At 28.3% G+C, this 144,179-nt stretch overlaps 10 protein-coding genes and 2 long non-coding RNA genes across 17 annotated transcripts; 8 read left to right on the top strand and 4 right to left on the bottom strand.

Annotated features, from left to right (window-relative positions):
- Positions 1-14,883: 14,883 nt before the first annotated feature.
- On the bottom strand, positions 14,884-22,214 carry LOC114188533 (uncharacterized). 2 transcript variants are annotated; one of them, XM_028077106.2, is made up of 11 exons: positions 22,147-22,214; positions 21,990-22,012; positions 19,600-19,889; positions 18,843-18,897; positions 18,676-18,739; positions 18,429-18,474; positions 18,233-18,331; positions 17,926-17,994; positions 17,675-17,834; positions 17,454-17,557; positions 14,884-17,075 (listed from the first exon to the last, which is right to left on the bottom strand). In XM_028077106.2, the coding sequence occupies exons 2-11, from the start codon at positions 22,006-22,008 to the stop codon at positions 15,399-15,401; spliced, it is 2,583 nt and encodes an 860-aa protein (XP_027932907.1). In that variant the 5' UTR covers positions 22,009-22,012; positions 22,147-22,214; the 3' UTR covers positions 14,884-15,398. The 2 variants fall into 2 exon arrangements, with proteins under 2 accessions (XP_027932907.1, XP_085530726.1); XM_085674600.1 differs by lacking the exons at positions 21,990-22,012; positions 22,147-22,214 and having other exon boundaries at positions 19,600-19,911.
- Positions 22,215-30,661: 8,447 nt separating this feature from the next.
- LOC114189245 (uncharacterized) lies at positions 30,662-36,556 on the bottom strand. The gene is made up of 10 exons (XM_028077967.2): positions 36,248-36,556; positions 34,112-34,145; positions 33,943-34,006; positions 33,808-33,853; positions 33,605-33,703; positions 32,993-33,061; positions 32,751-32,901; positions 32,383-32,483; positions 31,177-31,996; positions 30,662-31,083 (listed from the first exon to the last, which is right to left on the bottom strand). The coding sequence occupies exons 1-10, from the start codon at positions 36,551-36,553 to the stop codon at positions 30,842-30,844; spliced, it is 1,932 nt and encodes a 643-aa protein (XP_027933768.2). The 5' UTR covers positions 36,554-36,556; the 3' UTR covers positions 30,662-30,841.
- A 15,092-nt stretch (positions 36,557-51,648) lies between these two features.
- On the top strand, positions 51,649-56,146 carry LOC114189233 (uncharacterized). The gene is made up of 4 exons (XR_003605582.2): positions 51,649-51,948; positions 52,294-52,444; positions 52,827-52,891; positions 55,390-56,146. It is a non-coding gene; the product is annotated as an uncharacterized LOC114189233 (long non-coding RNA).
- A 3,528-nt stretch (positions 56,147-59,674) lies between these two features.
- Positions 59,675-68,485, top strand: LOC114188051 (uncharacterized). The gene is made up of 6 exons (XM_028076546.2): positions 59,675-60,221; positions 60,652-60,828; positions 62,759-62,884; positions 63,232-63,432; positions 65,225-65,392; positions 67,881-68,485. The coding sequence occupies exons 1-6, from the start codon at positions 59,946-59,948 to the stop codon at positions 68,271-68,273; spliced, it is 1,341 nt and encodes a 446-aa protein (XP_027932347.2). The 5' UTR covers positions 59,675-59,945; the 3' UTR covers positions 68,274-68,485.
- A 1,950-nt stretch (positions 68,486-70,435) lies between these two features.
- LOC114186993 (uncharacterized) lies at positions 70,436-72,231 on the top strand. Of its 2 annotated transcripts, none has more exons than XM_028075088.2 (2): positions 70,436-70,564; positions 70,716-72,231. In XM_028075088.2, the coding sequence occupies exon 2, from the start codon at positions 71,108-71,110 to the stop codon at positions 72,038-72,040; it is 933 nt and encodes a 310-aa protein (XP_027930889.1). In that variant the 5' UTR covers positions 70,436-70,564; positions 70,716-71,107; the 3' UTR covers positions 72,041-72,231. The 2 variants fall into 2 exon arrangements, with proteins under 2 accessions (XP_027930889.1, XP_027930891.1); XM_028075090.2 differs by having other exon boundaries at positions 70,475-70,962; positions 71,171-72,231.
- Positions 72,232-78,818: 6,587 nt separating this feature from the next.
- Positions 78,819-82,679, top strand: LOC114188667 (KH domain-containing protein SPIN1-like). Of its 2 annotated transcripts, XM_085675223.1 has the most exons (8): positions 78,819-79,296; positions 79,443-79,646; positions 79,762-79,850; positions 80,770-80,915; positions 81,206-81,322; positions 81,625-81,741; positions 81,877-82,020; positions 82,192-82,679. In XM_085675223.1, exons 2-8 carry the CDS (start codon positions 79,555-79,557, stop codon positions 82,336-82,338), a joined length of 852 nt encoding a protein of 283 aa, XP_085531349.1. In that variant the 5' UTR covers positions 78,819-79,296; positions 79,443-79,554; the 3' UTR covers positions 82,339-82,679. The 2 variants fall into 2 exon arrangements, with proteins under 2 accessions (XP_085531349.1, XP_027933053.1); XM_028077252.2 differs by lacking the exon at positions 78,819-79,296 and having other exon boundaries at positions 79,322-79,646; positions 79,766-79,850.
- A 6,117-nt stretch (positions 82,680-88,796) lies between these two features.
- LOC114188039 (metal tolerance protein 4-like) lies at positions 88,797-93,379 on the top strand. The gene is made up of 7 exons (XM_028076525.2): positions 88,797-89,159; positions 89,724-89,893; positions 90,286-90,484; positions 91,225-91,403; positions 91,484-91,634; positions 91,925-92,055; positions 93,017-93,379. Exons 1-7 carry the CDS (start codon positions 88,928-88,930, stop codon positions 93,194-93,196), a joined length of 1,242 nt encoding a protein of 413 aa, XP_027932326.1. The 5' UTR covers positions 88,797-88,927; the 3' UTR covers positions 93,197-93,379.
- A 117-nt stretch (positions 93,380-93,496) lies between these two features.
- On the bottom strand, positions 93,497-95,761 carry LOC114188040 (large ribosomal subunit protein uL16-like). Its single transcript, XM_028076526.2, has 4 exons — positions 95,657-95,761; positions 94,557-95,058; positions 93,938-94,019; positions 93,497-93,792 (listed from the first exon to the last, which is right to left on the bottom strand). The coding sequence occupies exons 1-4, from the start codon at positions 95,664-95,666 to the stop codon at positions 93,724-93,726; spliced, it is 663 nt and encodes a 220-aa protein (XP_027932327.1). The 5' UTR covers positions 95,667-95,761; the 3' UTR covers positions 93,497-93,723.
- Positions 95,762-96,638: 877 nt separating this feature from the next.
- LOC114187802 (putative LRR receptor-like serine/threonine-protein kinase At1g06840) lies at positions 96,639-109,372 on the bottom strand. Of its 2 annotated transcripts, XM_028076175.2 has the most exons (22): positions 109,114-109,363; positions 109,002-109,021; positions 108,625-108,798; positions 107,812-107,962; positions 107,133-107,204; positions 106,882-106,953; positions 106,476-106,619; positions 106,259-106,330; positions 106,068-106,139; positions 105,316-105,390; positions 104,135-104,203; positions 103,933-104,001; positions 103,719-103,790; positions 103,129-103,215; positions 102,920-102,988; positions 102,211-102,698; positions 100,423-100,581; positions 99,606-99,889; positions 99,091-99,142; positions 98,632-98,882; positions 97,871-98,005; positions 96,639-97,339 (listed from the first exon to the last, which is right to left on the bottom strand). In XM_028076175.2, the coding sequence occupies exons 3-22, from the start codon at positions 108,728-108,730 to the stop codon at positions 96,986-96,988; spliced, it is 2,853 nt and encodes a 950-aa protein (XP_027931976.2). In that variant the 5' UTR covers positions 108,731-108,798; positions 109,002-109,021; positions 109,114-109,363; the 3' UTR covers positions 96,639-96,985. The 2 variants fall into 2 exon arrangements, with proteins under 2 accessions (XP_027931976.2, XP_027931977.2); XM_028076176.2 differs by lacking the exon at positions 109,002-109,021 and having other exon boundaries at positions 109,114-109,372.
- Positions 97,318-101,081, top strand: LOC146885852 (uncharacterized). The gene is made up of 2 exons (XR_014995815.1): positions 97,318-97,458; positions 100,512-101,081. It is a non-coding gene; the product is annotated as an uncharacterized LOC146885852 (long non-coding RNA).
- A 21,881-nt stretch (positions 109,373-131,253) lies between the features above and the next one.
- On the top strand, positions 131,254-133,568 carry LOC114186604 (root phototropism protein 2-like). Of its 2 annotated transcripts, none has more exons than XM_028074556.2 (4): positions 131,254-131,468; positions 131,574-131,643; positions 131,739-132,842; positions 132,928-133,568. In XM_028074556.2, exons 1-4 carry the CDS (start codon positions 131,416-131,418, stop codon positions 133,435-133,437), a joined length of 1,737 nt encoding a protein of 578 aa, XP_027930357.2. In that variant the 5' UTR covers positions 131,254-131,415; the 3' UTR covers positions 133,438-133,568. The 2 variants fall into 2 exon arrangements, with proteins under 2 accessions (XP_027930357.2, XP_027930358.2); XM_028074557.2 differs by having other exon boundaries at positions 131,255-131,468; positions 132,931-133,568.
- A 2,442-nt stretch (positions 133,569-136,010) lies between these two features.
- RPT3 (regulatory particle triple-A ATPase 3) lies at positions 136,011-140,749 on the top strand. Its single transcript, XM_028076509.2, has 6 exons — positions 136,011-136,592; positions 138,643-138,873; positions 139,171-139,329; positions 139,523-139,675; positions 139,836-139,919; positions 140,463-140,749. The coding sequence occupies exons 1-6, from the start codon at positions 136,092-136,094 to the stop codon at positions 140,595-140,597; spliced, it is 1,263 nt and encodes a 420-aa protein (XP_027932310.1). The 5' UTR covers positions 136,011-136,091; the 3' UTR covers positions 140,598-140,749.
- The last annotated feature ends 3,430 nt before the right edge of the window (positions 140,750-144,179 follow it).

Below are 144,179 nucleotides of genomic sequence, written 5' to 3'. Positions count from 1 at the left end.
TACCAAATTTAATTGACTAACAAGCTTATTGGAAAACAAATTAACCTAAACTTTTGTTTAATATTCACCAGTGTAAGCAAATCCCCCCAGTTGGTTCTTCACAAGAGTTCTTTTACAATTTCATCAAAGAAAACATAATTTCTTTAATAATTCGAAATAGTTTAAACTAAATTTGGGTCTTGAGATTTAACCTTTGTTTAATTTAGCAGAGAAATAATTTTCATAAATAAAAATAATGCAATTATAAAAAATAGAATGAAAAAAAAATCACATAATTTTAAATTAAATCTTTTTTTTGTCACATAATTATTCATTGAATAAGATAGATTTGTATATATATTAGAAAAAAAAATTATCAATTGTTTTACGCAGTTATCTAATCATGTATTAAAATAGTTACTATGATACTTTTAAAATAACTATTGTAAAGATTAATAAATTTATCACATATAACTATTTATGATTGAATAAAGTGAATACCGAATTTACACGCAGAGAATTCATAGCTAATTTTATAAAACATCGCAATCCTGAAAAACAGCGCAATCCTAAAAATAATAACAAAATATTTGTTTCATAGTTCTTACAAATATTACATATTAATTATTTTATTCGCCCAAAATAAAATCACATTAATTCCTCGATGTAAAATTGCATGAAAACTAATTCTTAAATTTCAGAATAGTAAGTGACTCACACTACATGTGTCTATATATTTAGGGTGGACCCTTATTTATCTTTGGATAAACTTTAACAAAAAAATTCTTTATAATCAAATTATTTCCCTAAATACACTGTAGCTGACATTGAATTCGTGGCTGGATACGTGCACAATTATATGCCATAGTTTAATATTAGGATAAGGCTACATGCATTTGATTTCTTATATTTATAGCTTCATTATTCTATGAAGTACACATCCATTATTGCCTGATATTTTTATTAAATATAATCATCAATTCAGCACATAAATTATCATTTTTTATAACTTTATTTTTTGTATTATGTGTTAAAAAGTGATTGTGTCTGTTGGTGCATGGCCACAGTTTTTGAGGGGATAAAATTCTCATCTTTACAAATTTGTCGCCATTATTATATCTTAAGAAATGATCAAACAATGGAAGTGATTGTGTCTGTTGGTACCTTGTCACTGTTTCTGGAGGAATATATAAAATCCTTTATGAACATAATAAGCATTCAAATCGCAATCTATGTATATCGGATCCTTATGAATATCATAATCAAAGTTCATTCTTATGTTATAGTAGTGAAATATATAAGTTTCTTTTAGAGTTTTCATTAATGTATAGATATTTATATATTTACTCATTTTTTAATCATATATTAATAAGCATATTCTTTAAAATATATATCATTAAAATCTTTAGTACAATAAGACTGAATGGTAAATCATAACTTTGGTTGCTTTCACTATCGTAAACATAACATCCCATCTTTATGATCAACAAGCATCAATCGTATTATCATACATATATTATAATTATGCATATAATATAGTAAATTCATATGTCATCACGCATTATGATATTATGATAGGAGTGTTGTCAAAGAAAACTTTAAATTATTATAAATAAGCTTTACCGGTAATTTTTTTTTATCAGTATTGAATATTTTGTATATAATAAAATTCAGGGTATTTCTATCCATTTACGATATATGTACATCACTAGGATAACATAACTAAAAGGTCCTTCATTATACTACAAGATTTATTTCCTATTTTATAAAATATACTTTTTATAATATGGAATTGACCTTTACATCTGAAAAAAAATAACTTATACTCTTCATTATGTGAATCTTTATTATGGTGATTATTTTCCAATCATATTCTTTCGTGACTCAATTCTAATGTGCATATAAGTTAAAAATAAAATGATACACTTTAAATTAAGAGGTCAACCACCACCATATTCATGTCTTGAAGTCATATGTTATGTTTCTTTTTATAGCTCGCTAACTTTTTACCACCAACACTTAACATATTTAAATCTACTAACCTTTTATATGTTTTCAATATCAATATCAATATCAATTAACATATTTAAATCTATTAAGCTTTAGTATCTTTCAAATAATATCAAGGTGACATAATTTTTTTAATTGTATTAAATTTATGAATATTTTTATCTTCTAAATAAAGTAAAATTACAATGATAATTTATCAAAATTGTAAGGTGTAAAGAGGTAGGATTTCACTAGGGAAATAAAACACCAATGAGACATGAGCCTAATTATATAAGGAATTGACACCAGTCTCAATCAAAAACCTTAAGGTCATGACTTTATGAGTTTTTATCCTTATATAGTGCTCTACTTTCTCATTTCTAACCAATATGAAACTTAGACTCAGGTTTCTAACATAATTTTTTTATAAAATTCAATAATTATTAATTATTTTTATGTCGGAGCATATAATCTTAAGAATATCAAAATAGTTATCAATCATGCCTGCAGTTATTAATTATTTTAAGAATTGTTAAGAGAAACTAATATAAACACGGACTTAATAATTGGTGGGTATTACCACTTCTCACCTACCATTCATGAATGAGGAAGTTTGAAATGCACTGATATACACAAGTTTTGTGCATAAAGTAGTGTAGACACAATCTTATAAATATTTATAAATCAAGTTCTGCTGCGCCGGTACTTGCTTCACCCACTTTCCTTTTCCCTTATTTCAACCTAATTGCCCAACAATTCTACCAATAAAACATATTCTTGTCGAGTAAAAAATCACCCTCATCAATGATTCTTTCAACTATTAATTTACATGAAAAGTCTTAATGATTAATTTATTAGTTAGCACAATCATCTTTCATAAATTATTTTAATTAATTTAGATATCTATTATATAATGGTATATAAAAATTATAATAAAATAAACTTTTAAATCTGGTTTAATATTACAAAATCATAGATACACGTATACTACAAGAAAATTTTGTTTTAAAAATCAATTTTAGTGACTAAAAAATATATACAAAATAAAAAATTATTTATTAAAATAGTTACTATTATGAATAAAAAATTATAATTGATTGCTAAATTGGTCACTAATTAATTAGGTATTAATTTAGAAACCAATTCTTTTGGTAGCAAAAACTTGATAGTTAATGTTTAATGATCAATTTTCTTTGGTGGCTAAAACTTTGATAACTAAGTTTTAGAAACCAATTTAAAGACCAATTATATTTTTTTTATTCATAATAGTGACTATTTTAGTAACCAATGATTTTTTATTTTGTAAATTGATATCTTAATTAGTCACTATAGTGATTAACTTTTAGTCACTAAAATTAGTTATTAATGAAGCATTTTATTGTAGATATGAGATTTTTTTACTCTTTTGTATTATAATATGTGATTTTAGTAAGTGTGAGATCTTTAATACATTCTTTAATGATAAAAAATAGATATATAATTGAGATTAACTATTTGTGGTTGATTTAAGAATAGAGGGTTAAGTATGATTTTAGTAATCAAATTTATATGTGAATTTAGAATTCGCTCCTCTCTTAAATTTTAATACATTTTGATCTAAATTTTAAAAATGAATAGATATAATTCTTTTAACCTAATAACATTAACTTTTTTACTCTTTAATAGTTGTTCCGTATTGATATTTGAGTTTAAATGTATCAAAATAGTGTAAACAATTCAAACGTCACTTTAAAATGCGTTTGACACGTCAACAAAATTTAGTACAATTGGTTTATGAGACATTTATTTTTTAAATTTATCGACCATATTAAAATTCGAGACAACGATAAATTCCGATTTCACATCTAAGTTTAGGTACTAAAAACATATTTAACAAAAAATTAAATGACATAATAGATCTAGTAGTGTCTCACCAGGATAAATTCCAAATTTTATTTTAAACAAGTAAATTGTAAATTTAGCCTAACTTTACAAATAGGATTGCCTCTAATTACATAATATAATTTTGACAAAAATATTTATCTAGTTTAAAATTATTGATTATAGAATTAGTTACTAAATTTTATATATCTATAACATTCCTCCTTTTTACTATATACATTTTCTTTACAATTTTATCCTTTAAATTATAATTTTTAAATTAAAACAATTATCTTATTATTTATACTTTGAGACGATTAATTTAAAATAACCTAATTATCTACAATAAAAAAAGTAGATAATTTTAATAAAAATATTTTATTCAGATAATTTTATAAATGGATCTGCTAACATGTTTAAACAGCTATCAAATTTTTGTTTCTAAGAGTGCAAACGTTATGGATTAATAAAAAATATTAAAAACTTCATCATAAATTGGAAAGGGTAATTATTTGAAAAGAATCAAATTAATCCAACTTTCAAAGACGAAAATGATTTAAAAATATTGATTTTCTTTAAAACGAATAACTGAACTGAAAACCTATATATTATATATTTTATTTGCCATCATTTTAGAAAACCATTGCAGAGTATTTATTGATTTTTTGGATGACTAAAATTCATTTACAAATATAACATACTACTACTTCTGATATATATATTATTTTCAATTACTTATTTATTGTAACATCTGAATTCAAAATCCGGTTTAAGAACAAATTTATCAAGTCAGGTGTTTAATTAAGATATTTATAATCTTTGTTGGAACTTGTTGATATATAAAAAAAAATAAAAGATGGGCTACATAGTTTGAATGGTCAATTAATTACCCTAGAACAGCCACCATATATCTTAAGCACCAACCACGCGGTTGCTTTGTTGGTAATGTGCATTTCAATTCATAATTATTACTATTATTATTATTATTATACTAATAATTATTATTATATCATTACAATTACATGGTGCACTTCAAATCTGTAATGAATAAAAAAGTGTGATTAAGAAGCCAAAACTGCATAAGAATTCTACTTAGAATTCAATTAGTGGAACCTGCTTATGTACATGCACGATTTGACTTCGTTGTTAATTGACAATTAAGCCTCCTTGTTAGATTCTTTTTAATTGTTTATACAACATATTAAGTATGGTATATAAAGAAAATTACACTTTATCATAATTGATAACCTATCATCTTCAACATTACTTTCTCTTTTACATTATTTACAAATAGAACTTTGTTTCATCTCATTAATCTAATGTAAAACTTAGCACAAAAAATCAAACAACCAACGAGAATTACGGAAGTAATGTTTTAAATAAATAGACGTATTTTACAAGTAACTTTGGTAATGATTTAAGATTATAATATGTTATCTTCTTTTAAATTATATTAATCTATTTGTAGACTCATAGTTACCAACTTTACATACCAATCACATGTTTAGTTCTGAACCATTCACCTAAGTGATTACGACATTAGCAAGATGGGTTTCAAATTCTTGTAACCCTAGGACAATTATTTATATCTCGTAACCCTAGCACGTTCTTTTTTTCCTTTTAAAAAATGATAATATACAAATTCCATCAAATAATTGCTTTGTAACCAAGAACATTCAAAGAGGAGCAATATGTTTCTTTTAATTCCCAGAATATATATTATAGAAATGGTGTAATGCTTAATAATTATTTTCAGGGATCTTTCCCTTGATTACTATTTCTTCCTGTACCCCATAATTTTTTCCTGCACCCTTTTAGTATAATCTAAATGACTTAAATACCCTTCATTTAACCTAGTCGTTGCAGCTCCATCATACACATCCACATATCCAAAGGTGCATTGGTCAAAAGGGTGTGGAGAAGAAGTGCTTCGTCCATTGTTGTGTGTCATTGTGATGGTGAGAGATAAGTTTTGCATCTCCATTGCTATATTTGGCGTGCAGTGTTACTGGAATATGAGAGATACGATTTTAATTACATTTAATTTTTTAAAAAATTATTTTAAAGTAAATTTTAAATAAAAAAATAAAAAATAAAGAAAAATAATATATATTAATTACATAAATAAAATAATTACAAAAATACTTATAAAATAAATTAAATTAAAAAAATAAAACTTTAAACTAAATATATATATATATATATATATATATATATATATATATATATATATATATATATTACATATCTTGACTCCCGTTCCGTTAATATATATTTACATATTTCGGAAGTTGACAAAATATATATATATATATATATATATATATATATATATATATATATATATATATATATATATTTGACATTTGAAGTTTAAAATTTTAAATGGATGTTGATTTCTGGAAGTATCTTGCACCTGAAGTCGAAATTTGAAAACAATTTTGGGATGTGATTTATCTGGTTTTGTTCAAATGGTAAAAGAGTATTTTTGGAATTTTATAAATTTTTAGAGTTGCATAAGAGATCATTGGAAGTATAGGAAGAAAGACGCTATGATTTTATGAAATGGGCCAAGGGAGATTTAAAAATAAATAGTAGAAAAAAATATATGCTATTGAGTTTTTTGTGTTTTACTTATATTGTGCTTTCAAAAATATACTGATGTATATTATTATTTTCTGTTTGTAATATATTCAAAATTATTGTTTTCAATATATTAAAATCAATGTATATTGAAAACATAGAAAATAAATAGCATAAAGAAAACAATAAAAAATCTAAACTAGGATTTGATTATCACACTCTCGTAATTTTCGCTCCATCTCCATACTTAATTGTTATTAATTTTTTTTATCATATTTTTCATTGATAGTGGCATATTTTTGTAAATATTTAAATTTAATTATTTTAATCAAATTTTGTTAAATTTATTTGATATATTAAATATGTTTATTAATAACATTTCAACTATTATTGAAACGAAAATAAGTTAAATTGTGTCAATAACTTAACAAAACTTGATTAAAATAATTAAATTCTCATATTTCTAAATATGAAAAACTAAATTAGTCCAAAATTTTTAAGAGAGATTAGTTTCAATTTTCTTCGAGTTAAATGATTAAAAACATATTTAATTCTAAAAATTAAATTTTATAACTTTATAGGTTGAGACTAAATGGTTGAAGTTATGAAAAATAAAAGACAATGAAATTCTTCTATTCTAATAAGATAAATTATTCACGGTGATAAATTTTATGATAGAAAATTAATGTATATTTGATTTCAGATAAAAATAAATAAATTGACTTTAATTAAAATAGAAAGAAAAAAAAACTTATACAAAAAGTATCCAATATATTAATATTATATTTTATAAAAAAAAGTTAAATATATTTTTGGTTTCTTAATTTTTAGTAAAAAATAGAATGAATTTATATTTAAAATTTTGGAGTAATTTGATTTTTATCTTTAAAAATGTATGGATTTAATTATTTTAGAATAAACTTTATAATAGAGAGTCTGAGTAATCCAGTGACACGAGGTAGATGTGTGGGATGAGGGACTGAACACTGCTAAGGAAATAAATAAGAGAGAAAGATGCGGCATTAGGATAAATATAAAATTTAAATATGTTTTTAGTCCCTTAACTTTTAGTGAATTTTGAAATTAACCCATTTCGAAATTTTGGACCAATTTAGTCATTCATATATCGAAATATGTAGATTTAGTCATTTTAATCAAATTTTGCTAGGTTTATTTGATGTTTTGTACGCATTTCAGGATTGTATTTGAGTTGTTTATACTGTTTGACACATTTTTGCTTTAATGTTAAGTCAAATACTAATATGATACGTGCTTCAAATGTCAAATAAACTTAACAAAATTTGATTAAAATGACTAAATCTACTTATTTCGAAGAATGAATGATTAAATTGATCAAAATTTTTAAGATAGACTAATTCATTAAAAGTTAAAGGACCAAAAACATATTTAACCTTAAATATAAAAACGCCGAGGGAAATGTGAGAGGGGTAAGAGTCGGTAACTGAATAAATAAAGAAAGAGGGTAATTATGTTTTTAAATTGATGGTCAAAATCAAATAAAAGGTTATTATTGAGATTAAAAATGTTTTGAGGTGCATGAAAAAAATTGAAGGTGCAGGAAGAAAGCCCGAAATTAAAAGAAAATAAAAAGCTGAAGAAGTGGGCTAGTGGATTTGTAATTTGTGGGCATTGTCGAAGGGTTCCACATACATGCACAGTACATAATATTGAGATACTTCAGTCATTTAGTTACAGATAGTACAAATATTGTTTAACATGTTTATCTACTCATTTTGTATAAAAAACAATAATATAAGTTTTCGTCATTGCAGTTATACATTATTTATTTTAATTCATACGGTTATGCTCTATATTCTGTATTATATTTAATTGCTTTATATATATATATATATATATATATATATATAACTTATACGTTAAGGAAAAAAAACTCTTAGTAATGAGATTATTTATGAATAACATGCGACCAACATAAAAATTAATGTACATTATGACATTAAATAAAAAATTAAATTCACTTTAATTAATTAATGCACATTATGATATTAAATAAGAAATTAAATTAATTAAATTAAATTGACGCTGAAAAAATAGTAACTTATAGAAAAAATTGACAAATATATTAGAAATTACAATTTTGTTTAAATATAAATTAAAATATGGAGAGTGCTAACAAGTGCTCTAAAGGCACTGGTTAACAGAGATGACAAATAAACCTGTCATCATGGTAGTGTTCAAATCCGTCGTCGTTTTGATGGAGAATCCTTGCATTGACTGGTATGGGGAATCTCCGATTTTTTCAATTGGGTATGGGGATGGGTACGGGCATGTAGATATCCCCGCCATAATACTCGTCCCTCCATATCTCTGTCTCCGTTTAAATTTTTAAAGTATTCACAATTAATTAAGTAATCATATATATATATATATATATATATAATTTCTTTTAATTATTTGGTTTGTCATATGAACTTCATTCGCATCTCCAATATATTTTTTATCTTATCATAACCTTTATGTAATTATGTTAAAATTATATATGTCAATTAAAAATTTTGCATGCCTCACATTTGAATATTTCTATTATTTTTATTTATTATATATTTTCCTTTCACACAATAATGTTTAATACTCTCAATTTAAGATAATATAAAAAAATTCTTTACTTATTATTATTAATTTTTGTTTAATTTAAATAATTCTTTTGTTTCGCTAAAATAATTTTTTTTTCAACCATTGGGCACGTATGTTAATATTTGAAAAGTTTACTTAGATTTCTAAGTTATTTTTCATCTTATTATACCCTTAATCATACATTTGATTTCCTTTGTGCGATTTCTTTCAAAATTCTTTTAAATTATTTTTAAGACACACATTTGTTAACTTTTTAATATTTTTATTTATTGTTTATCTTCATCATGTAGAATAATATTTCAATATATTCTATCTAATTATTTTTTATTTTCTAACTCATTATTAATCATATTGTAATTTTTTTACTTTAATTGTATAAATAACTTTTATTTACTACAATATAAAAATTTAATGTAATTGCCATTAATATTTTGTTGTCACTATCCAACGTATATTGGAGTTCAAAAGATCCAAAATCTATGTCAAAATTTTATTATTATGTTTATTATGTTATCTTTGTGTCATTTTGATCAAGTGATGTATTATAACTTTTCTTAGTATATAAAAAAGATATTCATTAGAATTTAAAAAATTGAAGTAAACAAACATTTAAAATATATTTTAATTTGAATATATATTTTCCTTTTATATTTTTTTAAAATATTTTTTAATTTTATCAACTAAGTTTCATTAATGTTTGTAGTTTACAAAATTAATAAATGTTTTGGTTCTCATGAAATTTTATTTGGTATTCTAATCTAAAATGTAAACAATTATAATTTATTTCAAAGTATTTGATATGGAAGAAACAATCATCCTTCTAATATTGAATATTCTACAATATTATGTTTCTTTTACCGTAATTGTTTTTTCTTTTATAAAAATTAATATTGAAGTAGTTAGAAACACATATACGAGTATGAGTACGAGATTATATCCGTTAACCGGTGGGGATGAGAATGAAACAAAAGTTTGATACCCGTTAAGTTTGGGTATGAGAATGTGGATGATTTTTTTTTACAGAGATGAGTATGGAATAGCCAAACTCGTCCCCGCCACGCCCAGTTGCCATCCCTACAAGTGGTTAAGGACTGTTTAATTATGTATTGGTTTTATCATTTCTATATTAAAAGTTGGAATAATTAATTATATTAATTAAAATAATATAAATGTATATAACTGATTTTATAAATACAAAATATCCTTTCAAATATCTAAGTAATAATTTCAAATATCTAAGTAATAAAAATAAGTCTTTTAGAAATTTAATTAAATCTGAAATTGATATTTTAATTTTATTTGTTTTTTTTTTTGTAAATTTTTAAAATTTTTAAAATTTTTCATACTATTTTTTATTAGTTTTTTTTAAATTTAATTTTTTTTTTATGTTTAATTATATTTTAATTTTTAATAACATTAAAATGTAATTATTTAATTATTTTTTAACTTTTATCAATAAACATTAAATAAATTATTATAATAACTGTATAATATTTATAAGTATTATTGTCTTTGATAAAATTACATTAATTATGATTAAATTAAATTTCAATTAATATTATAATTAATTATAAACTTTAATAGATTTCTATAAATATTAATTATCGTTAATCAGTAAAATACTCTTAAATTATAAATGTAACTTACTTTCTACCAGATGAAAGTTAGAGGAAGGTATTTACCTGTGGAGGTTGGTTTGTGACTTACATTGTATTTATTTAATGTAATCAATAAAAGTAGTCCATTTGAAAAAAAAAATCATTCACACACACACACACACATATATATATATATATATATATATATATATATATATATATATATATATATATATATATATATAATTCAGTTTTATTTTTTAAATCTTTTTTTCTAAACTAACTCATAAAATTTAAAATTAAAACAAATTAATATAAATATTCATTCACAGAAAGTGTAATGTACACACATCATAAATGTTGAAGAGGAAGGTATTTACCGGTGAAGGTTAGTTTTTGAATCTGATTCAGAGGATGATGTGGGCTTCACAAAATAGCGGTAAACTTTACAGTTACACTGTGTTCATTGAATGTAGTGACTGAAAAAATAGCTCATTTAATAATATAATTAATACAATAGAGCTCATTTAATAATATAATGAATATCATTTAATAATGCAATGAATTTTTATATTGCCTTTTAATGGCTATATAGAGGAAAGTATATTAATAAGACGTTTTAATAATTTATGAGAAATTTAAATATATTAATGGTAAATTAATTTTATATTAATTATGGGAAATGCGTTTTAAAGACAATATTTAAAGTATAATTCATGATGATCATTGATTGAATTAAGTTGAAATTTAAAATAATTAATTTTATTAATTAAAATAATATAAATTCATAAATGTTATAAACTTTAATTTGATTATGATAAATGAATTATGACCTCTATAATGATTAAAATAATTTTCCTTTATTTAGAGGATAAAAATGTCTATAAGTGTTAGAGTTACGAAAACAGATCATCCAGACCTACCACGGGCTGATCACTTAAAGCTAACCTAACACAATCCAGTTATTAGCAATTTCAAGAAATTTGAACACGGCATACCCCACAACAGATATTGGTAGGCTAAACGTATTTGCTCACTTAATTAAAAAAATATTATAACTTTTTCTTTTCTTTAGTCTAACATTTTATTAATATGTAACTAAAATGCAAAAAAATCCAAATCTATTTTAATTTTTTTTTCTCATTTTAGACAATGAATTAGTCATTCATCTCAAAAACTAAACTATAATTCTAATTAAAAATTATTGTTTTCATTTATCCAACAATAATATTAATGTATTTGATGGATAAATCCAGGATATGAGAGACACAAAAAGTAAAAATGTAGGTCTAGGAAGAAACAACAACCTATTAACTTAAGGAAGTGCATGAAGTAAAAAGGTAGGTAGGATGTATATGAATAGTGTGTTTTGATCTTATGTGCAGATTGGTAAGCCAACCTAATTCATCACAAATTCAATCTAGGTGTGTTAGTTGCTTAGTGGACCAGGTATAATTTTAGCCTCTACAAAACTTTTTAATTTTTTTAACCTAATCTGACTCAATCTGTGGTGGACTGAGTTGACTCATGAATTGTAACCTTTTTTAACACCTTTAATAAGTGTTTTATACAATTGTAATTAATAATTTATTTAATGCACAAAACAAAAATTAAAAAATAATGAAATAATAAAATAATTTTAGATGTTTAACCCTATAAATTGATAGTTTATATATTAGGCTGCTTACTTTGTTTATTTTAGGTTTGTTGCTTTATCTTTAGTTAAAACTTTCTTTATATTTAATTATAATTTAATTTTTAGTAATATTGAAATGCAAGATAAACAATTAAAAATAAAGAGTAATATTATGTTAAAATTATTTTATTGTTTAGTTATTTTTAAAAGTTCTAGGTATCAAATAAATTATCAATCTCAATTATATAATATTTATGAACATTTTTTCTCTAAATAAAAGGAAACTACATTAATAATTATTAAGATCAAAGTTAACTTAATATCACAATTAATTATAAAATTGATGAAATTTAATATTTATTAAATATTTTTAACAAGTGCACATGATCCATAAAATTATTTATTTTGTTGACATACTTTGTTGAGATTAAGACAAATTAAATGTATTGAAATGTAATTAATTAATTTAATAAATATTTTTATTTTCAGATAAGGGTATTCAAGATATTATCTAGAGGATAATTTTTTATTAAAAGGTATTTTAAATAATTGAAAACAAATTAATTTAAATTATCTTTAATCTTATTCTTTAAATTTTTTTAAAAAATTTTATTCTTAAAAATAATGTGAAACTATTGAATATACTAAAATTTAAATGAAAAACTAAATATCAAATCATTATTTATAATTTTAAAATAATAATATTGATTAATTATTAGTTGATTTTAATTTATGCTATTTTTTGTTTGAAAATTTTCAATGTTTATTCAATTGATATTGATGATTTTTTTTTGTAATTAGGATTATTCTACACATTGTTAGTTAATTTCTTTTTGAGTCTTAGAAAAATGTTGGTTGAAATTTTTTACCAATTAATATTAAGGGTTAAATATGTTTTTGGTTCTTCAGTGAAATTTGGAATTAGTTCATTCTCAAAACTTTTAACCAATTTAGTCATTCATCTTTAAAAATGCGTGAATTTAGTCATGTTAACCAATTTTGGTTACGTTTATCGGACGTTTCAAACACATTTAATGATAATATTTGAATTGTTTACACCGTTTGACACATTTTCGCTACAGTGTTAACTCAAATATTATCATAACATGCATTTAAAAGGTTAAATAAACCTATAAGACTTGGTAAGAATGACTAAATCAACGTATTTCTAAAGATGAATGACTAAATTGGTATAAAGTTTCGAAGAGAGACTAATTCTAAATTTTATTGAAACTTGAGAAACAAAAACATATTGAACCCTAATATTAATAGAAAAAACTTGCTAAAAGTTCATATATTAAAGAAAAAAAAAATTCTTTCCAAACTATTGATAAAAAAAATAAGGTTAATATGAATAATAAAAAATAATTATTGAAAACTTAAAAAAAACTATAAAAATATCAATATTTAAAAAAAATTAATGGACATTAATAAAGAAAAATTTAATTAATATTAAATGAAAAATAACATTAATCTACATCATCAATACCAATAATTATAGTTGATGTCAATCTAAAATTAATTATCTTAATAATGTTTTAGTAGTTGTTAAATCGTTAATGTCTCAACTAAAATAAGAATTGAAAGAGAAAATAGAATATAAGAGTAGGAAAGATATTAAATCTCCACTTTCTTTTAACTAAAATTGAAATTATCAAATATTAAATACTTCAATTACTCTCATAAATCTTCTTACCCAAATAAAATTCTATTTTATCTTTTATAAAAATTAATTATTCTTTTAAAATTTCCAATTCAAACATAATATTCATTTTGTTCCAACAAACTTTTTAAAAAACTTTCAACAAATTTAAATTTATTAAAAAGTTAAGTAAACGGCGTATTTGTTTCTTGGGATAGATGACAAGCAAAGAAAATTGAGAAGATTCAAAGAGAAAGTATGTTCAAAAAAAAATAATTTTATTATATATTTTGAAATTAAAATGTAAGATATAATAATTACATATTTATAAGTATATTTAATTATTATAATAAAATAAATAAGTACTATGAAATGCAGTTTTTTATTTATTAATTTTGATAACCTATTTTAATATATTTTTACTATGAAATACAGTTTTTATTTATCAAAATTTGATAATAATTTTATTTATTTATTTATTAAAATTTGATAATAATTTTATATTTTAATTTGATTTGATTTACAATTTTTAGATTTTACTTTTTACACTAAATTATTGAAAAACTTATTTTATAAATTATTATCTAAATATATTAATACACAAGTAAATTTATTTTATCACATTAATTAAATTTACTACAAACTTTTCTTGTATCTTTTTTTTTTCTCTCTATCCAAATAATCTCACTGTGTGATCTCTCTTTCCTTTGCTGTGTACATTTTTTTGGTCAAATCCACTTAAACATACCCTAAAATATCACGTGAGCCTTCTATTGAGTTATTTCAAGCATCCTAAAGCTAGGTGGATTTAGTTATAAATACCGAAGTTGCTCTTAGTTATGAAAACCAGATTTGAGGTGAATAGGAACTATTATGTTCTAGAAATGGCCATAGGAGGTGTAATAAACTCTTGTGGAGGAACAGCTCTTCAGACAAATGAGAAGAGTCTCCTCTACAGCTTCTTTGGTTCTAGGATTTAGCTGTGTTTATTTTTTTTTTCTTGTAGTCTAAATAATTCTGTTGAAATGAAATTATTTTTTTTCTGAGAAAAAATGAATATGTTTCAGAACTTAAATTATATTCTATTTACATTTCAAAAATCAATTGAATACATTTTTTTGTTCACACACGTTCAAGTCATTATTTGCGTGCATAAATTTTCTCTACTGTTATTTTTTAAACTTGATTCTCGCAAATCCTGAAGCAGTGTATTATTGTACTCAGAAAAGTAAATTTCTGCTGCAATTTTCATCAAACATGTTCTGTACTTTGTCATGAGAGAGCAAATTTAGAGCAGCATGCTTTACTAGCTCAACAATACAACAAACAAACAGTTACATTTTCCAATTCAAACATTTAAAATTGTCTACAACTCATCAATAGGCAAATTAACGATCTCAGCTGCAAATTATAGCACCTATTTGACAAAAGTTCAAAAAGAATTTTACTCTTGCATGCATACTTTTAACAGAACGGTATTATAGATGCATTGTTCTTAAAGCTCAAGATCTAAGTTAGGCAGCTGATCCTGGTACCAAGAAAGCTGTGGAGGAGCCTCCTCTGGTTGGCCTGTGGTGGCATTTCCTCCTCCACAAAAGTTTATTCCACCTCCTAAGGCCATATGTGGAGGTGGAGCTGAGTTTTGTTGTTGTGGAGGAGCTGGTACTTGAGCATTCATTTCATTAAGTGCCTGCATCTGCATGTCAGGGAAACCTTGAGTTGATGGTGGAGTGAATGTTGCAGCTTGGTGCATGACTTCTTCATAACTTGCATCCATTGGCCAAATGTCATCGATGAAGTTTTCAGGGTCCATCATGGCTTGGAAGCCCATTGGCTGGTGTAAGGTGCCTAAATCATACAGTGAATTGTATGAGTCGTTGGAAAAATTTGCATCCAGGGAAGGGAAAGCCGTTGACCCTGTTGAGAGGTTATTACATGGAACTGACTCTCCTTGCATTGGTTGATACAAAGAAGAAAGCATTGAGGTATTGAGGCTAGACATGGAATTTGCTGGCCATGGCTGATGAGGTTCTTGCATAAGAGATACCTCTGCAGGGTTGTTACTAGGCCTTCCATACATCGAGTCTCTTGCCTCTGGCTGAGGCTTAAGACGCAGATCTGCAAGATTAATCATGTCATCTGGCCATAGCTGGTGCACATGAGATGTTTGAGTAATGTTCTTGCTCGATGTGCAAGAAGTTGGATTTTCTTGCATTGACCGGTACAGAGGGAGGTTAGATGTTTGAGTAAAGTTTTTGCTTGATGTGCAAGAAGTTGGATTTTCTTGCATTGACTGGTACAGAGGGAGGTTAGATGTTTGAGTAATGTTTTTGCTTGATGTGCAAGAAGTTGGATTTTCTTGCATTGACTGGTACAGAGGGAGGTTATTGGTAGGCAATGTCACGGTGTTTTGTATCCCTGGTTGCTGCATCATCGGTAACCCAGAAGGGGTATTCCCACTGCTCAATGATGTGGATCTCATTGGCCTTAGCTGAGGCCCTGAAATCACAAGTGTTGGATGAACAATGGGAGGCAAATACCTTGAGCTTCCTGCAGAAAACATGTTTGGCATGTTTGTGGAGGTATTCCACTGCATTGTATTATTACTGCTGCTGCTGTTGTTAACTCCTAATCTGTGTCTGTTATAATTCTCTTGAACAGGTTTATGAAGAGAGGACACATTGTCAACTGGGGCAACCATTTTTCCCTTTGCAAGGGTCCTAGCGTCCATAGTTTCATTTGCATTGGAGCTTCCTTCTTCCCCTTTCTGAAAAAAGATGTTGCTCAAAAGAGCAGCAGCACAAGCTTGCCAATTTTCATTTGTAACGATCTTGTTTCTCTGATGAGGTCTATCCCCCATGCCAACTCTGCCAACATTATTGGTGTTGACAGTTCTGTTTTGCTGAGCTGCAGAGCCAGGAATAGTGAGTGGCCTATTATGGAGTAATGGAAAGGGAAGAGGACGGGTCTGAGCATTGAAAGAGACTGGATTTGTTGGTGCTATTGGAGTTGGCTGGTGCATGCTCTGAGTTCCTGACACATTTTCACTGGTGTTGAGTTGCTGTTCCTGAAGTGCTGCAAGTTTCTTAGCAGCCACCTTTTCAGCAACTGGTCCCAAGCCCTTCACAAACCGCAGAAGGCTTTCTTTGTAGTTAGTTGTACTTTCATTCAACTGCAATACCAACATGCACCGGTAAAATTGTAATAGTTTTTATACCAAAAAATTTGAAACTAGGTGATGAAGATATACAGCTACATGGAAGTTATATTATCTCATCAGTTGAAGAGTTACATGGGAGTAGTATTAAGAATTAACACAAGAGTATCATGTTTGTCTTTCAAATTTGTAGTCACCAAATGAAATTTTATATATACCTTGTAGAATCAATAATAAGAAAGTTTTATGTGCTATTCCGATTCCACTTTTTGTACTACTTTATTCCACATCTACTGTGTATTATGCATTTTCCAATTACTAATAATTTGCTGTTAGCATGTTTTAAATCACTAACACATATAGTGCATGTTTCGGGGGAAAAACGGAACTTACTTGAATGTTAGCCTTCTTACTAGCATCTAGGACATCAAAAGACAAGGGCATACTAGGAGGAAAATACAAGTCTCTTTTCTGTGTTTCAGGAGAGTTTGTGCTCCCTGTATCAGAAGGAAAACACAATTAGTTGCTCTTATTCATTCAAACAAATAAAAGAATGAATAAATTAAAAATTTAAAATAGTTACAATTTTGTATCACTACATCAATTTTTCATACCACTTTGTTTAGGAGCAACCCTTTTTGGAGTTCCTTGTTGCCCTTTTTGTGCCTTTCTATTTTGGCGTTTCTTGCTTTGTGAAAATTCTGGATTAAGATGTTGAGAGTCAACATTCAGAGCCTCAAAAGTCCACTTAGAGTATCTACTGATATCTTCTGCCTGAAAGACATTAAGTTGAACAAAGATTATTCAAAATTTTATTAGGAACAAGCTTGAATAACTTGAACCTTTCTGTTTTATTTGGTCTTACCACTTCATGGTATTTTGATCTTTCAGAATGAACACTAGTTGCATTGGAGCATATCAGAAATATATCACGCTGCACATCATTGGAATAGAATGAAATGTAAGTCTGAGGAAGGGAAAATGTTTCACAACAACTAGGTACTAAATAAAGTGGTGAGATATGTTTGAAAAGAGGTTCACAGACATGAAACTAGATACCTTAATCACATTATTCTGGATAATGTGAGTAGTGAAATTATGAACAACAGAGACAAAAATGAATATGCATAATAATTCTAAAACTTAAAGTTATGTGTGTGATGATTTCAAACCTTGAACTGTTCAAGTTCTGTGTATATGCCCTCATGAAGTTTGGCCCTCATGGTAGCAAAATCCATTGGTTGCTTGACAATTTCATAGTAGTTATGAACCTTTCAAAGTAATTATTCAACATAAGTAACAAAACTCAACAATCAAATCAACAAAAGGTAATTCATTAGATCTTCAAATTAAAGGTAAACAACTAACCACGTTAGGATTAACTGGTTCAGAAAATAGTTCATCCACGTCTCTCCTGCACATTTTTACAGTTTTATAATTATTTATACAAATATTTTCTAGTAAGATATTTATAATAGAAAAATCATCGAGAAGATTCAATACTCATCTTTCTTATATATATTCAATTTTTTTATTTATAACTTAAACTCATACTTAGATTTCTGATCTTTTATTTAATTATGAATATTTAAAAATATGATAAGATGATTGTCACCTTTGCAGAAAGTCGATAATTTTCTGAAGAATGTTCTTCAGTGGCACACCACTTAAAGATGAGTCTGCATGTGAAAAAGTACAATAATTATTATAATAAGAACAACATTTGAAAGTTGCAAATGCCAATTCTACTTGTTTTCTTCCTGAGATTAGTTATAAGCATACCATTTGTTCCTGAAGAACTTGCATTTTGTGATTGTTTTGCTATTTCCTGTATTGACTTTGATGTGGCAAAAGAGTAGAAAAAAAGTGAATAAACAGAGAAAATACAGAGCAAGTGGTTATATCAAATATTCATTGGACACACAAATCAGAGACTTCAAGTTTGTCATGACAAAAAGTACAACATTGCAAGAACAACATCAATGCTTCACTAAAGTAATCATAAATTTGGTCTTTAGCAAATTTACTAAAAAAATTGATCACAAATATATTGAATAATATTTATTAGAAAAAAAGTGGATGATGAAATTATTTTTTTAAGAACAATGTGCATGGTCAACGACTTGGAATTTCAATTTCCCTCATAAAGTTTACTTAAAGAGCTAAGGCAAAAAACACTTTGATTTGTACTATTACTATTATATTGAAGAACTCCATATTCTTTTATATTTTCTGTTTATAAGGATTAACAAATTATCATCATGTACCTTGTAAACTCCATTGAACTTCATTAAAGTTGACAAGATACATTTTCCCTTATATATCTAAAATAACTAGTAGAACTGTCATGTGCTTAGATTTTTTTCAAGAAATGTTATATCTCAATTTTGTAAAATTTTTTCATATATAAAAAAGTTATTTAAGTTAGACAAATAGTCTTCTAATATGTATCTTCATTCAATAAATGAAATTTATAATATATATACTTTGTTTTAATAAGACATAATTAAAAAAAGAAAAAAGAAAAGAAGATACACACCGTGATTGAAGAAATTAATTCACAAAATTCTTTGTTCTTGCGTGCCTTCTTTGCTGGACCTTCTTCATTATTGAAGTCACTTAATTCATCTAATATTTCCTTTGTTGCTTTTCCTTTTCCTTTGTTTTTTGCATCGTTGTTGATTGATTTGTTCTTCTTTTCCAAAGCCATAGCTATTTTTCTCTCTTTTTCAAGTTGCTTCTTCTCTTCCAAAGCAACGATTCTACTACTTCTTCTTCTGTCCATGTTTTCAGCATCTTCTTGAAATTTTACATGTTTGTGTTTAGAACCTGTCCATATCAAGACATGCATTTGAGAAGTTAGATTTTTTATTGTACATTCTATTTAGTCATTAGTTTCAATATGAATTTTTTCTTGAAGTTTTAGTCATTTTAATATAAAAAAAAAGTATTTTATCTTCGATTTGATTGATGAGTTAAAGTAGATACATTATAATGCTAATAAGAAAGAAAACAAATATGAAAATGATAGACAAATGGTAAATATAATTTTTTTTTTACTATGTTCATATATCATTATTTATCTTAATACAATTTCTAATTATAGTGAAAAGTTATATATATTTAAAGCAAAAGTTAAATTTCAAGGATAACAACATATGTTAACTATTTTTTACTTATGAATGATGAGGGCCAAAAGTTATTTTATAAACAAAAGTTATGACTAACAGGTACATGCATAAATCAAGCTAGAACTCAACCTCATGATGAACTTATAAGGTAAAGTTTTTTACTTATATACTTTTATTTTGGACGTACCTTTAGTCAATGACTGATCTTTAATATATATTTTCACGATGAGGATGTTCAAATACTCCCTAATTGATCTAATATCTTATTATTTGAAGGAACCACCTCTAGTTTCTTAGGCATTTTTTCATGAAAAGAAAACACAAGATAATAAATTTGGTCTTTAACTAAGATTTTAAATCGTTGTCCCAAATACAAGTTGATTATGATTCACTTCTTTCTTAGAAAAAGATGGTAAAATATAAATAATCATGGTCCTTATAGATCAAATCATCCATGTAATATAAAAAATAATAATTTCATATATTCGATATCTTTCTCTTTCAACGAGATCTCAATTTCAACGACAATTTTATTAGATAGATCTCTATGTGAGATCTTTAACATATCTCGCTAAGTATGAGATATCTCAATTCAAGGATAAAAATATAATGAAACAATAAAATGTAGATGAATACAAATATATAATATTATTAAATTTGATACTCATATTTTATCTTTTTATTCACATTAAAAATATTTGGTTTTACTAATTAGAATTCAATCAATAAATAGAGATGCATTCTTTACTGATGTGCATTCAAAATAAATAAAAATATTTAAAAAATAGTATTATTTATTTTTAGAAAAAGAAAAGAAAATAATGTTAATTAACATTTAGTTACACATGCACATGGGTACACAAAAACATGCACTCCTCCCTATATGCACGCGCGTACATCTACTCGTGTAAAGCGCGTGTGCATCTACTCGTGTAACTTCCTGAGTTACTTAATATCTTTTATTATATCTATGAGGACCCAAAGACTTTATGTATGAAAGTTATGACTAATAAATATATAAATAACTCAATTTCACAAAATTAGTTTATTCAATGTTAGAATTATATTTCACTTATATATATATATATATATATATATATATATATATATATATATATATATATATAATTCTAATTATGCCCATGTACTCCAATTGACCTAAATTCCTTATTGTTTGAAAAAACCCTCCCTTTTCTTTGGTACTTTTTTTTTTTCACAAAAAAGCAAACATGTGATGAATGTGTTTAAGCTCTTTCTTAAGGAGAAACGATAAAAAAAATCTCAATTAGGGATCAATCATCCATCTAATTAGAAAAGGAACTCTTGATATTTTAAAATTTCTCTTTAAATGATATTTACTTCAATGGCGGATCCAACTCGTATCCTTACGGACAAAATATCTCAAACGTGAAAAAAAAAGGAAGATCTGACGATAGATCCGATAAAACCACTAAAATAGAAAATTATATGAAAAGAGATTTTAAGTGTAAATTAACCTTACAAAATCGATTAGTAAGATATAATTTTCAAAAAATAAAAAATAAAGAGATTAAAAGTCAATTAAAAATAATAATCAAAGAATTATATATATCCACGCAAAAGTGTTTTTTTTAGGAAAACTGATGTTTAATAAGAACTTGCATATAATTTAGGGGACAAAATGAGAATAAAAGGAAATCAACAACAAATTTGGAAAACAAGTTGAAAATAAAAATTAATTAAGAAAATAATTATATATGGTTTTCATTCAAACAAAATCTCTAGCTAAGATTTTTAATAGGATGTTTAAGAAACATACCCATGTTGTCGGATAACATCAACCTGGATAAAAATTAATACAAGAAAAAATGATTAGTATATCATAGAAAAAAAAACACAAATTTTCAAGTCATATAGAAGGAAGGTGAAAGGTAAAGAATTAACCAAAGCCACAAAGTAAAGAGAGTAAGAAGAACCTATTCTTTTGAAAGCTTGAAGTGTTCCAAGTTTCACAAATCTCTAGTTTTTCTGAGCATGCAAGAACTTTACCACTTTCAATTGATCACTTCTCAGTCTTGAGATAGACAAGATTTATAAGTGATTAAAGTTGGTACCATTGTCTGTCATTGGTTCACTAATGGTATAACGTAAATTTGACAGCTGGTTAGTGATCAAATTCTTCATTCTAAAATATGTAAAAGTTTATATATTAAAATTAAATTCCTATTAATAAAATAATAAAAATATTATTGGTACTTAAAATAATTTTTAAATTGATCACTACAATGAATTAATCTTTAAATTAGTCACTAACATTAACTACCAATATTTTAATATATAAATTAATCAATGTTAGAGACCGATTCATTGTAGTGACCTATGATGTACAAATACTTTAATTTGGATTATGTATCCGTATTTAATACTTTAGGATATTTTGTTGAGATTGATCAATGAAGTATATAGTCTATAAAGTAGTAGTATTTTTATGATAACAATAATTTATAACTTTATGTTGACAACTTTGATACATATGATTTTAATTTGGATTCACACAATAAAAATCATATATTTATCATGTTTTAAGAATTATTACATATTTTTAATATGCATATATCACGTATCGTATCATATTATTTTCAAGATGAACATATCGACGTATTTAGGTATTTGTACATCATATATAATGACCAATTTAGAAACTATTTTAATAACCAATAACTTTTAATTTATAAATTGATATTTAAATTGATCACTATAATAATTAATTATTGTTTTCATTAAAATTAATCATTATTTAGGGATTTTATTGTACTTGTTATACATGTGTATGTATTAATTCTAGCTAGAACAAAAATTGGACAAGTTTTCACCATTAAAATTAGTAAAATAAAATTTAACAATGTTGATTTTAGCAACCGATATTTTTTAATATAAATTATTTATTAAAAATAATTTTTTCATAGGTGAAAAAAAAAACTCTAATAATCTATGAATTTAATAATCGACGGTAATTGGTGGTCTTTGACTATCAAATCGGTGTTTGAACCAAATTTTAGTCACCATTACAGTTTAACTACATTTAACGATCACTAAATCTGTGACTATATCATATAATTTTTTATACAAGTGAAAACATTCTTTTACTAATTATTTTGTTATAGAAAAATAAGTTTTTTGCCACTGAAAATTTCAGTCAGTAAGTTGAAAATTCAAATTAACATCGAATATAAATAAGTCACCAATAACATGAAAAAAATATATTAATTCAGTTGTTAATGTCGATAACAATATATATATTTTTTTAATTTTGAGATCGAAAATATCAATCTCCAATTGAAAATTTTTTATTGTAAGAAGATTTTGTTATATTAATTTGTATTTTTTTTCTAGTACAATTTATGACATAAGTACTAGAAAGAAGTGAGTTAATTCACTTATTGAAAGTTCATTTCCTATTAAGTATGCATGTATATAACAGAGAAATATATTAACTTTATTTATTAATTAATACCATCTTTACTTTAAAATCTTAAAATAATAAATTTTGTTTTTTATATGATACTCTACTTACACTTGTATTTTCATTACATGATTGAGTTTTTCTTAAAGACAAATTATCAATTATAATATTACTAATCCATACAAGAGATTAACAAAATCTTAAGTAATGAGTTTATAAATATTTTCTTTTTTTATAATGATTGGCTTTCTCATCTTAAATATCAAACTTATACTCATATCTAAATTCTCAACAAATTATCATGTATAATAAAAGAAATAAATAAACTTGCATTTTATTTCCTTTGTAATAGTATTATCAAATAACTACTTAATTAAGTTCTAAGTACTTTATTAATTTGAGTTTATTATTAAAAAATGTTGTCCTATTGATTATTCAAAATATTTGTTATTTCTATCTAAATACTTTGTCATTTTATTTTTGTCGTCAATGAGATGACAGATGGTAATTTTTGTCTTTTTATTTTTAACTTGATGATCAATTTGCATCTTTTTTAACTAATTTAAGTGTTAATCAACTTACTCTTTGATAGAAAAGGTGACAATTAAAATAAAATAGTACAAAACTTAAATGAAAATGAAAAATGTTTTAAACATTCAATAAAAAAATGTTGATAGGAAGACGATTAAAAATACTTAAATTTACAAAATACCTATAACTTAATTAAAATTTACATATATTTTATAAGAATGAGCAACACTAATTTCTAAAAAAAAATGTTAAGAAAAAAATAAATAATATTCCACTTTAAAACTACAAGAGAACATATCAGGATAAAATTTATATTAAAAAGTAAATTGAATAATATTTATAAATAAAAAGTAAATAATATTTGAAAATTATAAAATTTATTGTTTATATTAATTTTAAAATTAATAATAATAATTCATTCATTATCTTATTTATAAAATAGTAAACATTTAACTTTTTAATTAATATTTTACTGTTTTGGAATTAAGTTAGTGTTATAGTCAATAATAAAAACTAAGGAAAGAACATTAACGATATGATATAGTAAATTTTAATTGTCTTCATTCATGTATTATATTATGTATTCAAGTAAGGGTAAGTAAGGATACTCATGCACAATATACACTCGATTATCCTTTATATTATAAGAATGAATAAGAATGGGTTCAATAACAAATAAAGTTAACATTACTATTAGACTAAAATTCTCTAATTTTTTTGATTTAGAAATAACTTTTTCAATTATTTTTATATTACCATTTCCATGATTTAATTATGCGGTGTCGTTAATTTTAATTAAAACTTAAAGATTTAGAATAATTGAAATTTTATTTACATTTTAAATATATAAAAATGATGACTAGAACAATTTTGATTTTTAATTAGATATAAAATAAATAATTATAACAAATAATATATAATTTAAATATTAATGGGTTAAACATGTTTTTAGTTCCTAAACTTGAACGTAAAATTGAAATCTGTCACTCCCAAATTTTGATATATTTTTGTCTCTAAATTTTAAAAATGAGTGGATATAGTTATTTTAATCCAATTGTGTTAAATTTGTTTGCGTGTCAAGATCGTTTCATGTTGGAGTTTGAATTATTTACAGCGTTTAACACGTTTCAGCTCAAATGTCAGTTTAGAACATTGTTTAAGAAGTCCAAAAAATTAATGTCGTTTGATTAAAATGACTATATTCATTCATGGACCAAATTGTATCAAAGTTTGAAAAAGAGACAAATCCTAATTTTATGTCTAAGTTTAGGAACTAAAAACATATTTAACCCAATATTAATCTAATGATTGAAATAATTCTTAGTTTTTCTCCTTTTTTGATAATGAGGATGAGGATGTGCTTAATTGGATTTTAGATGACATTGAGATGTTAAAATATTTTGCTCTTCTAGTATGAAATGTGTTGAGTATGGATACTATAATACCGTAGTATCATAATATGTTTTTAAATTTGTTCTTGTGACTCATTTTTTTTCAAGGAGTGTACTTGTTTATTTTTAATGAAAAAAGAATACTTTTAGAAAATTTATTTTTTAAATGTTTTGAAATTTTAAACATTTTGCCAATTACTTTTACAATTGAAGTTTTTACTCTATTATGTTAATTTACCTTTATGTTTGTTTGTTAGTTATTTTACTGGGATGATAGTGTATTTTACACAAGAGGAGCAAAGGATAATTTAAATGAGTCTATATCTCACATATGGGTTAGACTTAACTCAGAATAATTTCTCCTTAACGAACTCCTCTTAAAAAAAAAAACATCATACACAATAGTAAAAAATGAAAGTTGGGCACGGTTAGTAGATTGTGTGGGTAGTCTTAAAATTTGATTTAATTGTTATAAAGCACCAAAATGCAAGATAGGAATGTCAAGAAAATTTGTACCTTATCCACGGATAAAAGTTGCAATGAATAAGATAGAGAACGAATATTGTAAATGAATACCCACGGATAACGAGTATGAGTATTTTTCATACCCGTATGTTAATGGAGCGAGTACGAATATCATAGTATCCGTAGACAGACTCAATGGTAAAACAAGTAAAGCCACTTGCTTTGCTTTATACCTCTGACAAAAGAAGGCTTAAAAAAATTACTATTAATATTTCCTTATTAATTAATTAATTATAAAATTATTTTTAAGAAAAAAACCTCAAAAAAATATTTTTTATACTAATATACCTCAATTAAATTAATTATAAGATTATGTTTAAGATAAAAAAGACCTCAAAAGAAAATTTTATTACTAATATATCTCTATTACAATAATTATAAGTTTATCTTTGAGAATAAAATTTAATTAAATTATCATTAGTGTATGTTAATTTTGATTGGTATTAAAAAATGATAATTAATGATTTAAAATTTTTATTTAGTACATTATAATTTTGTTTACTAAGGAGATAATAATCAGTTATTTTTATTCTCTTATAATTATATTTCCTTCTTTTATCTTAATATCTCTTTGTGACTTCATAGTATATTTGAACAATTTAAAATATATGAAGATATTTTTTTTTACGTAGTGTTAAAAAATTAAAGTCATTAGATTGTATATTTTTTAAAGAACAATATTTAAACCTTGAAAAATCTTAAAAAAAATATAATTTGTTGTATAATGATGGATTTGATTTATTTTCATAATTAAATATCTTAAGAGAAATTATAGGTTTGGACAATGATATATCGATTGACATTCTTAACTATATAAAAAGATTATATTCTTTTCGGAATATATATATATATATATATATATATATATATATATAACTTATAGAATAATGAGAATTATGTATTCTAGTGTGAACCATGAGTTAGCCTTATTATCTGTCGAAAAACAAATGTTAAATGAAATTAATTATGACAATTTAATAAATAATTTTGCATTAAAAAAACTAAAAAAATAAATTTTAAATAAAAAGTCTCATGTTTTAAGTTTGTTTTAGGCTTTCCAAACTCTTGAGTCGCCCTTCACCCATGATACCCGTACTCATTATACTATAATTTAAATTAAAAAAAAAACATGATTAAAGTATTAACACATTGATTTTGAATGAGTTATTTTTTATCTATTGATTTTAATAAATCTCCATTTCTTTGAAAACTGACATTTAACATTATTTAAATGAGTTATTTGGACTTTGTTTGAAATTTATAAATGATTTTTATTATATTTTATTTGAATTTATGGTTACAATATGTTGTTAAATATTATTTTTTTTGTAAATATTAGTGGATACTCGTGGATATTAAAAAATCATGCGGGTAACGAATACTTGCATGAATATGGAGATGTATATGAAGTCAATATTTATCCAATGAATAGGATACGAGGAAACTACTATCCAAACCATATCTACTGTGTTGACACCCTAATGCAATAAGTGAATTTTCTTTTGATCTGAATTTTAATAAAAAGATGACAATCTTATTTTGGAAGTAATTATTTGAAATAATGTTATTTGCGTTGATCATAGACCTAGAGAAACGAAAATAATGATGTTACAATATTTCAATGATTGATCTGTTCACATTTGGCTGTAACTCCAAATTTGTGTATCAACTGATATAAATTAAAAATATGGATAAAAAAAATCTAAAATGTGGGTTATATATTTTAATCTGTTGATAATCTTATAAAAATAGAGGTTTATTATTCTTATTTTTATTATTAATGGTGATTTAGGGTTTAGACCGATGTTTTTAGTTCTGATTTTGATGTCATATTGGAATTTGTTGTTTTTCAAAATTCTAATATATTTTAGTTTTTAAATTTTAAAAGTTAATGAATATAGTTTTTTCTAATTTAATTATGTTAAGTGTATATGATGTGTCAAATATATTTTTTAGTAAATATTAAAGAAGAAATTTGTGTTAAATTGTTTAAATAACTCAAATCATTCTATAAAACATACTTGACACGAATATAATATAATTGAATTAAAAATACTATAAAATTTAAAAAAAAATCAAAATTTCAGAAAAAAAAAAAATTTAATTTTACTTCAAAAGCACTAAAATATACTTAACATTTTTCTAACAAACCGGGAATAAATCCCAAATACTCATCCTTAATATTTAGAAGAAATTTATGGTGAAATTTTAATATTCATTACAACTATACTTTGTCTGGCATAGCAGCTGGAATATTAATGCAAATTTAAATTATTCATTAATAGTGTATTCAATGAATTTATGCGTAACATGGCTCTTAGTGAAATTATTTATTAATTAACTTTAACGTTTATGTGCAAGAAATCAATGTGATATTTATTGCGTAGATCAGGTTTTGAATTTCATTGAATTGGGCATAATGCTAAAAATTCGTGAAACAAACGGTACCGTTACATTGAAACAATGGGTAGCCGTTTCAACAGGTTTGTTTAAACTTTCCACCACGTAAAGAAGATACGTTTTCTTATATTTTCTCAAACATTTAATAATTCATTTATTGTCATAATTATATTGATTAATAAATTAATTAATAGCTCATGAGTACGTGAAAGTTAATGGGATATTTTTATAGAATAAGTTATATATATATATATATATATATATATATATATATATATATATATATATATATATATATATATATATATATATAATGTTCTGTCACAATTTCAAAAAATTAGAGTAAGTTAACATATTCTAAAGGTTAATATACTTTTATATTTTACTTTTATTTGGTGTTCTTATTTATTTCTTCAATTAAGTCTCATTTTGTGTTTAAAAAATTAATTTAATTAGGGATGTTAAAATGAGTCAACACGGATTAACTCACTACGGGTCGAGCTAAACAAAGATCACTTCAATCCAACTCACTTTTTTGGTGAGCTATAAATATTTTCACCTGACCTAACCCACCATGGGTTGGTGGGTTGACTCACTTTTGATTTTTTTTACAATTTATTTTATATGTTTATTGTATTATAATAAGAGCAAATTAACTCAATTTATGTTGTATGATAGTGAAATCGAAGTGTTCACTTAATTCTCTAAGTATTATTATAAAGATAGTAGTTAAATATTAAAGTATCAACGTATATAATTCACAAACAAATAAATAAAATGTTCAAACTATTTAAATATTACAAAATAACATTATAGCATTTAAAAATATGATATTGTTAACCTATATAATTAGGAGTAGTAAATAATTATTAAAAAAATTAAAAAAAATTGTAAAAAAATGTTGGTGTGTTAAGTGGGTCAATCCACCTTCAACCCGGTTTGAACTCGTGGGTTAAGTGAGGCGGGTGTAGTTCAACCCACCTTTAAAAGGTTTAAATTTTTCTCAACCCAACCCGACTCGAACCCGTGGTGAGTCGGATTGACTCACGAGTTGAAATCCATTTTAACATATATAGTTTTTCATATATTACAATTGAGGTAGTATTATTTTCATAGATGAAGTGAATATTCTTGTAAAAAATTGGTGGAACTTAAACTATACTTAATTAACTTAACTTATGTTTTGAATTTCTAATAAATTTGAGAATTTTCAATTGAGTCACTAATAAATATTTGTGGTCTATTGAGTACTCAATAAATATATTTTTTTGAATTGAATTCTGACAGTTAACTTCTTTGATTAAGCCGGTGATATGACTGGGTGACATGGTTATTATTTTGTCAAGTCACTTTGTTTAATCATTGCCACATATTATTTTTATAATTTTATAATTTTTTTTTATTTTTATGAAATTATAAAATTATAAAAATAAAAAATATGAAATTATAAAATTATAAAATTATTAATTTTGATTTTTGTGTAACTTTATAGTTTCATATGTCATAATTTTATATTTCATAATTTTGTATTTATACATTTAATATTTTTATAATTTACATTTATTTATTTTGAAATTTATAATTTTAATTATTATGTTTAAATTTTTTAATAAATCTTCTGAAAAGTAACGGTTTTTAAAATAGTGATATTTAAACAATTATAGTTTTATTATTTTAATTTAAAATTGTATAATTATAAAATTATGATTTTATTATTTGATTATTTGAATGAAAGTCTAAAATATATCATAATTATATATTTCACAAAATCATATTTTATAATTATACAATTTTAAATTAAAATATTGAAATTATAAAATATAAAATTATAAAGTATGATATGTGACGAGGTGACCTGCAAAATAATATTGCAAAATAATAATCGGGTTAGAGTCACACCACTCTAATGAGTAAAAAGTTAACAGTAATGACTCAATTGAAAATAATAGGTTTATTGAGTACTAATCCACCACAAAAATTTATAAATTTATTAAGACTCGATTTAAAGTTCCAAATTTATTAGAGATATAATTAAACCTAAAATTTATTTCTTAACTTTTGAAATATTACTTTCAAGCATAAACAAAATTTTTGACGTTATATTTTAAACTTAAATTCTTGCAAAAACTAAAACAGTTCCAAGAAACCAAATAAAAGAACTTCCGAAAATTTCATCCAACATGTTCCATATTTAGTCTCAATAACAAGTCAATTTGGGAATGGTAGAATAAAAAAATCAAATCTGCAAAATTTACAATGCTGTTACTTGAACAAACCAGTAGTACAAAAGCACCAAAGATATGTCGCATGTTGTACTGTGACAAAACTAATATTATGAATCGAATCCATTAGTTTCCACACTTAGAGATGAAGATCTAAGTTAACTTGTTTATAATTAGTATCCCCAAGAAGTTCTGAAGAAGCCTCTTGTACAGATGATGTTGATGCTGATGATGAATTTGGTACCTGTGGAGGAACAGATTCCTGCCTTAACTGCATTTGCATGTTAGGTGTTTGGTGCATGACCTGACCGAGATTTGCCTGCATTGTGTAACTGCTGTTGTTGAAGTCTGGTGAATTCAACAAGGCTTGAAATGAGGTGCCTAAACCATACCATGAAGTGTTTGAATGATTAGAATGTTGGCAGCTACTAAAGAAGGAAAAAAAAAATATAGTTATGATTGAGCGGTTCTCACCTGGAATTGAGCCTCCTTGCATTGGTTGAGACCAAGGGGTTACCCTTGAGGGAATCATGCTAAACATGGCGTTTGTTTTCCATGGCTGATTCACCAGAGACAACTCTGCAAGATTGTGTCTAGGCATGTCATACATCGAGACTCTCGGCCTTGGTTGATTCACAAGAGATGACTCAATGATGTTGCTTCTCATGCAAGACATGGTGTCTTCTAACAAAATGCTTGGCATGAGTGGTTGCCCCGAAATGCTATTTCTGTTGCCTGATAACCCTGAGATTATGCTTGTTGGATGGTGAGGAGAAAACACATTGTTGGTGCTGGTGCTGCTTCCATTGGCTAACATGTATGGAACACCAGTTGAGGTATTCCACTCTCTAGTGTTGTTGCTTGTTTTGTTAACTCCAAAGTGGATTCGGTTAGTTTCCTCTTGAATAGGTCCAACAGAAGAAGAAGCATGGTCAACCGGAGAATCCAGTTTGCCCTTTGAGATGCCCCTGAAGTTCCTGGTGTTATTAAGAATGTTGTTTTTTGGAGTTGCAGAACCAGGAATAGTAAGTGACCTATTGAGAAAGGGAAGGGCAAGAGGAAATGTCTGAGCATTGAGAGTGTCTTGTTGTGTTGGTATCTGTGGAGTTGGTTGATGCCTAATTTGAGAACCAGAAGCATTTGCCAGGAGGTTCTGGGATGAAGTGCTACTAAAGCAAAGTTGTTGATGCTGAAGTGGTTCAAGTTTTTTGGCCGCAACCCTTTGAACGATTGGTCCCAAATCCTTCACAAACTGCAGTAGACTTTCTTTGTACATCAATTGGTTTTCATTCACCTAAAATAGCAGCATGCATTATGAATGGTAATAGTTTTTTTAGCCCAAATTCTGAAGTTGGTTTTAAGGCAAGTGGTGAAGAATTGAAATAACAACTACATGGAAGTAATACTAGTTTGAAAAGTTGTATGTGAAAGTTGTATTATATCACATGTCCATTTTGTCTGATTTATAGCCATCATCAAATCAAATTTTAAGTGTTTAGAATGAAATGTTCTAATAAGGAAGTTTATGTGCAAATATGACCTCATATTTTGTTCTACTTTACTCCATATTCAATGTTTTGTGTTATACTTCTCCCAAATATTACTCAGTTACAATCAACTTCTATTATTGTTTATAGATCACTAACTCATGTAATTGTTTGGGAGAAAAACAGAACTTACTTGAAAGTTAGGCATATTACCACCACACAGGACTTCTGAAACCAGCGGCTTATACGTGTCCCTCTTTCCAACTTCTGTAAGATAAGCAAAATTTTGTCTCCCTGTATTAACAAAGCCTTGATCTGTTGGAATATCAACTACTAATTTTCATAATAATAACTGAAACTATCAATTTTGTTATCTTTGCTCACATATTGCTCTTTAACTATGTATGATCATGAAACTTTAGTATTAAGGATTATGAAAATGATGTTTATCACACATTTGTTATCAGAAGAAGGAGAGCAATAAGTTATTTTCTAAGAAAGAGGAATATATAACAGTGGTTAAGATTACATCTACATGAATTGAGGAGCAGGTTTTCATACCAGTAGAATCCCTCTGTGAGGTCTTTTGTTCCCAATTTTTTGGCTTTCTACCTGGGCGTCTCTTCATAAGGGAAGAGTCCAAATCAAGATGTTGAGGAACAACATCTAGAGCCTCAAAAATGAACTTAGCATGCCTACTAATGTCTTCAGCCTGAAAGATATTAGTTGAACAAAGGCAGTTTAAAACTTTACAGTGAATAATAACTTGAATAGCTCAAAAAAGCTTTCTACTTTGGTCATACCACTGCATGATATATTGAGGTTTTGGGATGAACATTCTTTGCATTTGAGCATATTAGAAGGATATCAAGCTGTAAATCATTGAAATAAAATAAATCATTAGTTTGGTATCGAGGGAAATTGTTCTCAACTAAATAAAGAGTAACAAAATAAGTTTAATTACTCTTTTGGTCCCTATTTTTGATCAAAAGTGTCAAATTGGTCCTCCGGCTTTTTTAAGTTTCAATTTGGTCCCAAATTTTGAAAAATTGATGTAAAGTGATTCTTTTCGTTAAATTTCTTGAAACAGATCAAGAATTTTTCATCAAAATTGAAGTTGTTAATAATATAATTTGCTTTATTGATGTAATTAACATAATGATAGTGTCAATTTTGATAAAAAACCATGGATTCGCTTAAAAAAATTTAACAAAAAAGACCAAATTGCATCAATTTTTTAAAAATCGGAACCAAATTGAAACTTAAAAAAACTAAAAGATTAATTTGACACTTTTGGACAAAAACAGGAACTAAAAGAGTAATTAAACATAAAGAATATTTGTTTACACTATTCCTATCTAGAGTTTGTAAAAAACAAAAAATTGAGAAACTATGAAAACAAATGGTTTTCAAACCTTGAAGAGGTTGAGGTCTGTATACATATTCTCATGAAGCTTGGCTCTCATTGTGGCAAAATCCATTGGCTGCTTCACAATTTCATTGTAATTCTTCACCTTCAGAGCAAGTATGTTAAATATATGTGATTACTAAAACTCAATTATCAAACACAAAAAGAACTAACTAATTAAATCTTCAAAATTAGTGAAAAACAACAAACCACATCAGGATTGATTGGTTCAGCAAATAGCTCATCTGGGTCCTTCCTACACATTCAAACAACTTTATAATTATTTACAATGAATAAGTTTCAGTGAAATCTTTGTAATGGAACATAATATAAGCTTTTCTTCACCTTTGTAAAAAATCGATAATAATCTCAAGGGTGTTCTTCAATGGGATACCATTCAATGATGATTCTGCATGTAAAAGTAAAAAGCAAGATGATTGTTATTAGAAGCATAACATTTTACAAGAGCAACTGCAAAAAATACTTATACTTTTTGAGATAGTTAGAAGCATACCATTTGTTCTTGAAGTGGATTGTCTTTCCAATTCCTGTAATGAATTTGAAGTGGCAGAAAAATTGATAAAAGCTTATCAGAAATTTGTAAAGGAAACTCTAACTTAGTATATCACAGATTTAATAAAAAGTTTGCAGATGAAATTGTATTGAACTGATATTTGGTATGAAAGAAGTGAATAATGTCAAAGGTGTTTTTTTGAGAAAAATATATAGATGCATAAAAGGAGACAAATAAATTAACCAAAAGCATGATCATTTGTTGCTTTAGAGAAACAATTGCCCTCACTTAAGTTTTGTTAAATGGTTGAGACAAAAAGAAAAAGAAAAATAGAAACAATATATTTAGAATTAGTTGTGTTTTAGTCTCTAAGAGTGAATTTGACTTTAATATTCAAAACTTTAAAAGGTAAAAATAATTTTTGTCCCAATAATTTGAAAAACATGCAATTTTTAACTTCGTAAATGTAAACTTTAGGAACTAAAAACAGTTTTGAAAATTCACTATAATTTTAAAATTTGATATTTAGTAACTAAACATAGTAAAAAAGAATTAAGGCACACCAATTAGAAAAATGAATAAAACCAAAATTTTAAGTACTACCAAGTCTTAGTACCTTCATCTCTAAATATATGTTTTTGTTAATGAAGTCTTCTATTCATTCATACTTGACAAAATCATCTAGCGCTTTTTTGTGTGTATCACAACTCTTTTGTTCTTTATTATACAAGCATCGATTACAATTTTCTTGATCTTGAGTTATGTACTTTAATTTTCAACTTTCATCTTATTAAGATCTTGTGTTTTTCTTGTGATTAAACATTGTCATTTTCTTTCGTATAACACCTATTTCGCACCAGGTAGCTAACATAGAGGATTCAAAATTTTCTTATTTTTTATGACAAAAAATTTGGGTGTCAATGGCAAAACTAAGAGATTACTAAAGTGTCTATGAAAGTTTAACTCATTTTTTTTTGTCTTAATATCACTAGAGTGGTATTGTTGTAATGATTTTATGATATGAAATTCAGAGGTCAATATAATTTTGACTTTTCTTTGTAATTTTAATTATGTTTTTAATTAAGTTTAATAGTTATTAAATCTCCATGTGGAAAATAATGATGCATGTGGAGGAATTAATAATAATGGTAGCACTAGTAGATATTAAATACTTAGTGAGAACATTTATAAAATTTAGGGAGTAATGATGTACTTGTAATGCAATCATATATATGATTTTTTATAGAATATTGAGTTTTTTGTTTGTGAGAATTTTTTGAAATTTTGAGTTATAAAAACTCAAAATTGATATTATTAGTGTAATTTTTGACAATCAATTTCATTTCATGACTTATCACTCACATTTTCATATTTTTTTAATATAATGTTAATATCATTTTTCAAATTGAATATAAAAATGGTTTTTGTTAATTTTCTATTAATTTTATGAGTGTCAATGGTTACCAAGAAGTATTATTGAGATGTGACATAAATATTAAGTTAGGTGATTTGATGAAATATTTAAACTCCAATTATACACAGAGTCTGATAGACAAAGTTATCATATGGTGAAAAAAAAAATTGATTGAGGTTTCATACATTAAATTAAAGAAAAGAGTCATCAATATTCAACTAGAAATGTAGAAATCAACTTGTTGCTATATTTTTGAAAGCAATTTGTGGTTATTTATTTTATGAGAATTTTTTTATGTGACCTTTATAAACAATTGTTGAAATTATTTGTATTTGATTGCATCATGTGTTAATTTAAACATTTGCTTACTATTTTTGTTTAAGTTTAATTTCGTAATTATGTTATGATTGCATTTTAAGATTAGAATAGATGAACTTGAATGTAGTAGAGATAGAGAAAATTAATGATCATTTTAATTAGTTATGAATGGTTTGTTTTTAAATAAAAAAAATGTTATATTTGTAAGTTATGTACCTCAACTTAGAATATTGTTAACAATGAATTCAAGATGCTAAATGTACAATCATAATTGCTATAAAATCAATTAAATAATCAAATCAACAAAATTATATTTTTTTGTGTATGCAATACTTGTATTTTAGGAATAACATTTCTAATTTATGCTTTACCAAGTTAAAATGCTCAAAATTATAAAGACACACCTTGATTGAAGAGATAAGTTGATAAAATTCTTTGCTCTTGCGTCTCTTCTTGGTTGATCTCTCTTCATCTTCATTAATATTATCACACAAGTCACCATGTTCCTCCATTGTTGCTTTTCCTTTTCCTTTGTTTCTAGTGTCATGGTTGATTGAATTGTCTTTCCTTTGTGATTCCAATTCTAGTTCTCTTTCTCTTTCTTGTCTCTTCTTTTCCTCTAAAGCAATAATTCTACTACTTCTTCTTTTGTCTCTATATTCTATTTCATCTTCTGATCTCATTTGTTTTCCTTTAACCCCTTTATGCATAACACATACATTTAAAAGGTTAAACTTTGCATTCTACATTCTATTTATGTCATTGACTTTGAAGATGTTATTTTTTTTTTCTTTAATTAATTTTGATATAAAAAATTGAAATGTGTGAATTCAATTTATCTTTAATTGTGTTTCTTTAAAAATTGATTTGTTATAATTATTTCACATATTATTTTCCATATTTTCATTTAAACAGGTAAAGCTAATAATAATGTCACATAACATGTATTAATTTCAATCAAGAAATACGATGAATGTACTATTTAACAAGGTAAGAGAATAAAAGTGGGTATGATCAATTTCATTGTGTAATGTAAAAAAAGATTTAAGAAAAGTTATAAGTAACAATAAAGAGTTTATAATATGTAGGTGCCTATATTTTTATTCATTTCAATGAAATTGTTAAATGAAAAAAAAATCATTCAAAATTTTCAAACACTAAAATTATGTTTGAACAATTTTGTTAGCTTATATAAAGTGTTGTGTTGTAGAATAGTGCATGTATATGAGCACATGATATTATATACATGCACACAAGTAGACATATCTCTCAGTCATCTTTCTATATTTCTGACTCCATCCTTCATCTATCTGAAGATCATAAATCATAGGAAAAATTCTTGTGGAAAACTCTGCACATTCAACCGATCAGAATGTATACATTTACTCAAGCTCAATCAATCACATTATACCACACAAACACAATCATACATATACCATTACTAAAATTATTTATAAAATAATTAATTTTTAAAATAACTAAGTTCACTTTTTGCTATTTTTTGAAGTCTATGAACATTTTAAAGTGCATGTGGCCTCCGATCCAATGGACATGACTCAAAATAGTTTAAAGTGAATTTTTATTTGTCTTTGATCATAAAGATGTTCTCAAATCTCCAATTTTGGGTTTTATTATGTAATTAGGGTATCATGTGAGAACTAGAAACTTTAGTAATTTTATATGTATGATTTTGCTTGTGTGGTATAATGTGATTGATTGAGCTTGAGTAAATGTATACATTTGGTTTGATTAAAACTAAAATTTGTGTTTGGTTGGTTTGTGAAATATTGAAATAATGTATGAGTTTGTTGTATGATAGATAAATCTCCTTTTGGGTGTATCAAATTGGTTAATAGATGCTTCCTAAGCATAATTGGAGTTAAATTATACCCATTTGTTGTAAGAAAGGAGTAAATTAGCAGAATGTGATTATGCCATAAAATTATTGGGTTGAACTATTTTATCTTATGTGTGAATGTGTTGCATGAATGTGATTATTTCACTCAACTAAAGTCTAGTGATTTAAAATTAAAAAAGAATTATTTAAAATTTGAGCTAAACTCAAGCTAAATTAGTTTTCAGTAGGTTACAACTCAAGTTTGATTGAGCTCAATTTAACACCTTCTTAGTCCTACAAATTGGTAATATAAGTTATGACATTGGTCAAAATAAATTTGGGAAATAAATAAAGAATGCCCAATTATAAAATGATACATCTATCACTTCAATTACATATTTACCAAAGGATAATGCGTTCATGATTAGTTGTTTCAATGTAAACCAATTTGTGTATTTTGTTAAAACCAATCAATGTAAAGTTTTCTTTTACAACTTAATTAACCCTGTGAATATTTTTTAATTTAAGAATTATTGAATTACAAAACAAAAAATATATAAGACTATAAAATTACACAACATTATTTTCTATACTAATATGAACTTGGGTTGATTAGGGTTCTATGAAATTACTAAAGATAATAAAATTAATAAATCTAAATGGTAGTTTAAATTACTAAAAAAAATCATTTTGATGAGATTTGAAATAAATCAATTGACTTACTAATCACTAAGTGAATTCAAACTTTTAGTCATCACCGTGTTAGCGACATAAAAAGTCACATGAAATGAGAGAAGGTTATGGTATGAAGGAATTGATGTTAATCCAAATTAAGTCATTCAAGAACACATTGAAAAGAAATTAATCACTAACTCAATTCAAGAACATATTGAAAGGAGATCAAGTGAGAAGTTGATTAAACATGAGAGTGAAGGATACATAAAAAAAAAAAAAAAAAATCAAATATGTTTTTTGCTCCTCAAATTTTAGTGAAAAATAAAATTAGTTTCTTTTTGAAATTTTTGACTAATTTAGTCATTCATCTTTATAAATGCGTAGATTTAGTCTTCTAACCAGATTTTATTAAGTTTATATGACATTTCAAGCGCATTTCATGATATATTAAAGTTGTTAACATTGTTTGACATGTTTTCACTTCAATGTTAACTCCCGTATGATTATGAAATGTGTTTGAAACGTGAAATAAACATAACAAAATTTAGTTAAAATGTTCAGATTCACATATTTCTAAAGTTAGAGGACTAAATTAGGTCAAAGTTTCGAAAATTGACTAATTCCAATTTTCACTAAGAGTTAAAGGACCAAAAATATATTTAAAAAAAATAATTAGGAATGTGATTCAAGAGAACTTTAAACAAGTCTAATCATGGACATAGTTCATGTTGGGAGACAAAATGAAACCATGGTAAATGGTCACAAAATAAATAACTCAACCATGAATTATATATGTTATTCATTGATGAAAAATTGGTCAAAGGAACATACCTAAACAGTGAAACGACATCAACCTGTGTAAAAATTTGAACAAGAAAGTTCATGAGTTCTCCCATAAAGAGTTGTATCACTAATCTACAAGACACAAAAAATGGTAAAATGGAAACATTCATAAAAAAAAAGTTAGAAGAAGAAACCTCTTCAAAGCTAGAGATTTTCCAAGTTCTGCAAAGTCTTTGTCTCCACTAAAGACTCTAGGATATTATCACATTTAGCTGCTAACATATGAACATTGGAAAATGCACAAGTTTATTAACAAACTGTAACGTAAATTTCACACATGGTCAATAATTAAATGCTTCATTGAATATTGTGTCAAAAACATTTACATTTAATTTCTAGAAAACTTTCTTAATTTTTTTATGTTAATATCATAAAATTAAATGAATTATGATAAAAAAAATATAAAATATTTAATATAAGACGTTTTGTTTGATTTTGTTAAAAGTCAATCATTCTCACATGTAAGACCAAAAACACATAAGAGAGCCCCACAAACACAAATATTTGCTTAAACTTAAATATTTGAAGCAAATGTATCATTCTATAACAATTAAATTTCAACTTTTAACAACAAAATACGTATGTTTTCAATTCTAGTTAAAAAAAATAGCTTAGAACAAACTAATAATTTACGGATTTACTATTAAGATAGTTTAGTAATGATAATTTTAGTAACTAACATCTTTTTGTTGTAAAATATTCGTCTATAATAATTTAGTAAAATAAGTATTTTTTTTTGTCTTTTTAAATAATTAATTCAATTTTGCTTCTCTCAATATTCACGTTCTCAACTAAATCCTTTTACTATTTAAGATTTTTTTTTTGTATTTTCTTTATTTGTTTTAATAATTTTATTAAATAGTAAGAGATATTCTTGTAACATATAAATTAATAAAATCAATAATAATTATTATAATCAACAATAATTTCTAACGCTATAAATACACAAAATAGTAATATATGATATAATCAATAATAATTCAATCACAAAAATGACAACAAACAATGAATATACACCATATTATTTCTAACGCTATAAAATTAATATTTTGCGAACATAATATCTTTCAGAAAACTTATTAGATAATTTGTATTATTGAATTCAAAATCTTACTTGATATAAAATTGAGTTTAGTATTACTTGAAGTAACAATTTGATAATATATAATAAAGTGAACTAGAATTGGTTGGTATCGATATTCAACTTTCCAATAGTTTCACATGATGGTATGTGATTAAATTTAATGAACTTGATTGCTTTTAATGAAGAGTTAATTTTCTATACCAGTGTTATTTATTATAAAATTTTGATAAACTAATATTAATTATAATATTAAGTATTATATTAATGCTTGTAAGTATTATATTAATGCTAATACTGAATGAATAAATTAATTACTTTCAAATATATTCATGAATAATAGTAATTAGAAGTAATGATTTCATAAATGCAAAGTTAATTTTATAACATTTCATTTTAACTAATAAATAAATATACAAATTAAAATAAATAAAAATTAAGTGATTAATTTACAAAAAGAAGAATTATTTACTACAAAAAAATAATAAAATTTATATTTAATTTTTCATATATTTAAAATAAAAATAATATTCATTCATGAATTAAAGGCAATACCTCACATGTAGAACCAAATTAACTATCTACAGACGGGTTTATATATTTATTTCGAGTTAAATATGTTTTTAGTCTCTTAACTTTCAATTAAAATTGGAATTAATTTCAAATATTATCATAAAGGACAATGATATTTTGACTACTCAATTTTGACAACTTTATCTTACAACATGATGTGTCATCTTCTAAGTGGTTTTGAAATATTAAGAATGAAAAAATGGAGAAATGGATAACCATTTAGAAAATGCTACCTAAGGTTGTAAGATAAAGTTGTTAAAATTTAGTAGTCAAAAAATCATTTTCCTATCAGGATAGGACAATATCATAAAACACGCTTGAAACATTAGATAAACTTAATAAAAATTGGTGAAAATGACTAAATTCACGCACTTCTAAAGGTGGAAGATTAAATTAGTTAAAAAAATTTAAAACCAAATATTATCATGAAACACTAGATAAACTTAATAAAATTTGGTTAAAAGGACTAAATTCATGCATTTCTAAAGATGAAAGACTAAATTGGTCAAAAATTTCAAAGAATGACTAATTCCAAATTTCACTGAAATTTGAGGGATCAAAAACATATTTAACCCTATTTAGTTCATATGGTGGTTATAGTGGTTTTAGATATATATGACTTTGGTCTTACACATATAAGGCATTTGACATTACTTTTAACCCAAAATCTTAAGGTTATTGGGTTATAGACCTTTCATTTTATATCGCGTTTAACTTTGTTTTTTCTATCCAATGTGAAACTTTGACTCACACTTGGACTATTCCTTAACAATCTCCCCTCAAGGACAATAAAGTTTATGAGTCTTTCATCTTATATAATGTTTAACTTTACTTTTTTATCAAATGTAAAACTTTGACTCACACTTGTACTATTTCTGACATCTACTTAGTTAATAATTTTGTCAAAGGTACAAATACTATATCTAATTTGAGAGCTAAGTATTTGTTTTTTCTTAACCTTTAATTTTTGAATATCAAAAGTCAATTTTATTCAAGTTTTTGAAAGTACTAAAACGAAATTTCAAATTTTAGTTACATGTAAGAAATTATTTATCATTTCACATAATTCTAATCAGTTACTTCATTTTCTTTTTTTCAAAAGACAAAGTTTATATGACATGTCCTACATATTTTAAATTTGAGGATCCCATTATACTTATAATATGAATCGAAAAAACGTGACTAAGATATAAGAAAAAAATAACTAAGATAACTCTCAATTTCACTTCACCCATATATGATCACAATCTCTAACATAATCATTGCACCATGATTACTAACATACCTTGTTACCATCTAATAAATCTTGTAACATCAATTCGTATGAAAATTATAAAAAAAAAATCACGTTTGCTTATAATAAAGAAGAAGAACATCATCAACAGAGAACATTCAAAAGAATATAAAGCAAAATTAAGATAGAGAACGCACCTTTTGGATTATGCAGCAGTGAAGAAACACTACCAATAAAGAACAAAGAGTCCAAAAGGAAGAGAGAAAATGTATATATAAAAGATGTTTCAAAAAAGTTTGTGAATTAAAAGAAAATAAAGGATGATTTAGTAAAATCTATCATTTTGCATTCATAAGTGAAACTTTTCCCTATATGAAGTGAAAATAAAACTTTTACCTTTTAATCATATAAGTTCAATTTTTATAAGTTGAGTATTTTTTTTTTAATTCTCAATCAAATAAAAATAACTAGAGATACTAATGAAAACAGGTGTACTATCGGCTTATGTTTACATTTTTTTATTATGGTATTTTATTTTAATAACTTAAAATGTCATATTTATATTAATTCATAAATTTATTTAAATGCATCATTGATATTATTATTTTCTTTATTTGATGCGTGTAATCTATAATTTGAATGAAAAGAGAAATATAAATTACTAATTTTGTAAGGAAGTAAAAGAAAAGAAAATAAGATTAACTTTATTTTTCTAGAATAGTTGAAAAGTGTGTAGTTATCATCTGGCTTAGTTTATATAACTTTTTTTCTTCATGTATGCATTCCATATATAACATAACTCGAAATGTAAAATTATAATTTTACCTTTAATTATTTTAAAATTAATTATTTTATAAATAATTTATTTTTAAACATTATTTTAAAAATTTCTTTTGTCTTAAATTATTATTTAAAAAATGTGACACATTTTATTTTTTTAATTTTACATTTAATAATTATTTTAAAAATTAATTATATATTTATTATTAATCTTAACTTAAATTTTTAAAAAATAAAAAAATCAAATCATTGTCGCGCGCGCCTGTGTGTTCATATATATATATATATATATATATTATGCACACACATTATAAATAGTTTTGATGATTAAATTTTAATTTTGGTCTCTCTTCTATTTTTTAGTCTTTATCTTTTAAAATTTACAATTTTGATTCCATCTTCAATTTTTAAAAAATTACATTTTAATTTAATTAAATGTTATACCTGACTAATATATTTAAAATACCATTGAGAAATAATATAATTAATTAAAATATAAAAAATAATTAAATTATTTAATGTGATTATTAAATATATAATTAAAGCATCTAATTACAATTATTATTTATAATATATATTGTATTGTTAATTAAATATAATTACTAAATTATTGAATAATATACATTTGAGAAAACAGATTATTAATGATCTACGACTTCTTTTTAAAAGTCAATATTATATAAAGGTGCATCCACATTTATAGTAAAATTTACATAATTCTTTTATATAAATGAAGAAACTCAAATCACAGTGCGAAGGGAATACTTTAATTGATTGGATTTAGAGGAAGCCTTGTCCCTAAAGTATTGAAACTGGGCTAATTTGGTCACCACACAAGTTCCTTTTTTTTATCCTTGAATTTATTAAATATTATGTATTATATATGATTTACAATTCTTAATTATGTGATTTTTATTTTTATATACCATGTTTTGTTAAATATATAAATAAATTATAAAAGTTATTTTTTACTGTAAAAAATAATTATTTCAATTTAAGGTGTATTAACATGTTTAACTCACTAACCATTAAACAGATATTTTTAAGACTAAATGATAGATAAGCTAGACATGACTGAATTTTAAGATGGACTAAATCGAATTAATCTCTTTTCAAAGGATTCTTGTCCCTTTGCAAGGGTTAGTGAAACTAACTGTCTTAAAGCAAATTTGTAGTGAGAGTTATATTAAAGTAACTGTATATTTTAAAATGTACAATTAATGAATTCAATGTAATTATTAAATATATGATTAATTATTTTTTTGCAATTATTATATAAGTTATATTCATTTTAATTAATAAACATGAATCAAACAAAAATTATTAAGTGATATTTAATTTATAATTTATTAGTTTAGGTATCAAAAGTTTTAAAACTTAAATATATTAATGTTAGTAAAAGTGAACTTTTATTTTTATTTTTTATTTCTTTAAAATTTGAAATAATTAATTTTATTTTTATAAAAATCTCAATTATAATGTCCTATAAATATATTAATTAGTACTATAAGAAAAATATATAGAGGAATCTACCCTATATAAGCATATAAATAATATATTTATGACTTCATATCGTAAAATCCTTACAAGAATACATATAATAAATTAGGACAAGTCGTCATTATCTATTTTTACCGTTTTTTAGAAATATAAAAAATTATATTTTATTAAGACTATTTTACTTATATAATAGTTATGAAATGGTAGTCAAATATTTTCAAGTTACCCTTCTTCAATAAATTATTATATTATTAAGACTATGATATTTTGACAATTTTTTTTTACAAAATTTACTTTTCAACGTACTAAACATTTTTCTTCTTTTTCTAAGTCACATAAAATCTTTCATTCATCTATTAGAGTGTTGTGACTTGTGTATTATCAAAAGTTTGTTAACAAAACTTTGTTAAAATATAATTCTCCGTATATTATTATGTAGCATCACCTCAGTCACTTTTTTATTTTCATCTCCCTTTTTTTGTTTAGTTGATTCTTTATATCTCATTTCTTTTATAATATAGTCACACCTTTTGATAGCTTACAAACTTAAAAATATTTATATTCGATCATATCTTTAAATAGAAGAAATTTTTATTTATTTTATAAATTATTTTTTCTTATTTTCCTTATGATATTGTCATCAATATTTGTGGGATCGATCGAGAAAAATATTCTCCCAACAACTTCTTTTATCATATAGTGCAATTCTTGTGACGTTGGGATATATTGTTCCAAAATCATAAGTGTGAAATCAAACTTTATGCACCACACGTTTCTCTTTATGCACTTCATTTTCGTGTGTAGTTTTTCTCATTACACCCACATAGTCACTTATGCACTTCCATTTTCTATTTTCAATTTTACTAATTTCTAATTAAATCTCATATTTCAATCACATAATTTTCTAAAATAATAAAAGTATTTTAAATTAAAAAAAAATTTAAAAAAATTGATAAAAATAAGAATAAATGAAAATTTAAAATTATCTTATTTATTTTTTCTTTTAGTGTCTAATCGACCGCTCGCATCGCATGATACTTCTTCTTCAAAATACAAAAATTATAAAAATAATTTTGGTGTCTAATCGACTGCTCACATCCCACGACACTCTTTTTGAAAATAAGAAATCATATAAATGTTTTGATGTCTAATCGACCGCTCGCGTCGCACGGTACTCATTTTTAAAAATAAAATATGAGAAATGTTTTTGGTGTCAACTCAGCCGACACGTCGCATGACATTCATTTTACAAAAATGTCAAAAGACAACTTCCAAAAATTAAAAAATTTGATCCATCTTTTTTTGAAAAGAACTACGTATGATCTCTCATTTTTTAATGAGAATACGTATGACTAAGCGTCCTTTTCACTGAAAAAAATATATTTGTTCAATTTATTTTCTTTTTTTTTGGAAAAATAAATATTATAAAATAAATACATATATTTTGCAAGTTTAATTAAAGGTACCGTCTTTTGACGGGCGTTGTAGAGTGCTAATAACTTCCCTGTATGTAAGCGACTCCCGGGCCCTAAATTTGATTTTCGTAGACTTTATTTTATTTTTATGGTTTTTCGCAATAAACTATGGTGACGACTTTAAATCTTGTTTTTCTAAATGAATTTTTTTTTTAGTTCGTCATCCCGTCACGATTTAGGTTGCAACAAAAATTACATATGTGAAATCACTTATTGATATGTGTTTTAGTTTTAAGAGAAGTAGACTTAATTTTAAGAGAAGTATAGGAGAACATTAGGAGATGTGAAATTACTTATTGATATGTGTTTTAGTTTTAAGAGAAGTAGACTTAATTTTAAGATTAAGAGAAGTATAGGAGAATATGAGAGTATTTTAAATTAGAAGGTTAGAACTTATTTTTGATTAGTTTAAAGAGTTGGAGAATTTAAGGAGGAAATAAGTAGGTTAGAACTTACTTGATTATTACTCGTAAAACTAGCTTTCAGTTTGTTAAAATTAAAAATAAAACTAATTATAATTTAAAAAGACTTGAATTCTCTTTCAAACCTATAACTTTGTCGAATTTTAATTATAGAGTTAGTTTTTCAAATTTTTTTAATGAGAGTTCATTAATATATCACTTACTTGCTGATAAAAGATGTTATATGTTTATAAATAGTATATCATTAATTAATTCTTTTTACAATATATTAATTTGTTAAATTCAACAAAAACTTTATTATTTTAATGAATATCTTAATATTTTTCATTAAATATGGACATAAGCCCTGTGGGAAAGCAACTGTACGCGGAACACGGATTTGTATAGATGTACGAAATAAAAAAAATTATGCTTTACTCTTATTACTTCTCTATGCACCAAGAACAAACTTATATTAATTAAGTTTAAACACCTTATTATTTATTTCTTAAATTTAATTTATATTTTGTAATTTTCATAGTTGAAAATACTTGCTTTAGTCACTGAATATTCAGGTATATCTTTATATTCATCCAAAATATTAAAGTTCGAAGGAAAAAACTAAAAAGAAAATTTATAAATTAAAATATCAATTTTAGATTAATAAAATATAATGAAATAAAATAAATTTAATTAATTTTTGAGTAAATTTTATTTATTTTTAACTAATTTTTATATTTCTCAATTAAATAATTTTTTTTTTCATTATTACGAAGATATAATTGCTATCTTATTCTATTGAGGTCCCAGGACACTTGTTGAGAGGTCCCTGGTCACTTACTTAGAGGTCCTTGATCACTTGTTGAGAAGTCCTTGATCACTTGTTGAGAAGTCTCTGATCACGTGTTAAGAGGTCCATGGTCACTCGTTGAGAGGTCCCTGGTCACTTGTTGAGAGGTCCTTGTTCACTGTTGAGAGGTCCCTGATCACTTGCTTAGAGATCTCTGGTCACTTGCTACAAGGTTCCTGGTGTTTTTGATCACTTGCTGAGAGGTTTATAGTCACCTCTTGAGACGTCCATGGACACTTGCTGAGAGGTCCCTAGGCACTTGTTGAGAGGTCCCTGGTCACTTGTTGAGAGGTCTCTGGTCACTTGCTGAGAGGTCTCTGGTCACTTGCTGAGAGGTCTCTGGTATTTGATTAGAGGTCATTGGTCACTTGCTGAGAGGTTGTTGGTCACTTATTGAGAGGTCCATGGACAATTGTTGAGAGGTCCCTAGACACTTGCTGAGAGGTCCCTGGTCACCTGTATAGAGGTCCCTGGACACTTGTTGAGAGACAGTGATGGATCTTCGGCCAATATTTTGGGGATGCCAAAATTTTGGTTAAATTACTCTTTTGGTCAATTTTTTCATCCAAAAAATTGAAGTTGGTCCTCTATATTTTTAGTCTTAATTTGGTCCCAATTTTTTAAAAATTGATGCAATTTAATCCTTTTTGTTAAATTTCTTGAAGTGGAGCAAAGATTTTTCATCAAAATTGACATTAGGATTATATCAATTACTCCAACAAAAGAAACCGTCCTTATTCACAACTTCAATTTTGATGAAAAAAACTTAATCTGATTCAAGAAATTTAACAAAAGAAGGGCCAAATTGCATTATTTTTTCAAAAATCGGGACCAAATTGAGACTAAAAAAAGTGGAGGACCAACTTGATATTTTGAAAAAAAAAAAACCAAAAGAGTAATCCCAAAATTTTTATATTAACTAGTAAAAACATTGTATTTACTTTTTATGATAATAAAAAATAATAAAATTATAATTATTGTTATTATTATAATTACAAAGTTAAATATAAATAATTTTTATAATTTTACTATAATTAATTTTCATTTATAATGATTAAGTTTAAAAATAATCAAATAAAAAAAGGCTAAATTAAACAAATGATCATTAAAAGATAATATTAATAAAATAATTATTTTTATTTCAAAAATATTTATAAGGTAAAATGGAAAAATAGATGTGAAAAAAAATGTCCTTATATATATAAATATAGATGTATAAAATTAAAAAATAATCATACATAAAATATATTAAAAATATTAAAATTTTAAAAAATATATATAAAATTATATAAACATAAAAAAATTTGGGGGGGCCATGGCCCCCTTGGTCATAGCAAAGGTCCACAATGCTGAGAGGTCCATGGTTACTTGCTGAGAGGTCATTGGTTACTTGTTGAGAGGTCCCTGGTATCAACTAAGAGGTCACTTGTCTCAATTGAGAGGTCTCTTGTCACTTGCTGAAAGGTCACTTGTCACTTGTTGTGGGATCCCTCGTCTCCGTTGAGAGAAAGTTCCTGACCACTTACTGAGAGTTCCGTGATCTCTAGAGGTCCTTGTTCACCATAAATTTAATTACCAAACAATTTTAACTTGTCATTAGAGTCTCACTAACCCAACTTGGACCCAATTAATTTTCAAACTTAGTTTTTCTAATAAGAATTACATTATTTTAATCATTGATTACTTTTGTAATGAATTATTATTATTATTATTGTTATTATAACTTATTTTTGTTTGAGTAACGAGTTGAAATGCCAATGTAAACAATTTGTTTGAATGTAAAAAAAATAATTGCATAAAACAATTGTATGTATGAAATAGATATAGATATATATATTTTTAAATTATAATTTTTCAAGTGCAAAGAAAATTTTCGTTTCATAAATTTAAAATTTTATTTTACAAACATCTTTGTATATGTTTTTTTTCTTATTTCTTTCTAAAAAACAAAATCTTAGTAGTATAACCGTCACAAAGTTGCTTTTAATATGTATACCTATTTTAACATTACATGAGGTGTAATCTTTCATATGTACTTGAGGAACCTCCGCGATAGAAGTCATTCGAGATATTTGAAGAATTTTCAGAAAATTAAATTCGTGGATAATTTATATTCATATATATTAAAAATATAGATAATCTTCTATTATAATATGTGGCGGACCTTAGAAGGTGTTTAGAGATACATGGCCTCCCAAGATTTTTTTATTTTTTTAAAATATTTTTAAATATTTTTAGATTTATTTTATTTTTTTATAATATTTAATATTAATAAATAATAAAATTAAAAATTAAACATAATAAATTCATTTATTACTCTTGCATATCTTTTTTTTTTTTGTTTTTATCCGTTCTCTTTCAAGATAAACAAAAGTAACTATCTCCTTTCTCTTTATAGGAAAATATTAGTTGGATATTTAATTGTTTTTTTTCATCATATGAGTTTTTTGTATATTTATTTTTTTATGAATATAAAAAGAAAAGTTATATACTATATGTTTTTTCATAACCATTTCTTAAATGTTACATGATTATCATTTTTTTAGTAATTACGTCTCTCAAATTTTGATAAATTATTTTTTAAATAGTCTTAATTTTTTAAAATAAGTATATTAATGAAAAATAAAATAATAGATTCATTTGTTTTAAATTGATAGAATGGAAGATACCTTGAAGATGAAAACAATACAAATTTACTTCTTCACCTTTTTCAAACATGATACTAAGAATTCAATTGTTAAATTAGATAATCAATTTTTAAGATTCAAATAATTATAACGGAGAAGTTTTATACTAATTCTTTTGAATTATAGACATAATATTTCATATTAATTATTAGAAACTTATTATAAAAAAGCATTCTAAAATATGAGAATATACAAAAAAGAAATGAAATTAGAAAAAATTATTTAAAATGAATTTCATATCAAATATAATTTCAAAACTATACATTTAAAAAAAATATATATATATATATATATATATATATATATATATATATATATTTTATTATATTGATAATAATAATTAAATATATAAAATTTGAATATATTACTTTCGTTTTTTCAAATTAAATTATATATATATATATATATTATATTATATTAGTAATAATAATTAAATATAAAATTTGAATATATTATTTTGATTTCTTCAAATTTTTTATGAAAATTTGTCACTTATTTTAACATAGAACTCATAATATTATATATATATATATATATATATATATATATATATATATATATATATATTTATTTATAATATTTCATAAACAATTATATATTATTTATTTAATAATCCGATGTTATTGTATATTACGTGCTGATACATTGACACATCAATTTATTAAGCTGTAACAAGTATGAGTAATGTTTTCATTAACAATATTATTGTAATGATTAACACAGATTAGACTAATTATTTTAGACAGTTATTTTCAAGTCAATTCCCGCTAATAATATTTTAACACACATTCTCAACCGAACAATATAGGATAAGAATAAAATAGTCATAAAAATAAATAAATATATATATATATATATATATATATATATATATATAAAAGTAAAAATAGTTAAAAATAAAATTAAATGTGTCCAAAAAAGTTTTGTAAAATTTTGTATTAAGTATCATTACTCATTATTTTATTACTATCCGATTAATAAGGCTTCTCTTTGAAATATCAATTATTCCCACACTTATGAGGACTTTATATCTTTTTCGGATTAATATCCAATAAAATTTTACATCTACTTTATATTTAGTTTTATTTTTTATTTTTTATAAATACAAAATTATACTTTTTTTAATACTATATTATTCATGAAATAGGATTGTCAAGTGTAAAAAAAAAATCAATTTCCTTTTTTTCCGCTATTTGTATCAAATGAAGTATTAAAGCGGGTATACATGTTTTATTTTTATAACTCAAAAATTATTATTTTTTGAAAGGAATACAAACATCGTTCTAGTTATGTTGGATGGTGTTTGAGTGTTGCTTGTGAGGATGACTAATGAACTTGTTAGCATGAATATTATTTGAATCTATTTTATTAATATCTGAAAAAGTAAAGGGAAGAGTAAAGTCACCATTATATATATACTCATGTTTTATGGAACGATGACGAAATTTGTATATTTATTAAATATGAAATAAAGAGATGAAAGTAAATTTTTACTTTAAAAATATGAACATACATCGAGTGATCGAAGACTCGAATAAATCAATTTTAAAAGAATTAATGATAGGATAATCTGTAAAAAAAAAAAGAGAGTTGAGTTATTTTTGACGTTTCCGGGGCATTTTCAAGAATAAAAATATACCATTAACTATTTTTAAAATGGATTTTTATATTAGTCATTCAAACTCCACTGAATTCACTAAATTCTTTTAATTATTGTTATTGAGAGCACTCACTAGTAAGTGTCTTGCGGTTACAATAAAATGGCAATAATTAAAAAAAAAAAAAGTATACAATATTTACGGTCGGTTTAAACTTTACCTATATTATACTTTATAACATTCATTTTATAGGGCTTTTGAATTTCAGGTTTCTTGCACTCACCCTTCTTTCTCTCCCTTTCCTTTTTCTCCATCTCTTCATCAATCTTCATTCGCTCCTCAAAACAGGAACACTGAATCGTGATTCCCGATATAGGTTCGACACAAAACTCCAATCCACCGATTCTTTCCGCCGTCGCCACCACGTGCGTCACCTCCGTCACCACCTGGTATATTCGTTTTCTTTTTGTTTTCTCCATATTCCACATATCCGTTACCGTAATCTTTCGCAAATGAGAGTGTTATTTCTGAAAGAAAATGCAAGAGGCAGTCTTGGAGGGAGTACCTACGGGTGAGTGTTGTTCTTGCTGTTCTTGCTTTAAAAGAAACCTCATTGGTGTGCTTTTACCTCTGTGTATGTTAATGTATTATCTACATTATGTTATTATATTAATTGATTGGTTGGGAAAATTTTCATTGATTTTCTTTTTCTTTATTTGGAAGTTTATAAAATGGGACATTATTATGTAACCTTTCTTTGTTGAGATGCTTATTTCTTTATCAAACATTGTCTGATTATTTATGATAAGTGTTGCTATGGTGTTAATGTGACAATGTTCAGTTAACAACCTCTTGGACATACATTAACTTATTTCCTTTGATGAAAAACGAATCCTTTGGCTGTTGAAATAACCAGGACCAAGGGTGACACTCTTCTCCAAATGAAATTTGCTTACAACCATTTGGCTCCCCTCTTTCTGATGTTGCTACAGTGGATGGATTTTTCTTGTACATGCTTATTACTCAGATATCTTGACATCTTTCACATAGACATAGTTGTATACAAGGTAAACACCTATTCTTGAAGGTTAAACTATATATTTGTTTGGTTGCTATAGTTGTCTCTATTTAAAGTTTTAGTTCTCTTCCGAAAAAATTGTCAATTTAGTTCATAAACATACAATGAAGTTAAATTTTGGTCTCTGGTGCTAATACCACATAGAAGAGTTTCTAGTAGTGTAAACTGTAAAACCGCTATAAAACTTTCTGATGGTGGTAAAGCGCAACTAAAATTTACTAATAATTTGGACAGACACTGAAGCTGCTTTCGATTCCACAAATTTTGTTTTGTTTTGGTACAACATTCTATTATTCTATCATTTCTTTACAAATGACCCATGTTTTTCATTTGTTATTGTTGTTTCTCTTCTGTTTTTTTTTTTACCAAAGGTACACATATGGTAGATCAAATATGACTTCTCATAGAAGGAAGGCAACCATCAGGAAGTTCTAAGGTGCGTGAATCTTAGAAAGCAACTTTTAGTTCTTTCGGTCTGAAAAAAAAAATGCTTACTTTTGCTTTTACTAAAAATTTCTCACTGTTTTCTGGTCAATAAATGAATTGTAGCTGTTATTCTTTTTATAGTGTTTTTTTTTAATTCTTTTCATAAAATAGTAGTACCAAACCAAACTAGTGTATAACAAATAATTTCCCTACGTCATTCTACAAAAACTTGTCCAATGGTTCAGAAATCACTATATATGACACACTATTCTGTCTATATGGGAAATAATTATTAGGAAGAGGATCAACCTCCAGCAGCTGTAGCTTGATTATGTTCATTAATAATTATGGTCATTATGCTCACACATTCATACTCTTTTGTTTGCCTTCCATTATTTTGTTTCACAAGTGAACGGTTTTTTGGGCCAAAGTAGAAAATTTTCGGATTATAATTTAACTTCATATTTATTTATTTTGCGAATATGGGCAAGGTGCTCATTTTAAGTGTAATTGGTAGAATACAATTAGAGTTTTTGCTTATGTTTAAAATTTTTGTATGAGTATATCAAAGTTGCCCCTCATAATATATGCTGAATTTTTAGTGTAAGATTTTTGATAAATTAGTTATGAATTTTTGAACTTAGGATTGTGTTATTGAGAATAATCATTGTGGTGAGAGGAATAAAAAAAAAGGGAAACAAATAATTGTATTCTTCAGGTACGTTAATTTTTAAAACATGTTTATGTTTCTATATAATTGTTTGATGTTAATATTATGTTGCTTCCATCAATTTAACGAGATGATAAATATTTATTACATTGTTAGAAATTTTTTGAATTATTCATTCTAATTTATTGACTTTCTAACTCTTTATTTGGGTTTATTAATATAGCATTTCCAATAACTTGAGATGGTATAGTGCCTCCAATTTTTAAAGTTCTTTAACTTTGTTTGATATTGTGTCTCCAATATTTGAAAACCCTATAAAATTGCATTTATTCCCAATGCATATTTTAAATGTTTATATTTGATTTTGTTTCTCATAATTTCTATTTAAAAATTAATTATATATTTATTATTGATCTTAACTTAAATTTTTGAAAAATTAAAATATCAAAACAAACATTATCGTGCATATGTGTTCGTTAGTATATATATATATATATATATATATATTTATTTATTTATTTATTATGCACACACATTATAAATAGTTTTGATGATTAAATTTTAATTTTGGTCTCTCTTTTATTTTTTAGTCTTTATTTTTTAAAATTTACAATTTTGATTCATTCTTCAATTTTAAGAAAATTACATTTTAATTTAATTAAATGTTATACCTGACTAATATATTTAAAATACCATTGAGAAATAATATAATTAATTAAAATATAAAAAATAATTAAATTATTTAATGTGATTATTAAATATATAATTAAAGCATCTAATTACAATTATTATTTATAATATATATTGTATTTTTAATTAAATATAATTACTAAATTATTGAATAATATACATTTGAGAAAACAGATTATTAATGATCTACGACTTCTTTTTAAAAGTCAATATTATATAAAGGTGCATCCACATTTATAGTAAAATTTACATAATTCTTTTATATAAATGAAGAAACTCAAATCACAGAGGGAAGGAAAGACTTTAATTGATTGGATTTAGAGGAAGCCTTGTCCCTAAAGTAGTGAAACTAGGCTAATTTGGTCACCACAAGTTCCGTTTTTTTTATCCTTGAATTCATCAAATACTATGTATTATATATGATTTACAATTCTTAATCATGTAGTTTTTATTTTTATATACCATGTTTTGTTAAATATATAAATAAATTATAAAATTGATTTTTTATTGTAAATTTTGAGAAAATTTTGATGCCGTGTTATTCATGTAGTGTTATTGCTTTTGAGTTACCTCTTATTATTCAAACTGTTGATGAACTCTTTAGCTATCTTTTGATGCGTTGTTGGCCCAAAGTGGAATGATTCTAGATTATAATCTTACTTCATATTTATTCATTTTGTAAGTATGAGTTACAAGTGCATTCTAAATGTAATTGACAGTTTTTTATTGTTTTTGAAAATTTAGGATAACTATATCTAAGGTATCTCTGTAATCTGGTAATATGATATTTTTGTCCAATGAGGGATAAAACGTTGGTTTTGACCTCTTTACTGAATTTACTGAATTCAATTTATTTTTTCTATCTAGTTTAATTGAGTTGAGATTGTACTTCAACTTTTGATATTTGGTATTGGTTAGAAAGTCAAATGAAATTCGGTTAGGTGGGTATCTAAGTTTTCCCTTTGAAATGTTTCATCAAACTTTTGGTATTGATCACGGGTAACTGTTGTTCCTTTAATTTTGAAAGTCCAATAATTTGAGATGGTATAGTGTCTCTAATTTTTAAAGTCTTTTAACTTTGTTTGATATTGTGCCTCCAATATTTGAAAACCTTATAAAATTGCTTTTATTCCCAATGCATATTTCAGATGTTTATCTCGGCCCAACCGTGGAGGATAGATGGTTGGGATCATCTCGGCCCAAGCAGGGTCCGGTTTCGCCTTGGCTCAGTTGCTGGGGTGCCCCATTTTTCAGGTACAACAAAACATAGAGCGCAAAAGGGACATGGGAAGGCAAAGAAGGCTGGATATATCTCAGCCCTTTTGGTCATGTATATCCCGGCCTAATAGTGTGATGGATGGAAAATGGGACCATTTTGCAGAGGTACAGAGGAGCAGCGCGCAAACTCATTAAGTAAAGAAAGAACTAATCCTTGACAGGGTACAAACGAACAAATCTCAGCAAAAAAGGAAAGAGTTGATGTTTGTCGACGTACATTCAAACAAATCTCAGCCAAAAAGGAAAGAGTTGATGTTGGGCGAAGTATAGACGAACAAATCTTAGCCAAAAAGGAAAGAGTTGATCTTTGACAAAATGCAGGCCAGGCACATAATCTCAGTCAATAAGAAAAGAATCGACGCGTACAACCTTAGTCAGAAAGGTAAGAGTTGATCCTCGAATACAAACGGCCCGCAAATAATAATAACAGGTTCATCAAGAGATTATTATAAATTATGGTTTAGTGAACACGTAAAGGTATGTTTTCTCACTTAACTACATACACCTCATATCAAATCACTATTTGACTTGAGTGTCAAAGTGACTACAGGTAACCCCACCCTTAGAGTTCATACAGCAAGCAGATCTAAGAGAAGTCCAGAGAGGAATAGAAGGAGCTTTGACACAGAGAGGGTTCTTAAAATCGTCTAGTTTCGTACTAAAATAGTACCAATCATATACAATAAAAATAATAATAACAATAATAACAATAATAATATTAATAATATTATTATAATAATAATATTATTATTAATAATAATAACAATAATAATAATATTAATATTAATAATATTAATATTAATATTAATATTAATATTAATAATAATAGTGATAATAATAGCATAATAATAACAATAGTAAGAATAATTAGAGCTGTCAAAACGGATAACCTGACCCAACTCGGCTCGGTCCACGACGTGTTGGCCATATAGTGGGTCAACCCAACCTGGCTCACTTATTAACGAGGCAACAAAATTAGAACCCGACTCAACCCACCACGGGTTGGCTCACTGACTCACTTATTTAAAAAAAAAAGCACAATTTTTTTCTTCAATCTCAAGAAAACTAAATTATAATTTCGATTAAAATCTAAATAAATTTCAATACAATCCAAATAAAATCCCAAATTATGTTAAACTTCAAATACAAACCAAAATCACAAAAATATAAATTACTATCTAACATCAAATCATACTTGTCACTTATCAAACTATAGTATTAGAATCTTGAATGAATAAAATATAAAGTAAAAGTAAAGAAAAAAGATGAAAGATAGAAATTACAACCATGAAAATGATGAACAATCAAATAATGTGAAATTTGAAAAAAGCAGATTCAAGGTGATAACCACAAACAAAAAGATACAATGATAAATTAAAAAGAATAACATTTAAGTTTAAGTTTTATTTTTTTAATATTATATTATATTATGCATATATAATATATTTAATGTATACGTATATAATATATATAATATATACATATAATATATATAATATATACATATAATATATATAATATATACATATAATATATATATATATATATAATATATACATATATAATATATACATATATAATATATATACATATATATATATATATATATATATTAATTTAATATTTAAAATTTATTGGCGGGTTTGTGAGCCATTCCGGCTCATCACGGTTTCAACCCGAATGAGTCGGGTTCTTAGTGGGTTGGGTTCATTTTTAACTTGTACTGAAATTTATAATTTATTTTTCTATCCAACCCGACCTGAACCTGTGATGAGTCGAGTTAGCTCGCGGGTTATAATTCATTTTGATGACTCTAAAAATAATAATAGTAATAATGATAATAGTATAATAATAGTGATAACAATAGTGATAGTAATAATAATAACCGTAATAGTAATAACAATAGTAATAGTAATAATAATAACCATAATAGTAATAACAATAGTAATAGTAATAGTAATAGTGATAATAATAATAATATAATAATAAAATAATAATAATAATGGTGATAATAATAATAATAATAATAATAATAATAATAATAGTGACAGTGATAGTAGTGATAGTAGTAATAATAATGATAATTCTATAGTAATAGTGATAATAATAATAATATATGTTTATAATTATTTATTGTTACATTTATAATTATATATGTTTTTTTTTTAATTTTATCCTCTTATTACTACTTTTAAAATTTAAATAATTTATAAATATTTAAAAAATGCAAATAACATATGTATTTAAGTTAGTAATAATAATTATAATAATTGTAATAATAATAAATAATAATTATAGTAGTAATAATCATAATAATAATAATAATAATAATAATTGTAATAATATATATAATAATCTGAATGACAATTTAGGAAGGTAGTATAACATTTTAAATGTAATTAGAAAGATATATTAGAAGTAGCAAATGACATAGGAAATAATTAGTTAAAATTAGTTTTAAAATAAGTTTATATTGAATCACTTCTTTATAGTGTTAATAACATATTATTAAAATAATATTAGATAATAAATAAATTTATCTATGATAATATTTTTAAAATGTTACGATATTACTGAAAATAGTATTTATATTAACACTTTTAAAAAAATATAACTATAATATAGATACAGTAACATTTTTAATAAATATAACTACAAAAATGTTACTACAAATAATAAATCCTCTAATAACAAAACTTATATCAAAAATTGATTTAAAATTGAAATAATACAAAGGGTGAAATTCTTTTACAAATTTTAATACGGGTTAATTTTTTACCTGACTCATCTAGAATTCAACTCATATGGGTTGAATCCGTGGTGAACTAGGTTGGCTCATCGATCCGCAGATAAAAAGGTCACATAAGTATTTTTTATTAAGTAGAGTTTTACATTTGGGTTATGTTAGTTTTTTTTTTTTTAACTAACACAAATAATTTGTATTTTTTTTTATTTTGGTTTGTATTTGGATTGTATTAAAGTTTATTTAGATTTTAATTAGAATTATAATTTAGTTTTGAGAAAACAAAATAAAAAAATTATATTTTATTTAATTAAGTGAACCCATGAACTAACCCTTTTAACCTACCAATACGTGGTGGACTGGACCAGATTCAAATTTTTTTCTCGCTAAAAAGAGAATCGAATTAGATTAACTCATTAAATCATCAACCTGTAATAAATCGGAGCTTGATCGGAATAAATTAGTCGTTTTGAGAAGTATATGTGCGATTTTTACATTCTTCCGATTGTAATTGTGGTTTTTGTCGTAAAATAATATTTTCTTTTTATCACGTCTAATAAATGTTAGAAACATGAATTCCATTTGCACCTTGAAGGATGAGTTTCATCACTTCCTAAATAAGTTATAACAATTAGATTTTTTTTTTCCATTTTTTCTCTTTTTCTCTTATCCTTATTTCCTTATTTTTATTTTTTAAATATAAATAAATTTTACAAATTTATTGTAGATAATTTTTATTTATTTTTTAGAATTTCTTTTATTATAAATAATTATTTTAATTTACAAATTAAAATTAAAAAATAGTTAAGTTTAAAAAAAGCTCTAATATTTGATCTATATTCTTATTTTTGCTGTACACTTTTTTTAATTTTATTTTTTAAATAATAAATTTTAAACTAAAATAATTATTTTATGAGTTTTATCTTTAAGTCCCATGTTTTTAAACTTAACTATTTTTTAATTTGAACTTTTAGATTAAAATAATTATTTATAATAAAATTTTGTCTAAAATATAAATAAATATCTACGGTAAATTTTTAAAATTTATTTACATTAAAATTTTTCTTACATTTAACATGAACGTAACAAATGTAACCGATCAAAATAAAAATAATAAGATGTTTCATGTTTTTTATTCTCCTGAACTATATGAATTTTATTTTATTTTATTTTTAAATAAAATTTACACAGCATTTAAATAAGTTTATTTATTATACAGATTATCAAATAATATTTAAAAAAGAAAAAGACACCAATGACACATACATATTTTTTATACTATTTTTCTTCCCTTTATTTTATTTATTTATTTATTTTGCATTTAGTTTTTCCCACTAAAACAGCTCTCAAATCATAAAAGAATAAACTATGCAGTGATTATTAGTTGAAGCAGTAGAGACAAGGAAAGAGGTAGACTCAGACACTGACTGATATCCCAATTTTATATTACATTGAAAAATAAATTTATTTTGATAAACTCTGTCAGTGGCGCACATACACAGTCTTCGGACGGTGGTTCGCGATCGGATCCGGATTCGAGGGCGGAAGCTGTTTCCGGTAGCTCCGATACGGTGGCACTGGCGGTGGCGCCAGTTCCGTTTGTTTCTAGTGCGAATCCTTTCGGTGTTTTTTCTTTGCTGTGATTGATTCGTTTGATCCAGAAAATCTTGGTGGATTGATTCCATGGCGTATAGACGGAGACAGCAGCAAGGGTTTTCGAGACCTTCGTTTTCGACCTTCGAAGACGAAAACACTCGAAACCCTAACTCCTTTCCGCCGTCAAACGACTTCGTTGAAAGTTCAGCTTCGTCGTCCTCTTCGTCTTCTCTTGCTGCGAAAGCTATCAGAGCTTCTTCGGCGCGTCGCGACTCTTCGCTGTCCTCTCTCTATGGTCTCTCCTCCACTTCTTCTCCGACAGCTCCTTCTGAACCCATTCCAACTCCTCCTCCTTCTTCCAAGGTCCACTCCTCTCTATAAAATATGAAAATTCCGATGTACGCTAAGTGTGACTGTACTTGTTTGATTTCAATTTGTGCGTTGTGTGTTATTGCTTATGAGGTTTCTGCTGGATAGGGTTTATTGAATATTTGTTTATGAACCGAGAAGAAAATTAGAGAAATCTTCTTAAATGGAGAATAGGCAAAGGGAAATAGAATAGTTTAGTTTGAAAGAGCTTCGTAAAATCTCTGCATCAGTGAATTTGTTAAAGAAATCCTGTTAAAAGTATGGTTTTATTTTATTTTCTTATGAGTGAATGCGTTTAAGGTTGGAAATTCTTTTGTAGATATGCTACTTTCTCCGTCTCTTTTAATATGTAGCCTTTTAATATGTATCATTGTGTTGATTCAAAATTGTAGTCATTTTTCTAAATGTGGTGCTGTATATATAGGATTCAAGACCCTATGAATATACATCTATGAAGAACATGAACGAATCCAAGAATGGATTTTGGGCTGTTCTAGCCAGAAAAGCCAAATCGATTATCGAGGATGATAATGTACCCCAGCAATCTGAAATGGCTGGAGTGGGAAGGTCACAATTGCCTGGTGCAGCATCTAGGGGCAAGGTGAGTTTGGAATTATATCTTAATTCTCTCCAGAGATGCTGCTTTGTATTTTATGTCTGGAAGTCAGTTAAATATGATTTCACTGATTTGAAGCTGAGGTTTTGAAGGGGGTCAAGATTATGGAAGGATCTTGTATTTAATCATTGTAAACAATCATATCATAGTTTAATTTTGTAGTTTGTTCTTCACAAAAGAAAAGGTGAATTTTATTTTGTAGGGATACACACATAATCATGTGTGATAGCCATAACGCTTCTATAGCAGTTTTGCATGTGTGGCCTGTTGTGGTGCTGTTTTGTATAGCTGAATTGCAGCTGCTTTTGCATGAAATTTGGCCATATCTTCCAATTTAGTATTCATGAGTGAAAACCCCTTTTTTGGTTCTGGAATGTATCATTTGATGCTCTTTTAAGGCAACAATCTTGGAAATTTGCCCCCCTTTTCATAGAATCAAATCAGAAAAGGTATCTTCCCCTTCACTTGCATATCTACTGACAAAGACCTACCTTTCTCCTGCTAAACTTCTGGCATCAATCACATAACATTTTTTGGCCATTTACGAGCGAGCTTGCTTGTTACTGTTCTGGCCATTCCTTCGCATATGATTTTTTTAAGTCCTCAATACTTCTGTCAGTAGTATGAAAGAAATGAAGCCACGTACATGAAATAAAGAAATTTAAGTGAAAAGCTAGCCACTCCTTTTGCAAGCAATAGAAGTGTTGTGATTCAAAAAAATGAAGAAGCCTGTAGGAATTATGGAAGTCAAGAAGTGGGAATAAGTGTTGAGAGAAGTTGCAAGCAATGGAAGTCGTGAATGAGCAGCACCAGATGGAAGGAAATAGGGGAAGTAGAAGCTTACTCAATAACTTTCTAGTTCTCCAACTTCTGAAATTAAAAAATCTGTCTTCTAAAATTTTCATGTTGAAGTTGCATATGTGTTTCCCCACTAAAAGTTGTGTTGGAGATGCATCTGGAAGTGTTTAAATCGCAAGAAACCTTTTTTTAGTTCGACACTTTAGTGGATTGTCTGACATGTGTCATATGGATGTTGTGAGTGTTCGATACGTTTCACACCAAGACACAATATTGAAGAGTTGTGTCTGTGCTTCATAGAATGAGGTAGATCATGTACTAACGTAATTTTGACATGAATGATGTCCTTGGATAGTTTGTTTGTATTTTAAGTAATTATGAATTTGTTTGTTATTGTGAGTAAATTTATCACTTGTTAACCTATTTTGAGTTGTGTTTATGTATTGGATCTTAACATATATGATTTCTTGAGTTATTTTTCTTTTCTGTATTATTTTTAATGTATGCACAGGATATAGTTTTTTGCATACGCATAACTCTTACAGGTCAAGTCATGAACTTTTGTTTCCTTCTGATCCTCGAGTTTAAGAACATTAAAATACATCTAACGAACATCACAACATCAAAATGGTGATTATTCCCTGTTTTCACTTTTTCCCTGTGGCATTTTTTGCCGTCAGCTGATGTTATGTGTGATTGACAGCTATGGATTTCTTCCACTAAAATGTAAAAGGCTAACCCGCCAGATAGTAAACGTGCTTTTATCAAAGTATTTATTTTCTTTTTTAGTAGAAAATAAGGTTTATCGATATCAGATTAAATGGAAGAAGGTGAAGTGAAGTACATATAAAAGATGGATTAAGAAACCTGTTAGGTGCATCAGAGACAAAAAAAGATTGCTGCAAAACTGCGGCCAATCTGTGTCCTTGTTTGAAATGGTAACTCTACTGATATAACAAATAACTATTTACAGAACACTGAGGAGGGCAATAAATATCATAACACTTCCAATTTCTGAATTTGAATTGTTGTGATATTCTTTTGGTGGGCTTGTATAGTTGATTGTTCATTATTTTTTGAACTTTAAAATTAGATGCTATTGTCATTCTCTTTGTAGTTCCAAAATCCAAATCACCCAGAGGAGAACAATCTCAGAAGGGACAGTCCAGCATTTATGAAGGGATTAGATGCTATCACATCATCTCTTACTCATATTGGTGGTACCATTGGTAAATCTTTGGAGGTGAGGTTTGATGTGAACATTTTTGCTTACGTATTAAATTTCTCTTGTCTAATTATAAGCATGTTCTTTACTTGGTGTCTTCAATCTTTCAAATGTATTAGACATTTAGATCTATATTAGAATTCTTGGTTATGGTGAGGATGGCATGTGTCCTTTTATTTCTATGTTAGATTTTTTACTATGCATTTGCCTTGTGGGCTTATGTAGATAGGGATGAGAATGTTATTGTAGTAGGTTGTTGGTTATATTATTTCTTGTCAGGCTTCAAATACAAATTTCAAACTTCTTTTCCTTCCAAAAAGTATGTGTTGTGATTTCTTAGCACCTGTGCTAATTCATTTGTGTAGGAAGGTTTAACAATTGTTGAGAACCGGACTTCAGATATCATTCACGAAACTCGTAGGCATATCAGGAAGAAGCCTGGTAGCTTTGAAGGACAAAATCAGGAGAGAAACCATTCTAATACAGTTCATCAACAATCCCAATTGCGAAACCAGATGTCACCTAAGCAAACAGACCAAGAACTTCAACTGAAAGCATCACGCGACGTAAGGTGGCAACTGTGTATCACTTTTTATTGTGGTAGAAATACATGTGTGGTTAACTTGTGCAACATCAATATTGCTCAATATTCTAGGTCCATGTTTTTTCTTTTTACATTTTTCTTTCGTTTTTAGTTCATGCTCTTAAAATATACTGAATTAATATTTGTTTGTGCTGTAAATATCTTGCTTTCTCAGATTCAGTTAATTAAATAATAGATATATGATTAAAGGTGGACAATTTTGAATGTGTCTATTTATTGAAGCTTATATCTTAGGATTCATGGTAATCAATACATGGGATGTGAAGATACAATTTGATAATTTACATAATACAAAAACAGTCACTCATCAAATTCGAATCAAAGTATATGAAATAAACACACATTTTTTTACGCAATGAATTTCTTTTAATTTTTTAAATTCTAAAATTACAAATCGGATGTGTTGTGTGGAGTAGCCATCTCAGTCAAATCACATAGGTACCTGTGCTCATATACATACAGCATAATTATAACCGTATCAAACAAATCCAATTCCCTTATTTATAACACTATCCTTTTGTATATTGTCTTGTGTTTGTTTCAAGGTAGAATATGTATTGGTCCAATATGCATTGATAGATGGTAAGAGATTGTTGTCTGACCTTCGCAGTTAATGGGTGTAAGCGAGCTTAAAGAAAGCAATCATTTTTCTTTATTTGTATTTAGAGTCTGGATCACACATCTGTATTTGAATGTTGGACTGTCAAACCTTAAAATGTTTTTTTTTTTGTTATCAATTAATTACATTTTTATAAGTCAATATATTTTTTTTTATTTTAAATTTATGGAGTTTATAACACTCGAAATTTGAATAGATGTGTAAGAATTTTTAAAAATTTCAATGATTATTGTTCAGTTTGAAGAAAGATTCAGTAGTGCATTAGCTAGTTTTTCTTCAAAATTATTTTTCACCGACAGTTTCATGTTTCTCACAGATGAACTTGTTTTTGTGAAATCTTCAGCTAAAAAGATATAAAAGGAAATGATATTTCTATATTTCTATTGAAGGGGCAGCCTTGATGTTGAAACTTAAAAGGATGATAGAGTTAAAGTTGCATTATCTCTTTAGCACTCTTCAACTAACCATGTTTTTTTAATTAAACCTTAAATCTCCCATAATTGATAATATGGAACCCTACCTGCCCGCCTATCTGGATAATCATCATTTGCTATGTTGAATATTGATAATCAAATTCATAGTGATGCTTATGTCCCTAGTTTCCATTGAATATATCTCTTCTCACCTTCTAAATTTAACCACTAATTTGATCTTCACAAAATTAATTTGCAAACCTGTAGCTATTTATAAAAACTGTGGCCCTAAATCTTGCACATAGCCATAGCCATAATTATCCTAGGTCAATCTTGTGGACTCTACCGCTGAAGTAAGAGTAATGCCAAATTAATACTTTGGTGTTACTTTTCAGGTTTCTCTCAACTCATTATTTTGCCTTTACTATTCTTATATACTGTGTGTTGGATTGATACCATCACTAATGCATGAATATTTTTGTATTTCCTTTTTGCGCGTGTTTCTTTAGATAAAAGATCATGTTTAATATTCCTGCTTTCTATATTCCCCTTTCTCCAATGGAAAAAAAGTTGATTTTCAGTATGTTTGTTTCATGATCATTATTAAAGTTTATGACTGAATTATTCCTAGCATGGTACCAAGTTGATATCATTTACCAGCTTCTGTGATATATCGTGATTTTCTTCATAAGATGCGTTGTTTGCATTTTTGTTTGTCACAGGTTTCAATGGCAATGGCTGCCAAAGCAAAACTACTTCTTCGGGAGTTGAAGACTGTCAAAGCTGATCTAGCTTTTGCAAAGGATCGATGCGCTCAGCTAGAGGAAGAAAATAAAATCCTCCGTGAGAATCGTGAAAGGGGTGGCAACCAAGATGATGATGATGATTTGGTATGCATGTCTCATTGTCCTTTTTTATCCTTTTGGTTTTTCAATTTCATTAGTTCCCCTTTTATGCATATTTCAGTGGCATAGAGAAGGTTATCATCTGATATTCTTTTCACATATTTGATTTCTCCGCATATTTGATATTGTTTTCACATATTTGATTTCACATGTCCCCTTTTCCAATCTAATATTTTGAGCACAGTTGGCCATTACTTTTGTTTCAGTTATGAATTATTTTATGCGTTTTATGACGTGGTGTTTATTGATCTTTAAATTCACGGCACCTAATGATAAAGCCACTTATGTTTAACGCGCTTCAAACCCTATATAGGTGGAAGCCTTGTGCACTGGCTAGCTATTTTTAATTTTATGCTACGCATTCAGGGGTTTAAACTTATAATGTATGATAGTAGTGCTTTAATAACATTGCAGCCTGCTTATTTTCTGGTTGTCATTTTCGTTACAATTTTAGAATTATTCTTGGATGGTTGACCCTTTTACTTGCTAGACTTCAAGTTTTCTTCTTTTTAAAGTTTAAGTTTAACTTGACTCTTTATGGATCAACTGTAAAGATATTAGAAGCTGACATTGTGCATCCCTGTGGAGCTCACATGTCTTATATTTAGCACATTAATGCTAATGTTTTGTTGGGTAGAGAGGATAGGAATTAAAGAGAGAGAAAAACATAAGTTGCCAGAGTAGAACTAGATGAGAAATAATGTAGAAATTAAATGTGTTTTGATTGAAAAGGAATAGAGAAGAGATGGAGAGAATAAAAGTAGGTTAGAAATAATTGATGAGTTCCACCATTTTTAAAATTATTTCTTTACTTTTCTTCTCTCACCAAACATTCTATTTTATTTCCATCTCCCCCATTCTCTCAATCGAACAACATCAAAAGGTAAAACCCTTTATGATCTATTTGAACAAATTTCTCCATAAGCACTTATTGAAAAAAAAAACAAAGCATAAAATCAATTTTTTCGTTAATTAAAATTAGCTTAGGCATAAATTAATATGTAGAGACAATCTTAATTTTTCCATATTTTTTATTTTTTAACTTGTATATAAACTAATTCTAGCTAATGTAGAATTTTATTTCATTTTTACTTTTTTCCTTCAAATTCCTATGAAAAAGTTTCTTAATTATGTTTTTAACACTTTTTTTTTTCTACGAGCCCATCTAATTTAAACTTAAGCTGAGGTGGCTAATGCTGGTTGGCCTATGTATAATTTGCTTACAACAATTAGGGCCAGGTGCCCAAGCCTATTTATGTTTTCATCTAAGTTGAGTTGGCTCCATGGGAACAATCAGGCAGGCTAACCTGTTTAAGTTAAAAGAATAGATTTTATTTTTTAATTTTTAAAATAGTTGTGTTATTGAAGTGACTGAACCCATCAAACCAACATGTGGGGTTGATGAATGGTCTATGACGTGTCATAGATAGTTTAACCTTGCGCATTCCATTATGAAGCATCATGTCATAATCGTCATATCACTAGATCATATGAAATCTCCAATACATCTAACTCTTCGGCCAACTCAATCCTACAAAATGACTAAACCCATCAGCATGTTAGTTTGATGGGTTCGGGTTCGGCTTATGCACTCCGTTATATACTATAATAATTTGACTATTTTCTTGTTGATATGTGATATCCAACTGATACTTTGTCACACCCTTTTATGATGCATAATATAAGAGTATTTGTTGACCATTTGACATGTTCTATTTTATTCCTGGTTATCAAGATAGTTATCATATGATTTGATAGTTGGGTTAGTTCACAATTTATTTGACTTTATTTAAACAGTGTAAGTTTCTAAGGTCACTTATTGTATATATGGACCCAACCCATGTTATCCTTCCCCTAGTTCTTTTCCTCTTCTCTATTGTTTGTGTTTTTTCAAAAAACTTCTATCACTCGCTCTACTTCCCAATGTCATTCAGAAAAAGGAACCAAAAAATTTGACTATATACTATAGTAATTAGACTATCAGCTTATGCACTCACTCCCTTATAGACTATAATAATTTTACCATATTTTCTTATTGATGTGATATCCAACAAATACTTTGTCACATTCTTTTATAATGCATAATATAAGTATTTGTTGACCATTTGACTACATGTTCTATTTTATTCCTGGTTATCAAGATAGTTATCATATGATTTGATGGTTGGGTTAATATTTTGATAGTTACTATATGATTTGATAGTTATCATTTTGTTTGACTTTTATTAAACAGTGTTAGTTTATAAGCTCATCTATTGTATATGGACCCCAAACCATGTTATCCTTCCCCTTGTACTTTTCCTCTTCTCTATTGTTTGCGTTTTTTCAAAACACTTGTGTCACTCGCCCACTTCCCAATGTCATTCAGAAAAAGGAACCAAAAACACCCAATTGATTGGATTATCGGATTTAACTCACATTGAGTCCTCACGGAAATTGTGTTGTGAACATACTTTTCTAATTCTCATTACAGATACGACTGCAACTTGAATCTCTGCTTGCTGAAAAAGCTCGCCTGGCGCACGAAAACTCAGTTTATGCCCGTGAGAATCGCTTTCTAAGGGAGGTTGTTGAATACCACCAACTTACAATGCAGGATGTTGTCTACTTCGACGAGAGTACTGAAGAAGTCACTGAAGTTAACCCTCTTAACCTTCCCCAAGTGCCTAATATATCCCTGGATTCTTTTACTACACCCACAACCCCCTCATCACAGTCTCCAGATCCCAACCTTGGTATCAGTTCAGAATTAACCAGAGGCATCCCATCTACTATATCTGCAAAGGATGTTAAAATCGTAAAGGATTCATGGAATTCTGAAGCCACTAGAAGCATCTCTTCCATCACAGGACATGATGCAAAATAACATGAAACGCGTCTCTTGAAATGGTGGTGCACCACTTTTTATACTTCTTTTATTTGTTATTATTTATATGCTGCTGGTGGGTGACATTACCTTGATGTAATTTTATACCTTAACCTTATATTGTGTAACTTTGGGTTTTATTTTTTTATTTTTTCATTATATCAGCATACGCTACTTATGTCAAAGCAGCAATACATGAACAAATTCCTGTATCATGGTGTATAACATGTCTAATTTTATTTCTTCTATTGTCATCAACTCATTTAATACTTATATTAATTGATACTATACGTCGAATTCAATTATAATTAATTTTATCTATCACATTCACATTACTTCTTCTTTTATTTAGAGACCAAATACCCCTAAAACAGCGTGTGCCACGTAAATAGCTTCTCTACATAATTGCCATAAACAAGTAATCTAATCACCAATGAAGGTAAACCTCGACCATAATAAATTTTCGTTAATACACAAAATTCTTTTTGTTTAGAGGGTTTGAAGTTTAACCGAAAGCATAAACTTTAACCTTCAGTAAAAGCTTATAATATTTGAAAAAAAATGCTTTCTGTGGATTGCTTTTTCATTAGGATGTACATCAATGCAAAACAGATCCAAATCAGAAAATATGTACCGAGTTATAGCTTCCCCAGAATAAACAAATCCGGTTAATTACATACACTTTTTGTATTTGTAACCATTGCGACTTTAACACGATTTTTAATTGAATATATATTTAAAAAGAAAAAAAGGTGAGGCGTGAAAATGGACAAAGCTTTGTTTCAGAAGTGGAATCCGTGATATGATATGATATGATGAGGGTGTACAGAGAAGCGTCTGCTAAAAGATGCTCATCCGATAGACAAGGATCGAGTTTCGTTCGCTTTTCTCTGATTTTTACTGAAATTTTAGTTATCACACAGATTCACGTCTCTTCCTTTCCAATTTACAGTTTCACACCCTCTTTCATTGTCACCTAATTTAACTTATTCCAAATTATTATTATTATTATTATTATTATTACTTACTTACTTACTTACTTATTCTTTCATTTAGTATTTATGTAATGATGATCCCCAATCATTTTCCATTTTCATAGAAATAATGAGTTCTTCTCAATACATCTATTATGACAATTACAGTAAAAAAAATATTTATTAAGAGTTTTATAGAAGAATAATTTGTTTGATTAGAAAATACAAGTTTTGTAGTAAAAATTTAATTTTGATCCTTATCATTAAAATATTGAGATGGAAATATAATTCTTTTACCGGTATTTACTATTTAAAAAAAAAAAAAAAACTACTTACGACAGGGATTATGAAAAGTGATGACGCCACGGAAAAAAAGAAAAAGAGATCCATGACGCAACTTGATTGATTATGGATGACAATCTTTTCAAACTACGATTTATAAATAGGAATCCTTGGCAAGTTTCACGTCCATTCAGCAACCAAGAAAAAAAAGAAAAACAGAACATATAATAAATAATCAACATGTCAATTTTTTTTTTAATAAAAGGAAAAAGTGATTTCACAAGGTACTAGCATTCTTGCTGTTCATGATAACTGTCTTTTGACTTTAAAATTAAATTCCATATTAACTTTTTATCAATGTTCAATAGTTATCAAAAGCTCTCATCCAATTACTATGCTCTTTTCATATCCTTTCTTTCCTAATTAGGCAGTTGAAGAAGCCACTGAGACAGGAAGTTAGTTGTGGCATTGACTATTAAATATGTGCCTTAATAATAATGCTATTATTAAATTACAGTTGCAATTACCACCTATTTTTTATCCACCTCTCTACCTATGTAACAAGTTCACATGCTCCTTTTTAGTACACACTTCACATGCTTGTTGGTACCTACTTGATTTGACACCCCAATTTTGCAATGTTTTTCACCTTTTTCCCCTACTTTTCCTCCAAGGATTTTTCACTATCTTTTTATAAACCATTATTCTCTCTGGATTATTTAACTCAGAATCTTTAAAAATATCTTAACTCTATAATTCTGGAAAATATCTAATTAATGAAATCTAATGATTCTTCTTCAGATAGAGAAAGATTATAATTTAATTTTAGAAACAATAAAGATTTTTACAGCACGGATTGGTAATCAGATAAAAATGTACTAGAAAATATAGATAGGCAGAAATACAATCCAAGTAAAATCTAAATTTGGTAAATTAGGGTCCCATGAAACACAATTCAACACAACACAACAAAACAGAACAACAGAAGGAGGAATTTGCATGCAGTAGCACATTAACATGTTCATCAGTGTGAGTGTGAGTATCTCCGTTACCAATCTCAAACGGCAAAGCTTCCCCCTTCTTACATATTCTGATTCTTGATTTTTGTTTCAATTTATTAATTTTCTTTCTTTCCTCAACCCATTTTTCTCTTTCTCTCTCCCCACCATTTTCCTTCTTCAACCAGATTCTGGAGCAAGGCCTTGCCCATTTGCTGCTTCCTTGAATCTGAAACACCAGACTGAATCTTTGTCGAGAATTTCAAGATTTTCCCCACAAACCACCACATCACGTCACTTGGTCCCATGAAAGATCTGATTTTTCGTTCTTGGGGGGTGGGGTTTCTGCCGTTTTTCCTTTCACCGTTGGTGTCTGAAGATTGCACAAACAGAATGGTCAACAACACTTTTTGGTCACCTCGTGTGCTTTAAACTGTAAACTCTCTCTCTATCTCTCTCACTCTCTCTCTGTTTTCTGTCTCTGTGTTGCATTCTTTGCGTGTCTTAGTCTGTGGCTGTTTCTTCCATTGTTAGAAATTGGTGGTTTTAATTTGATTTTGACCGAACGAATGAGATCTTGATGAGGGTTGGAACCATTTTTTTGTTGCCATTACTTCTTTCTCTGCCGCTTTCAATCGCTCAGCTCCCACCTGACACTGCAATGTCATCCCGAACCCTCGATGCCATTCTTCAAGATTGCGCCTTTAAGGCATTTCTGAGGCCAAAAACTGGGGTACCCTACGATGCCCAAGTGCCCAGAAACCTAACCGGGATTAGAGTTTCAGCAATGAGGCTCAGGAGTGGTAGTTTGAGGACCAGAGGTGTTGAAAGATACAAAGAGTTTCAGATCCCAATTGGGGTGTTTGAGCAACCTTATGTAGAGAGGCTTGTTCTGGTGTATCACAACTTAGGCAACTGGTCTGAAAAGTTTTACCCTTTACCTGGTTACTCTTATCTGGCTCCTGTTTTGGGTCTAATGTCATACAGTGGTGCCACTCTGAATGCTTCTGAGTTGCCTGAATTAGAGATTAGAGCTTCTGATAACCCAATTTTGATCAAGTTCCCTCATGTAAAACCACCACCATCAGGGTCAGTGCCAAAGTGTGTGTTCTTTGATCTACATGGTTCTGTGCAATTTGACATCCTAGTACATGGTAACGTATGTTCAACAGTCCAACAAGGACACTTCTCTATTGTTGTGGAGTCTAATGCCCCATCTCCAGCACCTGCTGCTGTTGCTGTTGCTGCTGATGTTGGAAAAGGAGGTTCTAAGAACAAGCACAGGGTGTGGATAATTGTTGCATCATTTCTTGGTGGATGCGTGTTGGTGATCTTGTTGAGTCTATTGATTGTTAAAGTGAGAAGAACCAAACAAGGGATGAAGATTCAGCAGCTGGAATGGGTAGCTGAGAGCAATGAAACTTTGCATATGGCATCCATTGGAGGCACCAAAGCACCACTTGCAGTGGGGACTCGCACCAGACCAACAATTGAAAATGATTACGTGCCTTAGATTTCAGGATTATTGTTGGATCAACTTTTTTTTCCCCTGCTTTTTGGAATTTTTGTGTTCATAATGAGTGAAAAAATGATGCTTTAGTTTCCCTAACTAATGGCCATGATAAGAAATTCAGGCTTCTTGGTTTAGTTTGGTATGATTTCCATGAATCTCATTGGCTTCTCTGGTTTTTTGGTAGAATAGAACCTTCATTCTCTCATCTTTGATGTTTTATTTTAGCAAGTGTGTTGATTTAGCTGTTTGTGGACTCATTGAATAGTAGAATTCAGGAAGATGAACTTAAAACAATTGATTAAATTTTTTTTTTAAGGATCTCTACTTTTTCTTTTCTTTTAAGTTACAAACTAGGAAGCAAGAAATAGTAAATATAAAGTGAGTGAACAAAATTATGTTTAGACCAAGTTTTTTCTTTTTCTTTCTTTTGGTTAAGAGGGTGAATTTTTTGTTTGTCTAAATTTATAGCAGTGCCTTTGTTTGTGAGCTTATTTTAGAAAATCTAACACAAAATCTAAGCCAAAGTCAAATTAGATTGTTTGATTCCAATGAGTAAAAAGTCTTTCCGTATTTCATTTATAGATTGTTGATGTTTATGATAACTCCTTCAACTTAACCTTATATTTAGATAAAGAATTATAATTTGTATGAAATTTAAATATATTGAATTTAAATTACTTTAATTTTAAATTAATTAAATTCTTAAGAGTTTTTTTTTAACTTTTTTATTTGAATAAAACCTTTTAATTACAAACAAATATAAAACTTGCAGTTTCAACCTTGAAAACATGAATAAAAATTTAGTCGTTAGAGACATAATAAAAAAACCAGGTTGCAACATCGAAAACTTCTATCTTGTGTTAGTGAAGAAATAATCTTTACAATATAAACCAATGAATAATTTATATCAAAATTAAACAAAACACTCTTACTTATCAATCAAAAAATATTTTTATTGACATCAATAAAAAAACCCTAATTTGACATACGCTTAAAAAAAATAACATATTAATGTTGATTGAGAAATAACTGATTGATATTTAATAAAAATAATATATGTTGATGTTATAACAGTAAATAATTATGTTTGACATAAGTCGGAAAACGTTACTAATATTATAAAATAACACATAAATTGGTAAACAAATAACCTTTAAGGCAAAGATTGAAAATAAATCAATTTCTTAAATTGGACTTATTACATTCATAGTGCATGCATACGTGGTCAATTATTTATAAATGTTTTTATATTAAAAGAAAAAATATATAAATTATTTTATATTAGTTTAAGTGATTTTAATTGATTCATTAAAATTAAACTCATTAAGTGGGAATATTTTAAATTATAAATGTCAATAACAACTTTAATATATATATATATATATATATATATATATATACCATCAATTTAAAACAATTTAAGTTTATTTTTTTTATTGAAAAAAAATAAAGAAAAAATAATTAAGATCAGATAATTATTATAATTGTTTATTTATAGTCCAAATACCTTTTCACACATACATATATTTTATTATTCAATTTGTTTTAAACTTAACATATCTCCCGTAATAAATCACAATATTTAAAAATAATTTATATTATTATTAACAAAATTATGATAACTTTTTGTCATTTACTATTTTAATTAATTATAATTTTAAATAAATATGTTATAAATTTTATTATTACTTTCATATATAATAAAATATATTATTATAAATATTTAATAAAATTTTATTTCAATAAACCCGTGCATTCGCAGTGGTCAAAATGCTAGTTTTCTTATAATTGAAGCTTTAGATTAGGATGAATCTTTTAATATTTTGATTTTCTTCCTTTCTCATGACAAATATTTTCATTATTTCCTATGATAAAGAAATATCATTAACTTTAAAATCTTCTTTCTCATAAACACTAAAAAAAAAAAAATCTGTTATACAATACTTTCACTAAAAAAATCTTAAAAGTTTGATGAAAAGGAACGAGTCATAATTTGAACATATTTTTCATTAAAAGAAATATTGAATTCTTTTTATAAAATGGGACACTTTAAATTTGAAAAATATTTTTTGTTTATGAAAAAGTAAAGATTTAAAATTGAAAAGGGTATTTTCTATTTTTATAAAAAGGAGAGATTTACATTTTAAATGATTATTTTTTATTTTATTTTATTTTTTGAAAAAGGAAGGATTTAAAATTTTATAAAATATTGCAATTCTTAATTACGAAATTATTTTTTTTAAATTTGAAATTATGTTTGATAATGTAAGCTTCAACTTATTGGAGTTCATTTTGCATTTATTATAAACTTTCATCGTCTCTTTAAAAGTATAAATATTCTATATTCTCTATAGGTTTCTAGATTAATATTCTATCATTTTCGCGATCACATATCAAATATTTAAAGGTTGAAAATTTTTGATTAAGCGTTTTATCATAATTTTTATTTGGGTAAGTTTTTTCTTATTCTATAGTTAATCCTTCTTTTTTCTATTTTCTAGCACACGTGGGGTTGTGTAATCCACATGTTTGATCTACTGAGAAATATAAACTTTGTTTTTAGATTAAACAATGGCGTTATTTTGGTTTTTTAATGTGTACTCTGGAAGTTATTTGAAAGTTTCTGCATTGTACAAGTTTTATGATTTTGGAAGTTACTTTTCTTCCATAACAAACTTCCTCTAAATAATGGAAACTATCAACAACTTTTGGTTGAATAGCACTAAAATTGATATTCACAACCTTAGTTTAAAATGATTATGATAAAAAATTTTCAAAAAAATTGCATTTAGATTAACAAAATGTTATCAGTAAGGAAATACTCAAAATTTGCATAATTACCTTTACTAATACAATAAAAATGAATACATATTTTAATAAAATTGCAACTATAAAAAAGATTATACATATTTAAAGAATTGTTCTTCATTTCTTTAAATTTTTTAATTAATTAATAATTGAATTAGAATTAAATTTTTCAACTATTTTAATTATGTTGTTGGCAAGAAATTCATGATCTTTTTGTTGACGTGATAGATTGATTCAACAAGTTTTCACAAACTTTACCATAGTACTATAGTTTCATCTTTACTTGTAATTTCTTTTTTATCACTTCTAAAAAAATAATTTATTCTCTTATTATTCACTAATATACCTATTTAAACCAAAGTTTAAAACTAAAAAATAATTTAATATAATCTAATAAAAAATTACAAGATGTAATTATTAGAAAAAAAATTTATGATAATTAAGGCACAGTTAAAAATTGATTACGAAAAAAATCAACATTTTTATATAGATATATTAAATTTTTTAGAATGTCAAGTATATTAAAAATATATCAAATTTTAAAAAATTATATAATTAACTAATATATATAAAAAAAAAAAATTGGGGCCAAGGTCTTTTCCATTCTCCACCCAGCTCGGCCACTGATCGGTAGGAATTGTGAATAAGAAACAAAAGGTTTATACAAAAACCTTTGAAATGTTTATTTAGACTGTGTATTTTGGTATTTAAAACGAAGCTAATAGGTTTAAGTGGAGAAAAATAGTCTTAAAAATTATTTAAAATATGTTTAATTTTTTTTTTATGTTGGATTGTCATTTACTTATATTTTTTATATCGCGCTTAAGAAATGACACTAAATATATTAAATATATGTATAAATTACTCTTGTTTGAGTGCTATTGCTTAAACATACAACTGATCATTTAAAAAATATAACTTATTTCTCAAGTAATAATTAATAATTTGAAGTAGTTTTTTTTTTTTTTGTGAGAGAGATGCGAACACAATTATCTTTTTTAATTTTATATATATATATATATATATATATATATTGAAGAATGTCGTTCAAACAATGGTGAATTGCTTAAGCGACATAACTTTGTTAAACCATGTTCTTATACTAAAAACCATTTGTTATGTATTAAGTTTTAGTTTTTTTTTTTTTTATCTTTTGTGATACATCTATCAGAAAAGGTGGAGTTGCTTTTAATTCATTTATATGATGTTGTTATACCAAAAGACTTATTCATGAGTATTTTATATGATTAATGTAATTCCTTAAATTTTATAAGTTATGACGTGAATTATAATAATAATTATAATAAATATGTTTGATGTTATAATATGAGAGAATAATATTATAAATTTGTAAATGTATTTTGTATTTATATTTAAAATTAGTTTATCCTTATTTTTATTTTATATTTAAAAATTTTCTTAAAATTACTTTATCTTTATTTTTATTTTATTTCATAATAACAGATATAATGGAAATCGTTACAAAAACATATCATATGGAGATAATAATTCAAAATAACAGAGAAGTTTTATGTTTTATTTATTTTAAGAAAAGTTATTATGTAAGCTCAATGTTTATAGTATGTTATGGAATCTATAATTATCTTGAAGAAGGATTCAAAATTAAAAAAAATGTTTTAAACTAAAGGAGAAAACAGAAAATGATACATTTTGTCACTTTTATTATAAATATAAAGACCTCATTCCCACACGGGTTTAGGTAAATGCAAGGTAATGTAGAGATGTTAAAATGAATTTTAATTTATGAATTAATTCGGCTCATTACGAGTTTGAGTCATGTTGGATTGAAAAAATTTATTAATTTTTTAAAAGTGGATTGAACTGAATCTAACCGACTTAACCCATAAGTTAAACGGTTTCAAGTCGGGTTAAATGTGAGTTGATCCACACCCATCAACAACAACAATATTTTCTTTATAATTTTTAAATTTTTTTTATTACAATTATCGACTACTTCTAATTATATATAGGTTCACAATTTGATATTTTAAAATACTATAATGTTGTTCAATAATATTTGAATTGTTTGAATATTTGATTTATTTGTTTCTCAAGTTAAATATATTGATACTTTAATCTTTAACTATATCTTATAATAATATTTTGAGAATTAGATGAACATTTTATTCTACTATTATAAAAAATAAATCGAGTCAATTCACTTTTATTGTAATACAATAAATATATAGAATAAATTGCAAAAAAAAAATATTCATAAGTGAATCAACCCACTAACCCACCAACCCATAATAAATTGGATCGGATTGTAAAATTTATAATTCACCAAAAAGTGAGTCAGGTTGAGGAGACCATTTTTTAGCTCAACCTATTATGAGCCAACCCGTAATTTTAGATTTTCCATAATATACTATTTTAAAATGAATACACCAAAATAACCTCACATTCTCCATAAAAAGAAAATGAAAACTTGGGCCAATTTGATTTTAGAAAAATACATTGTAGTGATCTTGGGATGAAGAAAGTAAGATCCAAGTGACATTAAAAATGATGAACCATTGCATGTTTATTTGTTTTGAAAATTTATTGCAATGAGATGTGATGCATCATCGACAACATTGCATGAGATTTTTGAAGATTACTAACTTGCCAAAAAATAAATACAAAATAGCATTGTAGGGTGTGCATGAGTATCATAATTGTCACCTATCTTGTGGCTTATTTGCTCCACACGTTCTTGTCACTGGCCCAACATTGCACATTATCATTTATTTTATTTACTTTTTTATTTCTTCCAATCTCTTCTACTTCTTCTAGGAATCCTATGCTACCACCTAGCTTTCTTCTTCTTCTTCTTCTTCTTCTTCTTTTCCCTTCAATCTTTCATTCTATTCTTTCATTTTCTTCATCTTTCTCTCCCCATTAAAAAAATGGCAAAAAAAGAAACAACATTTCTTTCTATTTCTGTCATTTTGCAACTCATGCATAGATGCCAACAAATAGAGGAATAACCCCCTTAAGGAATCTGACACAATTACACCAGGCTTCATTGATTCAATATCAAAAAGATGATTTTTTTTTTCATAAATAAATTAATGGGCATTTTCAATTTCTCACATTACATCTTTGGTGACAAAAAGTTTATATCTTTTTATAATGGTAAGAGTACTTTCACATTATATTTTATGCCCATCTAATTGATTACCGAATAAACAATATTAGGAACTCATTTAATATACATGTTTTGACATGGAAAGGTATTGTATTATAGTGTTTCAAACTTTGTGCATGTGATACGTGTTATTCCAATTTTATACTATTTAATACTTTATAACTATTTTAATGGGATTTTTTTTTGTATTCTTAATTTTAAATAATAACCAGCATGAATTAATTGACTTCATTCATATTTTCTTTCTTTCTTTTTTGAAAAAACACACATAGAAAGGTGTGAAGTGACTCATTTTCCTTAGTAATAGTAATAATGACAATGTGAAAAAAAAATGATTTTTATTATTACTAATAATAATATTGATGTTTGGGTGATTCCTTAGTAATGAGGGCTATGAAAATTCCAATGAAAGCAGAATTTTTATGGTAGGTAGGTTGGAGTAAGACAAGAATAGGGTGACAGGTGTTTAAAAAACAAATAGCATAACATTAATACTAACCAGATTTGAAACAAAATGTAAGCAAGTTGATTATAGTAATCAATAATAGCGGCTATTAAGCTGTCAAAATTAATAGCAATATAATAATAATAAATAATAGCTTGATATTTTCCCCTTCTTTATGAGATTTGATATGCTAAGCACCAAAGTAGGGAAATGAAGTTACAAATTTTGATTGATTTGAAGGCAGTTAGAAGATATTTTTCTGTGTTTCTGTTGTTGCTGTTTATGACTAAGTAAAACTTCCAGAGACTTCACAAGAAGAAAAATATTTTATACCATTTCGTTATTAGTATTAACAATATATAGATACTGATATGCTATTATGTATAAATATATAAACATAAACATATATTAAATATAATTCATATGCGTGAAGCATGATAGCGATTGGTTTCAATCTACATGTTCATGATCTGGTGACAGAGAACTAGTGACCCTCATTGGTCATTGGAAAGCTTCTTCTTTGTGATTGATCGGACAAAATCCATGTTTTGGAGCCTGCATGATTGCTTTAGCATTTATAATTTATCTTCTGCAATCTGGTTATGAATTCAAGTGAATATCTGATGAGATTTCTCTTGTGGTTTTGACTGTTTGGTTTTTTCATCCATCATCTCTTGAATCCCTAATACATGTTTGATTAGAGAGTTTTGTGTTTTGTTTTGTAGCAAACCACAAAACCCACCACCTGTTTGTGTTTGTTAAGGAATTAGGAAAACACAGAAACATGATATAAAGTCTTCTTGCATATGCAACACAAGCCAACAAAACATCAATTAAAACACACCCAGAGAGGTACAGAGTGACACCCTTTAAGGCTTGCTTTAACTACTGAGCTACTACAGAAGTGGCCCTCCTTTTTATTTGTAGCTTTGTACCTTCCTTTATTGTTTTTTTTCCCTGACCATTTTTCTCTCTTGTCTTTCTAACTCATATGTTAGGTGATTCTGTTCATTCGCATCGATCAACTCTTTCTTCTCCCCTCTTGTTGCCTCTCAATTTTCTCAAAAGCCTAATCCTTGCAACCAACCAACCCACATCCTTGTACAATTCATGTCTAACATGTACAATCAGATTTCATTGCCTTCATCCCAAAGGGCCAATTCGCCAAACATAAACATCAGAACCAGTTTTGATGTTGATAGGTATGTAGATGATGATGATGATGATTATGCTGTTAATTCTGGAACTTTTGGTTTCCCTTTACACACACGTGTATATTAATTTCTTTGAATATGTTCTTATTTACCTTTGTTCTAGTCAGTACTTAGCGGAGCTGCTGGCAGAACGCCAAAAGCTTGGACCTTTCATGCAAGTTCTACCCTTATGCACCAGACTCCTTAATCAAGGTCCGTTTATTTCATATCCATGTTTTCAAGTATTCTTCTGTGGATTTTCTCCTCTTTTTTCAACTGATCTCTATTGTTTCGTTTGAATTAGGCCATGCCATGACAAAAATTAGCTTTCTGGTTACTTGTTTACTTGTACTAGTTTTTCACTGTTTGTTCTCTTCAAAGGTTTTGAATTGTGGTCGCAGTTTCGTTACATTCCTCAATATTGTGAGAAATTGCGGACAAATGCGACCGATGCATCCACAATTGTGGTTGTAGAGATTCCAACAACCTTGACATTGCGGGTGGAATTGCAGCCAGGGACTGTTTATTGAAACCTTTATTTAATGTTCTTTAAAATGCACTGAATTGTCAATTTCTGACCTTCTTCACCAGCCTGAACCAGTTAATGCTTGAGAATGAATCATGGTTACTAAATGCCTAAGGAATTAGAAGTTTAAACATGCATGTTTTGAAAAACAAGCAACAGAATTACACTCTTCTTTTGCAAAGCTATCTAGAATTTGTATCTCTTGATCAATCAAGAAAAGGAAACATCTTAGAATGATGCTTTTTGGGTGTCCCACAAAAAGAATATATGGTACCAAAAGATGGTGGCAATTTAGTCATTACCTCCTTTCACAGAAATGCAAGAATCTTTCTGGCTTTGAGGCTTCATATAGTCTAAGAAAAGAAAAATAGGCGTTGTCTTTTGCATGAGTAGAACAAATCTTCAAATGATCACTTTAATTCTTAATGTCATTCACTTTTGATAATCAAGATGTTCATATAGATGGCATTCACTACACTTCCTAGTTCCTATGCATAATTTACTGTTAGCTTACTATCAGAAAGGTTGCATTAATACCATTTATGTTCTTTGATTCACTAATCTCTCTACAAGTTCTTATATTCAGTATTACATTTTTATTATCAGAGATTTCAAGGGTTACTGGAAAGAATGAATTGGTGCATAACCAAGGATTTGGTGACTTTGACAGAATGCGATTCATAAATCCAAGTCATATGGCTTCTCCAAACTCAACATCAAACTTTACTGCCTGGAACAGCCTGTCACATGAAGTAAGTACCTCAGTTTTAATGTTCTATTCAGTGTATATCATTTATGTATTGTTGTAAAACATTTTATTCTTAACCTGTCCAGTTCCGACACTAAATTCCATCTTCTCCTTTATGTCCAAGGTGGCAACATTGCCTCTGTATCTGAAATTTGTATATGCTCTGATCTTTGTTCTATATCAAAGTTTGATTTCTTTCTATCATGTACCAGCATTCCTCTTATGTATCTGTTTCAGTATTTCATTATAATTTCTAGTTTCTTTTACTGATTTTTTATACTTGTTATACATCAGAGGTTAGCTGGCATGCAGGGACTAAACATGGAGTGGCAAACTTCACCCGTTGTTCCAAGTTCTCCCATTGTGAAGAAAATATTGCGCTTGGATATTCCTAAGGATAGCTATCCAAATGTAAGATTTGAAACATGCTTCATAGCATTTTACACTATAAACAATAAATCATGCTTATTCTTATGATATTTTTATAGTTTTAAGACTTCAACTTCTATGCATTGTCAGTGTACAAGTTTTACACTGTCAATGAATCAAATATCATGGCTATGACTAGTATGCTTCCATGTAATTGTTCTAAAATAAACAAACTTGCTACATATGAAGATTTGTGATTGATGATGACAATATAATGGATGCCTGAACTATTTAGTTTTATATTCTGTTAACCTTTGGGTTAATAAGGCTATTTTAATTTTCAGTTTAATTTTGTTGGCCGGCTTCTTGGCCCTAGGGGTAATTCACTGAAGCGAGTGGAAGCTACTACAGGGTGCCGAGTATTTATCAGAGGGAAAGGTTCAATTAAAGACTTAGACAAGGTAACATCCTCTGGTTTATTGTCATCAATTTTTCATAGTTTCTCCTTTGAATTTGTTGACTACTTTTGTTGTTTCCACATCAATGTTATTTGTAAGCTCTAAATTTGTTCTGCTTTTTTTTTTTTCACTCTAAAGGAAGAGTTGTTAAGAGGAAGGCCTGGCTATGAGCACCTGAATGATCCACTTCACATTTTAATTGAAGCTGAACTACCTGCCAGTGTTGTTGATGTAAGGTTGAGGCAAGCACAGGAAATCATACAAGAACTACTTAAACCAGTGGTATTTCTCTTCCTTTCCAACTATTGTTACAGAGATTACAACTTTTTCTTTAGTTAATGAGATGAGAGATTTTAATTGAAAAAAGTGAAATGTTTTAAAGTGAGGACTAAACTGAAACCAGAAAATGTGATGATAGATTTTTTCCAACTTTTTTCCCTCTTTGATGTGCAGGATGAGTCACAGGACATTTACAAAAGACAACAACTAAGAGAACTTGCTATGCTTAATTCCAACTTCAGAGAAGAGAGCCCTCAACTGAGTGGTAGCATCTCTCCATTCACTTCTAATGAAATAAAACGGGTCAAAACTGATCAATAGGGATTATATGTTGAGAATTGTTGCATTCCTTGAATGGTCAACGCTTCCTGTAACTAAATTTTGTAAAGCTGCAATGGAAAGACCAACCTTGCTGATTTGATGCTGCTGATTTGAAGAACAAAATAAAGGAGACAAACAACATAGTATTCATTGTCACTAGACAAGAAGAAAAACTATTCAACTACATTTTGACCTATTTATGGCCCCATTATCATAAATGATATTTTTTAGATTCTTAAACTGTTTATTTGTAGTATTGGAAAGATATGTTTCCATATCAGATATCAGATGTACTTCAATTTTTTCTTATATCTGCAATTTTTCTAGTTGAGTTGCACTTATATTAATCTAAAAAATTGACTTCACTCAAATCCTGATAACATGCATGTTTGCAACAGTGTACTGTTTATCTATCTACAAAGCACAATAATTTCTGAATATCATGTGACAAAGTTTGGCATATGAACACCTTACTGAGCATAAAAAGCTTTGCACCACTTGTTCTGAATATCATCATGGCCACTTCTTTGAGACAAAGTTTGGCCACATGAGCACCAAGCAGAAACAATTGTGCTATATGCACTTTTTAAGAAACCCCTTTTGTAGCACAAAATCATGTCTTTTAGGGTTAACATCAATGGTGGGGGCGTTAGAATTTATTGTTGATGTTGATGTTATTGACCATGACTATGGTGAGAGACTAAAAAGACAAACTAACCTTCTTGTAGGTTGACTCATAGATCATTGTCATGTGTAAAGTGAGGGATATTCTAGATTTCACTTGTCCACCATGCATGCAGCAATCATTTCACCATGGCCATCACTTGCTTTCTTCAACCCTTTATGAACCTCCTTTACACCCCATAAAGATCAACTTTTTCTTCCATGGGAATAAAGATGAACTCAAACATGCTTTTCTACTAAATCATTGTATCATTATAAATTAGGTCAGAAATCAGTTTCTACTAAATGGATTTCAAACCTGTTTTCCAGTCACTGATGTTGAGATTGAAGAACAGAAATAGGCTTTTAGAAGTCCATTTTTCATTATAAAGAGCAAAAGAGTGTGTTTAAATAAATATTTGACTATTGTGTGTGTTCAAAATAAAGTTGAATTTGGGAAACAATTGTACTTGGGAAGAGTTTTTCATATTTCTAAATAACCTATTTTGCTTAATGATTTTTTATACATTGAATATATTAATTCAACTGTTAGATTGAGAGTTCTTCTCACTGTCTAAATTAAATTAAACTTGCTAAACTATTAAAAGTTTAAAGATTATTTGATATTTCATCAATTAATTTTATCTTTAAGTTATAATATCTTTTTAAAATTTAAGAATATAGGCTATAAAGTTACATATTTAAAAATATTTAATAACTTTCTACCGAAAAAAAAAAAGAGAGGAAAGATGACAAGTCCATTAATAATTACTGAATATATTATTTTCAATATTTGTTTATTAAGCTTAATTTCACGCTTTTGTATTACATTTGTGTGATTTTGGTCTTTTAGATTTCTATTGCAAAAATTACACAAATACTCTCTTTAGATTTTAAAAAATTACGTTGATAATGCATTCTTTTAATGTTATACAATTTTTTTTGTTAAATATGTTTTTTTCCTTCAATTTTTAGTGAACTCTCTTGAAAATGTTAAATTAATCTAATTGTAAATTCGTAAATGTCTAGTTTTTATATTTTTAACCAAATTTCAAATTTTATTAAATTTATTTGATGACTCAGACCTATTTTATTATAATATTTTAGTTTATTACACTGTTTAACACATGTTCATTTCGATATTAATTAATTAAATTTTAAAAATAAAAAACTAAATTAATTCAAAATTTTCAAAAAAAAAACTAATTTTAATTTTTATTAAAAATTGAAGAATAAAAAATATATTTAAACTTTTTTTTAAAGATTAAATTGTTCCGCTCTTTTTGTATTGCACATGTCATCCATCTTAAGTTTTAATAATATTACATGTGTATCTCTTAAATTTTAAACACATTATATATACAAAACTAAAATTTAAGAAAACTTCGTGGAATTTCATTGTAATTTATTTTATAAATTATAATTGTGTGATTCTTATCATCATTATTTTTTTGTTGTGAGTGATTTTCTGAATGTGTAAGTAAATTATAATATAACATAGAGTTAGTTATTATGTTATTTGACACATGTATTCTGAGATTGATTGCAATGTAATTACCAGAATTGTAAGTAAATCACATAAATATTTTTTATTTGATCCCGATAATATATATATTTATATATTCCTAATTCATTTAATAGAAATTTTTGAACAATTAAATTTGTATAATTATAATATCTGAAGGATAAAAAATTGCAATTAAGTCTATTTATTATTATATATTTGTTATTTCATGTCAATTTTTTTAAATAAAAATAAAACTTACACAATTTAATATGATTATGTCAATTAGTTTTCTTATCAGTTTTAATTAATTAAAAGGTTATATTAACTAAAGGTTACATGTAACATTTCATTTAATAGTCTAAAATCATTAAACAAGATGTTTCATAAAGGATAATCACAAAGTATAGAATACTAAAATGTGTTTATCATATTACAGTCATCTATAAGATAAGCTGAAATACAAATTTATATAAGAGTTTGGAGTGTTTCAAAAATATCTATACACAAGAGCCATATACATCATTTAGATAGTTGTATTATCATCTCTTTGAACTGGTCCAGCCATGACTTTCTCATCTGCTCATACCAATTAGGTGATCATTGCAAAAGAAATCAAAACCAGACAAACAAGACATAGAGAAAATGGTAATTAATGTATAAAAAGATTTAATCATTCAAGAATTCAATTACTTAAGTCATACATAATCAATCATCCTATTTCATACAAAGACCTAAGGTTATGACTCAATTACCTGGATACATGCATTGATATTGGACCCATTGGACCCTCGTACTTGTAGTGATATCCGGTCTCTGCAAAGCCATAAACAAAGAGTTATACTTTACCATCCACAAGGGTCCATTAACGTCTTTGGTAGAGGTAAAACTCCTAGACTAGGACCTCCTACTCCTCTCACCACATACCTCATTATCCACTACTTGAGAATTGAATGGTTATTAGAGCGTCAGAATAACTTCCAACTGAACCCCTACATCAATGCATATATTACTAATATTCACTATTAATTCTCCTTGAATTAGTATCAACAAATCTCAATTACATCTCACATACCAATCATTTCTCAAACAATCATTCATATAAATCACAAAGCCTCTATAATTGATCATATAACAACTGCTACTCGCTCATCGAAACCATATCCCCACTAGGCGAAAAATGCACAAATGTTCACTCGTGCTCGCCCAACAAGTGTATCCCTGGAACTCCAGGAGGAAAATCCTTCTAAAATTCGCTTAGCGAGGGTGCTATCGATCAACGACTACAAAGTCAGTGAACTCTCTGACTTTGTATTCGCTAAGCGAGTAGGTACTCAATTAGTGACTCTTAAGTCACTGAGCCCCTAACTTTAGGTTCGCTCAACGACTCCCAAGTCATTGAACCTTTGACTTTGGATTCTCTACGCGAGTTATTCCTCGACCAACAAATCTGCATAATTCTTCAAAACATGATTCTGCATAATTATGCCTTCCCAATCAAGTCTAAGCAACTCAAGAATCTTCACAGATGCCAAACACATACCAAACTTAAATCAACCACAACATGAGTGTAAAAAACTCTCAAATACAAAACCAATCCAAATGTTACTCACGTGTAACAACCTCAAGTTTAAAACATCAATTTCACACAACTATGTATCATTCCACATATCAAACATACCAAGAATACAATATATCAATTCAATATTTCTACAACTAAAAAACACATAAATTGGCTTCCCTCACCTGTAAGATGACTCGAATCACTAAAGAAGTATCAAATCTCCCTTCTAGTATCGAGACACATTACTCAACTTAAGAACATCACAAGCTTGATTAGGAAACATCATTATAAATACTGATTAGCAGAAACTCACGAGGAATTAGAAACCACATGTGAGCCAATATCACTCACATCACATGCACAGAGATTAATATCAGACCAAGAAAAAAGACAGAAAGTCAACTTACTCAGTCTCCGATCTTTAAAAAAATGAACACAAGAATGAGAAATTTAGAGATAAGAGAAAAAAACTCATTTTTTTTTTAGAAAGATAATATGTTTATAAATAATGAAATTCCTTTATAAAATTTTTATTTATACTTTAACTTTTTAATATTAAAATAATTAAATATTCATTATCTTAAATGATCTGTCAATCCTCGAGTACCCTATTTTCTAGGTTCTCATATTATACCCATACGTTGTAAGATTATAATTGAATATAATATATAACTTAATCCATTGGATTTTTTTTAAACTATTGTTTTATTAGTTTAGAAGTTTAGAGTTTACTGTAAAATATTTCTTTATAAATAATATTGGCAAGACAGGTGTATTTTTCTAGAAAAATAAACAATGTTTGATTGTCAACATTTTTAATGATATTAATTATGATCACTAAAATAAACTACATCAAATATTAATAAGTCATTAAAGTAATTTATTGAATACTTCATAATTGAGTAAATTACAGATATATTTCTTGAGGTTTTCATAAAGTGCACTTCTCTTTTCATATTAGCATAATAATCTCCTCTAAGTATAATAAGATAGAAGTAACGTGAGTACTAAATATAATTGACAGCGTGGTTGAGTCATATTTTAACAACAACAAGTTTTACGAAATTTTAAATTTGGATTTTATAAGCATATAGTACGTTGAATTGGTCCAAAGTTAGATACGCATCATGTAACGACATTTCACACATGTCATCAAAGGAAACTCACGCATCAAAATGCTTCTTCAAACTTCCTTTTAAAATTTCGTATTTCTGGAAACTTTCTTTTTAGATTAAATGTAATTTCAATGTTTAAAATAATAGTAATTGCTCTTTCCTTCTTTATAATTTTACTCTTCTTCTAATTTCTACTTTGTTTACATATTATAAATTTTATAAATATTTTCTTAAAATAAAAAGAATATTACACTTCTTACTTTCTTCAAACGAATCTTAAAGGGCACCTCCAAAACTTTTTTTGTTATTTATCTAAATTACCCGGGTTTTTTTTAAGAAAATGATAACACTTCCCTATTTTTAATTATATATAAAAAAAATACAACATTTCTTTCAAATATATTAACTAGTACGGTTCCATTTACTTTAACCTTCTACATAAAATCTATTAAGAAGTTATTCACTCCTTTTTTCATTTTTGTATAAAATGTTGAGAAATTATAAATTACGAACCGTCTTAGTGAACATAATTATCACTAAAATAATCTAATTCTACAATGAAATAAATTTTAAATTTATCATGTTACCACACAAAAGTAATTAATTTTTGATATATTGTAGGATTGAAAATTAATTAATATTTTAATACATTTATGACATTAATTAAATTTAATAGCATCGAATCTTACACCTTCCTTTCATACATTTTTGCTTTATTAATTTCTTTTTCCAGAAAACAGCATATGCACCCAATTTATTAAGTAGGGTATTCTTGTCAGATATGTTGGTAACAATGTCGGCCTTTTTTAATAGTATATAGACCCCATTCCAATAAAATTTTTTTAAAAAAAAACTAAACTTTTTCTATAAATTAAAAATAACCTATTTACTATAGAGATTATTTATATTAACTTTTTTATAGGATAAATTTTAATTCATACATTATTTAATTTTAATATATAATTTCTTTTAAAAATATTTATACGGGAAAATTCAATATAAGAATACATGTTTTTCACATTCAATACACTTCTTCAAAACCCATATAGCTCATTCCTTCTTCACCCTTAATTATTCATACCAACTTTTCTTCCTTCACATCTACACTCCACCTTTTAGTTTTAAATACGATCTAAATCTAGCATTAAGAACATAAAATACTTTTATTATAACTTACAAAGATTAACCAACACCAAAATAATTTCAATACTAATAATAATAACAATCTCAAATTTAATTCTAATTATATTAACTAGTTAATTCTCACTCATAACATTATTAATAAATTAAATAAAGATTTTCTCATACAAAAATCTACTATTACATTTAAAAAGAAAGTTAAGAACACATGATACATTTTTGGTAAGTTAAATTTGTACTAAATAATTGTGTCAGATTTTCTACATTTCCAATTTCATGACATTTCTCAAAATTAAAAATTTGGAAAGAAAAAGGAACCATTTATTATCACTTTCTAGGGGTATAGTACATAGATATTTTTTTGTTAGAAGTCTAGCGCGCAATAAAAGAGAATAATACACTGATGTGATACACATTAAACTATTGCACAATATATTAAAATTCAATTGATTTTGTTTTAAGCCATAGTTTTAATTGTAGTTATATATGATCTGTGTGGAAGGCTATGGAAATGATATTTTTGTTAGTTGCGGTTCATTTTCAGAATTTCTGTGAGGCTTGCATGTGTCACGACCTTTGTCCTTAGTAGGTTCATCAATCGTCATGGAAACAAGTACGGGTTTGGATCCGACGCTTCCGCTTCTGCAAAAGGACAATTATGAGAACAACTCCGCCAAAAGCGGTGACCGGAGTGACCGACTCACTCGTCGGAACTCCGTCAACTCGATCAGAACCTTCTTCTTCTCTAAGCTTCCCGATAAAGTCCGTTCTGGCCTCGACTCCGAGTCTCCTTACGACGGCATTAACATCTCCTCCACCACCGCCTTAAGCAAAGGTATCTCTCTCTCTCTCTATATATATGTGAATATAAGTTTAATGAACATTTGTATATAGATATGTTTGGTGTTTAATATTGTATTGAATAACTGTTCACAAAATGTATGATTAAGTTGATATTCGTGTTATGCATATATTACGCCGGTGAATTTTGTGTTATATGAAAGTGAAATGTAATCAGAGAAGTTGTTGAAGGCTGTGATACGTAATCTTGCTTTCTTTCTTTGAAGTTCTTGAATAGTGTTTTTCCTTTTTCTTTCTCCTTTTTTTTTTGCTAACTATACGCCTAGTTTCTCATTTTATAATGTATAGCCTCTACATACTTCTAGATAACAATTTATAACTGTCGGGATGTTTCTGTGGTGATTTTAAACTGTTAAAGATTCTGTTATCTTGTAAACGTCGCGGAATATGATGTTTTGGTTTAGAACTTAGATTGAGATGACTGTAGGATGAAATAAATCCTGTGTTTTGGTTTAGAACTTAGAACAAGATGACTATAGGATGAAATAAATCGTTTGACGTTTTTTTTCTTAACTTTGAACTTGGTTGAGTTTTACAGGGGAAATAGAATACTATGAAAGACAATTAGCGACTCTGAAATCGTTTGAGGAAGTGGACTCCGTGGTGTCATCTGATTGCATTGATGAGGAAGACAGTGCTGAACTAGCTCAACAAGAAAGAGCAATGAGGATTTCCAATTATGCAAACATAGCATTGTTAATATTAAAGGTAATAGATATGTCAATTTGTGTGTCTGTCTAGAATGCATGTAGTGTATCTGAAGTAGCGACCAAGTCATGAAGGATTCTCTCCAGTTTTTAGAAGAGAATTGATTTTTTGAACTAGCTTAGATCCTGTTGGATAAATCTCTTCACAGTGTAGAAAAAGTAAGATTAAGCTTGAAATTATATATATATAAGTTAAAAACAGTTTTTGAAGAAACTAAATTAAAGAACTTTTACGTATTAACAATCACATAAGCTTATTTGGACTTGTGGGTGAAGCTTAATTGATTGTTTAAACTTGTTTAATCATAATTAACTCCTTAATTGTTTGTTTTTTCTACTGCAATTCCTAATAGTTTTTCTGAAAAATAACAATACATACATATCTTGGTCTAGAGTTATGCCACCATAAGGAGTGGATCAATAGCTATTGCTGCATCAACTTTGGATTCTCTGCTTGATCTCATGGCTGGTGGCATACTTTGGTTCACTCACCTCGCAATGAAGAACATAAATATCTACAAATACCCAATTGGAAAGTTAAGAGTTCAGCCTGTTGGCATTATTATCTTTGCAGCAGTCATGGCTACACTTGGTGGGTCAAACTGAATTGAGCTATTCCTGTTTTCTCACTGTCCATTATGCTCTTATATTTTTATTCAAAAGTGTTTCCTTCTCTTGAGAGTTGCATGCTACAATATCCGTTTTATTTAAATTAAGTTCAGATAAGTTAAAGACTTCTGATTCAGATTCCAATCTGGATGTGCATCAACTCATGCTTAATGCAAACCAATACGAAGGAATCAAATTTCTTTACTTTTGCTCTTGTCTGTAGAAACTGCTTGAAGTTCTAATGTCTATGGTGAACTTAAAGAGACAATACTGTTTCCCAAACAATAGAACAAAATTCTTAATGGCTTTCTTATCTACCTAATTAAAGAAAAGGATTCAGTTCAGCTTTAGGTTATAGCTGATAACAGGTTGTTTACAGAATTTCCAGTATGATGACAGATAGGTTTAGAATCATATTTTTTTCATTCGACCATAAATCAAAAAGGTCCTGGAATGAGAAACAATGCTGCAGGCGGTACATCCCCAAGCTTTTAAACCCCAGATTTTACAACATACAGCTTCTACTAGAATCAAAGTCTTTAAATTAATTCTTTTAGTTTATACGTTCAAATGTTAATGGTTGTAATTCTACTGCTTTTTAAATTTACATATTTAGTACTCTACAGTTTTCACAGACTTGTGTTATTAAAAGTACTGAAATGCATTCGTATATTAACAAACAAAAGAGTACATGATGCATTGAACTAATTCAATTCACTATAGGCTTTCAGGTATTAATCACAGCTTTACAAAAACTAATACAAAACAGTCCTGGTGAAAGCTTGTCCGCGGAACAGTTAATATGGTTGTACTCTATTATGCTATTTGCAACAGCAGTGAAGCTTGTGCTCTGGTTTTACTGCAGAAAATCGGCAAACAGGATTGTCCGTGCCTATGCAGATGTATGGTGGTTCTCTTCTGATGTTTCTTTATGAATGAAGTTAAACTACAACTGAACAATCTCAGAAATGCCAACTTGCAGGATCATAAATTTGATGTTGTAACAAACGTGGTTGGATTAGTCGCAGCCGTACTTGGTGATAAATATTACTGGTGGATCGACCCGATTGGTGCTATTATGCTTGCAATTTACACTATTACAAATTGGTCACGCACCGTCATGGAAAATGCAGGTATATCCTTATCAGTGTTCTGAACAGACAAATTTTAGCGAGTGTACGTGTCCATTAGAGAAAACTATAAACGAACATCGGTAACTTATTAGCTACATTTACTACTACTCGTGTCCCGTGTTGGGAAACGGGATATTAAATCAGGGTTCTCCACTAAGCACAGATGTCGTCAATTCTAGAAGTAGATTTTTTTACATCTCGCTCTTACTGCTTCCACCACCACTTTTCTCTCTAGTCCTGGTGTCTATCAAAACTCTACTAATTCTGATTCTGGATATCTTTCTATGTAGTTTCACTGGTGGGACAATCTGCACCTCCTGAAGTTTTGCAGAAGCTCACATATCTCGTTATAAGGCACCCTAGAGTCAAGCGCATTGATACTGTTCGCGCATATACATTTGGGGTTCTGTATTTTGTGGAGGTATGCTGTATTAATACAAAATCAATTTATAAGAACTCTACTACAAGACTAACCCTGTCTGCCAAAAATTAAACTGCAAATGACTAGTCCTATTTGCTAATTTTAGCATTCAATATTAGCAACGAACAAATAATGTTAGGGAAGTTATTGTCTAGGTCTAACTCATTATCACAAAAGAAAAAAGCAACCAACAAATAGCCCTGTTCTATTCCTTTTTATTATATAATAATGTCAGAAAAGTTATTGTCTAGGTCCAACTCATTTTCACACAATAACATTCACACTGAGCAAGTTATGGCAATCGATTTCTCTCTCCAATTGAGTTCAATTAGTTAAATCTTAGAAATTATAACTTGAAACTAAATCCAGGTCCGCTTGAATTTATGGAGCACAGACTATCAGAAGCGATTTTGCATGCAATTTTTCTCCAGAAAATCTTACAGGTGTCATATGGCATCTAAATTTAACATAAAAGAGGAGTTTACTACTTTATGAAAATTTAGTTTTGGATAGACCAATAGAATCGTTTTAAACTTTGCAGTTGATCATATTTAGATAAAACCTGGTCATTATTGTTGTTATACAAAAAAATGTTTTCCGTTCAGGCTTCCCCTTAGTTTATAGTAGTTTCTTTCTTCTATGTACTTAACACTATGAACATATTTGTGACGACCGAAGGCTTGAGTTTTATTAGCACTTATATTCAGAATATCGATACTTGCACATGGTTTAGACTATATAACTTTTTTTTCGTAATGGTTCGCATTAATCCATGCTCGAATTATTGAGAGATACACTGTGTGCATGTATGAAATGGATGCGATTCTCTGGTAGCACAGATAAACTATATTTCTTCTATCTGATTTTGCTGATTGCATGATATTTTTTAAATCACTAAGAAAATTTAAGAAGTCATATTTCAGTACGATTAGACTCTTCATTTGGATTTGGTTGGTGACAGGTTGACATTGAACTGCCAGAAGATTTACCCTTAAAAGAAGCACACGCCATTGGAGAGAGCCTACAGATAAAGCTCGAGAAACTCCCAGAAGTTGAGCGGGCATTTGTTCATTTAGACTTCGAATGTGATCATAAACCAGAGCACTCAGTTCTCGTCAAACTGCCCAACAATCAGTCTTAAGCACATTTTTCAGGTATATGTGTAAAATTCCCAACCTCTGTTGTAGAGTCTATGGCAAATAACTTCTTCACGAAGAACGAAACTTTCATTAGTAGAGAAGGATCCAACTGTTTGTATGTGTGAAACGGCAACCATTATGTACGCAAAATTTTCCTTTTAATGGAAGTGTTATTTAGTTCAGAAGACTTTTCTGGAAAAGGCGTAATACGCTAAAAAACACAGACCTCGACCTCTTTTTTTTGTCATATTTTTTACTAATTCAGAACGTCAAGGGTAAATCACCACAGCTCAGAAACAATATACACAACACAGACCATATTTATTTATTTCTATTCTGTTTAAAGTGTGACAGAATAATGAGATTTCAATACAACAAATGTGCGTCTTTCAAGCTCCCATGACATTTGGAAGACAGATAGATACATGATTTATAGTTACAGCTCAGACTATAATGAACAGGTAACAAATGAATTCACCAGGTGAAAAGAAAAGCCATAGATTCACTGAATTTCCTACTGCTAAATGACCTAAGCAGTAGCTGGTAAGAAAGCTCTTCCGGGCGCACGATTTGCCAAAGGTCCGTGACACCCAAGAACCTGAAAAAGGACAAAATCAAATAGTCAATATTAAAGTCAAATCTAAATTACCAAGTTCCCTTGTAAGTAAGGGATGTATTCAAGAATAGTGAATCACATTGCACAATACTTTTCAAAAACACATTGTCATGGTCTAAGGACAAACCTTGGCATTGACCCCATCCGGCACAATTCTGTTTTCAGACTTCAACTTCAAATACTCACTTCGACTTAGTTTTGTAAATCCCCTGAAAATTTAAAGAAAACTACTAAATAAACGGCCACTACCACTGAATTAACCATATTTAAATCCCTAGTATCATCCACATAAAAGAAAACTATTCTCCAATGAAATACAACTCATGTATGCCTTTTAAGTTTTAAGACAATGTAAAAGCACTACAACTCAATTTGCAAATACTAGTTTTAATAACTAATCTGCCACCACGTTTTTCGCGCAACTGTTAAAAATTTCCAAATTATTGCAACTTCCACTATATATTTTGAGGAAAATATTTTATGACTGCTAAATTTTGATAATTTTATTGATTTTCATTTTTTAATTTTTTCTTTCTTAATATTTTAAAATTTCTTAAAAAATGTATTTTTTATTGTAAAAAAAATTATCAAAATTTAATAATGAAAATATCATTGTCAATATTTTTAATATTTCAATTTTCTCAACGATTTACTAGTGATGTTTATCGATTTCAACCAATCCAACGAATTTGTTATAAGAGAATTCAAAAACTGATATGTGAATATATGAAACCAAAATAACTAACCACTTTCTGCTGACAATAATCTTCTGACGGCCAGGGAACTTGAACTTGGCGCGGCGAAGAGCCTCCTGAGCGTGCTGACCATTCCCATCCTTACATCGAACGGAGAGCAGCACCTGTCCAATACTCACTCTCGCGCACGTCCCCTGCGGCTTCCCGAACGCCCCCCTCATCCCGGTCTGGAGCCTGTCCGCCCCGGCGCACGATAGCATCTTGTTGATACGGAGCACGTGGAAGGGGTGCACCCTCACCCGCAGGTGGAACGCGTCCTTCCCCGCGAACTTCGCCATGTACTTGTTGCAGGCGATGCGCGCCGCCTCCAAGGCCTCGCTGGACACGTTCTCCTTCTCCCAGGAGACGAGGTGCACGCAGAAGGGAAACTCGTCCACGCCTTTCTTCTTCATCCCCACGTCGTATATTCGGATCTTCGGATCCGGAACGCCGCGGCAGAACCGCGACTTCGGATACGGCTTGTTCTTTATCTGACGGTAACAACGCGCCGGTCCTGAACCACATCACACGCTCACCGTTAACAGAAATTGGTAACGCAACTTCTCATTCTCTTTCGGTCATTAACTATTGATTCGCTCATATCATATCATATCATATCATATGGTACGTTTGAACAATCATTTCTATTAACCAAACTGTTTACAAGTTTTAATACACAGCGTAAAATTATTAAATTCTACACACCTATAACATTTGAATTTTTCTTTAAATGTAAAATCAAATCATACCTAAACCCTAAAGTTAAACTAAAGTTGATGGAAAACTAGTTTAACTAATCGCTTCATATTATACTTCAAAAAGTTCTAGGCCTGTTATTAGTTTCTAATTATATAACTGTCACAAAAATAGGGTTATATCTAAAGACGAAATGTAAGAAAATTTACTGAATCAGAACATAAAGGATGAATATTCTATGCTACCACATAAATGAATTAAATCATCAAAAAATTTATCTAAATATGACCAGCTAACTACTTCTACTTGATTTCTACACTATTCAATGATAATATGTTTGGCGTAATACATTTAAGAAGCAGGTTTAACATTCAGAAGGAACCGAAAGAAAGAAAAGAGAGATTGTTGTGGCTTACTTCTTCCCATTATGTTTGCGTTGGGTTGATGAAATAGTCGAAGAGTTGAAGAAGGAGGGAGAGAAGATGGTGGTCTTTTATACTCTTCGGAGGCGGACGCGGTTTGTGTTGGTGTGCGTATGGGCGTGCGTCATGTTTTCTGGCGGGGGCCCGTTTTGCGTGTCGGCCCAGAATGTTCGAGAAGAGGTTAGCTTTTTGGACCCGTCATTGAGGCCCAAAACTACCACTCTCAGGCAAGCCTTTTAATTTCCACCGACTTAAAATGATTTGGTAAAAATTTAGAAAAGAATAAAAAGGTTATTAATCTCCATTTGAATAAGGTTGATTTTCAAATGTGTTATTGCTTATTAATAAAGTGTTATTAGACATTTTTAACCACTGATCTGTTGACAAAATTTTAGTATTCTGAGAAATTATTCAATAGTTTCAGAAAAAATGTAATTACAATTAATTTCTATAAATACTAGATTACCGTAAACACAAACGTGACAGTACCCGCCTGTTTACACTTTTTAAAATTATTTTATTATATTATAAGTTAATAATATATATATATATATATATTGATTAAGAGAAAAATAATTAGAGTAGTAAAATGTCTTAAGGTAGAAACTACAAATATAATAAAATAACAAAAAAAAGATATAAAAAAAAACCTGCAACAATTTTATACAAAACATTTCAAAATAATGTAATTTCTAAAAATTTAGTTAACTGTAGCACGCATCCACAACACAACACAGACACCGATGTATTAAAATTGTTTGTAGGACTGAAATACCCTGGTGCTAGTTGTCATAAAAAATTATCTTGAAATATATTCTGGCATACTCTTCCATAACTATTCTAGGAAAAGATAAATAATTGTTTATCATTTGAAGTTAGTTTATAAATAATTTATAATAGCAAATATTCTCAGATCAATATACCTTATGAACTTTTTAAACAGCAGTGGAATTCTTTTTTATTTTGAAAACAAATCTCAACTTTTAAATCGTTCCAATTTATAGTATAAAATAAAATCTTTATAATCCAGTATCAATACAAAACTCACCCGAAATAAAGAGAGAGCACTACAAAGATTTGAACAAGCTACTTCAAAACAGAATTCAACTCCCTAGTACTTATCTAGCACTACATACAAACAACCAGTCAGCATATAATGGTGTACAAAATCGATGTTATTTACCAGCTAGAGCTCTATCAGTCTATCATATTATACAGAGAAGAAAATTTAAAGGGTGAAAATGAAAAGTAGTAACCATATGGCCACATTATTTAATGCACAGGATGATTGCAGAAGGTAATCATTTTTAACTTGTATAGTTTCTATCTTGGCTTGATGCTTGGTATTACTCCACTAACAAGGTCACTACCAGACACATCTCCTGATACAAAAGGAGTCTTCATAGCAGAAGAGGATGAAGATGGTATACTGTGACTGTCTGTTTTGCCAGAATCACTGGACATAAATTCAGCTTTCTTGGTATCTGATTCTGGCATTGTAGACCATATGTTTTCAAGCTCTCTAACCACTTCTGCCATTCTAGGTCGTGCCTCTGGTTCATCTTCGCAACACTTCAAGGCCAATGTCAAAAATTTCTCCACATGCTCAGATGGATAAGACCCCATGCGTCCATCAATAATTGAAAATATTACACCTGATTGGTACGCAATATTAACCTGAAAAGGGTTCAGAAAAGCGAGTGTCAAGGTGAATTTGAGGTATCCCCAAGACGAAAGCTAGAGACTGATCTCACCAAGGACTCAGATTAATTTAGAAGACTGAAATATTTAGAAAGGTAAGTTGTCAAACTCTCTATTATTTGATATCTTAAGGCATAGGATAGACAGACATTATTTGAAAATTGTTTAATTTGATTCAACCTATGATGTTGTGAAATACTTAGTTATGCTGTCCACCCAAAATCTTCTATTAAGGGAATAATAATTGGACATCAATAACCAAAAAAAAGATCCAGGTAAAGATTTGACAACAAAAAACAGAACCTGTGTTGACGAGAAGACAGAAAGAATCAAATAATTTATGTGGAGAGAAAGGGCTCTCTCTGTCTTTGTATTGAGGTGACATGATTCAATTACAAACAACAATCAAACTATATGAGGGCGAAATATAATGAGACGGCAGAAAAAGTTCCAGCTGTTATCAGTAGGGAAAAGGGAGAGAAAACAGGTCCTACGATAAGCAAATACCTCTCTAACAATATTTTTTCCATGTGAGATAGGATGCATCCCAGTCAAAAGTTCCAGAAACACAACACCAAGACTATAAACATCACTCTTGTCAGTCAACTTGTGCGTTAAGAAGTACTCTGGATCAAGGTAACCCTGCATATTCAAATCAGTGAGAAAAATAGATTAAAACTCACCAAGTAAATAAAAGTCAACCTTCCAAAAACCATGCTGAGGTACTATTTCATTACTGAAGCTTAATTGGACCGAGACAACTGCATGAATGAAGCATGATATAACCTAACATGTTAACCCATCTTTCTAAATTAGTCATCCTTATAAGTTATATACCATTATATAATCTCCAATCAATGTACGACTTGGTGCTATAGCAGCAAGCTCTGATACTTTTGAAGTTTTAATACCTGTTATTTTCTCAAAAAGAAACACTCCTAACATTGGCCATAACTAGGTCAGCCTCTATAGTTTTCACAAAACCATTATTTCCTATTGTTCATTTCTATATGCTCTGTATACTACTGCTCGATGCCAGTAGCCTTTTCCATGGCATGAATTTGGCTTGTTAATAATACAGTACACAGATAGTTGCTACGAGATCATTGATCTGCTATCCCTAGACTTCTTTATCCATTACAGTTTACATTAATAGTATTATGCAAGTGCCCAAGATAGATTAGTAATGCAACAAATGATTTCTAATCTTGTATTTATTATACATATTCACTATTTAGCAAAACCAAATCCAAACATGAAATCCTTACCGGGGTCCCCTTTACCACCGTAGATACATGACCAGGCACAACTCCTTCCATATCTGGAACTGGGGCAAGACGAGAAAGTCCAAAATCAGCCACTTTCGCTGAAAGTTTAGAGTCTAACAAAATGTTGCTGGCCTTTACATCTCGGTGAAATATTGGAGGATCAGCTTCTGTGTGTAGATACATGAGACCTTTAGCTGCCCCTAGTGCAATCTTCAATCTCATGGCAAAACTCAGGGGTTCTTTCGCTGTAACTGTAAACAATAGGCATACTCTTAAGAGAGACAACGTAGAAAGGAAATTAGGCACACAACTGCATAAAAAGAATGATATATGTTGTTGGGCTTTGAGACAAGGAAAATGTTCACAGCATATGTGGCTACTCATTCATCAGAGCAACGCAATGAAACCAAAATCTTAACTATATTTCAGAATATTAGAAAATAAGAACATAATGCATACCAGAAAGGTGATCCCTCAATGTGCCATTAGACATAAATTCATAAACCAGCATCTGCAAGCATGAAGCAGCAAGCCAAATGGAAGGAATTCAATATAGTCAGAGAAAGAAAGAAGAATGAAAGGGAGTTTATAAAGCCAAAATTTCCTTAAAGGACAAGAAGAAAAAGAATAAGGACAAGGATAACACATCCTCTCTAGGTTAGCAGCTAAAGAAAGTTTAAGTCGTACATGAATATCAAAATCCAAATTTCAATAACAACTGGATGTGTGTTACAACCTACATATAAATAACTTCCTTGTTTTTGTTTAAAGTGGTTCTAGCCAAGCTGGTGAGGGCTTGTTTCTTAATTTTTGTACAAATAACATCCTCTTCGAGTTAAAAAGGGGGGTACAAATCTATGGGATTATTGGATATTTAAACTTCCACAAAGGACATCACGAATCAAGATAATCATTAAGATTACTAAAGTAAAATATTGTAGTGTTAAATTTTATGAATTTGGAAAAAGAATTACCTGTTCACCTTCTTCGTCACAGTATCCAAGCAGAGAAACAAGGTTGCGATGATGTAACCTTGATAGTAATGATATTTCTGTAAGGAACTCCTTCTCACCTTGCAGAGATCCCTCTTGTGCGCGTTTTATGGCAACAACTGTGCCATCAGAAAGAGTCCCTTTATAAACCTTCCCATAGCCACCTTGTCCAACTTGAGCAGAAGTGCTGAAATTGTTTGTGGCGGAGGACAATTCTCCATAAGTAAAGTCCCTTACACCATCAATTTTTATAGATATCTTAGATGCTGCAAATAAACGTAAGTCAATATGAATAGAGAAGACTTTATTAATAAACCATTCATTGTAACCAATCAGATATGGTTTGTAGTACATACATAGTACCACATAATTTTTTTGATTCCATGCATACCAAGTTCAAACAGGAAGAAAAATGGATATAATTCCACAAAGAATATTGAAGTTCTGATGGGAAAAACTTAAAATATTAGTAATTTTACAGTGTATTTTCTCTCTTTTGTATTTAATCAATTTTCTCTTATCAAAACAAAATCCAAGAAAAATATCCAAGGACATTTATCAATGAATGCAACGAAAAGAGACAGAACATCTTAGAATTATGTCAGGAAATCAATTTATTATGACATGTCGACAGAAGCCATCCCAAAGGTAAATATGACATTAAAAGAAACTAGATTTCAGATATGGTTCAGGCAAAAATAATAACACCAATACTTCTCATGTTGAAGAGGAAGAGCACTTAAAACAATTTAAAGAGAAAAATAGCAATACAGCCGCTAATTCATGTTACAGAACTCACCCTGACGCCGCTTGGAAACAGTATGATAACCTCTCATTTTGATTCTCAATATAAGAAGGGTAACAATTGCTGATAATGTCACTGCACAGGCAATTGCCCCTACAACTATGCCAACCAGTGCACCTGTGCTTATTCCTGATTTTGAATCCTTGCCAATTTCTGCAACAACAATGAGCATTATGAAGACAGACCTGTGACAGTTATCAAATATGATATTCAACATTTGGAAGTGCGGCACATATTTGTCCAAACAAAATTGGAAAAGAGGACATAATGTGTGTGATACAAGATCCTCTCCTTTTGACTCCTAATACTCCAATTACCTAAAACGGAAAGGCCATGTGGAAGCTGTCAGGAGTTAGAAAAAATGATGCATTAGGGTATTGGTAGAAAGTGGCACTTCATCTTCTTCATAGATACACTAGGACAACAAGGAGGAGCAGGAAATGCAACTATTTAAAGGACAAGAATTTATGGAGTTGGTGGGTTGAAGGACTAGCTAAATCCTTGATTTATTTCTTCCTTTTTTATTCCTCTATAATTTCCCTACAATATTTTCTGTTTTCTTTCATTAATTGACAGATTTGAATAGCTATAAATTAGTCATGTATTATTCAGACATATTTGATATGATACAAGTGTTTTAACTAAAACCTAAATTTCTTGTTGTGCTCTAGGAACTTTCAGTTTCACACTTTTCAACCCCAACTTTTCTTGGGTTCTTGTTTAAAGCTCTGATTCATGAAATCTTGTTTGGTAGGAATTGACTCCTCTCAATTAATAGCGTTTCTTTTGTATCGTACATCCAATAGTCTCACATCACTTAGAAATCAAAGTTAAAAGCAATTTAAATACACTTTCTTTTTTTCAATCCTTGCCATTGCTTCAACTCCGATAAATGTTAAACTATTGATTGTACTGAAATAGTGTCTAGAGAAAATTTTATTGGCTAATTCAATGCAAAACCTGTGTGAAAGGGAAGGAATTTTAGTTGAGTTTCTATCGGGTTAGGTTGTGTTTGGACAAACCCATTACACATCCAAAAAATATATATGGAGTTGGGTCAGGTTTTGACATTTTTTATTAGACTCAATCTAACTTAACTCACCCTTCTTCGAGTTGAATTAGATCAAGTCCATTAATTGGGTCACAGGTTTTAAAATATTTTTTTTGCTAAATTTTGTAATTTCAAAACACTTTTTGTTACATATTTTAAAAAGAAGACTATATTATTTAATATTTAAATAACTACAGAACTACAGCTATTAACATTATTTAATAACTTTGGTCAGATTGAGTTGGGTTGGGTCTCAAGTTTAAACTTGTCACCTAACCGTAAGAAATTGGGTCAGTTTGGATGGGGTTGGATTAGGTTTGATTCAATCACAAAAAAACAAAACACAACCTGTTTGGATTAGATTAGGACCACGGATTATCCGACCCAATAAACACCCCATCAGAGATAGTTCGGGACTTTGAACTAAGGAGACATATCCCCTACATTCATGAATAGGAAGGGAAAAAGGAAACAAGACAACGATAGAAAACTTCCTAAAAATATCCAGTCTGATTTGGTTCATATTTGGTCCTTTAAACTTAATCCTAACAGCAGGAACAGATTCATCTACCAGATTCGACATAACTTTTAAACTTTTATCTTGTTCTGTTTTGTCCTAACGCACAGTATGTATAAAATCAAACATGAAACAAGTAGTTTTATTAAAAGTATGCATCAATCCTTATTCCATCAAAGCACTCTAGCAGATCCTAAGTAGTTTCAAGACTTACCATCCTTGTAAGGACCCAAAAGATCGAAGCCAAGCAGTTCATAAGGTCCAAACAGATCACTGTCTTGAATTAGCCATCCTGTGAACATGCTTGTGATCCGTAGGAGCTCACTTCTATTGAAAGTATGATTGCTAGTGTTATTAACATATAGAGGAAAAAATTTCAAGTCCATTCTCAATCGAGGTCCTGCTTGCCAATAAAAAGTATATTCTAGCTGATCAGTAGATAATTGAAGACCAGTAGTCATGTAGGTCTCAAAATCATCCAAATACGGAATAAAGTCGGAAAATCCAGGACTTTTCAGCCGATAGGCAACAAGCAATGGAAGTGCACAGAAACAATCAACAGAGTACTCATAAGGAGGAGGACATGCTTGAGGTTGACATGAAATGGAGTTTGTAGTGAATGAGCCATTTGTTACAGTAGCACCTTCAGATCCACAGAACTTAGCAAGGGTTATGTTTGGGCAAAGGGGATTCCCATCAAGCCTGAAATACATTTTTTTTTTCAAATAATGAAATGTGAAGATATTTAAAAAAGACGGGATGATGCTAAATCCAATGCCAATATTCTTGACCTTAGGCCTAGTGACTGTAATCTTTAGATTAGAACATACATAACAAGGAGAAAAACTATTAAAATCTCCAGTCTACACCACAATGATTTAAGAACAAACTGACAATAATAGCTGATAAGTTTAGAACCGTACACAACTGTGACGTTTGGAGGAAGATCAGTAGTTCCTGATATGACTGTAAGGTTATTATTTTGCAACTCCCTGCATGATCAGAAACCAATGCTCAGCAAACCAGAATGTATTGAGTAGCATCTACTACACAGAGGGACATACAGATAAACAAATGATATTAGCATGGTGAAATTCCCAAAAATTGGGGAATTTATCACTTATGATCTTACACAAGAAAGTTTTCTGTTCCATTTGAAGTCTTATTCGTCCAAATAGAGGAAGAAACACTTCCATTCAATGAATTGTTTGCAAGTGACCTGCCCAATAGAATGATATTAGAAGAAAAAAACAATTTTTATAACATGATTGATTAAATAAGAAATATAAACGTTTAATACTTGGATATAAAACATCTGTTAGGACACAACCTCTTATTACAAAGGTCTATTAAAGAAGAAACAAGGAAAAAGGAAAATGCAGCTGTTTATTTTAATTAAAACAGGTGTAAAATTTGTTAACAGTTAAGTTGTGGGTTGAAGGGAGGTTGTGTATAAATAGGAGTTTTCGTATGGGGGAAGGTTGCTAGACCCTCGAAGTGCCAGTGGATGTATTACGAACACTTTGTGCAATTGAAAGAAATAGACAAAACTCATTTTTTTCCATTTGAGAATTCCTTTTGTAAGAGTCATTAGTAATCCAATATATGATCTGTAAGTGACATAAGGCGGGAGACAGTAGTAACTCTTTTCTGGCTTATAGAATGTACAATGTAATATTGCTTGATGTAGAAGAAAAGAGGACAAAACAGAAAACAACTTACAACTTTTGAAGACTTGGAAGATCATCAAAGTAAGATGGAATATTTCCAGTTAGGCGGTTGTTTGATAAATCACTGCACATATCTCAAGAGGTCAAGAACTAACAATATGATCGTATTACCAAAAAACATATTTGGCAAATATGGGCAAAAAATGACATGGAATCCAAATAATTAAACATAAAATCAAACAACAGACAAAATGATAGACTCTCACATGGTTGTGATATTTTCAGAAAGCTTATTGGCAGGAATCGATTCGTTCAACTGGTTGAAACTGAGGTCACTGAAATTTACACAAATAATAGAATAACCACAGTTACAAACTGCACTAGAAATTTTCTTTTCCAGACATGTATATTAGAACCTTAATTTTTTCAGGAAAAGAAACTTCTCTTATTACAGATAACTGAACTTACAGATAAAGAAGGTGAGGTATCCTGCTTAAGTCAGGAACTGGTCCTGTCAAACTGCAATTCCTAAGGCTCCTAATAATACCAATAAACCATTAACAAGATTTAGACAGTCAATCTTGATATCAAGCCCTTCGTCTTGACCAAATTAAATTTTCTTCTCTGGTGAGAAATTTATTGAGCAGAGGATAGAAGAAATATATAGTGATTGGGTGTTCTCCTCCAATAGTGTGCAAGAGCCAATTCAAATCATTCCAAACCGTAAAACAAATCTAAAGAACCAAATATTGAACAAACCCTTAACTGAAAAACTGACAGTGAAGTTTTGCTTTTGGTTCTCATGTTCAAAACCGAACCACAGACATACTAAACTTAGTGGTTTCCATATTATACTCTTAAACTTCTAGAAATTCTATTATGTTTCAGTAATAAAAAGGAATTTTATTATGTATTTGACTTTTTATCTGATAAGAGTTGCCCATAAATGAAAGAATAGGCGTCATAGAAATCCATGCATCGCTTTGGGGCTCTACACTTAATATATATTTAATGCAATTTCATTTGATTGGTGACTGAATATACTCTTTTCAATTTTTTTATAAAAAAAGAGACAAAAAACCAAAATATCTAAACTGATCCAAACAACGAAGACTGGGTGGGTAAGTATGGTCTTTATATTATTCTAGAACTGATACCAAAAGCTTTTTCTTTAGTCAACTACAGAAATCCTTCCAAATAAAGACAACAGAGAATGGAACCAAAAGAAACTTTCTGAACAATGAGAACATCACACATAAGAATTAGTAACAGAGCATCATTGCTAGTGAATATTATAGAGTTAGACCATACTCATTTGAGGGAAAGAACATTAGTTCGTGTCAAACTCATTGAGTCATAAATTCATAATGCTATATGTGCATAACAATAAATGGTGCTCTACCAAGGATTCAAACGTCTAAATATGATTTCCACAAGCACTTCTTTTTTAAACATTTTTTTTCCCTGTGCTTACATATCATGTCTAAGACTTCTCCCTTTTGTATGATTGTCACTCCTACTATAAGAAATCAATCATAAAGGTTATAGTATCTCAAATTGGTCCTTCACCAGTAACATTTAAAATAAAGACTCGGGCACCTGAACTTGCAAAACCCACTAAAGAACAAGGAATTACAGAATTCACTTACATCTTCAACAACTTTGACATGTTGCCATACGTATCAGGAATACTATTTCCTTCAAAGTTATTGTTATCAAGTTGACTGCAAAAACAAGATAAAGAACCACTTTAAAAATCTAATTAAACATCAAGGAATATTTATTAAAACAAACAACAATTGAAAAGTAGACACATCAGAAAAGGATTAAAAGTTCTACAGTGACAAATGTAGCAAATTTCAAATATTGATGTAACAAAATCTATGATAGATGACATAGCTGGCAAAGTAGCCAGCCCTGTTTTCCACTACTTGCCTAGCAATTTCACTTCTAATAACCTAAGATTGATCAAAACTAAACCATCAAAAGGCATTGAAACAAAATTTCATTTCTCTACTTGGTACAAGGTGTTCATATCATGATCATTTTCCTTGTGCTTTCACAAGTATTCTAAATTCTTCCTTTTTAAAGAATAATAGGACCTTTTTTCTCCTTTTCGTTGCTTAGCTGTCACAGTAAGTTACAACTGTAGCAGTCAGACAATTATAACTGATACCTAGTCCTGACTAGTATGTATAGTGCTGTATGCCAGTAACTAGATCATCTTGTACATTTTGACTAAAATCAATACAATACACATTCTGTTTTTTCTCTGAAATCTTACAAGATGTCCCTTGAAACTAGCTCAATGCGTTTTTCCATCCAAAAATAAATAAATAAATAATTAAATAAAACTATACATGCTTAGATATATATATTACTTAAACAATAAGAAACCTACATGATAAGTAACTTTGGCATCTTGTACAGCTCAGGGGGGAGAAAACCAGATAAGTTGTTATTGTCGAGAAGACTGCAGAAACAGAGATGCATCTTTTGAGCAAGATATAAGGCAGGACCATTAAGAACTATAAAAACACGAGAAAAATTTTAGTAGCTACAGATGTCAATGATATCCAATTACCAACTTACAGGTGAACAAGATTTGGTAACTGGGAAAGCTCCGGTGGAATTTGTCCGCTGAGTGAGTTGTTGTTCATGTGACTGCTCCATTGAGGGGATGGGGATTAAACATTATTTTCTTTCTATTTTTTAGGTCATGATAACAAATGTTGAGAAATAAAAGAGTTAATGTAAAAAGATAAAGGATGGTCATTCTTGAACTACATTTTTGTTGTCAAAAACTTACAAATGCTTTGTCTTGTTCAGATTTGCAAATGACGTAGGTATAGGTCCTGATATATGGTTCTGGTCGATTTGTATTCTATCCAGGTTTGGAAGATAGCCAATCTCCTCTGGTAGCGGACCTGTTAAATTATTTCCATTCAGGAGCCTGCAAAAAACACATTTAATGATAAATAATGCAGAAATTATGCAACTCTTGTTAAGCTACTACACCTTTATTCATACAACCATTCAAACTTATCTTTTACCCCTTAAGGAAACAATATTTAAAATTCAATTTATTTATATCAACTCTGAATTCAAGCAATGACAAGGATGTTTATGCATTAATATGTCTAAAATGTAATAAAACAATCCAATTGTTCAATCAATTTGATGACTAACATACATGCCTAAAGGGCACAACTTACAAAAGTTCCAAGGATTTGATATTGCCAACTTCCTTCGGAATACTGCCACTTATGTTGTTCCACATAAAGTTCCTTTAGAATACAAAGAAAAACATGTATCAGAGGAAGTAGGTAACTAAAAGCTACAAAGGGGTAAAAAACTCAAACGAGCGAAATCCCCTACTCAAGTGAAAATAGTATCAAGCAAATGCTAAACTGAATATTGTTCAGAATATTTGTCCTTTCAAACATCAGATCAAATATTTTCTTACAATCTTTGCATGTATGTTAATTTGCCAAGATCTGGTGCCAAGGTTCCAGACAGTTGCAAACTCAGTAATTGCCTACAGACAAGAAAAAACAAACTTAATAGAGTAGAAGTGAGAAGAAAGCTCTCAATTCTCACACACATTGATAGATATGCATTATAAGTATTGAATTATTGATGTTAGAAATAAAAGGAAATTGATTATTGATCAAGACATGTAAATTCATCGAAATATGCTGAAAAGATCATCATAAAGAAGTGTTCACTTATTGTGTCCCAAGTTCTCATCCTGTTTAGGTGATTATACTGATTTCTAGAGGACAGCGTACAAACTATAGAGTAGAAGGGTTTTTGACCCACAATAACGACTGAATCTATTTGCAACCTATGAAGGAGAGTTAGAGAGAACAACAAAGGAGAAAGACTAGCAACACTGTACACTCCTCTGCTGAAATTTGTTGAAAATCACTAATTTTGGTGATTCCAAATCTAAATCAAGAACGGGACTCGTTAAAAAGATGACCCACCAAAATTTGCGATTTCCATTAAATTATAGTCAGTAATGGAGAGAATCTTAGAAGAGAAAGAGAGTGCCGTAAGCACTTTTCTTGTAAAAGAATGACAAAGGAAATGCTAATATCAATTATGAAAAAGAAATGCCGAGTACAAGATAGAATTCATACAATTCTTGAACATGCAGATAGCCATCCTCTTGTGTTTCATTGAAGCACAAAACTCCTTTCCACCCTGATGTACATGGGTCTCCATGATGCCAATTGCTCAAATTTCCATTAGGATCAATCAAACTACTCTTAATGGCTCTCAATGCTTCAACTGCACATTAATTCAAATGCGAACATCATATCATCAATAGAACCAACAAATACAGTACACATTACAAGCAACACTTCACAGCTACTACCTAGTTTTTTTTTCTTTTATTGAAATTATGGATTCTCTGTTCTCATTTCTTCTTATTTTAAAAAAAAAAATCTGGGTATTATTGTTGTAAGAGACACTTACATATCACATTTTCATATTTTATAGCAATTTCACACGTGATCTTTCAGATGATAGTTATAATAGGAACAATAGCATATGCTATGACATATTACAAAAATCACTCTGCAAGATAAGAGCTACCGCTTCCACAAACACTTGTATACCATCAAAGAGAAGCGATCACGAATCAAGTATCTCAAAATCTTAAGTTGTTTGGTGAAAATAAATGGGTTTTTTTAATAGTACATCCCTGGCACGCCCCTTCATACAAGGGTCCTTTGAGATTAAAGAATGGTTAGTGCACAAGTCCAGCTACCCTGTGCTTAAACTGCACTTTTTAATCATGTAGAGGAATAAAGAAGACAAGAATAAGACTCTAGACTAAATAATTTAATTGTAGAGACTCTTACATAATGTCATGAACCAACTAGCCAAAAACATCAGTGCATGCCTAACAGAAAAAAAAAAAAAAAAAAAAAGAAGGAAAAACATACCTTCAACATAACTAGTGATGTTATTCTGCCCAGAAGCATGTAGCAAATAGCAGCAAAACCACAGGATGACAACGACTTCATGCTTGAAACTCTTTGAAAGATACATCCCAAGAATGCAAAAGCACTACAACTCTCAAATATCTCTCATGAACTAAGCAGTGTACTTTTCTCTCCCTGATAACAACAAACCATGTTGTGAAAAATCGAGAGAAGAATCTCTACTTTTCATTGATAAGTTAAAATAAAGGATTAATGTCCATTAGTATAGACTGACACTACATCTATACCACAATTATCTCATTCCAAGTAAGAAACATGCTATTACACTAAAGCAAAACCAAATTCAGAAACAACCCTTTGAAAGTAGAGGAGAATACCTGAGACAAGAGAAGCAAAACTGAAACCAAAATACAAAAAGACTCAAACTTTGAAACAAATACATAAATTAGAATAAAAAAGTAACAGATGGGTGTGCGACATGTTAAGTACCGGGAAGGTGAAAGTGAAAGGGCGTCACAGTATTGGATGGTTCGTGGGTATTGTCTTGTCTGGGAGACCAGGTCGCCACAAGAAGAAATGCAGCAGAAAATGTGAGAAGGCCATGCTTTTCACAACTGTGGATTTGAACCAAATGCATTAAAAAATTGATGAAAGAAAAAACGAATAAAGAAGCTCTGAAATGAGAGGGTGGGCGAATTTGACTTTTAGGATACATGAAGGAGACATTCACTACACCCAAAATCACCATGAAAATGCCTCTCGCAAGAGACAACAACCAACTACCACCCAGATATTCAATCATTATTCGATTTTGCTTGAAAAATTTTAAATATATTTTTTTCTTTTATTTTTTGTTTCACTTAAATATTAATTTTTGAAAAATGTCGTTGTTTCACCAACAAAACATTTTTTATCTCTTTAAATTTTCTTAAGCTAAGAAAATAAGAGAGTTTAAATATTATATTTGAAATTATATTCCTTATACAGGATATTAAAAAACCAAATTAACACTCGTATAAAATATTGGCAATTATTTTGTATATATTGTGTCGTTGTTTTAATGTACATGACAAATATTGACTAATTGTTGTTGTTAGAAAGAAAAGAAAAAAAAAAAAGTAAACGTGTTGATGTCAATACAGCAAAGTTGAAAATTGAAACGAAAAAATAATTTCACTAGTGTCATTCAAAAAAATACATGTAAATATAAAAACGTAGCAAAGTTGAAAACCTTATTATTCTTTAAATTTATCATTTTAAAAAAAAAAACACCTTAGTTTGATGAAAGTAATTGATGAAAACACATGAATCACTGAATCAACTTTCTAGATTCCTCGTTGAAAGTGTTCATATTGTTTCACACTTTGGATTACGACCTAATCGTATGAAATTGGTGGATATTTTACTTAGTCTGAAAAGAAAATAATGTGAAATAGGTGAACCAATAGTTGGGATTAGGCAAACCTAAAATTATTCTACTACTTGTGTAGAAAGCAACCATAAGTAATTACTATACGAAACTAATACAAATTAGATTATGTTAGTCTTTCCTTTTTAATGTTACTCTTTTTTGTTAAATTCGCACCTTTGTCAAACATGTGCAATTGCAGAAAGAGAAAGTATACCAAATGCCACTATATATTTTTTAGAAGCTTCAAACTATTGGTTAAACTTTGATTAATATATACATAAAGTTAAGATAATCCCACTAATACTCTCGGAATATATAATTGTTATTAGAAATACTATATCGATTAAAGATAAAGTAATTTTATTGTATAAATTGGTTTTGTAGAATTAAGTTAAGCTTAAAATCTATTTATTAACCATTAGTTTTGGAATTTTTTTTTCTTCGTCTCAGATTGTGCAATTGTGCTTTTTTATTTTATTTTTTTAGCTTGATGGTTTTAAATGATTTGCTTGTGAAGAAAGTATATAGAAATATTTTATTATTTTAATGTTTGTCTTTTGATTATAAAGTTGTTGATTTTATTGAATAGTTCGTATAAAAGTTGAATGGAAAATGTTGTTTGGATGATGTGATAACTAACCTAATAGAGATACAATAATGCAACTTGAATGTGAAATGATGGTGTAAAATTCCGTCTAGGTAAAAAGCTATAATACGTCGGGAATAGGGATGTAAAAAATAATGTGTATATACGGGTCTCTGTGAATGAAATCTGCAACAGGTAAGAAATGTATATTATAAATAGATATCTGCAGGTAACGGATACGGGTGTTTTTAGTATTTTTAATACTCGCATGTTAATGAGACAGGTACGGGTATCATAGTATCCGTACCAGTGAATACTCATACCTGTGGATACTCATACCCGTTATACTATAATTTAAATTTATATATATATATATATATATAATTAAAATATTAACATATTGATTTTGAATGAGTTATTTTCTTATCAATTACTTTAAAAAAAAAAATTATTTGTAAACTGTCATTCAACACTAATTAAATGGATTATTTGGACTTTGGTTAAAATTTATGAATATTATGTATTGTATTTTATTTGAATTTACAATTAAAATATGTTGTTAAATATTTTTTATTTTTTTGTAACTACTTGCAGATATTTGTGAATATCCGTAGATATTAAAAAATATGCAAGAATAAAAATTAGTGATAAATGAATTTTGAGTGTCCATTGTAATTGAGATGCAAAAGTTTATGAATATTTAAAATTTTGGTAAAAATTAAACACCTTCTCTCACTTCTAAATTTTAATTAATTTAATTGTTAATTTATTTCCTAGTTTTTGCATGTCAGTTTAATGTATCACATAATTATGACATCGACTTTATATAAGTGTTACTTCAGTTCTACCATTAAAAGTTATATAAGATTATTAAATTTCGGACCAAAATTAATGAAGGCGTTTAATTGTTAGTTTATTTAGTGACTTGTATAATTATTCTATTGAAAAATATACCAACAATAATTTATAGTGTATATTTCATGTATATTATCAATATAGTTTTTTTTTTTTACATTTACATAATCAGTATTAAATAAAAATGCAAATATGAACTATATAATTAAACGATAAATAGACGTGTATTGATCATGTAGTTTCTGCTGAATATAATTACATATAGAAAATTTTCATTAAATATATTTAAAACTTAAATCCCTCGATCTGTCAAAGTTATTTTGTTATTGAATAAAAACATTAGTCCAACATTTGTTTATTACAGGCTACATAATAGTTGCTATTTAACATATCCATTTTTAATAAAGTTAGTGTAAGTTAGATGCATTAAATATTATGAACACGGCATTAATAATTAATTGTCGTAGTAGTTATTATTATTATATAATAATAGAATAGTTATTTTTTTCACTTATCATTTTTTTAGTATACAAATTAGCAACAATATTCCAATTGACATATGCTAAAGTTCTGTTTCCACATTCACACACAGACACACATTTGTAAAATATATATATATATATATATATATATGCAATACTTGCATTTTTTTTTCCACAGTATTAGTTGCAGATCTTAATTTTGAAGAATTGTATTGTTTGAATAATCTAAGGTGTGCATGTTTCTGGCATGGTGGCTTTTGTACACTAACTCATTATCTATAGCAAGAGTCAACACACAGTTCAGAATTCATGAGTGTGATACATGAGTCAAGTTGAAATATGAAATTAAGAAACCAAATAGAACAAGTCAAACGAAATATTTTTTTAAAGGATTATTATAATTATTAAACTACCAATAGTACATTATACTAATATTTATTTTTTGCATAAGATTGCACGAAAAAAATATCTAAATATACTTTTTTTTTATGAGTAAATGTTTAATTCGTTGCACTACCAGGGAACCATTAAGACGAACAATTGGGTGTACAAAAAAAAAACTATGACACGCCATTGAAGTTTTCTTTTATTACAAATAGCTAGTCAAATTATGTATTTCTAAACATATCTATGTTTAATATAAATAATCATGAAAAAAATAAATTTTTAAATTTGTTTGTTAAAATGAAAGACAATTACTTTATGTTTATGTAAAGTCGAATCATCTATTTTCTATTGATCCTTGAAAGTTCATTAGACATTCCTTGTTTTAAGTACTCTTCAAGTTTTATGTTTTGTTGATCGTTCACACTATTTGCAAGGTACTTGCAAAGGAAACTTCAACACTCAAGTCAAATAAGGTATGAGTAAATGAGAATTAAATGTTGTAATGCATCTGTCACGACAACCATACCTTAATCTTTTATTCTTTTATTTATAGTAGTTGTTATGAACTTTTACCTTTTTGATGGCCTAATCATGGCTCAATCATATATTAACATTAGTTGGTTGATTCGTTATTATCATTGACTTAGTGTTAATATGACATTTATTTTGCAATAGTCAGTCTATAGATTCCTATCAAGGTGTGTTGGTCGACTTGCCAATGAGTCAGGATGATAGGCCCACCAGTCGATCAGGGTAATCGACCTAAGGGTGTGTGGGTTGACTCGCCAGTCAATCAGAGTGATCAGCCCGTTAATTGATCAGGATAATTGACCCAAATATGTACAAATCAATTCGTTAGTTGATCAAGACAATCGACTCATTAATCGGTCTGATTTATTGACCAAAATGGTGTGTACCATACATTCTAAAATTATATATGTTCGGATAAAATGAAGAAAATAGGTAATAAAAATTTATTTTATTTGCAATAACAAAAAAGAAGTTAATTTTAAGAAAATATAATTTATGTTTTAATTTTTGTTCCCAAAAGTTGAAGATGAGATTTATTTGTAGCCAAGTACTAGTGAACTAACTAGGGTTTGGAGTTTTGATTATGTATCTGTAGCTGTCTCTTTCAAAATGGAAAACGTTTGATGCATAATTGAGATTTAGAGATTGAAGTAAGAGGCATCACATCAAGCACAAAAGTCAAGTTTGATGATATTGATGGAGTTGTAGCAGGTAGTTTGAAAGTAGTTGATAAAATCCAATGTTTGAACTTACAAATATCCAACTCATACATCGGATTAGGTTTCTACTTAATTACCTAACTATCCAAATGTTACAAAGCTTTTTTTAGTTGATGTGAATTACGATTATAGGATGAGGAGATTATTTATGCAATTCATAACCTATTTGTATGATGTGTAGGGTGACTGACATTAAGTATAAAAAATATTTTAAAATATTTAAATGGAGTGTGGATTAGTTAGTTGACACTAATAGTGTGGGCTACCCAAAGTCTACTAATTAAAATTGGAACTGAAACCGATGAAGTTAAAGTTATAGACACTTTGTGTTATAAGGAGTCCACCCAAACACTACCTATAAAATGAAAAACCAATATTATCATAAGGTTTTCTGATTAATAAAATTATATTATTGTTAGCGTAAAAACAAGTGACTTTTATTATTTTAATATTATTTTATATTAATCACAAAAATCGGTTAGATATGTATAAGAAAAGGAAAATATTCATAAGTGGTGTATGACGAAAAGGAACTAAAATATAATTTTCAGATTGATCTATTGAAAACGTGTTCGATATATAGAGTACAATATTTCATAATATAAGGAAAACAATAAAATTTAATATATCATTATAGTACATTAATATTTGTTAATAATACAAGAATATAAAATATATGATATATCCATCTGTTGGAAGTCCCAGGTCGAGAATAGAGATAAGACTAATTTACAATATATAAATGGGTGCAATTATCACCTTACAAGCTGATTTTTTGGGGTTGAGTTAGGCTTAAATTTTACTTCTAACATGGTATCAGAGTCAAGTTAGAGTCTATTATAACAAACTTTCTTTGACATTTTGTTTCACCCGCTATCGGACCACCCACTAATTTCTAATCCACACACAAGATGAATATACCTCGGTGGGGTGTTATGAAAGTCTCACATCGACTATAGATAAAGTCAATTCACAACATATAAGTGAGATGAGGACCCAACTTGAAATAGCAGTTTTTGTAGGACAATATAAGACATAAAAAAGTAAGATGACGAGATAAAATAACATACATCACACAATTAACAAAAATATTAAAGAGCAAATACTATATTGAAAAATGTAAAAAATTTTATACATTTTCTATGTATACAATACTAGAAAATCATTAAATAGCAACTAATGTTAGAAAACAATATATCAATTTAGACTCTAATTTACAAATCAATTATAATTTTTATTTATAATAGAGATTCTTTTATATACAATTAATCTTTAGTTTATAAATTGATATATAAATTAGTCATGATTCATTATATTTTGTCTTTGAAATGGATTATTATTTGATGATTTTTCTTAATTAGAAAGTTTATTGTGTAATGTTTTTTATTGAATAATGTCTCCAAAATCAATTAGTTTTTTTATTGATTATTATTTTTCATATGTTTTATCTTTCTCAATCAATTTTTTTTTGTAGTATATTCTTCTTGTCCTCCTCTTCATTGCATGCACACATGCTCCTTCACAACTTTATTTCTCAACGTGTGCTAATGTCTCCTCGACCTTGGTTATGACACGGAAGCCACAAATCTCCAAAAAATTTTCATGTTACTTTTTATATATTTTTAAAATTAAATTAATATATTATTATATTATTTATAAATGTAATTTTAAAATATATTAAAAATTTATTTTTAAGATTATTTCAACTATTTCAATTTACTTAATTTCAAGTAATTTTTTACGCTAAAAAATAATTTTTTATCATTATTTTATGATATAATAATAAAATATAATCATATTTTTTAATTCCACCGTTATATATATTTATTTTGAATAAACTAAAAAATACAAATATTTTTTTAATTAAAAAAAGTAATTTATATATAAAAAAAATTAATTTATCAACCCTCGATATTTTGTATAAAGTTCCGTCAAGGTCTCATCTTGCAAACCTACATGATTCATAAAATGGTTGTGACAATCCTGTGTGATTTGGCATAATTTAACGTTTAATCAACTTTGCACTTTTACTTACTTCTTTATTTACATGTTTGGTTTAGCGTAGATTGAATTTTCTCTTTATTTCTTTTACACCTAAACTGTGTTTAAAAGTTATATTTCAATTATTATCTGTAAACAAGTATTTCAGTGCAGGTCCTATATGTAGCTCACCAAACTTAAAATGTTGGTGTAGGTCAGAAGGCAAGTTAGTTTGTCCCTGACATACGGTCTGTTTTTATTTATTTATTATTTTAAAAATAACAAAATATAAATTTGTTCTATATTTTACTTTTATATAAATGTAAATATGTAATACTATTATAATTTAAAGATTTAAATATGTTTTTTGTCTCTTAATTTTTAGTAAATATTGGAATTAGTTCCTCTTTAAAACTTTGAACCAATTTAGTTTCACTTGTTAAATTGCGTGAATTTAGTCATTTAAAGCAAATTTTATTAAGTTTATTTGACGTTTCAAACATATTTGTTAGTTAATATTGAAGCAAATATGTGTCAAACAGTGTAAACAACCTATACTATCATGAAACACGTTTGAAACGTGAAATAAACTTAATAAAATTTGGTTTAAAAAATTAAATTCACGCATTTATAAAGCTTGAAAACTAAATTGGACCAAAACTTTCAAAAGAGACTAATTCTAATTTTTGATGAAATTTAAAGGATAAAAAACATGTTTAACCCTAATTTAAATAATTGACACTTACAAATTAAGTTCAAATTATTAATTATAATAGAGTAGTTTAGCATGTAAATATAATAATTATTTTAATTTATCCAATTATAGATATGAATTGATCAATTAAAAGCTTAAAAAATATTTATATGATTAAATAAAATTTAAAAAATATAAAATATAAAATATAAAAAACAAGCGGTGGGAGAGCCCATAAGTCCACCCCTACGATGATGCTTGTTAAAGTTTTTAACCAAATTTTCAATGACAAACCAGCTGATCCATCTTTTTTGACAAGTCAAGGACGAGAGAAGTCAAAATTGGCCGGACTAGTTCCTTTTATCACCCTTAACTATAGGTAAGAGAAATTGATAATAATATCTAATGAATTATATGGTGTTTTACATGTGTAAAGAATATGTAAGTGGATAGATCTATCTTTATACGTTATTATTGAAGAAATGTAATTTTAATGGTTAATATATTATTATTATTATTCATATTTTGCGCATAATCAGTTTGTAACGAGAGAGTTAGACAGAGAGAGATATGATATTAATTCAATTCTCTCTTCTTAAAATTTAAATTTGAAATTATTTAATAATTTCATATATAGATTAAATTTAGTATATAACTTTCTATAACTTCTTTATTTTTATAGGGAGTCAAGATTGAGTTACGATAAAAAAAACTTAAAAATAAATGTGATTCTTACTCATAATTTTAAAGCCTAATTTTGTAATTTATCGAGAATTTTCATGTTGGATTATTTATGAACTCAATAAAATCGTTAAACATCTTATTTTTTATATTTTTTTATGTGTTTAACCTGAATTTTGATATGACAAAACGGTGCTAAAAGATAGTAATTTGATTACACTTTAGATTAAAGTTTAAATCTTATGGTTTATCATTATATTTGAGTGAAGTTAATTCACATAAAATAAATTAAAGGGTACGTTTGAAAAAAAAAATTAAAACAATTTAAGACGGAAAAACAAAAGGAAAACACCAAATAAGTTTCTCAAAAAGGTAAAACTATATTTTGCATGAATTAATTTTGTAAAAAATGTTACAATAACTTCTTTAAATTTTTTTCTTAAACTCGCACCTCAACTGAAATTACGAAAAAATCTGTTTCATTTTTATTTTATCATTCGTGAAAATTTTTATCCAAAAATACCGAAAGTAAAAACGAAAAACAAAGGGGAAAATATTGATAAAAACTTATAACTAGATTTACAACATTTTTGTTTTTCAAAATCAGATAAAATAAAGTTTGAGCAATTAAATTTTGGAAACTTTCTATCACTCTATACATTAATTCATGATTGCCCTCTTTGTTACATAAACTATTATCAATACAAATCAAACATCAATACTTTATAAATAATTCACAACACATTATTTGGAATATATACACATAGGTCCACATATTAAATACACATATATAAGGTGTACAATGAAAATCATAATTTGAGCTTCTACACTATTACTTCATCAAAAGAAATATATATTATAATTTATTTGTTGCCATCATCACAAAATACTTATAATAAACATATTCATAGCCGGCTCTTCCAGAAAATTCAACATTCCCCACACGAATATTCAATTAAAAACCAGCTCATAAAAGAAAATTATATATTCAATTCAAAGAATGGATTAATGATCTCTATTATGAAGAATGAGAAATAATTTTGAATTATGATTACATTTGAAAATTTTCTGGTTCCCCAATCGGTTACATGTCACAATTACACTGATGACAAAGTTTGAATTTCAAACAAAATTAAAGTGGTTTTAAGTGTGGTCGTTGATTTCAAACTTGGATGCAGCCAAATTCACGTAACTCTCTTCAATTTCATACGTTTATTCAAACTCAATGTTGTGGTCCCTACCAACCGCCACCATTAAAATTGTCACCTTCCATAATGTTTTTCAAGGTATCTAAGAATTTTCTTAATCCACAATTATCATAAATACAGGCATGTGTATATATTTTTTTAAATATATATAATATTATATTAGTATGTAATGATATTATAATATTATTAAATTAATATATTAAATAAAATTATATTTATTAAAAATAAAGTGATATATATTAAAGACAGAGTTATTCAAAGTCATCGTAATTTATTAATATTTAATTTTATATTCGAAATATATATTTTTAAGAAAATAAATATATTAAAAAATATATATTATAAAAATAAAGAATTGTTTTTATGTTTATAATAATTAGTTTATGAAATGAAAATTATATTTATTTATATATTATAAATTCATTTTTAGTATTCATATGTTATAATCTTACTTATTATTAACTATATTTTTAATTTAAAAATTAATAAAAATAAAAACAGACTATCAAAATGTTAAAGTAACTTCACACACTTTAACAACACAATGCGTTATGAGTGCCGATAACAAAAACATCACAAATGACTAATTATCCATTGTTTTTATATAATAATCATTATTAACTTTACAAATAAACAAAGATATTTCTTTCCCGCTAGTAATATAAAATAATAATTTTTTTTTATCTAATTTACACTTTTTTTTTGAATAATCTTTAAATATATTTATTTTCTCTATTTATAAGATATAGAAATGTTAAGCAATGTTACATATAACTTTTATTTTATTACATATTCACACATAGAATTAATAAAGAAAACAAATCTAATTTGTTTTTTTATTATCCTTTTAATTACAAAATTTATTAATGATTCAGATTATTTTTAAAACTTAAAAAATGTAAACACAGTGGTATAATGGCGTTTGAATCTTCGCTAGTCTTAATAAAATAATTATGAGAGATTTTTATTTTTTCATTTTTATATCACAATAAAAATCATGTAAAAATGACAATATAATTACCCAAAGAATGATTAATATTCTTTTAAGCTCTCAAAATAATAAATATTTAAAAAAAATGATAACTAAATGAAATTGACTACACAGAGAGATTAATATGTTGCTTTCCGTTTCTATTGCAATCATAAGGCAAGAACAATAAGCGGACAACACGAATACGAGATCGATAACGTTTGTGGATGGGCTTTGCTGCTATCATGGCCCAATAAAAGCCCAGCATCCATTCGTGTCCTAAGTGGACTTTTATTTTAAGATTTGTAGAGTTGATTTCACGGACCACAAAAAAAAAAACATTTTGAACCTTTGTATAGATTTGAATTCATTTAGAATCAAATTAATTTAAATAAATTTTGTTTTGGTGCACTCAAATCCTTTTTCAATTATTTAATTTAGTTCCATGTAAGATACGAAACCAAACACAGTATTAAGTTAAAGCAATAGAATTATAACTAAGAGGATTCAATAAAAGGGATATCCCTGCCAAAACTAACATCATTATCAAAGAGGATTTAACTCAAAAGAAAAATAAAAATTTATTTAGGCCATTTTCTAGTGGTCACTTTTTTTTTCTTTTTTTATCAAGATGGCCCAACAATGCCCAGCTGTTAGATTTGGATAGCGAGGGCCACATAGCTTTCTGTCCTCTCTCTCTATCCATTCATATAAATGGTGGGCTTCTAAATTAAGAATGGGCCCAATTACTCTACCAATGAACAAGACGTGTTTGCACTTGCGGAAGACCACAAAAAAAAAAAATGCTCTTGCGGAAGTTTATATCAAAATTATTTTTTATATCGTCCACACATTTCATTATTGGAGTTTTATAATTAAAAGTTATGTGCATTCATGTTTCAGTCACATTCAACAATCTAAAATTAGAGATATTTAAATTAAATTTAAATAAATTTAAAACAAAAGAAGCAAAGGAGATAGGAACAAAATCTATCACTTGGATTTTGGAACGATAATTGATTGGTTGAAATTAATATCAGTCCATTTTGGTTTAATTCCTTTTAATTGAATTTTTTTTTATTTAAGGGTATTTTTTTTAGAAAAGTTAATTTTAATATTTTTTTTCCTAGTATTACCAATGTAATTTTTTTATTAAATTAATGACAGCAATATTATTGTAGTGATTTGTTTCTGTGATTGAGTCTCTGGGTTACGCATTTATGGCTTTTAAAACATGGAAAACATAACAACTCATTCCTTTTCCTTTTAGTTTTTTTTATTTAAAAAAAAGTTTTACAACATTCTCATTGCTCTTGCTTGTGTCTTTTTCTTCCAACAGTGTCTTCAACACTCTTCGGAAATTCGCTTCCATGTTTCCTGCTTCTGAGCATGCAATAAAGAAAGTGGGTTGTTTCTGAAACCCCATTTAAAATCCATTAACAAAAGCAAAGATCTAGAATTGTGAAATTATTGTCTATCATAGTTGTCACCAACAAATAAATTAAATCAAAAGCAAGACTTCAGAAAGTGAAAATCTTCTCCAATGTAAGATGAGTGTTTTAGGGAATGCAACACGTCACGAGTCGGATATGGACAATGCTTATTTGTAAATTGATATGTAATAAAAAAATTTATCTATTATCCATATTTTTATTTGTACACGTACCTATTTAAAAAGGACAATAATATGTTGACAATCAAATTTTAATAACTTTTTTCTAACAATCAGAAGTGATATCTTCTAATTGGTTTAAAAATATAGAAAAAATGAAAAAAATGAAAGATGAGAAACTCCTTAAAAAATAACACATCAAGTTGTAAGAGAAAGTTGTCAAAATTTAGTTTTTAAAATATCATTTTCCATTTAAAAAATACATGCAAATTTATTGAAATTTGTGAGTTCTCGTGGGTATTTGTGAATATTTAAAAATAATATTTATAAAATTTTTAAATATATTAATTAAAATTTAAAAATAAAATAGATTAAAATATAAATATAAATTTAGTTTTAATTAAATTTAAACTAATAAAATATAAATTAAATTTTAATGTAAATTAAATTTAACTTAATAAAATATAAATTAATTTTAATTTTAATTTTAATTTTTTCATATAACATATATATGCGAGTAGATAGTATAATAGCTAGCCGCACACAACTCTTTTATAAATGAGTATTAAGATATTTGTCACGAATTTTATCAGCATATACTCAGATATATGAATATTTTTTCCATTATCTGATATACATCTTTTTATCATAACTAAAGGTTCTTTTATAAAAATGGGTTGTTTTTATCCATTTATTACAAAAATTGGCCAGTTTATCAATTAATTACATGACATGATTAGTTTACTAATGATTAGACTTTTTTTTAACTTTTATATAATTTCTAAAGTTTTATTATATATTTTTTTAAAAATAAATTTTAATAATTTGATTAAAAATATTTTAAATAAAATTTTATTAAAATTTTGATATTTTAAAACTTAATATTTTAAATTTTATTATTACATTTTATATTAAAATTTACAATTTTATATAAATAAAATTTTATATTTTATATTAAATTTTATTATTACATTTTATATAAATAAATCAAAATAACCCATTTTTTTGAAAATACTAATCAAATCATTAATAAATTTTCTCTGCCTATAATTAATTAGTAAACTAATATACTTTTATAATAAATGAGTCAAATCGACCCTTTTTTTTTAAAGAATCCATACCTAAGTGTAATATTAAAATTACATTTAATTTGAACGAGTTATTTTGTATTTTAAAATAATTTGTCAAGATGCACAAGTGCCAATAAGTCTGCTTTAAGCACCTAAATTTGAGTGGAGGGTGTTACGTACAATTATTTAGAAAATGAGATTATCAAAAGAAAAAAATAATGTTATTTTTTATGTCATAAATTTTGTTGAAAGAGGCTATAAACTCCTTAAACTTTTGTCCAGCATAAGACAGTTTTTTCTTTAGCAACAAAAAGAATTTTGTAATATGAAGAAAACATAAATGCTATCCAAAAAGTTAGAGTGAAAGGAAAGTTAAAACGATTACAAAATAAAGAAAATGTTACCATGAAGGATCTACAACATGAAAAAACAAATTTTCAATATAAAATTCATTGTTAAAAAGGAAACACATCTTACAAAAATGAAACAAAAAATATAAATAAAGAGGAACCTTTATTAATTTATTGTAGGCCTTATCAATATAGCAGTTGAAAATATATAATCTTTGAATTAATGATATTAATTGAGTTTGGAGCCCACATAAGAAGGATTATCATCTACAAAATATTATAGAAAATAAAGAGGATGCAACATTCCCAATCACAATTCATTGTAAATTAACGAATTCAGAAGCGTATTAGAAAATTGTTTATTAAAATCAAAGCCTCTTTTCTTTTGCTCAAACTCCTTTTCAAACTTTATGACAGCGTTGTTCAGAATAATGCAATGTGAACTGATAAATATCCATTATATTAGATTAATTTTTTAATTTGTCACATCACCAACAAAATGAAAGTTAATTTTAAAACCCTTAATTTATTAAATCAATATTTACAAGAAATCAAACATGAATAATAGAAAAACAAGTCAAATAAAAATGCACTTCACTTTTTTAAAGTGGTAAACAAAATACACAATTTTATTATCTATAAAAATAGCTCTGATGTCAAGTTAAAAGTTAAAAATATAAGTTAAGTCTAATTTAATTTTAAAAAATTAATTTGTAAGATAAAATTTGAATCCATTTATATATTATAAATTTTTTTATTTTTAGAAAAATATGTATCTTATCTAATTTTATATTTTCATTACCACTGGAAGCAGCTTTAGAAGTGAAATTGGTTGAATCGGTGATGACCTGATAATTTTTATTAATAACCGTAGTTTAGGCTACACTTCTTCTAAGGTACCGAAGTATACTAGTATATATATACTACAGTTAATATGATATATGATATGAATCATACCTTATATTTTAACAATATTTAAAAAAAATGTCTTCGGATAATTTATATATTTGTACTAGTGTTAGTAACTTTTTGTTTTAATTTTAATAGTATATGTAATGTCTTAAATAGCAATTCTAAATTTTTTTATAGCTTGCATTGGATTTATCCTAAAATATTTAATGTTGTATTGAAACTACTATGATCACTTTATTATGTTTTCATAAATTAACATAGTTAACTTTTATGTATTAATTAGAGCAACAAACAAAAAGAAAGTTTAGAGAATGACAACTACAACATGCATTATATGAATTATAACTTATACACATGTGGTATTTTTGGAGGATGTTGAGATGAATATGTGAATAGTTTTTCAATTTTTTATCGATAGAAAACTACTATTTATGTTGGGTTCATGACATTATTTATGCTTTTGAAGGGAAGACTTTTAAAAACTTTGGTTGAATAATGATTTTGTTTTTTAGTTTGTCATGATTCTTTGGATCAAAAAGTAGTTTTTTGGATTCTTAAAGGGAGTTAATACTTACAATTTTGTAAGCATATACAATTCAAAATTTTTCATGTTTTTCGTTAGAAAAATATTGTGCTGATAAGTTGGCTAATCATACAGAATAATAAAAATGTGGTTTAATATTTTACCTCCATGTATTTATTTAAATTTGTTTCATAATATGTATAATTTGCCTATTTTTGTGAAGTATAAATTTTATCATGGATCTTGTATGGTCGTTGCATGCTTTGTATTCTTTTTTTTTTAATAAAATTTTCATTTGATGACAAATGATATATGAACTTTGAAGTGTGAACATAACTACTATGTTAAAGTTTATAGGGATGTCTAATATAACATTATTTGGAACAATACTTTATACCTTATATAATATTGTTAATTATTGGAAATATTTAATAAACTACTTCAAGTATTATAGAAAACTCATATTATGATTTCATATATGCTATTGTATTTATTTCTTATTATGATGAATTATTGAGCACATTTGCAATTGAAAACATTTGTTACAAATTGATAAGTTATTTTTTATATAGGTTTAATTAGTCGGATAGTACCTATTTTCGTTTAGGTTTAGATATGTCAATTTGGTACATTCTTTTTAAAATGTGTCAATCGAGTCTCAACTTTTGAAAAAGTGACTCAATTAAGTTCATTTTAGCAAAAAAATATTAATGTCGTTAACTTTATTCATGACTTTTACCACTAAATTTTAATATAAATATTAATACTTAATTTTGTAAGACATTTTAAATACCAATACAATACCGTTAACAATGTTAATAACTCTTTTTTTGAAATGGACCTAATTGAAACATTTTTTCAAAAATTGAGACTCATTTGACACTTTTTTGAGAGTGGGTACCAAACTGACACATGTAAACAAAAGTGGATACCATCCGACTAATTAAACCTTAAACCTTTTACATATTAGTAATCGGTATTTATTATGTTATATTGTAGTATTTAGACGATATAATTTTGTGTTTTATCTAGTTAATTTATTTTTTTATTAATAATTATGATTAGTTTACATATAATTAAGTTTATGATAATTTTGATGTTAATGTTTAAGTAGAATCTTATATTAGTTTGAACTAATATTAAATTTTAATTTTGATGACTTGGTATAGTTCATTGCTATTTATTTACAATTGCATGTTGATGTACGTATAAATCATATTATAATTTAAAAAAATAACATAATATATCATATTAATTAAGAATAAAATTGATATAATATGTATTTTTACAAAAATAACTAAATGCATGATATAAAAGATATATTACATTAATAATAATTTTTTTATTTTACATATGCCCAACTTTTATATATATATATATATATGTATATATATATATATATATATACATATATATATGTATATGTGTATATATATATATATATATATATATACATATATATATATATATACATATATATATATATATATATATATAAAATATGTAAACACTTACAAAGCAATTTTGGAACTACGGACTATTTTAAGTAGGAATAAATTTTAAATCATACCTACTTCATCCTTCTCATCTGTATTATATTTCTTTTGTTATAAAAAAAATAATTTTTTAACAATTAAATTTTGATAACTTTATCTTATAATATGTAGCAACATTTTTTTGAATGATTTTTTTTTCTTAAATCACTTAAAAATGTAATTTCAGATTAAAAGAAAAAATTATTAAAATTTAATTGTCAAAATATTGTGAGTAGAATATATATGAAAGAAGAGGCAAAAAAAATGGTAGCCACATTTGTCTGTAAAAATCAGCAAATAAGGTGCAAGTTGGGGTGAGAGACTTGGTTGTGTTTTGAGTCAAATTATGGACAAAATAAAATGATAATAATAGAAAACAATGCCCTACATTATCTGAAACATAGGAACCCCACCAAACATGTATTTTCATATGTCATAATGTTTGAATACATTGTTTGGATATAAAACTGATTATATCAGTGAAGTTATGATTCTTTGTACGTGTTTTCGCAATTATAGAAGAGTGCGATCCAATGAGATGAATCCAAAAGTCGCTTTTTCTAGGGTTATCTTATCTCAATGCTTTTACCACACTGCACGCTAATAATTTCCTCCAAGACAGTTGAATACAGCGTAAGTTATAAAGTTGTTATAAAGTTGCTAGCAAGTGTCACTGTATACAGTTATGCCTAATTCAGAGCAGGGAAACGGTGTGGGTGGCCGGTGTCTCTACAATCAATGCTGAGTTTGACCAGTAAAATATAGGCTTTGCTTTGGACCTTCAATTTGGGTCAGTGTCACTCATTTTGTCCACAAAATCACTCCTCAATTCAGGGTTGGGACCAACCTATTTTCTTCATAGTCTGCGGCACTGGACACCCACAATTTTACATTACCCGGATTCCTCGTGAAAACAACCACCAACATTCATTTGTATGTTTCTCCCTTTCGCCATCTGCATCTGCATATGGAGTGTTTGCAAAGCGTGCAAATCACATTAATCAGTAACGAAAGTAAATCTGTTTATTGTTTATAGTTTTCTTCTTTTTTTTCCACAATATTAATTGTTAGTATTTGTTAGGAGAGATTGAACTTATAACTTCTTTCGTCCATTTTCAAACGCATCAAAACAATTTTATATGTCTTAAGTGTCAGTGGAAGAACTCTCGTGCTTTTTCAATTTTACCACTACAGTGTTTATAGCGACGGGTAATCATTGAAAATTCGATTAAAAGAACACTTCCTGACACAACAAAAAATTTTACAGAAAATCTCAGAACTAGCAAGAAAATATATTTTTTTATAAATGATCCAGAATAGTAGAAGAAAATAAAAGAAGAACTAAGAGATCTAAGAAATGACTCTTAGAAGAGTACTAGACCACCTGTTCATAGGTGCAAATGAGGGTTGTTATGACCTAAAAAAATTCCATGACCAATAATGATAATTGTAACAGTTTCACAATAACTCTCCAGCAGTAACTCCGCAGTCAAAAGATGTTCATAAAACAAAAGCAACTGCTGTACAAAAAGCTAATAGTCAAAATGATAAAGACACTCCAGCATATCATATATTTTACAATATATTAAAATCACTGTTTTTACAACTCGTAGTATATAGTGTTGAGAAGCAAAATAAAAGTTAAATTCACACATCGAATAAAATATAAAAAAATTGAGCACCATAGTAATATGTGAGTTGAACTGTTAAGTGATCTTTATATCATTTATTGTTTACTTAGAGATGATGTGTCCTTAGAGATGATGTGTCCTCTCTTAAGTAAGTTGGTATGCCTCCATATCTTACTTCTAGTTTTTTGTATACTGCATATATCAGATTTATTCATTTTTCTTGAGAAGTCCAATTGACTATTTCTAATGACATTTTCTTTTAATTATTTTATTTTGATTCACAGAATTTAAACTAAAGATCTGACTTTAGTTGTCTGATCTTTTATAGATATTTTTTGTTGATCTTTTAAATTTGGAGAAACAAGTTGGTATTTTCATTTCAGTGATTGGGATCATGAAAGGAAAAAACATATACATAGCAACCACAAATATGCAAGCAAACACAAACAAGTGCATAGATCTTAAAAGATACATTTACTTTGTTGGATCTTTATTTATTGAGAAACTCAGACTATGTCAGATATTTTTTTGGTACTACAAGAATGTCTGGTGCATTGAGTTGGTCACAACTTGTGCTTAACTTAAGCATTTATTATAGTAATGATTTATCTTCTTTTAAAGAAAAGGAAAGGCAGATATTTTTTATACACCTCTCAGTTGTTTCTTGTGTACACTAAAACTTGGAACCTACTTGACACCAAAATATCTTTCGGGACTATTGGTTAACAAAACACATTTAACATAGAGTCTGTACAACCATTTCTTGATCAAGAGTTTATTGTTTTTGCTGAAAAGAAAAATGCTAATTATTTACAGCAAAAACACCATAGATGTAATTCTTATACGTTTTACTGTACACTATATTTTACTTTACTATGTTGTGTAATTGTGTTTTCTATTTTTCTCTGTCATTTCAACAACAAGAACCTTCCCTGGTCAAATGTCACGTGGACAGGTTACCGATCTTATTGGTAGACATCTTATTGTGAACAATGCACTTGAACAGTGATTAAATGTTTGGTGGACACATGTCTCCATCACCACCTAGAGAGTTAAAGAGATATAGAAGACTCAAAAAGTTCAAGTGAAAATATAAAACAAATTGTAATGGGTGGTAACAGAAAGTTTATCCATTTCTCTATTTGTTCACGGTTCTCCTCTTCTATTTATACACTCAACTTTTGGAATGCACATCAAACACTATTTTTTCCAATATATTTTTTAATTCTATGAATTATATTGATCATCTGATGATTTTTTAATTCTTCTTCTATATTTAGAAAAAAAAAAAATTATTTGTAGGTTTTTTCTTATATATTTTATGATAATTCTGATGATCTAGAAAATTATGTTTTAAGAATGTGTTTTAAAAGAATAAAATTTTATTATTTTAATAATAAAAATTTTAAGTATAATAGAATTTTTATAATAGGATCTCATTATTTAAAACACAATTTATCTCTTTCAAAACATCTTTCTAAAAACTCTCTCCCTTCTGTCTAAAGTTTCTCATCCTATTTGAAGACTAGAGATAGCTAGAGTCATCCTTGTGGTGAGATCTTCACTTATGTCTAATTAGTTTCTTTAATTGAGTAAGTTAGTTTTCAACTCATTTTCTTTGAGTTAGTGGTTCTTAGACATGCATGTGAGAAATTTAGCCCGAATGTGACTTCTGAGTTCTTCTAGTGAGTCTCTACTAATCAATGGTGTTAATGATATGCTCTGGTGTGTTATCCTAGGTTGTGTATGTGTGGTAGGATAGCTTGAAGGGAGAATTTGATACTCTTTGAGCATTTTGAGTCATCATTTAGGTAAGAAAAGCCAACGAAAAATTTGGAGGAATTTACCTCTGAGAGTTATAGTGATTCACTCGCTAGGTAAGCCACCTGGTTGCTGAACGACTAAACTTTTGTGCACTTTACGCCTAATGAATGGATGGTCTTGTTGAGCAAATTCACCAGAGTCTGGGGCTGTTAATTAAATAATGGTTGGTCTATGTGATTGATTTGAGAATTATTATATGATTGTGGATATGATAAATGACAAGGTTGTAAGGATTTGAAGGAGAAATTCTATGATAGTGGTATTTAGTGCATGCATTAAAATAAAGATCCAATATAGAGGTATCCTTTCTCTAAATAACTAGTCAACTCAAGTGAAGTAGAGTAGGTTATGTAGTGAAGATAAGAAGGAGGTCCTTGTCACTACTTGATCAAGTCCTAGATGCAAAAGGAATTTACCTTGTGAGTAATTAGATGATAACCCCTTGAGGTCAAACTTTACAGAGTTTGGGAACTATCACTAGTGCACACATCTAGTGAATCCAATGTTAAGTGCATGTATTCAGATAATTGAGTTTAGTGTAAGTTGTATTTTTGTGTATAAATGGACTTGTGGTATGAGGTTTGTAACTTGATTTTGATTGTATATGAATACTCCTTATTCACATTAGCTTACTTGGTTATGTATTTGTGCGCTTGTGCTTGATTATTTCTTTTCCATTGATCACTCAATTGTGTGAATAAAAAAGGATGCAAGTGAGAATACATCTCTGATGGATAGCAATGAAGTAGCCTAGTAGGGTCGTTAGTTGTAAGGCAGTCATGTCTGCTTAGTTGAAAACTCTTAGACTCTTTTTGCTTGGTTTTGTGAATATTTATATTACTATGGTTATTGATGGATAACTGTATTAATATTTAATATTTTTCTTCTACTATCTGTTTTATTGTATGAAATATTTAATATTTTATTTAGTAGTTTAAACTATTAAATGAGATGGACTAATAATTGTATTTTACCTAATTATGAAAGGTTTAGTACTCTGAAAGTTGTACATAGAAAATATTGTAAAAGTTCAGCATCATCTACAAATATTAAATATATCGCTAAATCACTTTTGTAATCATCGCTTCATTTATTGAATTATTAAAAGAATAGACAATTATACATTTTTATATTATATACATGATCTTAAATATTACATTATATCCAACTAAAAGAAATCTTATAAAACTCATATGGAACATTTATATGACTTCTATACTAGATACTTGAAGTAATGTAGTTTGCGTTAAGAAACTTACAAACGTCCGTAAAGAAAAAACGAAAGATGAACTGGTAGGTATTTTGAAGTTTTGAAAAGTAGAAACATCCGTTTGCATCAATGATTGGAATAAAATAATTGACGTGAAAAAAATGTTAAAAACAATACAGAACAATATACGTGAAACATTATCTGTCGAATCGGAAATAGGTAGCAGAAAGAGGGATTAAGCAATGGGGATATGCTATTTTAGTACTTGGGAAGGAATTAATCAAGAATAAGTACGATGCTAAATGCTTAATGTTAGTGCAGTGTGGGGCCACCGAGAAACACTTTTTAATTTGGGGATAGAACATCTATTCCTTGAAGGTGATTGGACGAAAAAGAAAGCATGAGGAACGTGGCTAGGTGCTATTGGGTGATCTAGGATCTTAATCTTGTACTGTATGGTGGGACCCAGAACATGGAATGTTAGTACACGTGGCGGATTCTCCACCTAGTTATGCTTGTGAGGTCTACATTTACCCAACTCCCTGTCTCACGCTGTCTCAGCCACTCCCTCATACCCACTCCCATCACGTCTCTTCACATACCCAACTTTGTCCCTTTGCCACTCACTCATTAGTAGTTACACACGTTTGCTTACAACTTGCTTGCATGCAATGCAATGCAAGAACCACAAAACTTCACATACCAATTATATTTTATTTTTATATGACTATCATCAAAGGTTTTGGTTAGAGGGGATTTCATAAATGCTTATTTAACTGTTTGTTAAGTTAAAAAAACAAATTATTTTAAGATCTTGTAGAACCAACCCACTGGAATATAGGACTTGAAATAAAATTAGCTATTACAAATTAATGCTTCAAATTCATAAATGGATGATTGACATTCATGCTAAATTTCAGTAGAGAAAATTCGTGTTCTACTGTATCTGATACCACTTAATTAACCCATCTATGAAGAAATATTGGTAAGTAATGAGCATTTATTGAAGGGATATAAAGTGATACGGTCACCTAACAAATCCAAAACAGTTGAAAAAGACAATTCTAAAGTAATGCACGCGGTTGTGACTATTGGTAAACTAAAAAAACATACCCTCACAAACATACAATAAGAAAATGAATGAAGATGTGGAAGAAGAGATGGGATACGGAAGTAACTTTTTTATTTTAATGTCTCCAGTTAGAGAAAAAGGTAGAGCTTCTGTACATGAATGTAAGTTAAGCCCGGCCACATCATTCTGCTGGTAGAAATAGAGCCAATGGGAACTTGTTGTCTGAACTAATGCAAGCAGATTAAAAAGGACAGCACAGGTGAAAATGACTGGCAAAAAGGAAAGCCTCACAGAAAAGATAACAAAAGTAAGATATGGCATTGGTTAACATCACAAACTTGGACCACAAATCACAAACCCTCTACTTCATCATCCCATGAAGATTAAACCATAATAACAAGTCATCTCCTACAGTGCCCAAATTCCCTTTATAATAGCCCCCACCATGCAACCCATTCCATTCCCAGTCTCATCTCATCTATTCCATTCTCTTTGCCTATAGCCAGTTTCTGTCCAATTACCTAAACCAGCTCAACCCACAGAAGTTCATGGCGACTCCCAATAATAGGCTCTCTCTCGCCATGGAGAGAACCGGGCAATGGTAAACACACTCAACTAACTCCATTTCAAATCTATGCACCATGCATGCATATGCTTCTACTAAATCTCAATAATAACCATGTTCTTGCCTCTGCTTCTTTTGCAGGGTTTTCTCCCAAGACATACCAACTGATGTTATAGTTCAAGTTGGAGAAACGACTTTTTCGCTCCACAAAGTGAGTATATTGTGATTTGAATGATTTTTAAGAGTTATGTGGCTACTGTTCGTTCGTGTTATTACTGAAAAGGGTTTTCAATACGTTTGGTGCAGTTCATGCTTGTGGCAAAGAGCAACTACATAAGAAAACTGATACTGGAATCAAATGAGAGCGAGCTCACCAGAATCGACCTCTCTGATATGCCAGGAGGTCCTGCAATCTTCGAGAAAACGGCAAAATTCTGTTACGGCGTCAACTTTGAAATAACGGTCAACAACGTCGCCGTTTTGAGATGCGCCGCTGAGTTCCTTGAGATGACGGATCAGTTTTGCGAAAATAACCTTGCCGGGCGGACGGAGGAGTTTCTCACGAAGGTAGCGTTCTTCACGCTTACCGGTGCGGTGACCGTCCTGAAATCCTGTCGCAACCTCCTCCCCTACGCCGACGATATCAACATCGTGAAACGATGCGTTGAGGCCGTCAGCGCCAAGGCATGCAGCGAGGCCAATTTTCCCAGCTGCTCGCCCCCTAACTGGTGGACGGAGGAGCTAGCCGTTCTAGACATGGACTTCTTCACCAGAGTAATTGCCGCCATGAAGCAACGCGGCGCAAAGACTCTAACCGTTGCCACCGCACTTATCACCTACGCAGAGAGAGCATTACGAGATCTCGTCCGCGATCATACTGGCAACGGAATCCGTTCATCAGATTCAGGAGATTCTGACTCCCGATCAAAACAGCGCAAGCTTCTGGAATCAATAGTTGATCTCTTTCCCGCCGAGAAAGGAGCGTTTCCGATCCACTTCCTGTGCTGCATACTCCGTTGTGCAATCCACCTCCGTGCCTCCACTGCCTGCAAAACTGAGCTTGAGAAACGGATTTCCTCCACCTTCGAACACGTGACTGTCGATGACCTCCTCGTGCTCTCCTTCACCTACGACGGTGAGAGACTCTTCGATCTCGAAAGTGTGCGTAGAATAATTTCGGGATTTGCAGAAAATCAAAGAAGCAACGGGGTTTTCACCACGGGAGATTCCAAAGAGCCTTGCTCCTCAGCTATGCAGCGCGTGGCAAAAACCGTGGACGCTTATCTAGGCGAGATCGCCGAACACGGCGATCTAAGCATTTCGAAGTTCAACGGCATCGCAGTCCTGATTCCTAAAAGCGCGCGTAAGGTTGATGACGATCTATACCGCGCCGTAGATATCTACCTCAAGGTATCTAACCTAACAGTTTTTTCGCGTTTAGAAGCAGTGAATGAGAGAAAACAGCAGCGTTTAACGGTTTACCTTTTGTTTCTAGCAGGCGCATCCGAAGTTGGATGAGATAGAGAGAGAGAAAGTGTGCAGCGTGATGGATCCGTTGAAACTTTCATACGAGGCGCGTGTGCACGCGTCGCAGAACAAGCGTTTGCCGGTGCAGATTGTGCTGCATGCGCTTTACTACGACCAGTTGCGGCTGCGGAGCGGAGGGGAGGAGCGTGAAGTGGCGAAGGAGAAAAATGAGCTTCATATGGACGTTTCGTTGGTGAGAGAGAACGAGGAGTTGAGAACGGAGTTACTGAAGATGAAGATGTACATTTCTGATTTGCAGAATAAGAACGTTAATAACGATGAGAACACTCAGGGAAATGGAACGACGTCGTCTGGAACAACAACAACAACAACAAAAAAGACAACGTTCTTCTCTTCCGTTTCGAAAACGCTGGGGAAGTTGAACCCGTTCAGAAACGGGTCGAAGGACACGACCCATTTGGAAGATGGGAACGTTGATTTGTCCAAGCCCAGAAGGAGAAGGTTCTCTGTGTCTTAGTTAAATCGATTGAATTAAATTATTATGCAAGGATCATCGTGGTTATGGTTACTTAATCTTTTTTGTTAGTGTTTGGATTTTCTGTTGTGCATGTGCAAAATTCAGATATAGAAATGTGTTCTGTTCTGGTATATTGTGTATACTATTTTCTTGCCAACTTCTCTCATCATATTGTGTATACTATTTGTTTAATGCACTGTGTATATAATGTTGAGGAAAGAAACTTTTATGGTGATGCTCGTGTACCAAATAACTAAATTATTTTACTTCATTTTTTAACTTTTTTTTCGGGAGTATACAAATTTTCACATTCTGCTGGAGTATGATTTTAATGTTCAAAATATACATTATATTGATTTTAATCAAAATTAGTGAAAATCTATTGGACATCTATCGTTTTCTTTTATATCTCTAATTGCTACACATCCATTTATTACATTAATTGTTTCTCTCATTTTTTTTCCTTTTTCGTTTATCTCTATATGAATATGATTGGATAGTGTCCACAAAACATTTTTCATTTTGAAAAATACACAAAGACTAGACTTAAAGTTGTGACATTTGACAAATATTCAATTATTAATTAAAGTATTTTAACTCCACACCTCTGTTTAATATTTTCTATCGTTTATTTTTCAAGAGGACCATATATCTAACTTTATTATTATATATTATTATTGTTATTGTATTAAAGAAAAATGTAATGATCTTCCATATAGTCTAACATGTAATTGATTTCCTGTGTTGATGGAAGTTACAGAAAACATATTTGGAGTTTCTCTCGTTTTTATGAGTTTGCTTGTGATGCTCTTATTATTACTTTTATTTACACTAATATATCGAAAGTTTTTGGGCTGAAATTTTCCTTCTCTAATCAACGATACTAGTTATTATAAATACAAACATGAACAACAAGTACCTAAAAGTTAATGTCATATTTTTAACAAGCCAAACACTTCACTTTACATGTCCATTCTTTACGTAAAAAATCTTGATTTAGTCTCTTTATTTATATTTTATATCAATTTAATCTTAATCTCTTTTTAAACTGGAATAATTTCATCCTTTTTTGAGACCAAATTTAAATTTTAAATAAATATTATAATGATATTTTTATTGTAATATATTTTTTTAACCAAATTAAGTTTAATTAATTTAAATTTTGCATTGAATTTTATTTTAAAAAATTGTTTTAATAATTTATAAACAACTTTATAAATTCAAATGTAAATTTTTTAAATAGTTTTATATAAGTTACAAAATTCAAATTGTTATTAATTGTTATAAAATTGTTGACAAATTTTACATTTGCATTTATAAAGTTGTATAGAAATTATTAAAACAAAATTTTAAATAAAGTTCAAATGCAAAATTTAAATTTATATAAACTTAATTTAGTTAAAAATATCTATTATAATAAAAATATAATTATAATATTTATATAAAAATTAAATTTGATCTGATCTCAATTGAAAAGGACGAGATTACTCGAGTTTAAAAAAAAATTATGACTAAATCAAAACAAAGTAATAAATACACGAAAGTTTTGAGTTCGGTGTGTTTTGCACATGGCCAAGTTAGTCGATGTGACACGGCTTAGCTAGATGGCTTGGTGGAGAGTTTTGTGAAAAATTAAAATTCATGATTTTTGAGATGTGAAGGTTGGAATGACCTACAACCTTAATTTAACATGTGTCAATTATTTTTTTAAGAAAAAAAGAAAAATTAAAAAAAAACTAAAAAAAAAAACACAAGTCGACAAGTGACACACAATTAGTGACGTCAATCATGTTCTAACGAAAAAGACCAAATCGATTTTTTTTTTTCTAAAAATAAGACTCAATTGAGACAACTTAAAAGTAGTTGAAGACCGGTTGAAATTTTTTAACGAAAATGGAAACCTTCGTTAAACCTAAATATTAATAATGTCTAATTAGTAGAGTGAGAAAATTAAAAAAAAAAACGGCACAATTTTAATAATGATTCATCTGTTCTATGTTTCTCTTGTTTTTTTGATAAATTTGTTTATTTTTATCTGTTTTGTTATTTAAAGAATATACAACATTTTATTTAATTATATCCTATACATTGAAAATTTTCTAAATATTAAATATTTTTTAAATAATATATAGCTTATTTAAAATGATTACGTTGAAAATAAAATATTGTTTTCTTTGATTTTGGTGTAAAAAACTTTAAACTACCGGAGAGTATAAGAGTATATTTCTAAGATATTTTTTCATATCGTGATGGCTTTTTGGGATTAATTAGTGTATATATTTTTGTAATTAATTATTTAATGAAGGGTGTTTTTAGCTTATTTACTTGTAAAATGTTTATAACTTGTTATCAAAAGGATGAAAACATATTAATCAAACGAACTATTCAGTGTGTTTCTTTTCTTTAGTCCAACACTTTTATTCGTGGGTTGAGTAAAGTGGACTTCAGAGTCAAGGCCCAAGTCCAATACAAGAGTTTCTTTTCTTCGGTGACACGCCAAGGAGGCCATTTTGGTCATTACACATTTGTTTTTTTATTAAAACCCAAAAAGGAAAAACACCACCAAGTAGAACTCATTTTACTTCATTTCGTTCTCTTCCATTCGATTCGGTTCCCATTTCCCACTACAAACCCTATTCCCCAAATTCTCATCAATGGGTTCCTCCGCGATGGTATTGGACCCGAAGCCCACGTCAGAGCCACCGCCATCGTTCCCGGCGACAAAATCCGACTACCTCCAGGGCGGCTTTGGCGGCGGCGAAACAGACGAGGACGATCTCTACAGCCGCCTCAAGTCTCTCCAGCGCCAGCTCGAGTTTATCGATATTCAGGAGGAGTACGTAAAAGACGAGCAGAAGAATCTGAAGCGAGAGTTGCTGCGGGCGCAGGAGGAGGTGAAGCGGATCCAGTCGGTGCCGCTAGTGATTGGCCAGTTCATGGAGATGGTGGACCAGAACAACGGCATCGTCGGATCAACCACCGGATCCAACTACTATGTACGGATCCTCAGTACGATCAACCGCGAGCTGCTCAAACCCTCTGCCTCCGTTGCGCTCCACCGCCACTCCAACGCGCTCGTCGACGTCCTCCCGCCGGAGGCTGATTCCAGTATTTCGCTCCTCAGTCAGTCCGAGAAGCCCGACGTCACTTATAATGTCAGTTTCCTTACTTTTTGTCCTTTTGACTTGCTGAGTTTAGGTGAATGATGATACCTAGGGTTTTTGGCTATTGCTGGAGTGGTTTCTTTTTGTTTTGATTATCCGTAGCGGTTTGGTTAGGGTTTGTCGATGCTACGTCGCTCTTAATGCTGAATTGGGTTCTTGTGGTTTTTTTCGGTTGCCTCTTGATTAGGGTTTGTTGCGTCTGATGTTTGGGTTGATTGGAAATATTTAAATTGGTTTTTAAGTTGGGGATTGGTTGAACTTTCTTACAGCTAAATGAAAACTTGGGTTTTGTATATGTGGTTGAAATATGGGGTTTCTTGATACTGTGATCACTTTCTTGATATTGTGATCACTTTCTTGATAGTGGGAAATTGCAGACTATCTCGATAGTTTCTTGAAATTATGGGACTTGGTATTGCGGTTTGTTTTTCATTGGTGGGAAATTGGGGTTAGTTTCGATAGTTTCTTGATAATGTGATTAGTTTCTATAGTGGCAAAGCGCGGGTAGTTTTGATAGTTTATAGATATTGTGGGAAATTGTGGACAAATGTGGCCGATAAGGTAACAGTTGCAGCAGCAGACACCCTCAGTACCTTGATGTTTTGAACAAAATTGTAGTTTTAAAAACATGAAGATAATTTTTGTGTTGCATGGTCATGATTTGCTGAAGAGAACGGTAGTTAGGTTTGTGCTATGGTTTTTATGTTTTTTGGGGAGGTTAATTTCTGTATGGAGTGAAATTTGTTCGTGGTGTTCTGGTATGTAGTGTTGCTCTACTATTAAACATCTAGAAAGCTACTTGGCCCCATAAAGGATGTTGATTGTTTCTGAGAGTGAGCGTTGCTGTATTATTAAACATCTAAAAAGCTACTTAGCTTCTTCAAGGGTGTTGAACAATGTTTTAAATAGAAGCCTTTAACACTTGAAAATTGAAAGTCTTTAGTCATTGCAATTTAAGATTAGAAGAATGTTCTTAAATATGAAGCGCGGATTTAATATGATTTAAAATGGAATGGCTGAAGCATATAGGTTTTAGTTACTACTATTACTATTGTCTATGAAGCACGGACACAACACAGCTCTTCAAAAGGGTGGCCCTGTGTTCAACGTGGACACGCCAGAGACACTTTGTTAAAGTGTCAAATTTAGAAAATGCTTTTTGCGACTCCAGAACAACTCTGTCATAGCATTATATTGGCCATACACAATGATTTTTTGCAATTTTGTAAGTTTTTCTTGTAATTATAGAAATAAGGAGGAGATCCTATATAATCAGGTATCTAGACTGGACTATGTACGTATTACTTTTACTAGGAACCTTTTTTTTTATTCTCGTTTGATGAATTCATTCATTGTGGAATTTTTAAAATTGTTACTTTGTCTTTGGATGAACCTTAGCTGGAGGTGTCTTTTTCAACGATCAAGATGAAAGGTTGAATTGTCCTAAATGAAATAGTTTCTCTTTTCTCTTTTTGGATTTTAGATAGATGGATTATATCCATTTTTGTATCAGGCAACAATATGTTTATATTGTTATATTTGATTAACTTTTTTATAAATGATTTTGAATATATAAATCAATTTAAATGGTTAATAATATGGAGATTAAGTGTTGCAGTGCTGGTGTCTGGGCTTCATAGCTTCTGTGTCTTATGGTATAAATCTTAGACATATGATAACAAGGTGATGGACTTTCCTTTGGTTTCTGTGTCTTATGGTATACATGTAGAAAGCAACTTGGCCTCTTCGAGAATGTTGAATAATGTTTTAACTGGAAGCCTTTTAGAGGAATTGAAGTGTCTCGGTTTAGTCATTGCAATTAAAGATTATTTTTTTTTCCTAACTTCAAGACTTAATTAATAACCCATAAACACACTTGGTGGTTTTTCTTAACTATGGAGCTTTGATTCTAGAAATCTGATGTTATATGTTAAGCATATGAATGATTAGACGTTTATTAAATTATGTGCTGTATTTTAATCTTGGACGTTCCAATATGGTTATATTGACCCTGAAAATTGTGCCATCATTCTGTTTTTAGGACATTGGAGGATGTGATATCCAGAAACAGGAAATCCGTGAGGCTGTGGAGCTACCCCTTACTCATCATGAACTATACAAGCAAATTGGTATTGACCCACCTCGTGGTGTTTTACTGTATGGACCTCCTGGCACTGGCAAAACAATGCTTGCCAAGGCTGTTGCTAATCACACCACTGCCGCCTTCATCAGGGTTGTGGGATCTGAATTTGTGCAGAAGTATCTTGGTGAGGTATGTTTTTGAAGTCATCTGCATTTGGATGTTATGTTAACATTGTTGTAGCTTTCCTACCTTAGTTTCTTTTGGAAAATTTGGTTTTCCAATTTGTAACTACACATGCAATTCAGTTATGCTTCAAATTTGGGGATTATATGTTTCATTGGGATCTCATTGGTGTTTTGATTCAGGAAATGTTTTTAATTATTGTTGCTCCTCAAATTTCCTGAGTTTGAAGTTCATGGGTTTTATATGTTTTAATCAACGGCTTGCTGTAATTTCTTTGAATCTTCCTTTATATTTATATTTCAGGGTCCAAGAATGGTTCGTGATGTATTTCGTCTTGCAAAAGAGAATGCTCCTGCAATTATATTTATTGATGAAGTTGATGCAATAGCCACTGCCAGATTTGATGCCCAAACTGGAGCTGACAGAGAAGTACAACGTATCCTTATGGAACTTTTGAATCAGGTATCTATGAAATAATATTTCTATAAGGTGCTGCGAGTATGTTGTGTACTATTGGTAGTTAGTAGAATCTCTGGACCTGTGGTGAATAGTTTTTGTTTATCTCTTGACCTGTTTCTATTTGGCTTGATTACATTCTCTCTGAGTTCAGATATTCACTGAAGTTTCGGTTTACTTACCCCTGTTTTTTCTTCAGATGGATGGTTTTGATCAAACAGTTAATGTTAAAGTCATAATGGCAACTAACAGAGCAGACACTTTGGACCCTGCTCTTTTGCGTCCTGGAAGGCTCGACCGTAAAATTGAGTTTCCTTTGCCTGATCGACGGCAGAAGAGGCTTGTATTTCAGGCAAGCCTTTTTGGTTGTTTTATTACTGTGATGACATTCGTGCTTATTGGACGTTTTATATTATTAAGTAGAAAATTCATTTTGTCTTGCAGTATTTTGAACATGTTAATTTGTTTATTTTCAGCCATTTGCTAACTCTATTATTTGATGGTTTGGTCAGGTTTGCACAGCCAAGATGAACTTGAGTGATGAGGTAGACCTGGAGGATTATGTTTCCCGTCCTGACAAAATCAGTGCAGCTGAGGTTTGTTTATATCCTGTCCTATAATTTTTGTGCCAATATTTATGTCGGAATGCTTGTTATTAGTTTTATGATCATTTCTCTGACTATTGAGTTTTTAAAGTTTATTGTTTGTTAACGTTCATCATCTTGATTTGGAAGGCTTGAAGCAAATGTTGAGAAACATAAAAGTTTTTGTTGGCGGCTTCTTTTGCCAAATAACTAACTTCCTTTAACTGGTTCCATCTAACTGAAAACTTATGTTTATTATTAAAATATCATATCACGGCTCTTTATTTAATGTTTATTTACATTAGTTGACTATCACAATGACATTATTCTATGGGTAAATTGTGGAACAGGGTTGAAGGTACTAACTAGTCATCAATTTTCAAAATAAAATGTATAAGAAAGGAGAACTGAGAGAACAATTGTTATTACTGTGAGAAAGATAACGTTTCGGAGGACCTGTTCTTCAAGCTTAAAAGCAATTTGACATGGGAATAAAATTCCATGTTTTGATTAGAGTTTACAAACTTATTATTTAATGATTGTTGGTGCCTGCAGATAGCAGCTATTTGTCAAGAAGCTGGAATGCATGCTGTTCGTAAGAATAGATATGTCATATTGCCAAAGGACTTCGAGAAGGGTTATAGGACAAATGTGAAGAAGCCTGATACGGACTTCGAATTTTACAAGTGATGATGTAGCTTTTAGATTGGTGTGTGCTCGAAAATTTCATATACAGGGTACATTTCTAGAGGAATCATGAGTCATATTCGTGAGAAATGTCGCATTGTTTCTGTTTCTTGTCGACCTTTTATTTTATTATGAAATTTAGATGATTTATTTTACCTAATGTATTAATTTGTGCCTGCCTAATATTCATTACGTACTGCATGTCTCTGATTATCAAGCAACCTGATGAAGCAGTGAGCTCACTTTTCCTTGATGCTTTGAATGATTGGCCATAGTAAATGGTTCTGATTGAAAACTCTCAAAATATATTCTCGAGTAGCACGTCTGAATCTATACTAATACTTACCAAAACATTTATCAATTATTCAAAATAATCTAACATTGGATGTGAAATCAAGATATGGGATGCATTGATTTTTGTGATGCAATCATATAAAGATAATAATCAGTCTGTACTCAATTAATTTCTTGCTCAGATAGAATTTAAAATGGTCTTCAGAATTTTCTTCACTTCACTGGATTAGCATACAAAGTTTCACTCGTAATCACCATGGTATAGTTTCACTTGTTTGTGCCCGCAGCAGCCATTTGTCAAGCAGGAATTGGTACTACTGGTAAAAAACAAAAAGGACTTGTAAAATTTGAATCTCCAAACACTTGAAAAGAAGTTATTGTCATCTTTTCACTACACAAGATTACAAAATTTATATATCACAACTGACTGAAAATTTTTAAGAGTATAGTAGGGTAGAGTGGGAAGTGAGCTGGGTCACGTGAACTCTCTTGGACCAAATTAATTGGGCACAAACATCAATAGATAACAGTTGAGATGTATCAACTTCGGCTTTTATTGGGGTGTTGTGGTCGAAAATTGGTGGTGCATTTCAAGAGTTTGGTCCCCAACAACAGGGAAAGCAACAAAGAAGAGACTTAATATTAAGCAACAAGTGATGAATATATATACATACAAAGGGACCATGAAAGAAGCATTTAATGTATTTGGAGGAACAGTGCCAGTGGACTCAACTCTTTAAAATTTCCGATCTAACTAGGCTGGTGGAAGCAGTGCAGATTCAAATATATAGGGACCATTCCTTTCCCAATTTTATTAGTTTCTCCTCCATTCAAATTATTATCAACCTTTTACTTGCTAGTTTTGGAATCTTTTCACTTCATAATCCTCAGTCCTTATTGTTGCATTGCATCTACCTTTTTATTCCACATTTGTTTACTTACTAGTTGAATACAGCTTCAGACAGTTAATGGATGGGATCAGTTTCTGAAACATTTGCTTGCAGATCAAGGGATTACTATAAAATCTCACAAATATACCCTCTACAGTCATTACTATAACCCCAAGATAAGGTGTGGTCAATAAAATACAATACAGTCTTCTTCTAACTATTTCTTTTTTATTGAAATGATTTAATTTATCCCTTCGAGAAGCTGGAGTTGCTTTGTGATACATGGGCAAAACATAATAGAATGAAAAAATGAGTTGTAAATTCTAAGATTCTTTGTGGTTTAAGGACAACAAAAACTTGCTGCTACGATAATGATTTATAATGTGAGAAGAGTTGGAAGACACCAAAAACTTGTTGTTTCTCGTAATCACCACTTGTCTATTCTTTTGTTCTCCATGCCAGACCCTTTTACATCATAGTTTGTGCACTAATATATATATAACATTACTTTAATAATCATCTTGAAGAATCAATAGTAATACTTCATTCAAAATTACTTTAAAATACATTAAAAGTTAAGTTAGAAGTGTTTGTCAATATTTTATTATTACTAGTTATAAAAAGATGGCCTGTTTACTCACAATTTTTATTTAAGCTTTAGTTAGATTCATAAATAGTATGGATCTCATTATTTACTTAAATACGATGTGTAATGGCTTGCACCATTTTTTCTTACTCATGAACCATATTAATTTTATTACGCTTAATAGTTTTGTTCCTTTTTAACTTTTCTTTTTTTCAAATGTTGCATTATTTTTATTTTTAAAAGTAGACATTTATCTGCACTATTTTGCAAAGATGAAAAACTTAACCTTAGCTTACTAATAGATTATAAATAACTATATTAATAATTCACATCCTGTATTTTTTATTGGTTAGTTAATGAAGAATTTGATAGGATATTTAAGTGAGTAGAAATTTAAATATAATGTAAATATAACCTATTATTAACAACAATATCATTTGTATCCGCATGCCAGTGTTTATGCCATATATTCAAAGTTATCATGATGATATCTAATGCCATTATACACCATCCAAATTCAAGATGGCGATGATGATGGTAGATACATGGATATGACCAAAAAGCATTTTCTTATTATATCTAACTATAATTTATATCAAATATTTTTAAAGCAGGTCAAAATAACTTATTCAGAAAATGAACACCTAAAACAAACTTTTTAGGTGATGATTAAACCATATAATCCTACCAAACTCGGTCTTACATCTATCTCACACTGTTGAAATGATAATTTTTCATTTTTAACTATCACACATGTTCAAGTTTTTTGGTATTTAATGAATTATCTATTTTAGAAAATAGTAAGTTTAATCTAGTTTTATAAGATGTGTACTTAAATATTTATAGATGGTTCGTAAAGTAAATTTATATTATATAAGTAATAAAAAAAATTATATAGTTAAATTAGACTGATAATTCACTTATTTCAATTTTGTATTTCTGTTCTTTTATTTATTTCAAAAACTTTTGAAAACATAAATAAAACTGTACATAACATATATTTTTTCAAAAGCTTAATAATGAAAAAAAAATAAAGATAGACACAACTATCTTTTTCTAGGTTAGACTAGTCTTTAAACCATTATTGCATATGATAATTAATGATATAATTAATTAGGAATAAAGTATGATTAATGATAACTAATAAGAGAACAACTTAATAAAATGCATATATAAAGAGTTAGTTAGGATTATAAATGGTGAGTAATTTTCATTTATTACATATTTATAAATTTTCCTAAATTTGGAGAGTTATTTTGAAGTGATCTTTTAAGAAGACACCAACTTGTGGATAGTTATGAGTTATTATTTAAAAAATAAATGGATTTGAAACAATTCTTTCATTAAATCATGACATGATATTTGAAATTGCTTTAGAATTTTTCTGACTTGCTTTTGCAAGTGATGGTTAATTAAGAATAACAATTAATATTTTGTCCAAATTCATACTTAAATATAAATTAAAAAAACATAAATTTGTAAGTTGTTTAAAACTTTTTTTACTGTATAAAGAAATTGTTTAATAATTATGTGACATAATAGAGATCACAATTTTTTCTATATGGAACAATTTCCGTTTCAAATACTTCTTGTTCTTAGTGTGGAATTAAGTTTGTTCTTAGTGTGGAATTAAGTTATCTCAAGATTCTTTTATTTTTCGTTTCTATTTCTCAGGATTCACCTTTGAGTTGTTTTTGGGAAGTCTTCTAGAAGGAGGGTATATGTAGACATTCCGACCCTCAAATCAGTGACACTTTAATATAGTGCGTATATTAAAACTGAGTTAAGATTAGTCTGTCTTACTTTTGGACCTTG

The sequence above is a fragment of the Vigna unguiculata genome, chromosome 6 (genome assembly GCF_037176805.1).
Source record: "Vigna unguiculata cultivar grain cowpea cultivar isolate G323 ecotype 2 chromosome 6, ASM3717680v1, whole genome shotgun sequence".
Taxonomy (NCBI): Eukaryota; Viridiplantae; Streptophyta; class Magnoliopsida; order Fabales; family Fabaceae; genus Vigna; species Vigna unguiculata.
Note: the sequence above shows the minus strand (reverse complement) of the source record. Positions and strands in the feature narration are given on the sequence as shown.

What these genes read in the sequence shown, in the direction of transcription:
- LOC114188533 (XM_085674600.1), bottom strand. Translation starts at nt 19,911, where the DNA reads ATGCATGTCTTGATATGGACAGGTTCTAAACACAAACATGTAAAATTT. An exon ending in AATTAATTTCTTCAATCACG is followed by an intron (nt 18,898 to 19,599) that starts GTGTGTATCTTC and finishes GCCACATCAAAG; the next exon opens with TCAATACAGGAAATAGCAAA. An exon ending in AACCAGTTAATCCTAACGTG is followed by an intron (nt 18,332 to 18,428) that starts GTTAGTTGTTTA and finishes TTACTTTGAAAG; the next exon opens with GTTCATAACTACTATGAAAT.
- LOC114189245 (XM_028077967.2), bottom strand. Translation starts at nt 36,553, where the DNA reads ATGCATAAAGGGGTTAAAGGAAAACAAATGAGATCAGAAGATGAAATA. An exon ending in ATTATCGATTTTTTACAAAG is followed by an intron (nt 33,854 to 33,942) that starts GTGAAGAAAAGC and finishes TTGAATGTGTAG; the next exon opens with GAAGGACCCAGATGAGCTAT. An exon ending in CCTCAATATATCATGCAGTG is followed by an intron (nt 32,902 to 32,992) that starts GTATGACCAAAG and finishes AATATCTTTCAG; the next exon opens with GCTGAAGACATTAGTAGGCA.
- LOC114188051 (XM_028076546.2), top strand. Translation starts at nt 59,946, where the DNA reads ATGGCGTATAGACGGAGACAGCAGCAAGGGTTTTCGAGACCTTCGTTT. An exon ending in GTGCAGCATCTAGGGGCAAG is followed by an intron (nt 60,829 to 62,758) that starts GTGAGTTTGGAA and finishes TTCTCTTTGTAG; the next exon opens with TTCCAAAATCCAAATCACCC. An exon ending in AAGATGATGATGATGATTTG is followed by an intron (nt 65,393 to 67,880) that starts GTATGCATGTCT and finishes TTCTCATTACAG; the next exon opens with ATACGACTGCAACTTGAATC.
- LOC114186993 (XM_028075088.2), top strand. Translation starts at nt 71,108, where the DNA reads ATGAGGGTTGGAACCATTTTTTTGTTGCCATTACTTCTTTCTCTGCCG.
- LOC114188667 (XM_085675223.1), top strand. Translation starts at nt 79,555, where the DNA reads ATGTCTAACATGTACAATCAGATTTCATTGCCTTCATCCCAAAGGGCC. An exon ending in CACCAGACTCCTTAATCAAG is followed by an intron (nt 79,851 to 80,769) that starts GTCCGTTTATTT and finishes TTTTATTATCAG; the next exon opens with AGATTTCAAGGGTTACTGGA. An exon ending in GGAACAGCCTGTCACATGAA is followed by an intron (nt 80,916 to 81,205) that starts GTAAGTACCTCA and finishes GTTATACATCAG; the next exon opens with AGGTTAGCTGGCATGCAGGG.
- LOC114188039 (XM_028076525.2), top strand. Translation starts at nt 88,928, where the DNA reads ATGGAAACAAGTACGGGTTTGGATCCGACGCTTCCGCTTCTGCAAAAG. An exon ending in TTGTCCGTGCCTATGCAGAT is followed by an intron (nt 91,404 to 91,483) that starts GTATGGTGGTTC and finishes GCCAACTTGCAG; the next exon opens with GATCATAAATTTGATGTTGT. An exon ending in GGGTTCTGTATTTTGTGGAG is followed by an intron (nt 92,056 to 93,016) that starts GTATGCTGTATT and finishes GGTTGGTGACAG; the next exon opens with GTTGACATTGAACTGCCAGA.
- LOC114188040 (XM_028076526.2), bottom strand. An exon ending in ATTATTGTCAGCAGAAAGTG is followed by an intron (nt 94,020 to 94,556) that starts GTTAGTTATTTT and finishes TTAAATTTTCAG; the next exon opens with GGGATTTACAAAACTAAGTC. An exon ending in CGGATGGGGTCAATGCCAAG is followed by an intron (nt 93,793 to 93,937) that starts GTTTGTCCTTAG and finishes GTCCTTTTTCAG; the next exon opens with GTTCTTGGGTGTCACGGACC.
- LOC114187802 (XM_028076176.2), bottom strand. Translation starts at nt 108,730, where the DNA reads ATGTATCTTTCAAAGAGTTTCAAGCATGAAGTCGTTGTCATCCTGTGG. An exon ending in TTACCAAATCTTGTTCACCT is followed by an intron (nt 106,140 to 106,258) that starts GTAAGTTGGTAA and finishes CTGTTTCTGCAG; the next exon opens with TCTTCTCGACAATAACAACT. An exon ending in ATGTCAAAGTTGTTGAAGAT is followed by an intron (nt 104,204 to 105,315) that starts GTAAGTGAATTC and finishes TGGTATTATTAG; the next exon opens with GAGCCTTAGGAATTGCAGTT.
- LOC114186604 (XM_028074556.2), top strand. Translation starts at nt 131,416, where the DNA reads ATGGCGACTCCCAATAATAGGCTCTCTCTCGCCATGGAGAGAACCGGG. An exon ending in ATGGAGAGAACCGGGCAATG is followed by an intron (nt 131,469 to 131,573) that starts GTAAACACACTC and finishes CTTCTTTTGCAG; the next exon opens with GGTTTTCTCCCAAGACATAC. An exon ending in CGACTTTTTCGCTCCACAAA is followed by an intron (nt 131,644 to 131,738) that starts GTGAGTATATTG and finishes CGTTTGGTGCAG; the next exon opens with TTCATGCTTGTGGCAAAGAG.
- RPT3 (XM_028076509.2), top strand. Translation starts at nt 136,092, where the DNA reads ATGGGTTCCTCCGCGATGGTATTGGACCCGAAGCCCACGTCAGAGCCA. An exon ending in TTATGGAACTTTTGAATCAG is followed by an intron (nt 139,330 to 139,522) that starts GTATCTATGAAA and finishes TTTTTTCTTCAG; the next exon opens with ATGGATGGTTTTGATCAAAC. An exon ending in AGAAGAGGCTTGTATTTCAG is followed by an intron (nt 139,676 to 139,835) that starts GCAAGCCTTTTT and finishes TGGTTTGGTCAG; the next exon opens with GTTTGCACAGCCAAGATGAA.